At 53.4% G+C, this 141,842-nt stretch overlaps 2 protein-coding genes across 2 annotated transcripts; both read right to left on the reverse strand.

The window, feature by feature from the left end:
* Positions 1–925: 925 nt before the first annotated feature.
* On the reverse strand, positions 926–46,436 carry CRHR1 (corticotropin releasing hormone receptor 1). The gene is made up of 13 exons (XM_028520808.2): positions 46,138–46,436; positions 26,709–26,796; positions 18,135–18,254; positions 13,621–13,706; positions 7,458–7,564; positions 6,810–6,930; positions 6,434–6,587; positions 6,101–6,161; positions 3,958–4,030; positions 3,642–3,727; positions 3,317–3,452; positions 3,105–3,146; positions 926–2,568 (listed from the first exon to the last, which is right to left on the reverse strand). Exons 1-13 carry the CDS (start codon positions 46,168–46,170, stop codon positions 2,428–2,430), a joined length of 1,248 nt encoding a protein of 415 aa, XP_028376609.1. The 5' UTR covers positions 46,171–46,436; the 3' UTR covers positions 926–2,427.
* On the reverse strand, positions 45,074–45,989 carry LOC118502181 (translation initiation factor IF-2-like). The gene is given in 2 exon segments (XM_036033576.1): positions 45,074–45,621; positions 45,624–45,989. Coding segments are annotated over 2 exon segments (645 nt in total). The 5' UTR covers positions 45,757–45,989; the 3' UTR covers positions 45,074–45,109.
* Positions 46,437–141,842: the final 95,406 nt, after the last annotated feature.

The raw sequence follows: 141,842 nt of genomic DNA on the forward strand, positions 1-141,842 counted from the left end.
GTCTGCTGTCGCACTCAGGGAGGTGGGGGGAGCCCAAGTGGAAAGTCAAAACACCCGGCTGTGGTTCTTCCTCCACTGCTGATCTGCGTCCCTGAGGGAGGGTGCCCAGGAGAAATGGACCAGGTAGGGCAGTGTTAGCGACCGTGCTCTTTGGCTTGAGAGAGGGGCCTGTGCCACTGTGATCCCACCCCCACGCCCGGACACTGCCCAAGAAAAGCCTCCTTTCCTCACTCCCCCTCCGTGGAGTGGAACTGAGTGGAACGCAGAGTCGAGAAAGATGCCTCAGCGGTGGCCTCACCAGTCACTTCTGGTCCCTCCTGCCAGCCGGGACTCTACGGGCTTCTCCCCCAGTTGCTCTGGACACCGTGGGCCTATCTGTGTCCTGGCGTTCCCTGGCCCCCCCCCCCACACCTCCTGTTCAGCTGGTCCCCCTCCCCATCTCTCTGCCTAAAGGGACAGAGCTGGAGTGGACAGAGCAGGGTGCCCCACACAGCTTTTAGGGACACCCCCAGCTCCTCCCCCACCCACAGCCCCTCCCTTCCCTCCAAGGAGCTTCAGGGCTCTCAGCGCGTCACTCTGGCCGGTCCCTGGTGCTCTGGCACTACACACCCTCGCGTGCACCTGTGGTCAGAGGCCCAGAGGCTGGGGGTGGGGTTTCGGTGCACTCCTGCAAATGCCACCACTGTGGCTGGGCGCTCTCCCTTGTCCTCCTGGTGGCCCAAGTAGTGGTGGGAAGTGCAGGGGGATTAACCACCCCTGGTACCGGCCCTCCCCCGTGACGGAAGGAGCTGGTAGATAAACACTCCTCGACCCTCGGGAGGGAGGACAGAGCTGTGTGTCTGACACGGACTCCCCAAGGATCCACAATTTGTGTGTGCTCACTCTTCCTGGCTTTACATCCCCGCCTGTTCCCTGTTTCCGTCTGAGCTCCTCCCCTGGGGCCTGGACACTCCTCCCTGGTCCCCTTGCCACCTCTGCTCCAGCTGTGCCCTGCCCGTGCCATCCTCTGCCCCCATCACTCACCCCCTTACAAAGCTGTCCTTGTCACCTGGGTGACAACAGGACCCGGCAGGACCCACCCGTCCTCCTCAGCCCACAACTGGCTCGCAGGGCTCACCACGCACCCACCCTGGACGGTGCGGGAGCGCCACCAGGTTCCCTGACCCACTGTGGCCCTGAGCACGGAAGGTGGCCTCCCCGTCCCCCAGGCACTCGCCACCCAGCCCCGGCACAGTCCTGAACCTCACAGATGCTGGTTGAAAAGATAAATATTATTATTTACACCCACCACCCCTGTCTCCCAGCCCCACACCCCAAAGCTCACTCTGGTTGTCTAGTACTTCTGGACATGGGTGGGTCCAGGGAGCGCTGGGCCAGTCTATACCAGGGGTGCAAGCGATCAGCTGGCTGGTTGACCCAAGGGCCGCTTGTCCTGCTCCAGGGCACTGGGGCCAGCAAGGGGCTATGGGGCCTGCCCCTTCTCCTATCTTTGCTTAACTAACAACGCTGCCCAGAGGCCATCCAGGGGCACGAAGCTCTCTGTGACCAGCAGAGAGGCTGCCCAGAGGCCACGTCACTTCAGCCAGCAGGTTGGATGGTCCCCTGTAGTCCCTGCCCCCTCAAAGGGAGACTGGCTCTGGCTGGGACACACCCTGGCTCTGGCTTGCAGTTCACTCCCTCCCACCCCCAACTTCTCCCGGAGGGGGAGGCACCTGGGGCAGGGTAGGGAGGGGCGCCCGCGCGCCCGGCGGGGCAGTGAAGGTCCGAGGGTGCAGTGCAGCGAGGCAGGGCATCTCTGGTGGCAGCGCCACAGGGCCAGAGGGAGTTCTGGTGGCTCGGGAGGGTCTCTGGTGACATAGCCTGCTGTCTGGTGATGCCACCGGCTTGTGATGTGTCCAGGTCTCTGACAAGGTGGCCCTGGTTCCTGGTGTTGTTAGAAAGCATCTCGGGGGCTAGAGGCATCATGGCGGTGGTCGGGGTGCTGTCGCAGGGGTTCCCCACGATGCCCCTGGGGCAGTGAATGGCCCCCACAGTTGCGGAGGAAGCCCCAGGTCTCCAGTGTGCTGGCCACCTTGTGCTCTGGGAGAAGACACCCCATGGAGGGACCCATGTGTTGCTTTGGATTTCCTGGCTTCCCGTTCCCACTCCATTTGCCAGGGAGGACTGGGGTGTGGGGCAGCCAGAGGCCGTGGGCCCAGCCTCATAGGTTACTTTCCATCTGTCCTGTGGCCCAGAGTGTGGCTGGTCTCACAGGCTGGAACTCCCGCTCAGCTGGGGTCAGGGAGGAGGCTCCCAGGTCTCAATGCCAGTGCCCCTGAAGGTGCAGAGTGGGCAGGAGCTGGTCCCCTCCACAGACATGGCCGCCGGCTGAGCCTGGCCACCCTCTTCCCCACTGGAGAGCTCGGGGCCGTCCCATGGCCCTCCGGCTCAGACGGCCGTGGACTGCTTGATGCTGTGAAAGCTGACCCGGGTGGGGGAGGTGGGGATGGACATGGCCCGGGCCACACGGGCACGGATGGAGTGCTTGTCCTGCCAGCGGTGCCACCTTTTCCGGATGGCAGAGCGGACCTGTGGGCACAGAGCAGACCACAGCGTTGGGGCCCAGTCACAGGGTGGCTCCCCCCCCCACCCCCGAGGGCTGCCATAAGCAGTTGTACAGGCAAGCAGCTACAAGTGAGCAGTGCACAGGTGTGGGACACAGGTGTGAGGTGTGCAGAGGCCACCAAGGAACACTGTTGCAACATTGTTGATTGGCATATTTGTTGGGACAGTTCCTTCAAGCCTTTGCCACGAAGAACCCCTACCTTCAACCTACGTGCACCCCCGGCCCCAGGGCTCAGCTTCCTGGCTTTCAACAACCCATTTCACAGACTCATGGATGAGACTGAAGCCCCAGTTTGCCCCCCCCCCCCACCTTCATGTCAACCACCCATGAGCAGAGGAGCAGGCTTGCCACTGCAGGCGCAGCCTGGGCGTCCCGTGCATCCCTGCGGGAACCGGGGGGCAGGGAGGAGGGCTGGCATGTGGAGGGCAGAGGGGGACTACAGACCATCGCTGGGCCCAAAGGCCTCCCGCCATCCTGAGCCCCGGCCCGGGGTCCTCACCTCGCTGTTGAGGAAACAGTAGAACACAGACACGAAGAAACCCTGGGGCGGAGGGAGAAGGCGGGTGAAGGGGGTGTGAGGTGCGGCCCCACCCAGTTTCTGGGCAGCCCCCTTCCCTCCCCAGCCCCCTGCCCCGCCAAGCCCCAGCCTGGGAGAATGCCCACCCCCGGAGGTGCGGGCAGCCAGGGCAGAGGGAGGAGTAGGCGCGGTACCTGGAAGGACTCCAGGAAGGAGTTGAAGTAGATGAAGACAACCCGGGAGACCTCATCCTCCCCGGGGTTCACGAAGAACAGCATGTACGTGATGCCCAGGAGGGGAAGCAGCACCAGAGTGGCCTTCACAGCCTTCCTGGGGTGGGGGGTGGGGAGGCCCAGAGTCACAGCCCACCCAGAGGGGACGGGGGCGGGGTGGCAGGCCCGGACCACCTGAGACAGGGGGAGTGGGGTTTTGGGAGGGACTGCCAGGCCTGGGGGGAGACCCTGGGTCAGAGGCTGGGATCTCTGGAGCCCCCCGGGGTCGGGAGGCAGGACCGGCTACCTGTACTGAATGGTCTCAGACGTGGTGGACGCCCGAAGTTTGGTCATGAGGATGCGGACGATGTTGAAGAGGAAGATGAAATTGATCTGCAGTGGAGCACAGGGCGGGACGGTGTGGACATGTGTGTGCGCGCCCAGGGCGAGTGCACAGGTCAGGGACTCAGCCACCTCCGGTCTGGTCTCGGTCCCCCTGCTGCTCTTCCCCCACCTTCACCAGCACCGGAACATTCAGGCAGAGGGATCCTTTGGGTCCCCAGTCGGCACTGGCTGCCCCTCCGCACTGTGCCCCTCTCTCCTGCCCCCACCCAGGTTCTTACCAGCAGGACCAAGATCATGGGGCCCTGATAGATGTAGTCGGTATAAACCCCAGGCCTTTTGCCAAACCAGCACCTAGAAGGCCACAGATGGAGAAGAGAGCCGAGGGTCAGTCCAGGTCAGTGGCATGGGGGGAAGGGTGGTGCTTGGCCAAAGCAGGGTGGGGCCCAAAACCAGGCTGGGGGTGCCCAGTTCCAATCCCCGAAAGCAGTCAAGCCACTTGGTCCCACCACAGTGCCTCCGTTATCCCATCTGCAGGATGGACAGTGCCCTCTGTCTTGAGATGTAAAGCTAGCAGACACAGTGAGGAGGCAGGCAGTGTGGCAGGGAGACCACGGAAAAGACGGCCGAGCGGGAGAGGCATGGGCCCAGCACACCACTGCTCCCCTCGGTCCCCCAGTGGCTCTGGCACATGCCCGAGGGAGGAGCCGTGCCTTGCCCCTGTCACCACGCAGTGGGCACCCAGCAGCCCACACCTCTGAATCTGTTCAATTGCAGCGCGAGCAGTCTTGAGGCAGGAATTCCATAGGTTCCACCTGTTGCAGGAGGCAGGCTCGCTGTGCATTTTCCTGAGCTCCCTCCAGCAAGCTCTGGGAGGTGTGGGGAGTGGGCGGGGATGGGGCCCATAGGAAGCCCCACCTCCTCGTGCCTACAGGATGGATGGATTGGATGCCCCTGTGGGCATGCAGGCCTGCAGTGTCTAGATCTCATGCTTCCATACACAAGCACTGAGATTTTTAGGTGGAAAATCTTGACTTTTTAAAGACTGGCAACTAATTCAAGTTTTCACATAATACTGTGCAGACCAAACGTGAGCTGTCTAGAGTCAACTCCAGTCCTTGGCCTCGAGTCTGAATCCCCTCTGCCGCAGTGTCAGCATCTTGACATTAGGTGGCGCTCCAGAGTTACTCACGCCAACTTTGGCGTTCTTTTCCCTCCAAGATGCACGCTGGGCCGCTGTGGGAAACCTGTTCTTCCTCTTCCGCCCAGTACTCACACCCACACCTGCACACCTGCAGGCGCAGGCGCAGGCACCGTTGCCCAAGATTTACGGCGCTCCTGCTGCCCTCTCCCCTCGGACTGGGCCTGTACCCCATCGGCTGTGCAAACAGAGTCAGGAAGGATCACCCTGATAGATGTGAACACAATTTTTTTAGGTCCCTTGTCCATCCCAGGGAGGTGGTGGTGGGGAGGGGTTGTCACTGATGGAGGCCGCCTGGAACACCAGCAGGACAGTGCGTTCCTGAGACCACTGTGGTGGAGAAGATCCTGGCACGCCCTCCGGCTTTGTCCCCTTTCTCTGCCTCTGTCTCAGCGGTTCTCCATCTCAGCTGCACCGCAGGATCCACCTGGGCAGTTATAGACCATCCCGGCACCTGCGCCACACTCTGAACCAATTACACCCAAGCCTGGAGAGCAAGCCTGGGCACTGGTGCTTTTTAAAGCTCCCGGGCTGGTTCTAGGGTGAGCCGAGGCTAGGGCCACTGCAGCAGAAGTCTTGTTTTCAGGGGCAGCTGGGAGCACCTGCACCTGTTTAATAAAGCACCTCGGGAGTCTGGAGCTGGAAGGAGTGTCTGAGATTGTCTGGATCAGTTTCTATAAAGCCTATGGGATCTTTTATTAAAGCAAGTCTTAAAATTAATAGAAAACATTTGCACAGCCTCTACTATGTGCCAGACACTATTCGAAATGCTTAATATGTATTAACTCACATCACGCCCCCATGGCCCTGTGAGGGAGGCACTATTAATAGGATGCTCACTTTACAGATGAGGAAACTGAGGCACACTGTAGTAAGCAGACCAAGGCATACAGCTACTTAGTGATGGAGCCACAGCTCAGACCCTGGAAAGTCTGACTCCACAGACAGCAGGTGACCCTCATGTGACCCTGCCTGTTGGCAGAGCCCAGGACAGATAACGTGGCCTGGATCCGCCCGTCCAGTCCCACCTCGAGCACCGCCAAGGAGCCTCAGGGTGAGCCCAGCCCCCAGCATCTTCTTGTTATGGACGAAGAACCCGTGGCCCTGACAGGGAAGGGGACATGGCTGAAGGCCCTTTGGGGGTGTCGGGCAGAGCTGAGCTGAAAGCCTGGACCTGGGGAGCAGGGGGCCCTGAGGGCAGAGAAAGGAAGGAGGTGACTTACTTCTCGTTGTCGTAGTACAGCTTCCCAATGGCCCAGGCCACGATGATGGGGAAAGGCACACCTGGGGAGGAGACTGGCTGTCACAGAGCCAGTCAGTGGGGGCTGGGGTGCAGGGCTGCGAGGACCCCCATGCAGCCCAGGGCCTGGAGGTAGATAGGGGTCCCCAGGGTAGAGCTGGGACCCACTCATCCAACACACCTTCTTCAAGGTGCTCCCACCGCCCCACCCCTCAGTGGGGGCAGAGGGCTGTGGTGCACACCCTGCCACCCCAACCTGGCCCTGCAGCCAGCCGGCCTGCCCGGTGGCGGGCAGGCAGGGGGTGGGCCCGCTCACCCCAGCCGATGCAGATGAACATCCACTTGCGCAGCCGGTCAGTGGAGTACGTGAGCACGATGGCCGTGTGCAGGTAGCAGCCCTCCCCAAACATCCAGAAGAAGTTGGTCACATGGAAGTAGTTGTAGGCGGCTGTCACCAACCTGCACCAGCCCTGCCGCCCCACCCCCACCAGAGATGACAATGAGCCTGGGGACAGGCCGGGGCAGCAGCAGCACCCCACCCTGGGCCTGGGGCCTCCCCTTGGCAATACGGGGCACTCCCCGGGATCCACACCTGTTCCGTGGGCTCCAAGGCCTCGCCCTGGCCCACCCTTTGCCAGGGCAGCCCTGCCTGGACCCCTCCTGTGACCCAGACCCGCCCCTCCAGGACGTACCACGTTGCTCTGGTGGACTTCGGGGCTCATGGTGAGCTGGACCACAAACCACGTGGCATTGCGCAGGATGAAGGCCGAGATGAGGTTCCAGTGGATGATGTTTCTGAGGCACCGGATGCTCCTGGGGGCAGCAGGGGCAGGTGAGTGATGGGAGTAAGGGGCAGGGAGAGAGGATGAGGGGCGGGCCACCAGCAGCACTCCAGCCCAGTGTGTAGATGAGGAAACTGAGCCTCAGAGTGAGGCTGAGTGGCTAAGTCACACAGGACCCTTCCCCGCTGTGGCCCACCCAGACCTCAGCTCGGGGGCAGAAGCTGCCATGGCCAATGCTCCAGGACCAGGGCTGTCCCTTCCCCTGTGGGCCCTCCTACCTTCCCTGTGATGCCGGGTTTGACGGCCAGAAAGCGCAAGACCTCCAGCGGGAGGCCTCCCCCGAGCTTTCAGCCCCGATGCTTTGGCTGTCCCCCATCCTCCCTGCCCACCCCCAGCAGTTACATGAAGGGGGACAGAAGTGACTCTGCCTGAGGTTCCCAGAGACCTGGGACTCTGTATCTGTCACCTCCTCCCACTGAGGTGAGGGGGCAGGACCCCCTCCCCAGCGGCCCCCTGCCTCTGACTCCAGGCCCAGGCCCAGAGCTGGGGACTTCTCACCTGAGCCTCAGAAAGAGGACAAAGGCCACCAGGAGGGCCACCAGGGAGACACAGTGGCCCAGGTAGTTGATGATGACAGCAACATGGTAGTGCACCTTGCTCTTCTTCTGCAGCCAGAGAGAGGGGCAGAGGTGAGGTTCCCGAACAGCCCCACCCCTGCACCTGCTGCGTGTCTGTGGAAGCCCCTGTGGGTGGCCGAGACGGAGTGGGCAACACTAGCAACAGTTACCCCCTCCCCGAGTTACCCCAGGTGTCAGCGCTGGAGTAGTTTGTCAGTGCTCAGGTGTCAGTGCTGTGTGGTTTGAGACTGTGTCCCACTGTCCGCCTGACCCTGAATCCCATGCTCTGTCCACGGCTCCGTGCCGTGGGACAGACGTCGGTGAACTTGACTCCACATCACACTGCGTTCCCTGTTCTGCACGCACAACCGCGTGGGCACGGCTCACAGGTGTGCTCTCACACTCCCGTGTCCCTTCAGTTCAAACACTCAGGCTCTGGTGGGTGCAGACGCCACCCTCCAGGACCCTCCAGGACCCTCCAGAGGTCCCTTCCAACCCCCATTTCTGGGCGGAGCCACCAGCTTCTGCGTCACCGCCGAATCCCTCCCTCCTGCCGCAGCTGAAGCCCGCCGCTGTCAGCAAGGGGGGAGAGCTGCCGGGGATCAGCACCCCCAGAATCGTGAGATATCACGGAAACGCTCTCAGGTTCTACCATTCACTTTCTAGGGCCTGCCCCGGCTCAGGGGCTCTGCTTGAAGTGAAGAGGACCCTGCCTCAGGGCTACAACAAAGTCCCCATGTTCTTACTTAATTCGTTTCATATATTGATGGCCCATCAAGTGAGGCCCTGACCATCCTCCCAATGAGAAAAGTGAGACCCAAGCCCACTCCCCCAAGGGATGTGCCGCTGCAGGAGGACACCCAGCGGGCACAGGAGCCACCCCCGCCCCTCCTGAGGGGGCGTCCTCGCTGCAGAGCCTCTGACAGGGTCCAGAGCCCCAGAGGGACCTCAGAGGCTCTGCTCTAGGGGCTGGCGTTCCTGGCAGAGGCTTTCAGGAACACGGCAGGAAATACATTAGCGACTCAGGCTCCTAGGGGCTGAGACCCGAGGAGGTGTAAATGGAGAGAGACAGCGAGGGAGGGGGCCGTGCTCATGGGGGAGGGGGTGTCTCTGAGCACCTGGCAGCTGACACCAAATCCGGAGACTCCACGCACACATCCAGCCTGATCGGAGCTGGTGCTTAGTTACCTTTTATTAAATTTTCCGCAAGCCCACACTGAAGCCCCCGGGCGATGACAACCCCGGGAGCCCAGAACGGTGTGAGAACTGCTCCGTTCGTAGGCCCAGGTGGGCGGGATGAGCCTGGCGTGCAGGGGGCCCTGCACCCTACCTGCTGTCAGCTGTCCCCCACCCCGCGCCGACCCCCACAGCAGGCGGTGCCAGGGTGGTTTGGTTTGGGGTGAGATGAGTCATGTATTAAGCACCTGCTGTATGCTGGGCACAGAGCCAGGAGCTTTACAGATGTCACTGCTTTTCTTTATCACAACTGCCCTCTGAGACTGTCCTTCTGTCCCTGTTTTTCCAGCTGAAGAGGCTGCATAATCGGCTCAAGCCACTCAGCCAGCAGGCGGAGCCCAGTACTGCTTGGTCTTAAAGACCCTCCTTCCCCCGTCCCCCCCCCCCCCCCCCCCCCCCCCCCCGGGTGCATTTCCTGAGGGACAAGCAGGGACGGAAAATAGAGGCACTCTCTCCGTCCTGGGCTTCTGCAGAGGGTGGGGGCTCACGAGGGGTTTTCTCCACTGAGGCTGAAAGGGGAGAACTGGGACGGACCATTCCAGGGCGCCTCTGCGTGGTTCCTCGGGTCGGAGGCCCGGGCTGTCCCCCAGCTGCCACATCGGTCTGATGCGATCTGAGAAGAAGTAGGCCAGCTGGGAGGGGGTGCCAGGGGTCATAGTGCAAAGAGAGCCCGAGAAGACTGCTAGACAGAGGGCAGTGTTACCTCGAGACGACCAGCATCACCAGGAGAGACAGCCACCCGTACTCAAGAGATGGCCAGAGATACCCTTCGGGACAGGCAGCAACATCCTGAGAGGTGGTCAATGACACTGAGACAACAGCCAGCAACATCCTAACATACACCCAGTGACACTCTGAGAGACCTTGACGACACCCATGAGCCAGCAGTGATGTCCTGGGAGAAAGCCACCATAAACCACAGGAGCCGCTGAAATGCTTGAAACACAAATGGGCACAACCGATGCCTGGGGACCTGACCAGCACTCTGTCTCTGTCCAGTATGGACACCTCGGGCATCCCGAGGAGGGTGGAGCAGGGGGGCACTGGGCGGAGACCACTCCATCGTACCCTCAATGACCGGACCCCAGTAAGTGGTGTCCAGCCAACTGTGACCAGACTCTCTGCACGCTGCGCCCTGTCCCGAAAGGCAGCACTGTCAGGTTTGCTGCTCTGAAGCCTTTTCAGGATTGTGCAAGGAGTGCCCCCGGCCCAGCCCCCACGGCCCAGCCCTCGCTGCCCCGCCAAGATCCCCAGCCCCGGGCCTTCCAGCCCCAGTCACTCCCAGCCCTGGCCTCGCCCTCTGTGGCCCTTCCTCTCCACCTGGGCGTCTGGAGGAGCTTCTCTCTCACCTGGCCCCTGGCTCCTCTGAGTGTGATCCCCACCTAGGAAGCGTCTGCATCACCTAGGAGACTGCAGGAACCTTAAGAAGTGTGCAATCTTAAGCCCCACCCCAGGTCCATTGAGTTAGGAATGTTCGTTTTAGCAAGAAGCCCAGATGAGCCCTAAGCATTTCAGAAGTTCTGGTCCAAACACCTGCCCTGTGAGCGGTGAATCCCAGCCCGTCACCCTGCACCCCCCAAGTCTCACTCACCTCTTCCCGAGGCGAGGCGAGCCCTCCCAGGCTGTGAGAGGCCTGGGCCCCCTGTGCTCAGCAGAGCATGGGGCAGAGGGGCACCGTGTGGGGGAGGGAGCAGGGTGTGTGCAAGTGCCACAGAAGGTGGGGGAGAGTCTGGGGTGGTGGGGGTGCGCCTGCAGTGGGAGGAGACTGTGTGGGGGCGCTGCTGTTGGGGGAGCTGGGACCAATGCAGCCTGGTGCTGGGGTCAGTGCCCTCTGGGGAGCTTCCCAACGGAGGCAGGGAGAGAGGGTGTTGTCCCCTGGGGGTGATGGCCATGGCAGGTCTCCCCCCCCAGCCTGGCCTCTGGGTGCCCTCACAAGTCCCATTTCACAGGCTGCTGGCCTGCCAATCCATTATCTGCAATCTCCCTGGGCGCTGGTGCTTAATTAGGGTTTAGCCAGGGTCCAGGGCCGCGAATCCAAGCCGGGGTGCTTGGCTAATTGGAGACTCTACTCTTCGCAGTAGCTCCCAGAGACCAAGGAGTCCTGGGAATGGGAAGGGGCCTGGCAAGGGGCCTGGCAAGGCTGGGGGCTGGCAGAGGGGATGGCATTTTCACAAATTAAATTAATTGATCACCCAGAATGCTAAGCAACAGGGCCAGGGGAGGCTGCTGGGAAAAGGGTGGGAGACAGAGCCAGGCAGGGCAGGCTGGGTGGGAGTATGTGTGAGTGGCAGCTCCCACCGAGTCGGTAACCAGAGGAAAGGTGGCCGTGTCACCTGTGGTCTCCTCATCAATGACCTTTCCCCCTGGGTGCATGCTGTAGCCTCCCACGACTCCCAGTGAGATGACAGGAATGGTACCCTCCACAGGCCAAGATGCAGGTAGGTACTGCCCCCCTCTGCCAGGAGGCAGAGACTGTGTGACTTCCGGCCCTTTTACAGACAGACCAGGAAGCCGGGACCTGCCAGGGTCACGCAGCACAAGTGTTGGAACCAGAATCCAAGCCCCAAACCATGTGCCTCCAAAGCCTGTGCAGTTCCCACTAGAACACTGAAGAGGGGGCTGGTGAGAGGCTGGGGCTCCCTAATGCTCCTCCTCAACCAAACCCCCACCCCACCCCTGGGCTGGTGAGGAGAGAAAGACCTCAGTCCCAGGGGGAGCGACAGGACCGGGAGAAGAGAAGGCTGAGGGAGCTGAGTTGGGCCCCTGAGTCTCTGGAGGGCATTGGGGGAAGAAGGGCTGCTGAGTGTCCCCCATCAGCCGACTAAAAGGAAGGGGCTTAAACTAGAGCAGAGAGGTCTGGGTGGACCGTGAACTTCCGGGGTCATTCAGGAGGCCCCAGTACAGGGTGGGGGAGGGGAGGGTGGGAGCAGCCGGCCTCTCTCCCTTTGCCGATGTCCTCAAAGGGGACTGTCACTGTCGCCTGGAGATTCATCCAGAGCACAAGGTGGGTGTGATGGGGGTGGGGAGGGGCTGAAGACTTCTCGCCTTAGCCCTGCGGCACCCGTACCACCCTCTCTGGGCACCACCTGTGGTCCCAAGAGTTGCCGACAGCACCGACCTGCCTTCCTGAGCATGAGCCCCGCTCCCCATCCTCCCCACCTCTGTCGTGTTCCAGGTAAGGAGGCCCCGCCCCAGTGATTGGGCTGCTTGCCCTCCCACCCCTAACCAAGCCCATCTCCTCTGGCTCAACTACGTCTCCTCACCTGGAACCCCCACCTGCCTCCCCCGGTCCCGGGGGCACCCTCCTCCCCAGCCCCAGGACTTTCCAGGTGTGCGTGCTTAGCAACCTGGGGGCTGTCTCTGCTCAGATCAGGTTGTCAGGGAGCCGCACCGCCAACCCCAGCCTAGGGCGGACCACTTGGTCTGGACTGTGTGACCTGAGACGAGTGCTCAGGGGGAGGGGGGCACTAGGTGAGTGGGGAAAGCTGTTCTCCCACCACCAGCCTCGCCTCAGCCTCACACTGAGCACTGGGGGCAGGCACGGCCTGGCCTCCAAAGCCCCGGGGTTGCAGGCCCCGACTCACCCTGCCCGTAACCTTGTGTGAGCCCCTCCCCCGTTCTGGGCCTCTGTCTCCCCACTTGTAAGCTGAACAGGTTGCCTTAGGTCAGAGTTTCTCATTCTTTCCCCATCAGATTCACGCCTCCCCCAGGGGCGGAGTCCCCCATCTTCCTTGGAGGGTTTCATTTCCTGGGTGTTGGGTGCTGGGTGTCGCGCTGGGACCTATCTATGAATCTGGGCGACTCTCATTCCCAGGCAGGTCAGGATGGGAAGGAGGGTCTCTGAGGCCCCGTCCAGTTTAGACCCCTTTGGACAGGCACCCCCAGGGCCGCCTGGGCCAGCCCCCCTCACTTCTGCACACTGGGGGACATTCCTCGGCAGCTCGGGGCGCCCTCCTTGCTGCCCCACCTCCCTCAGCACCCACTGAAGTGTGGGGGGAGATGTAGGGGAGGGGCCGGGGGGGGCAGGGCAGCAACACTGGGAATGTGGAATCACCTGAGCATCTGCCAAATGTCAACATTAAAAGATTATTCATTGCATCACTGTTGGTAATAACCAGAGACTGAGAATAAAAAATTGGGTAAATAAATTACGGTCCACCTGCATGACATGGTATTATGCAAATGTGAAGAAAAGAAGGAAGCTGCTCTTTATGTACTGATACAGGACAATAGCCAAGATGGATAATTACATGGAAAAAGCAAAGCGTCCAACGGGGTGTGTAATGTGCAACGTTTTGCTAAAAACATAAAAGAATACAGGCACCTAATTACTCGGCCGTGCAGAGAAGGCCTCTGGAAAGCCACTTAAGAAGCCGGCAGGAGCGCTGCCCGGGGAGGCGGCCCGAGGCTGGGCTGGGAGGGAGACCCCTCTGCGTGCCGTCTGCACCGTGGAATTCTGTGCTGCGTGCGAGCGGTGCCTTCTCCAACACAGCCAACTATGTGCGATGTTCTCTGAAGGGGCTTTTCAAACTGCACCGCTCTGTCCCACCCTAGTCCTGCTCTAGTCTCGTCCGGGCCTGGATGTGTGGCTCCGGTGGATGAGGTGGAAAATGGATGAGAATCTGTCCCAGGGGGCGCGGGTGGAAGGGAGGAAGGGACGGAAGGAGGAAGGGGTGAGGACCCAGCTCGCGGCCGTCAGCCTGCCCACTGCCCGCTTGGCACTCCCTCCCTCGTGGTGACGTGAGCTCTGGCTCCCACGGCCTTGACATCAGCCTCTGGCTCCGGGACCCTGCCTGGCCATCGGCCATGCAGCAGGCACAGACGTGAGCTGGGGACCCTGATGCACCCCACCACGCAGGCAGCCTCACCTCCTCACTGAGGATCTCCTGGCACTCGGAGTAGTTCACGCGGGCCGCCCAGCTGCCGTTGGCCAGGCACTCCCGGTAGCCGTTGTCTGCAAAAAGGAGAGAGAGGCAAAGTGCCCTGTGGTCCCTCGAGCAAACAGCAGCTTAGGCATCTGTCTATCCACCTGGGCCAGCACAGGGGCCTGATTGCTGGGTGCAGCTGGGCAGAGGGGCTTCCTGGCTACCCTGTCTTCCCGCCTCTTTCTGCCCAGCAGTCCCAACAGGGGGCAGCATCGATCCAGCGCCTGACCATGGGGCCGTGACTCTGCCCACTCCTGCCGGCATGCCCATGCCCACGAGACTGGCCCTTGGGCAATGTTGACCAGCTTTGAGCTGTTTCCTTGCAAGCCTGTATGTAGAGCGTGCCCTTCTGAGACCTCTCCCATTTGGGGGGTCTCGTGTGACAGCAAAGAAGAATGGTGAGTCCTGATGAGTCAGTTCTCACTCCCGAGGCTGGGCACGACACGGCGGAAGGGAGTGTGGTGACAGCTTGAGTGGCAGTGAGATGACAGGGTTTTGTATGGTGGCTATAGATAGTGAGGTTTCCTGTGGGGGGTGGGTGGTCCTCCCGTGGCAGTGCTCCACATGGGGTGAGGCTTGCAGGGCAGGTGTTACATGGGAAGGTCCCCGGGGTGGCACTTCCCCAGAGCAGCTCGGGTCTTGGGACAGAAGATGACAGGTAGCAGGAGTGTGCTGGGGCACATCCCAGGGGGCGGGGCTCACATAGCACGGATCTCATTCCCAGGACCTGCTACAGCTCACAGCCGGGCGCATGGCCCAAGGAGCGGTGGGGGTCTGTGCAGCCGTCAGCTGGACTGCAGCCCAGAACCTGCCTCTTTCTGAGGAGATGGGGAGGAGCCCTATGGTGTGAGGCTGGCTTCAGGGCTCTGGGGTGACCAGAGCTGAGTGGTGGGCCACCAGGGCTCTGAGACCCAGTAGGGAAAGGACCAAGGAAGATCCAAACATTGGTCTTTCCTCCCTTGCTGGTAAATGCCCTGCCCCGCCCCAACCCCCTCCAGCATCGGTGGCTCTAAAGATATTTCCTTAAGTTAATTCTGGCCCTGACTCCAGGCCGGACAAGCTGGAAGAGAATTGAGTTCTGAGCCATTTCCCAGAGCTGTGGGCCTTTCCGTGGCTCCCACTGACCCTCACATCACAGGGGGCAGGAGAAGGGCTGAGGACACTGCCTACATCCCAGTCCCCGAGCCTGGGGCCGGGCAGGGGCAGGGCAGTGGGTGGGAGACAGGGGCAGGGCCCAGGGCCGGCTCCGTGCTGCCAAGCTGCGAGAGACCCGGGCACTGGCCTCCTGTGTTCCAGGGAGGGCTGGGCCAGATGATCCCCTAGGAATCACCCTGGGAGCTCCCTCTCCGTGGCGGCATCAGGATAAGAGGGAGATGATGGTGTGGGCGGTGGGGGGGAGACCCCACTATGTCGCCGAGGGAGATACGGCCTGGCCTCCAGGGCTGCGAGGCTGGGAGGCCTCCTCTCTCACCCTGCTCCCCAGCTCCTCTCCTGAGAGGCTGCTCACGCAGCCCCCCGGTAGCCTGCCAGGGGAAATGGGGCTAAATGGATTTTTAAAGCTCTGCTCAGCCTCCCTGCCTAAGACCTGAGTCTCAGCAGAGTTGAGCCCTTGGGCAGAGTTGAGTGAGACGCTGCTGATTCTCTCCTAATTGCTAAATGAGGGATAAGCAGCCAGAGGGTGGAGGGCTCAGTAACAGGGTTTTCAGGGAGGTCTGTGGGAGGCAAGGAGCCAGGGTACAGGGTCTCCGTCACGGACCAGAAGTGCCTGGGACCACCGGCTGCTACGGAACATCTGCAAGGAAAGGGCATTGGGGGCAGTGGTTCTCGCCTCGCGAGAGGCAGCGTGAGGCAGTGCCAAGAGTGCTGTTCTCCACCCAGACGGCCTGGGCTGGGAATCGGGCACCACCCCTTACCAGCCGTGTGATCTTGGGCAAGTCACACAACCACTCAGCCTCCTTCTCTGCAAGACGCTGCCATCTAGTGGTCGAGCTGAGCACCTTTAGTTAACACGTGTGGAGGGCTTGGAGCTCTACCCAGCACGTGGTGTTAGCTGTAACTGTTATTACTGGGAACATGTCATTTGTCCTTATCAAAGGGGGTACTGGTGGGTATGACAAGAGTTACTGCTTTGGCCCAAGCCCCCCTGGCACCCCCCCCCCCCGCCACGTGGAGCCAGGAGCCGGAGGAAGGCGGGTCATCCAGAGGAAGCAGGCTTTGCTGGGGAGGCAGGAGGCAACCCTGGGAGAAGACAGGCCTAACAAGCAGGGAGTCGTTGCCAGGGAGGATTCGACCTCCTTGTCTTTGATTGCTGTGCTGAGCAGTCCTCCCGAAGAATCATGGGAAAGTGGATATTTTTGGAAATGCGTCCCATCCCTTTGAAGATCAGATGCAGCCGGAAGGAGGGCATTAGGGAGAAGGCCTGGAAGTCCTGGCAGCACCTCAGCAGTAAATGAATTAATTGGTGCTTAATGACTAGGTGCCACTCTGGGCTCTCACTCACTACTTACTGCACGGGTGTGTTCCTCACTGTTCTGGCACTGGAGTGCCTGGAAAGGGGGATCTGCCCGCCCTGCCCCCGCATCTAGAGACGGTCACCCCCAGCTCCCCTGCTGGGATCACAGAGGGAAGAGAGAGGAAGCCGAAGAGCAGCACCCCACCCAAACCTCGCACCCACGCTGCAGGTGGCGCCATCGAGGCCCAGGGAGAGCTGGTGCCTGAGGGTTCCTTAGCCAGTCACAGACAGAGCCGAGGCCAGAACCCCAGACGCCCGGCCTCCACGTGGGTCAGGCCTGGCAAACCGAGTGGCGCACCCCAGGCACTAACTACGCTCCAGAAACGTTTACTTTGGGGAGTGTCAAGTCACCCTGAGAGATGAGCGTGGAGGAAGCTCACGGGGAGTGGCTGGAGTTGGCTGCCACTAGGTGGGGCTGCAGCCCCTAGGAGCCGGGCAGCCCCACTCGGGAGTGCACACTTGGCGGTGGAGGCGGTGGGGAGCCATGGAGGGATGACTGCACGCAAGGGTGTGGCAGGGTCCCTTGCCAAACAAGGGTTACAGATCAGGCACCTCGGGTAGAGACGGTGGTGTTGGGGATGGAGAGCAGGTGGGGCTAGACCTGAGAGTCACTTTGGAGGTAAAGGAACAGGACCTGGAACCTCAGAGGGAGAGGGGCCTCCTTCAAACACCCCCTCCCCCGACATTATGCACCAGCTCCAGTGCTGCTTCCTTCCTGCGGGGGGTGGGGTGGCAGGGGGGCTCTGACTCCAGGTTTGGCCCTGCTTCCAAGCTTTGTGGCCTGCGGCAGTTGACAGGCTCTGTCCCCATTTCCTAATGGTCAAGTGGGTCCTACTAAATGAGAGGCTGGCCCCTATGTCCTCCTGTGCTTCCTCCTGCCTGCACATCCTCCCCACACGCCTTCCAGCCTTTCTTCTCCTTCTGTGGGTTCCAGGTGCACCAGACTGCTTGGTCTGGCTGCTCCAGCCTTCTGTCCAGTCCCAGTGTCTCCCCAGGGCCCTCCAACTCTTTCTTGACTGCAGCCCCCAACTCTAACCCCCTTTGACTGGCTGATAAAGGAGAAAGGGGCAGGGGAAGGAACTTGGGCGCTTTGAGCTAAATGAAGCCTTAGAAGCCTGTCATCTGGCCCTTTCCACCCTCAGAGAGGGGTGGGGGTCATGAGACAGCAACATGTGTTGAAGGTCACAAAGTCTGAGAGTAAACCCTCTGGTGTCTGTGGTCACCTGGGGCCCTGAGCTCAGGCCCCCTAGACCCCAAAGCTCCACCAGGGGTCCCCACCCTCCCCTGGGACAGGTCAGGGGCTCTGGCCTGCAGCTGTTGCTGTCTGGATAAGCAGAGGCTGTGAGCCGTTGATAGGGGAGGGTGACAGGTGACACAGCAAGGAGCTGTTAAGCCTGGAGGTGGAGGCTCACAGCCTCCTGGGAGCCAGGTGTTTACAAAGGGATCAAGTATCTGGTCACAGGATTAGTCCTCCCCCACCCCACCCCACCCCACCCCACCTGTGGGCCTGCGTGCAAGGCCTGGCCCCCTGGAGGGAGATCAAGAGCTCTGAGTCTCCCACCTCCTGGCTGGAGGGCCCTGATGATTCCTGCCCTGCCTCACGGGGCTGTTGGAGTTCAAGTCAACTGACCCAGTTTGTGAACCGCAGAAGAAAGTGTCAGACGGACTGGATGCAAGTCCAGCTTCACCTTGTACCACCTGGTGACCTTGGGCAAGATCCCTAACCTCTCTGAGCCTCAGAAGCTTTATTTATGTAACGAGCACTACAGAGTTACACACAGTGTCTTCCAGGAGTGCTGTGAGAATCAGCAGTGTGAGCGCAGGGTGCCCGGCACAGCAGAGCTGGCCTTTGGTGACTGTATCCACGAGAGGTATTGTTATTATCGTTATTGTCATTATTGTTTAACCCACCTCTAACAAGTCCACCCGCCACACACCCCCTTACTTGTGGTGTTGTATCGGACGCCATAGAAATAGGCTGGGCAGGGCCGAACCACCAGCTGCCCTGCGGGGCTCTGGGGCCAGCAGGTGCCAATGAGGTCCACGGATGCATTGCACTGCAGTCCTGTGGGCAGAGACAGCTGGTGAGGCAGAGGAAGACCCCCATTGCTGTGTCCTACCCACCTCCACTCGGAGGCCCCCACACACCAGCTGGGGCAGGACAGGAGTGATGACCCTAGTGCAGAGATAGCTCGTCCTCTGCAGAGGACGGAAGGAATCTGAGTTTGATGCTCGGGCACAAGGGAGCCAGAGTGGGCTCCAGAGCAGAGGAGGGACAGAGGTGGCAGGAGGTGGTCTTAAAATCTGAGGTCCTGGCTGGCCTTTAGAGGAAGGCTGGACATGCTTCAGGTCCCCTGCTCTGTAGCCTGAGGACATGTCTCGCAGCCATCACTTTGGGGCAGACTGGAGCTCTCTCTCAGACTTCGCAGTGGGGAACAGACCCAGCCCACCCCTGACCCAGCCCTGCGAGCACATCTCTGGAACCAAACCACATCTGCTCCAGCGCTGCAGGTGGAATCAGCTGAGTGAAGCTGGCCCACCTTCTGGCCGGCCTGATGACCACGTTTACTGAACACACACGGTTTGTGCTCTGGTCTGGGCTGTGCCCCAGGAGAGGGCTGACCGAGAAGGGGGCTGTGGGGAGAAAAGGGAGGGAGACGCCATCCAGGGGAGTAGGGAGGACACTGAACCAGGTCTCTGGAACCCCGGCTGTATTACTAATCTGCTGTGTGACGACAGGCAAGTCTTGCCCTCTCTGGGCCTCAGTGTCTTTATAATAAAATGAAAGTAACTGGATCTGATCAGAAATTCTTAATCTCTGTTCATGGAAGCTTTCAGGGTTGATAGAGACCCTGATATTAAAGATCAACTAATACATTTACTTTGAAAAAACTTCCCACCACGAACACTAGCCCTCTGTATATGGCATGTAACTACACCGACTGTTACAGGAAACATTCCACCCCACACGTAAGAAATGTGTCTGCTAAAAGGGTTACTTTGAAAATTTGGTCTATACATGCGTTTTACTTGTGAAAGGGACCTTGGCTTTCATTAGATTCTCCAAGGGGTTATGACTTTAAAAAGGATGCAAACAGCTGAATTAGAAAGTGAATATCAAATTCCCCTTCCAAATATTTGCCCGTAATTAAAGAGCTTTTTTTGGAGTGGAGTGTGTGTGTTAGGGCAGAGTTGAAGCCACAGTAATACTTTTGGAGAGGGGAACTTTTGGTCTCCAATGGGTGGGGGCTGGGCCGAGGACGGTCCTGGCACCCCTCCTGAAACGTCCCCTGCCTTCTCTGCCCTTCGATGCCCCTTTCCTGCATGCAGCCAGCACAGTGGTCCTAGTAAGACCCAGGGTGCCCAGCACGACGAGAGGGAGTTAATGACCTGAGATGGCACAAGCACACACAGACAAGCCAGGCAGAGCCAGGAACCCGTGCGGGGGCAGCCTCTTTAGGTCTGGGCACCAGCAGCCGCCAAGCCCTGGCTGGGGCCCACCTGCCATCTCCTCCCCAGCTCAGCCTGTCCCCAGTGTCTCAGGAAACAGCTCAGGGTTAGACTGGCGGCCTTTCCCTGCTGGATGCAGGGCAGTGCTGAGCAGCAGCACTTGTACCAAATGCTGGTTTTCCTTTCTAATCAAAGCTACTCCTGGGGTGTTCCCGCAAATCAGGGCTCGAGGGGCAGAGGCCTTGATGCCAAGTCGTTTAACTGGAAGAGAAAGAAATATGGACTGGGGCTCGATGGCTCGAGCAGACGGTGGGCCAGGCAGCCGGGGTGGGCCGGGCCCTGGCACTGTGCCACACTGCAGCATCCATGAACTGCTTCGCCAAGTGGAGGAGGGGCTCGGGGAGTGAGGAAAACAGGTTAACATTTTAAGCCCTCTGGGGTCATGCCGATGGCTCTGAGCCCAGAGTGGGTAGCTGGAGGCATACGGCCATGGGAAGGGAGGGGTAATATTATAAACCATATTCTGCTTTTTCAAAACTTTCTTCATATATTTCGTTTGATCCTCATCTACCCTGCCATGTAGCGATTCCCTTTCCACAGATGAGGAAGCTGAGGCCCCAGGAAGTAAGTGACTTGCCCAAGGTCACTTGTCAATGAGTGAAAGAACCAAGATACAGAGCCTTGTGTTTTTGGCTCTGAATCCAGTGCTCTCTCTATTACACCACATTTTGTTCCAGCAAAGGGAGGGGAACAGTCAAAGGGATCGTGGGGCAGGGAGCAACATCTGTTGAGGGCTGACAGTGTGACAGGCACATGCCAGGCAGCCTACATACGCCCTCTGACTCAATGACATCATTGTACCTCCCTCGGTAGGTTGTCCGTTAGTCACTCGCTCATTCCCGGCGTCTCCTGAGCGAGGTGCTGGGAAGACTGATGGAATGTCTTGGGCGGCAGCACCTGGAACTCGCCTAGCATACCCTCTCAGTCAGGGCAGCACCGGCCTTCCCTTTCTTCCTTCTCCCTCTCTTTCCTGCCTTGGACAGTTCCCCAGAGCCCCTTCCACAAAGAACAGAGGGCAGGGCAGGACTGGGCACTAGCCACAGCCAGGACCAGCCTGGAGCCAAGGCAGGGACCGGCCACTGAGCAGATGGGTCTCTTGGCCTCCAGGACCAGGCACCAGCCAATGCCCTGAGGCCTAACAACGCCCACAGCTGGTCTGGGTTTGCAGATGGGGATGAGCAGAGTAGCGGTATTTGCCCCTAATGGTGTGGATCAGGAGTCCGCGGCACCGCCTGCCAAGGCTGGGTGCTAATTCTGTTCCACAGACAAGGAGACTGAGGCCAGAGCAGTCACACTGCCTACCCAAAGCCACAGAGGCACTAGCAGGCAGAAGTGGTTTCGAACGCTGGTGTGTTCGGAGCCTGCCCAGGGCTCTTCCCACTGCACCGTGGCGGGTCCCCGCCTGGGCAACGGGCCCTCACGGCATTTGGTTGCACCCATCTGCACCCTGGGTTCCTCAATGTCGCTCTGCTTCTCTCCCTCCCTCCTGCCATACCCCCCGGCACCACTCCCAGCCCCAGCAGCTGTGTGGAGGGTGCGCGGGGAAACACTCCTCAGGAGTGACCTTTACATTAAGAGACCAGAAAATCCCGGAGGGAATGGAAGTCTGGGAGAGATGGGAATAAAGGGATGGAGAGGCTATGTGATTGAAGACTAAAAGCAAATGAAAGGGGTCATGAGACGAAGTACCCCTTATCTGAGGAGTAACGGGCCAGGGCGTGGGCGGCAGGGGCTGGTGCTAGGTGGGCGGGGCCAAGGGAGGGGTGGAGTCTTTCCCAGCGTGGCCATAGGTACAAGCACCAATCAGGAGCGAAGGCCCCTCAAAAATACTGGCCTGGCCGAGAAGTTCAGTAGGGGTTTGGCTGTGTGGTGCAGTTTCAGGGAGCCCGCAGAGACTTGGAAGGAAACGAAGAGTAAGGGGAGGGTGAAGGGAAAGGGGCAGGCACTCAGAGGTGTACGGAAGGGGTGAGGCAGCAGGGTCGGAGCCTCAGATGCGGTGTTCCGGGCACTGCCCACGGGACCTCTCCGCCCGACCTGACTCCTAGGCTGCGCCCCCGCCACGTGCTCCTTTTTGTGGCGGTCGCAGCTCCCGCACAGGACTGCAGCCCACCGCGGTGTGGGCGCCGGGCCCTGGGATCCTGCAGACTGGTCCTCTGGAAGAGGGTTTAGGACTTGGGGGGTGGGGGAGGGGGGAGACCAACATTTGTTGAACACTACACCGGGCGGTGTGAAGGGCGCTTTACGTTGTGGGACTCATGCCACTCAATTCAATCCAGTCAACCAAGAGAGGGGTGGGGGAGGCAGGGGGGCAAGGAGAGAGGGGGAGAGGGAGGGAATAAAGGAGACAAAAGGCTGAGATTAAAGCAGAGAGAAGCAGAGAGAAAACCAGGAGGAAGAGATTTTTTTAAAAAAACCATAGGTTCCAGAAACGGGGAGGGAGTGGATCTCACAGCTGGAAAGGGGAGGAGGAAGGAAGGGAAGTCTTCGCGTCACTCATCTTGGGGCTATAAGGACCTCGAAGTCTAGGCTGTTGGACTCTGATTCTTGCGCCAATGTCCCTTTCAGGTCCCACTATCACAAATGTCCAACCCCTTCTGCACTACTGTCGGGTATTCTCCCACCCGGATATCATAGATCTGGGTGAGGAGCAGTTCGGATGGGAGTAAGCCAGCCTTGCAAATAGCTAAGCCAATTTACTAGCCCTTGTTAGGCGCTAACTCCACCCCACAGCTTCTTGCTCCATAGCGCCCCTCCTGGTCAGCTAAATTATAGACGGAAAGAATGCTAATGACTGCTCTTAGTAAGTTTTTACCCACCACCTGAGAAATTTTCTAGGTGCTTGGGATACAGTAATAAATAAAACAAATGCACCTGGCTGGCGTAGCTCAGTGGCTTGAGCGCGGGCTGCGAACCAAAGCATCGCAGGTTCGATTCCCAGTCAGGGTACATGCCTGGGTTGCAGGCCACGGCCCCCAGCAACCACACACTGATGTTTCTCTCTCTCTTTCTCCCTCCCTTCCCTCTCTAAAAAATAAATAAATAAATTTTAAAAAAGAGTTGGAAATTTTAAAAAATAAATAAATAAAACAAATGCCCTACCCTCCATGAGATGAGGGGGCAGTAAACAGACAGACAGTCAAATCTGTTAAGCAGTGAGAAATGCTATGGAGAAAAAAAAAGCAGAATGAGGAGACAGACTGACTGGAGGGCTATTTAAAATAGTGGTGCTTGACATAGTCACACTTAAGGAGAAACCTAAAGGAAGTGAGGGAGGGAGCCATGTGCATATGGGGGAATGGGGAAAAGTGTTCTAGGCAGTGGGAACAGCAAGCACAAAGGCCCTGAGGCAGGTGTGTGCTTGGTGTGTCTAAAGTGTTGATACAGCTCTCACTTGATGGCTCATCCCCTCATTCCTGGGATAGCTAGAGACCTTCACGGTCTGTCCTGGGCAGGCTGGAGTCAATTGGACTAACGTAACACTGGTCCTGCATCTTCCTCCTTCCCCACCTGTGCACAGAGCAGATGCCTGGGACCCACACTCTCATTGCTCCTGGCAGCAGGGGGTCAGGATACAGCAAGCACTTGCAAATGGGGGAAGAGGAGGAGCAGCATAGGTGGCTCCCACCTGCCTCTGAAAAAAACTCTTGCTGAGTCAGGATTGTGGTGGGGGTGCTGCTTTACTGAACAGATAAGAACTCTTTGAAGGTGGCCTAGTTAATGCTTGTGTACGATTGGACTCTGGCTGCTTCCCCCAGGTAGGTAACACAGTTCCCTTCCCATCAGGCTGCGGTCCACATGTGCTCAGCAGATCCGTCTGAGGGAAACTGGAACCTGGCTCCTGCCCCAGTTATGCCGGGTCTCTCGGCAGGGGTTTCTGAACAAACCAGAGTAGGTGGGCGCTTGGCAGCAGCCCTGTGGCTGGGAAGCCCATCCCCCTGTTTGGGTTAAGCCCAGGAAAGGAACACAGCCAAGACTGTCCAGAAGGGGAGCAGCCAGGTGGCCCAAGGGCAGCTCCTGAAACACACACGCTTGCCCATTCAGAGGAAGGTGCTGCTGGGATGAATGGGCAGGGGCTCTGCCTGCGTCACCTGGCCTGGAGAGAGTGGCAGAGGGCAGGCAGAGTCCTGCTCTTTGCTCCACCCCCCTGTGGTTCGGCTGCCTCCTCTTTGTCTGGGCAGAGAAGAAAGATGCCTTTATAGGGTGTGTGATTCATCAAGACAAATGGGTGGGCCTCCTGTCCTGTGGGTCAGTGGGCTCTTCATATTTATATTCCCAATACCTAGCACAGTGCCAGGCACATAGTAGGCCTGGAGGAAAATTAGGGGCCATGTGCAAAGCCAATATGGGTCTGGGAAGTTGCAGGGGTGACTCTGCACCTCAGGACGATTGACCAAGCTGGGCCCTGGGCACCATGGCTGTCTGGGCAGCCACGTTACACGGTGGGAAAGTCTAAAGTCAGGCCCACTTGCTTCAAATCTTCGAGTCACTGCTAACTAACTGTATGTACTTGGGCAAGTTATTCAACCTCTCTGAGACCTCGGTTCCTCTTCTGTAAAATGGGGATAAAAATACTCTGACTATACTGTTGTGATGATTGAATGAGATTAGAGCACTCAGAATGGTGAGTACACTTCTGGGGGCACAAAATAAATATTAGCCATCATTAATGATGGCTATCATTGCTATCATTCATGACCTTGAGACGGGGGATGGGAACAGATGACCCTGGGTTCGTGTCAACAGTGTGATTCCTGTTGATTGTCTCTAATGCCATCAGTCAATAATTCTATACTTTCTAACGTTGTCATATTCAGGACATGATATTATGAGTTGCCAAGTCTGTGATCTGCCACATGATGGCCCTGGGGACCCACCCAGGGTCATCTGTTCTTGGCATGTGAGAACCCCCCCCCCCCCAAAGGCCCTGGCTCAGTGCCAGCTGCCCCGGCCAGACGCTCATCCATCTGTCCCAGTCCCTCCACCCCACTCTTACCATCTGTCTACCAGTGCCCATTGATCTGGGTAGGTCTTGGCATGGGAAGGCAAATAGTGCATTATCCGAGGCCATTGCAGAGGGTGATGGATTGTGTGCCATGGAGCCATGCAGGCTTGGCCAAGCTAGGGGTAGTGGCACAGAGTACAGATGATTGGGGAATGAATGGCATTCATCATGGCCCGCTGCTTCCAAGGACACGTGAGACCTGCGTGGGCTCAGGGATGTCACTTCCTGAGCACAGCAGGCAAAGTAACGGAGCCTGACTCAGCCCCAGTGCATGGGGGGCTATAGGCAGGGCCTTTCATCTCAGGCCCAGCCTCTGAGCGGACGCCTTCCCTCCCAGTCGCTCTGCTAGCACTTCAGACTCTTGCTCAGGAGCTTCCCGTTCCCCACGACCCGCTTAGCCAGCTCTGCAGCCAGATGCTCCGAGCTCCCAATACCTCTCCAGACTTACTGCTCCTCCCTCCTAACCCCTTCCCTGTTCTTACATCAAACCTGCATGCTGGTCCTCAATCAACTCTAGCTGTATCTCAGAGCACTGAATCTTCTCTGCCAGTCCATACTCAGAGTCTCTCAGAGACTCCCCTTGAAGTCTCCTCCTTCAGAAAGCCTTCCTGGATTCCTACCACTCCTGATCTAACTTCCCTGCCACCTGCATTGCAGTGAGCAATTCATGGCAAATGCCTTCTCCTCAGCCCAGATATATGATAAGCACTTCCAAAAGCCTTCCGATGTTACCAACAATAATAAATGATACTCAGCAGTGGTGTGGCATCTACAGTTTGTGAAATACCACCATACAACTGAGTGCATTTAATTGTAATGGACCCTTGAGGCAGGTGTCGCCCCCCTAACTTTACAACTGAGCAAAGAGAGGCTCAGGGGCATGCTCATCCCTGTGGCAACCGGTGTCCCCACCTCCGGCCGGGACAAGACTGAGCGCCACTATGAGCCTGGGTGCCCCCTCAGCCTTCTCAAGTCCAGTGCTCATTCCTGCCCCACTCCAGGCCCTTCCTAGTGAAGACAGCCAGCCAGGGCAGCTGCTCTGAGCTGTGGGAGTCTCCTCTCCCCACAGGCCCAGCTTCAGAACCTGAGGCCTGGCCTCCCTGCTGGCACCTTGGGTCTGTTCCTGCCCCAGTATACATCTTGCTCTCTGCCTCACAGTATGTGTGTCTGCAGGCTTGACTGTGAGCCCTTTTTTGCTCCCTGAGTGCCTTGCATAGGGCCTGGCACAGAGTAGGTGCTCAATTAATGAGTTGGATTGAATCAAGAAGAGACCAGAAGAGGAAAATAAATCACCAAAGACTGAGTCTCCCTAAAACCGTCAGGGGCAGGGGCCCTCCCACCTGGCCAACGGCAGCATCCCCAGGACCCTGATTGAAGGGGCCAGGTGAGGGTTCACAGGTGTGGAGCACGGTGTTGACGACGAATCCAGAAGCCAGGCTACCTGGGCTCAAACCTTGGCTCCAGCACTTACTAGTTTTCCTTTGTGCTCCATTTTGCTGTGTGTAAAATGAGGGCTACAAGACCTACCTTGAAGGACAAAACCCGGTTAATGCGTCTCAGATACCTCCCACAGCGCCTGGCACAGGGTCAGCCGCCTGCACTATCATGCTGCGGCACAAAGCTCAGTCTTTCTCCTCCCGAAGCCTGGGTCACAGCTCAGCCCCTGCTCTGCCTGTCCTCACAGCAGCAAGGGCTGGGGCGACTTCCCCCATTGCCCGCCCCAAAGCAGGAAAGAGAGCTGCCCAGCACGCTCGCCACATGCCCCTCCTGTGCCATGGCAGGCGCTGTCGCCTAGTCACAGCTCTCTTTCCCACCACAGTGTCAGGATCCTGCTCAACACAGCGTTCCCTCCGTGGGGAGAGGAACTGCTTGGACCCCAGAGAGGAAACCTCTCTGCTCTTCCCGCCTTAGGACACGGCCCTGTGTGAGCACCCGGAGACCCTGGTGGGGGCAGGCGGCGGGCCATGGTCACCTGGACTCTGGCAGGAGTTGAGTAAGGGTACTCACCGGAGATGTTGCTGGCCAGGGACAGGCCCTCACACTGCTGGTCCTGGAGGGAGGCGGAGATGGGGTTCAGCCCCAGGAAGAGAAGGGCCTGTGGGCACAGGGCAGTGGGGGACCCGGTTAGACTGCCATGCACAGGGTGGCCCGCAGTTTCTGCCTCCCGGCTCTTCCCCTCATCCGTGTCTTCTCCCAGACACTCGCCCCCGTCCCCAGGCTCCTTCCCCCCACTCCCCTCCATGTCCTCGCTGCCTGGAAGGTCTGGAGCTGCCTTGTTCTTGGAGGGGCCTGGAAAGGAGGCCGGTAAGAGCAGGGGCCCAGGTTCCCAGGACGGGTGAATTTTCTCCCAGACGGCCAGGGGCCCCCAGTGAGAAGGAAGGCCCCCGGAGAAACGATGTGCCTAGAGAAGCTGCCTCCATCCACATGGGATCCCAAGCATGGCCGACCGTGTCCTGACACCTTGAGCCCCGGGGCTCATAGATTCTCGTTAGTGCGCCTGCCTCCCTCCCACCTACGCTCCTGAGCTGCAGGCTCTCCCGGCCTCGGCCTCGGGTGCAGTGAGCTGCTCCCAGCCCTGGTCCCTGCCCAGCTCATTAGCAGTCTCTGCAAGCCATGCCTCCCCATTCGTCAAGCCTTTTTACGTCTGCGAGGGCATTTAATTCTCCCTGGGGCTGATGTGGCTGTTCCTTTTGCAGATGAGAAGGCTGGGGCCCCGAGAGGTGGAGGAATAAATGTGCCAGGAGAAGTGGCTGCCGATGCCCGGGAGAACCGTTACCCCTGCCATTCCCCAGCGGCTCCGTGTCACTCTGATTCCAGAATTTCAGCCCACCGAGAAGAGAGCGGCGTGGGTCCCACACTGGGAGGACTGCCCCTTCTTCAACAAACACCCCCACACAATCATTGTGCCCCCTCCCTTGAGGCCATCACCCTTCCATCAAAGGACTTAGAGTCAGAAGGGACCTGGCGTCCAGCCCTGGTTTCACTGTGTTGCCACCGACAGGTTACTTGACCTCTCTGTGCCTCAGTTTCCTCCCTGGCTTTTACTGAAGACTTGTGCGGCGCCAGGCCCTGTGCTCTTCACAGTGGGAAACGAGGGTGAGGAGAGGCAGGGGCTTGTCTGAGTCCCACCGAGCAGACGGGCTAGTTTAGACCGAGGCAGCGTGGCTGCTAGCGGCTCCCAGCGGCCACGGGCAGCCCTCACTCGCAGGGCAGGGGGTGGGGGTGGGGGGTCACCAACAACTGCAGTGCTCAAGGTAAGTAATATTTTAATGAAACATTTTTAAAACTCTCAATTACTACAAAAAATCCAAGATGAACAAAATATTTTAAACCTTTTTTAACAGACGGGATCTGCGGCAGTGCTGGGGCCCATCGGAATGTGGGGTAAAGGGAAAATCAGAATAATATTAAAATGTTGTTCACCTCCATTACTGAGATTTGGGGCACCTCCTTAAGTCTGGCCTCAGTGGCCTCATCCTGATCCTGGCCCTGGCCCTGCTCACCAGTCTTCTGCCCCAGCTGGACTCGACCGCCCCCCTCCTCCCTCCCTAAGACTGGATGTCCTCCCTCCCTCTGGACTCCTCCCCACGCACCCCTTCTGGGCCTCAGAACCTGCCCCCAGCCCTCAGAAGCAGACCAACTTGCCTTTCTCCAGAGGTGAATTCTCCAGGCTCACCGGTCCCAGATGTCCTCTCCTACCCTGTCCCCCCTAGCCTGCAGTGCCACCCACTTTTCCTGGTCGCTGTGCCTTCCCATGCTTGCCGCCGACAAAGGCAGGCTCCGCTCGCCTCCCTGACCCTGCATCGCGTGGTGGGATCCATCGAGTGCTCCCTGCACCCGGTCAGAGCCTGTCCTGCCGCCACCCTCTCCAGGAAGCCCCCCTTGACCTGATCACTCACATGCATTGTCCCCTCAGTGCCCTGCCTGAGCCCTCAGTGGGCTCCTTGACTCTAGTCACTCTCTGGGACACTCCTTCTGTCACATCAGAGGGGTCTCTGTGCTTACTGGGTCAAGCTTTAAGCGCGCCCCCAGCTCTGCCGCCATCCTGTGCCCAGCACTCTGGGCGCTCGGCAGATGGTGCTGGGGTTAGCTACCTCACTCCAGGAGCCCGGGAGATATTAGAACAAACCCATTCAACTCTCTGGCTCCAAGGAACCTCCAACACTTTATTAATCAGTAATTAAACTTGGCAGTCTCCAGAGAGACGCAACATATCTTTACCATCATTTTCCAAATGAAAACGCAGAAGCGGAGAGAAAGGGAAGCTACCAGGCCAGCCAGTGGCTCTCACTAGCAAAGCAGAGAGCAGAGTCCTCAAGGATGAGAGCTGGGTCCCTGCTCAGCTCAGCAGTGAGTAGGGACCCAGCCCTGCCCTGTCCCCAGGGGGTCCTTCTGATAGGAGACCAGGACTCCCTGCTCCCAGCTTGTCATCCCACCCTGCCCCTGCCCCCCCAACACATGCACACACACGCAGAGGATGAAAGTGGGGTTCCAAGAGCCGGCTCAGCCACAGGCAAATTGAAGAAACTGGAGACACCCTATTCCAAAGTATTGGTCCTGCAGCCTGACACCCCACCATGGTCCTTCTGATCCTGAGGTTGCGCCTCGAGCACCAGCCTGCCCTCAGAGCCGCTGCAAAGGCCTACACGGTCCACTCCCGTTGAATTCTGATCTTGCTGGTGTCCCCCCACCTGTGCTCTTGCTGTTCTTTGCCCCTGCTCACCCTGGCCACCCATCACCTCGTGAATTCCACAGTCCTCAGAAGCCGGTTCCACACCCCTGCCGCGCAGCAGCTCCCTCCCCAGCCCTCCACAGCAGGGCAGCCCGTCACCCCGTCAGTGTGCCCGCATCCCTCTGGACCCTGGACGGGTCCCGGGTGCGTGAGGCAGCCTCAGCACACAGCGCTCACTCCCCAGCGCTCTAATTAGGTGGCAAATACGCCGGCCAGTGTCTTCGTCTCGTGTCTTCATGTCCTGGGGCCCATCAGGAGCACAGCAGTCCAGATTCATCACGAAACCAGACCAAACGCCACGGGGCGACAGACCAGCCTGCTGTCGGCTGGCTGCCCGCGACGCTGACCCTTACATCTCTCTCTTGGGTACCATGGTTCACAAAGTCATTTTCTACCGAGAGAGGGCTGTCTTTGCATTATGCAGAGGAAAAGCCTTCTTAATATTCCCGAACCGACCTTCCCGCTCAGGAAAGGTCAGCCCTGTGCAGAACCTGCGTCTGCGCCACCTCCGGCCCTGAGGAAGGGTTTGTACGGGCTTCTGGCTCCTTCCTGAGCCACACTTGCGCGGAAAACCTGGAGTGTTCCCGTGCCCTTCCTCCTACCACACGCTGGTCTCCCTCTCAACTCGCACTGCGGTTTTGCAGCTCCTTCAACAGCAGTCACCACATTGTAGGCACAGGCCCCAAAGTTTCAAGGACTTGGTTTGTTTCCTTCTAAAGCTGAGAGTTCTGAATTTGGGGTCCTCGAGAGCACAAAGGTGGGGGGCACGGAACTCTGTGAGTAAATGACAGTCATTTTCCTGGGAAGGGTGCTCAGCATCCTCCACTTCTCTAGGAGGTCTACCACCCCCAAATACGGCCAGAGCATATGGCAAATGCAGTCACATCAGAGACCTGGGCCTCCCCAAACTGGACACGTCCCCTCCCCAGACTGGACACGTCCCCCCACCCCAGCAAACCCAAAGTGCTTTGGACCTGGGAACTGCCCCTTGTTTGGGTTCCTCCACCCGCCCCTCCCCTCCAGCACCCGCCCTAGTCACATTTTCTCCTCTCAGAACAATTTTTGACAAACCAAGCCTTCAGGACTTCGTAAGGTTTTCCATTTTCCAACAACGGCCATGAGGATCTGAAGCCAGTACAGCGCCAGGCTCACTAACAAGGTAATGCTTTGCTTCTTTACACCAGCCTGCCAGCCCCAAGGCCCCAAGTAAACCTGCACCAGAGGGCACTGCACTGCAGAAAGCAGATGAGCTGGGTCTCCTGCTCCCCGTTTCACAGGGGTTTTACAGTTGAGGGGATCAAGTTCACCGAACTGGTTTTAGCTGCTGAGTGAGGATGAAGATCCAGTAAGCAGGCAATCTGTGTCTGTCTTTTAAGTGGAGGAAAGATGGAGGAGGGGGATGATGGCCCACGTCAGGACAGAGCCTGGGAAGTAAGGATGGGCAGAGGAGGGTGCAGGAGGGTCGGGGCAGGGGGCACAGGCTGCCAGCCTCCTGCTCCAGCTGATGCCCATGCCCCCATCCCCAGGCCAGTGCAGAGAGTGGCTGGAATTGAAGCTGCCATCCTAAATCCCAGTGTGACTTTGGCGTAAAGGTTAATCACACCCAGAAAATGCTTATTAGAGACCATAAATAACTACATTGCTGGAGCGCAGTTTGGTCTTTAAGGCACAAAGTGCAATTTCCTTTGATGGGATGATTTGGTGATTAACCTTTCAGGGAGGGTTCTGAAGGGAAAGGGGGTGGCCTGCAGTCACGGGGACCGGCCCCCACCTCCTAGAAGTTCATGAGGAGCCATGAGAAGGGGGCCTGCCCTCCCTCCCCTTCATGGCTCCAGCTCCGTCTGATGCTCAGCCTGGAGAGCCCCCCGGGGGGCCCAGGCTCTGGTCGGGCCATGGAGGGAGCTGGCCACAGCCCTGACGAGAGTCCCAGCTGCATGATCTGAGAGTGATCCTTCAGCAAGTTTCCTTCCCTTTCTGCTGGGTTGGGAGCCCAGTCCTGCCACCCACTGTGTGACTTTGCGGGAGTTAACTGACCCCTCTGAGCAAGGAGGCCTTTCTCACCCGCATCAGAGGGAGGTGGATGTGGGCCACCTGAGGGAAAAGGAGGAGTAAGATGCTTTCTGAAATGGAAAGTCCCCTCCAAGGGTCCATGTGGTCGCTACCACACCACATGGCTGTCTGTGGCGACGGCGGGCCCCGGAACCTTCCTCAGTTACAGAGGTTTGGGCCACAGCAGTCTTCCCGCGGGGAGGGGAGGGGAGGGGCTGCAGGCAGGACCCAGCCCTCCCCACCCCCACCCCCGTTCAGTCAGACTGTTCCATTTCTACTTCTTTTGGATTCCACAGGTGAGAGATCACACAGGGTTTGTCTTTCTCTGACTCAGTTCCCTTAGCACAATGCCCTCCAGGTCCATTCACATTGTTGCAAATGACATGATTTCATTCTTCTTTTACGGTTGAATAATATTCCACTGTATACACACACACACACACACACACACACACACATAGACACACACCGCATTTCTTTACCCACTCATCCGCCAGCAGACACTTAGGTTGTTTCCATGTGCCGGCTGCTGTAAATAACGCTGCACTAAATAAGGGGGTGCAGGCATCCCTTTGAGATAATGATTTCGTTTCCTTTGGATAAATAAATACCCAGATGTGAGATTGCTAGAATAGGGTAGTTCTAGTTTTAATTTTTTGAGGAAACTCCACACTGTTTTCCACAGTGGCTGCACCAATTTATACCCACCAACAGTGCACAAGGGTCTCCTTTTCTCCTCCTCTTCACTGGTGAGCGTTATCTCTTGCATTTGTGATAACAGCCATTCTAACAGACAATAGTGTCTCACTGTGGTTTTGATTTGCATTTCCTTGATGTCTAGTGATGTTGAGCACATTTTCATGTATCTGAGGGCCATTTGAGTGTCTCCTTTGGAAAAATGGCTATTCAGGTCCTTTGCCCATGTTTCAATAGGATTATTTGAGGTATTTGGGGGGATATTGAATTGTATGAATTCCTAATATATTTTGGATATTAAAGCCCTATCATATGTGGTTTGCAAGGTATAACCTGTTTTAAGCAAAGCCAAGAGAAGAAAATCTGAATATGAAAAAGAGGTGGGATCATGAGTCAAGATTTTTTTAAAAAGCTGGCTCCCTACTGCATTTAAGAACTAGGATCTGGTTTGCAGGAATGCAATCCATTCTCTAAAACCTGCCTGTGCCTGCGGGGGATGTATCTGGGGCTGCAGAACAGACTGATGGGGCAGGGGCAGGGGCAGGGGGCAGGAGCAGGGCCCGCCCACAGCCCCGAAGTTTCTGCCCCACACAGCGGCACCAAGCAGAGGGGTTAGTGGGGGCTGGCATTGCAGGCTGTGCACCAGCAGAGCTGAGACCCTGGGGGTGGTGGGTGGGGAGGGCTTTTCACTAGTCAGGGTGAAACTAGACTGGGGACAAAGGACAGTGATGCCGACTGCCCAGGACTATTGGCCCCTGAGCACCCTCTTCCCTATTGTCCTGCTGCACCTGCTCCTCCCTCACGGCCTCTTTCCACCGCAGCCACAACCTGCCCCCATTTCTTTGCCCTCAAGGCAAAGAGCCTGAGCATTCCCCCAAAGGGGGGGAACAGTGAAAGATTGTTCCCAGCAGACAAGAAATAATTTATTGTTACATTTAATTAACTTAAATTACTGTCATGCAGAGAGGAAAAAATGGAAATGAAAATCTCCTGCCTACAGTTTAGGGAGGGGGGCGTGCCTGGGTGTTCCCCGCCTCCAGGCCCTCTCCCCGGAATTCCCGGCTCAGGGTGTGCCCTGCCCCACCCCACTCCCTCCTCCCGCTACTTCGCTCCTCTGATCCCCTAATGAGGCAACCCCGTCTCCCCGCAGAGCTGACAGCTGTGAGCTGCCTGCCTTGCCCTCCCTAAGAGCAGGGAGAGTTTGGGGAACCCCAGCTCTGGAAGAGACACACCCCCCTCCCAGGGTCCCAGATTGACTCTACGGTTGGGTCAGAAGCTCCCCGGGGGCACGGTCTGCGTTTGTCCATCTCTGTGCCCTCCGTGGGGCCTGGCACACAGCAGGCCCCAATGCGTGCTTATGGAGTGAATAAATGAATGGCTGACCAGTAAATGAATGGATGGGTTTTTGCTTTCCGCCCCCTGTGACCCACAGGTCCCTTCATGATTCCCACCAGGACAGCTACGGACTCACTCTCCAGTCCCCATTTTCCTGCACGTCCCTCCTGGCCCCCAGGAGCGCTCTCGCTCCTGGCCTAACGCTTCCTGCATTGGCCGCCCCACCCCCGGCACCCCGGACTCAGGAAGGGTGTGCCCAAGGAAAAAGTGTTTGCGGGTGGGAAGTACGCGGCTGGGATCCTGTTCTCGCTCTGACAGACTTGCTCTATGACCATGGACAAGTCGCTCCCTGCTTCCCCCGCCTCAGCTTGCTCATCTGTGGAAGGAGGAGGGCAGTGAGTTCCCTGCACCGCTTCCCAGGTCTGAATGTGGTGACTCCAGGACTGCAGGGGGGTGGACGTTCAGACGTCTAACCTGGGGGCCAGAGAGACCCGCACTGGAATCTTTCACCTGCCCCTTCCTCCCCGTGTGATCTCGGGCAAATCAGTTAACATCTCCAAGCCTCAGTTTCCCCTTATAAACGGGGCCAGCAGGCATGAAGTATTTATGCCTTAAAGCTCTTGGAGAGATTCAACAGTGTGAGGCAGTGGAAGCAGCACCAGACCGACAGAGTGAGCGGCGAACGAACTCCGGTGACCACTACTGCAGGCAGGTTGCTGCCCTCCTGACTTGGCCCTCTCCCCACGAGCGCTCCCTGACCCGTGGTGCCCTGCCCACCCAGGACACCCACTCTCCACCACCTCTGTTCCCAGGAGCCAGCCGCCACCAGCAAAAATGGAATGTGCGTGAGGCCGATTTGCTGGGCACGGGGCGGGGGGTGGGCAGCCACCCGGAGCACTGCTGCGCTCCCATCGCGGCCCGGCCTCCTGTTCTGCGGCCCATGCGTGCCTTTCTCCCCCTCTTGTCACGATTCTCTCTCAGAGCCACTCGCTAATATTTTTCTCATAGTTTGTGCCGTCTTGGCCTCCGACTCTTTCTTACCTTCCTCTCACCCGCCTTCATCACTCCCCCTCTCTCAGTCTTCCCTGGCCCCTTTCTCTTCTTTCCTTTCCAGTCCCGGGGCTGTGCCCCGCCTGTGTTCCCTGCCCCCCTGCCCACCCCTACCCCCAGCAAGGAACTAAAGGAGGAGGTACAGGTTTCTTTTTCCCTCTTGACTTCTATCTCTGGGCTGCACCTGGCTCCCCAAGAGCTGGTGGTGGGAGCCAGGGAGTGGCCGGCAGTAGGGCCCTGCCTGTGGGGGACCCAGGAAGGGTTGTTTGGTTCTTGAAGACGTGTACAGCTTGGCTCGGGCTCTGATCCTGTCCTCTGCCCCTGGGAGCCGCTCAGCCGGGGGCTGGCTGTGGCACCCAGAAACTGGGGAACCATCCCAGAGAGGGGACATCTGCTAGTCTGGGAGCCGAGCAAAGGTGCGTGTGTAGGGGGTGACGGAGACACAGGCTCCGCAGGTGCCACTATCAGCTGTGTTCTCACTTCAGCCTGCTCTCTGGCAGGCGTAAAGTGAGGGGGTTTCGGCGGCGTGGGCAGAACGGGCTTCTTCCTTCAAGAAGCTGCGTTTTAAAGGGAGTGCGAAGAGGGCTGGGAAGGCAGAGTGAAATCATCTGTCAGTGGCAATTAGATTCTGTTAGAAAACAGCTGAAGGTTTTGAGGCTGCTTTTCCTGGAGAAGTGGCTGCCCTCCCAGGCCATGAGAGGATGGCCGAAAGGGGGCTGCTGGACCACCAGACCCTGCTGAGCAGAGGGATGTGGGGCAGAGATTAGAAATAACCATGTAGTTGTCCATAAGACAAGCAATAACCCCGTCTGTTTCTTTGCCTGTAAAAAAAAATGAGGCAAAATCACAAGTTTCTAGACAGCTCCTGGGAGGTGGAAAATTCTGTGTCTCATGCTTTACCCCGGAGAGTCACGCTCAGTAGACCTGAGAGGAAACTCAGGACTCCACTTGTTGATGCTCTCCAGGTGATTCTAAACTGTCACCAGAATTGAGGGTAACTGAACTAGTCCGGTGCTTGTCAACCAGGGACACTACTGTCCCCCACGGGACACGTGTCAATGTCTGGAGATATTTTTGGTCGCCACGACTTGTGGGGGAGCGACTGGCATTTCATGGGTAGAGGCCAGGGATGCCACTCAACATCCTCAAATGCGTAGGACAGGCCCGCCCACAGCACAGGACCATCCAGCCCCGGAGACCGCAAACCCTGGGGTGGAGGGTTTACAGCTTCCTCCCAGCTCTGAAAACACCCACCACCTGCCCATCATAGAAGTTGAGAAGGAGGAAGGAAGATGGTGAGGGGAACCCTGGAAAGAAGGAGAGAGAACAAGAGAAAGGGGCCTTCAAGACAGGAAGAGCCTTGGCTGGCATAGCTCAGTGGATTGAGTGTGGGCTGCGAACCAAAGCAGCGCAGGTTCGATTCCCAGTCAGGGCACATGCCTGGGTTGCAGTCCATGGCCCCCAGCAACCGCACATTGATGTTTCTCTCTCTCTCTTTCTCCCTCCCTTCCCTCTCTAAAAAAATAAATGGATAGAATCTTAAAAAACAATTCTTAAAAAAGACAGGAAGAGGCCCTGGATGTCACTCTGTCCAGCAGAGTCCTGTGTGGCCTTGAACCAGCCATGTGCCCACCTCCTGGCCTCAGTCTGAGGGCAGGGGACTGGTGGGAATGACTCCTCCTGGCCGACCTGGCCATACGTCCCCTCACTGTGCTCCCCGGGGGTGGGGACGCACACGAGCTGGCAAGCTGAGCTCAGCCAGCCTGTCTCCAGGGCCAGCCCTTCAGAGGCAGGAGGCACAGCTGGGCTGGGAGCACTGGAGAAGACAAGGGTCCTTGTCCTCACCTTGTTCTGGTGAGGACACAGGCTAGAACCCAAGACAGGCTGAGCCTACCCCAGAGGAAGGGCTCCCTCGGCCCACCAGAGCCTTGGGACCACTGAGTGTCACGAGCCTCCCCTTGACCTTGGTGACAAGGTGTGTGTTTGATGCATGAGAATGAGGAGGGAAGGGGGCTTACCCACAGCCACCAGGGGAAAGGGCTCTGATTAACCAGAGGTTTCGACCCTCCTGGTCACTGGTTCTTCCTGCTCCAGCCCTGAGTCCTCACGGCAGGAGGCGCAGAGCACGGCCTGCCACCAGACCTTGTGGGAAAAGTGAACCAGGGATTTGGGCCATGGATTCCGTCTCCAAGGGAGGGTGTCAGACCAGCGCAACTCACAGTGTGGTCAGGGCCGGTGCGGGCTGCAAACTCTTTGTTCCTGCAAGAAGCATCTGGAAACTGATGGGAATCTGTCCTTGCCGTGACATCACGCATGTTGCTAACAGACCCATCTCGCTGGACAGGGTCTAGGCCACTTCAGATGTTGTCTGACACTCCAGGTAAGCCCCGTGGATGTCTGGCTGCGAGTCGTCACAAGCAATAGGACCACCTGCCAATCTGCCACAGACTGGAAGGAGCCACGTGATCCTTCCCCACGGCTGGTTTGAGGAGCCCTACTTTTTCAGCTGCAGAGGAGAGCTGGATGGCTGGCTGGTCAGGGCAGGCCCCATGGACGGGGAGGGTCTTGAGCGATGGGTGGGCTCAGTGTCAAAAGGAGGAGTAAAGGGGGGGCCAGGGGAGGCCACTCATTGAGCTTCATGGGGACAGGCCCCTTGCCACACAGGCATTTCTGCCTCCTTTATTCTCCATCATGGTCGAGAAGGGGACCAAGCCCAGAGAGGTTGTGTGACTTGCCCAAGGTCGCCCAGCCAGGAAGTGGCAGAGCCGGTGTCCTGCCTCCTCAGCTTTAAGGACAGAGCTCCATCTGCCGGGGTGCACACATGCCCTGCCACTGCATGGGTCCATGTTTCACAGCTGGGCAGCAGCGGAGGTCAGGGCGAGGCCGTTGGGGCCAGCACACCGGAGAGAAAGGCACCAAAGGCCACCCCACCCCGGCCCATGGGTGGCTAGACAGTTGGGATGTGGACTGAGAGGCAGGATCCCTTGGAGGGAGCCCACCGCTGCTTGGCCTGGCTGCTCCTGCCTCACAACCAGCAGAGCCGCCAGGTCCCCCCCAGCCCCTGCCCAGAGGACAAGGTGCCCTGGACCTGCTTTCCGAAGACCCCAGGTTCTGAGAAAGTTCCTGCACTTTGTCCTCAGACCAGCTTCAAACCTCCCTCTGGCAATGTCTCCCACAAGCCCCCAGGACCAGTTATGAAGCAAAACACTGCTCTTGCTTTTACACGAGGACAAACGCCCCCCTGCCATGGGGACTGGGGCTAGAACAGGGGGCAGGACCGAGATCGCTATATGTTAGCGGCGCCGACAGCGTAGCGCTGGTCAGATAAGCCACTGAGTCATAAATCCACACGCAGAGGCAGAGGACTCTGTCTGCTGAGCTCATCATTTCTGTGTCTGCTGCCACCATAGCACCTCCGCGCGCATAGACAGACAGACAGACGTGCAGCAGAGAGCAGGAACGAGGCACGCCCACCACGGGGCTCAGCATCTCCTGAGCACCTGCGTTTGTGGGGTGCTGCAGTGGGTGCCGGGGCACGGTCTTTTGCTTTTGTTTTACCGGAATCCTCCTGCCCCAAGAGAGCTCAGAATCTATGGTGGGAACGAGGGCTCGGGTTAGAAGCAAGCGACCAGGGGTCCGTGTGGGGTGTGGTTAGTAAACATCTTTAGGATCCTGTGGAGGAGACAGCAAAGAGCCAGAGGATCCTGGGTGTTTGATAGCCCGAGTGCTACCGTGAGTGGGAGGCTCTCACTAAGGGGAGGAGATACAGAGAAAGCAAAGGGACAGCCAGTGAGAGATGGACTTAGACTGGAGGGCTTCCTGGAGGGGAGGGCAGGATGGCTCAGAAAAACTTTGGTGGACGTGACAGACAGCCTTGGTACAATGAGACCAGGTGGCAGACGCCCCAGAAGGAGGAAGAGCATGGTCAAAGGCAGGGCTGGCGGAAATGAGTCTTCTGTGGGGCTAGGAAGGAGGCCAGGTGAGGCCTGAGAGGTTCAGGGAGTATCAGGTTCCTTCACCTCTAGACTGGGACGGGAGGGCTCAGCGGGGTCACCCGTGTGCGTCCTGGTGTGGAGGCAGCTCAGTAAATGGCACGTGTGGCTGAGAGAAGCTCGGCAGAGTGAGGAAGAGGGTGGAAGGAGGGGGAGAGCAGAGGCTCGGGCCAAGCCCAGGACGCAGGCCTCCCTCTAAAGACCAGCTTCTCAGCCTCCCAGCCTCCCAGCCAGGCATGTGAGGCCAGGGGAGTAGCCGTGGAGGTGGCCTTACCTGCATCCTCTCCCACTGCTGACCCTGTGGCCCTTGGGTGCCCACCTGCTCCCCTGGGAGTCAGTCCTCCAGCCCTGGCCTTGAGCTGGTGGGTGCCACACACCGGCCTCCCGGGCCTGTGCTTACAGGACAGGGGAGGGGAGCGTGTGTGCGTGTGAGGAAGAGAGCCACAGACAGACAGGCAACGGGCTCTGTTCCTTCTGACTCCAACGGGGTTCCCAGCCCTGGGGATGGGGGGAGGGTGTGGGATGAGGGGAGAGCTCCTTCCCACACACATGTATCAGCAGCCCCCACACCAGGATCTGCGTGGGGTCTGGTTAGTAAATGTCTCTGTGGAGGGAGCAGGTGCTGGGCCCATCCCTTCCACTCCCTGGGGCTCTTCTGACAGCCTGGGAGGGCTCCAGGTTAGGGATGGGGGAGGTGACTCTTGTAAGAAATGGAGAGCGGATGGCAGCTCTAGGAAACGCCATCTCTGGCTTCAGAACAAGGGATACTCATTCTCTCGTGTGCTGGGAAGAAAGTTTAAAGCCTGGATGAACAGAAAACACGCTTAGGTCTTTTTCTCGCTACCACTTCTCTTCCCCACGCCCCACCTCTCTCTCTCCCACCTGCCCTCCTCTTCCTCTCCGAACTTTGTCCTGATCTCTCCCCCGCCCCCCACCCCCCGCCAGCTTTAGCCAGTGAAGGTTCCCCTCTCTGCATCGCCTTTGGTTTCTCTGCGTGTCTGCCTCTCTCACCGTCTGTCCGTCTGCATGCCCACATCTTACAGGATATAATCGTCCACACTCAGCAGGCCCTTGGGCACTCAGCTGGGCTTTGCTTCTGAGCGTAGGGTCAGGGGCTCCTCGTGCAGGGGCTGGCCCTGTGGAGACTGTGCGTCATACAGCTCTGGGCTGTCCCTCCACCCTTCCCCAGGGTAGCCAAACCCCTCCTGAACCGGCTTCCTCTCCTGCCCGCACAGCCCAGCCCCTCATCCGCAAGCCTCCCTGCTTCTCCCCACCTAGCCCTGTGCCTTCGGTGGCAAGGCTGCTATTCCTCTAGGAATAGCTGGTACTTCTCAAAACCACCCCTGCCAAGGAGGCTGGAGAAACACAAATTAAGAGATGGGGGTGGGTGGGGAGAGAATCCCTGCTGTAAATGGGGGAAAAATCCCTGCATCCATCTCTCACTCTAGCCCATGGGTGCCAAACTCATTTCCACCGGGGGCCACATCAGCCTCGGGGTTGCCTTCAAAGGGTCGAATGTAATTGTAGGGCTGTGTAAATGTAACTACTCCTTATCTAGGGGCAAGGAGCTCCATGCTGCCGCTGGGTAGAAACAAGGTGCTGGGCCGGACAAAACAAGGTGGAGGGCCGGATTCGGCCTCAGGACCTTGTGTTTGCCACCTGTGCTCTAGCTTGTCACACTAGGCAGGCTGCCTTCCAGCTCTTCGGCTCCATGTGCCTGCCAGGGGCACTGAGCAGTACCTTGTCCCAACCTTCCCAAAGGTTCAGCTGTGTCCCACTGTGCCTCACCACGGGTGGGCTCCAAATGGCAGTCAGTCAGTCAGTCAGTCAGTCAGCCTAGAACAACCCCACTGCCCCATTCTGCCGCCTGGGAAGCAGAGGGACCCGTCTGGCCAGTTTGTGTCCCAGGCTCTGACCTAGGTGCCCTGGCTCATGGCCAGATTGGCAGGAGGTTGGGAATGATTGACAGGTGCAGAGGGGTGGGTGCGCATTCCACCACCTTCACCTCTAAGCACCTCACTGGGCTGCACCCTGAGGCCCAGCAGGGCAAGAGACAGGATCGTAACATTGCCGGTGTCCAGGGTGGAAAGAGTCCCCACAAACATCCCAGAAATGCTTCCATGGCTGTGGGGGCACAGTCACCAAAGAAAGCGTTTGGCTAAAGCATTTGAGTTGGATGTTCTCTGTGCGGGGAACTGCCTCCTGGAACCGCGTCTCAACCCGCCCACTTCACAGAAAGGGCAGCCCGTGTCCACGTCTCCAGGTCCTCTTCCCTCTCTTCCCCAGCCCTGCTCTCCAGCCTCTCCCTTTGGTGGAAGCAGACCCCGCTTACTCTGAAACGAAATGGTTAATCTGTTCATCTGTTGCTTAACAGAATCCAGCTAGTTGTTTTCAAAATAATTGTTTGCATCCGTGAGTTAATCATCTCGTGTTATCTTCCCTGCACGTCTCTGTTTTTATTGTCAAGTGTTCTTACATGTCAGAGATTTCACACACTTCAGTCCTTGGACTTCTGAGCTCAGCTGACAGCGGGTGGCCCCATCCTTTCCCCCCAGGGACTGTCCAAAGGGCCTGGGGCAGAAGATTCCACACTGCCGAGCACTCCTTCTCCCACCTCCTCTCCCCGCACCACGGCTTCTTTTGATGGTTTCCTTGGACTGACGAAACCTGGTGAGATTTAGTAAGTGACTACTGCAGCCAACATTTGCTAAGCAGTTACTATGTGCCCTTGTGCTTAGTCTCACACCTGGCACCTCATGCAGTCATCCTGATTATCCCCTAAAGTAGGTCCCATTCCCCCCCTTTTGCGGATGAAGAAACCGAGGTTCAGAGTGATGACCTAATGTTCCCAGAGCTTCAGAGCAGAGTCAGGATTAGGTCCACATCTGCTTCACCCGATGTTTCTGCCCACACAGGGGGATGCCGACGGCCACTTTGAGTGTGGCGAGGGGTGGCTGGCCGAGAGGACAAGTTCAAAGATGAGCATTTAAAAAGGACTTGATGGTGTTACTTCCAAGGAACTTTGCCGATAGGGGCCCCTGAGAATCTAAGTATACAGGAGTCATATGTCACTACCAAATTCATTCTTTGCATATAACACTGTAGCTAAAATTGTAGCTTGGCCTCAGCTCCAAAACAGTCTCACTTTTCCTTTTATTGGTACCATGAGGGGTTAGGGCCGAGTCAGAGATGGGAGAGATCACCCACCTGTCTTTTCAGGGAGGAAGAAACAAGAAAAGGCCCCAGGTTGCCTGCCACCAACCTGCTTTCCCCTAGACAAAGGGGCTGGAATTTCACCAGCCCAGGCTCCACCCCCAATGATTCTCCAATCACTGAGGGCTGCATTGGCTCTTTCCTTTTCTTTTCTTCTCTTTTCCTTTCTTCCTCCCCTCCCCTCCTTTCCTTCCTCCCTAAAAAATAACCAGAGTGGACTCAAGGGGCAATTCTACTCTTTCCTGCATCAGAGATGGCATTCCTGCTTGGGGGGGGGGGTGTTCCTAAGACTTCCCTGTTTGGCATGATATCTCCTTCTCATGGGAACAGCAGTGAGTCCTCTCAGATTGTCTAACAACCACTAAACTAGAGGGAGCAACAATAACGCCATGCATCCAGTCAACAAACATTTGTGAAATGCTTGCTACATGCCCTGGTTATGAGGTGCGGTGCTGTGAAGGATGAAAGCGGTGGGGATGCTATATAATGAGTGCTAGTTGCTTTTCCCGCGTTATCTCACTTTCTCTGAAAAGCAGCTGCCTCCTGATTTTTTCTGAAAGCAAACTCTGTGCCAGACACTGTTCCCAGCATTTTCCGTGTAGTAACTCATTTCATTCCTACCTCAACCTTAGGAGGTAGGTATTGCCCCCATTTCACAGCTGGGGGCACCAAAGCCCAGAGAGGGTACTTAAGTCCAAGTGCCAAGTCCCAAGGTGCTGAAGCTGGGAAGGGGCAGAACTGGGAACTGAATCTGCTGCACCCCACTCATCCCATGTGGGGTCATGGCCCTAAGGTGTGTTTGGAAGCAGACCTTTTATAGATACAGAAAGGTAATAGAGAATTTAGTCTAATATCCCTGTTGACCAACTGTGCCTTGGAGAGGGAAGGTGACCTACCCAAAGTCACAGCCCCTCAGAGGCACAGCTGGGACCAAAGCCAGGTTTGCCATCTCCCAGGTGGATGGTCTTCCCCTCCCAATAAAGCTGCTGCAATGATCAGCCCCGTGCCCAACCCCTTCCTTCTAGGCCACACCATAGCCAGGGCTCAGGCCCAACGACTTGGCAAGCTTCATGGGCATTTGGGGTGCTGCCAAGGGGCACCTTGAACCCTCCGAACTCCTCCTTCTGTGCAGCTGAACCCTGCTGGCTGCTGGTGCTCTGCAAGGAGCCAAGTGTTAGAGAGAGTGAGAAATGCACGTTCCGCTTGAGCTCATCCTCACTGGCCCTGGGCAAGTGTCCTGCTTTCCCCCAAATCTATACCTTCCTTGAGAACTGGACCGACCTGCAACACGCCCTTCCTGGGGGCTGGCCATGTCAAATAGGACAGCTTGGCCAGGCTGTCGGCACCCTTTCCTACTTTACTGTGGTGGTGGCAGCCGGGCCAGTTGTTCCCACACCCCATGGCAGCCACGGCCCCACTCTGGGCTCACTCACTTGCCCTTGGAGTCCTCCTGCCAATGCTCCCCTCAAAAACCTGGCTTGTTAAAGAAACGATTTGGAAATGGCCCATGTGCGCACCAATACAGGAATGCAAAGAACATTCACTCACAGGGAACACACAGATGCTGAAAATCTCCCTCTGAAAGCTCAGGAATAACATGGGACGGACCTGGGCTGTGACACAGTGAGTGAGCACGCCTGCTCAGTGGCCACAGCTGCGCCCAAACCTGCACTTGAACAAGGGTCTGCAGGGGTTATTTTTAAAATGGTAACATAGCTGTGTTAGGAGAGTGAGGTTGTAATAATATTCTCCTGTGGTTTTTCAAACTTTGTATAATGCAGCAAGATTGCTTTTATAATAATAATAAAGCTAGCTCCCTCTTCAACTGTCCTTGAATTACCCACCCTTCACACTCACCAGAAACCACATTTTTTTGGAGCTACACTGGGGTCTCCCTGTCAGGAGCTGCGGCTGGTGGTTAGGTGACTCAGAGGTGCTCCTTGGCCCTGCTCCTGAGGGCAGAGACAATATTTCCCGTCTCCTCCTTCACACGCACACATCATCTCTCCCTCATTCACGCACACAACTACCCTCTCATGCCCACACACACACTTCTCTCACACACACTCGTACACATACCCACTTTTCCCATACCCTCAGGTGCTCTTGCCCTGACACTCTCCCCCAGTTCTCTGTGACCAGTGCAGTGCTGGGCCCACAAGAAGGGCCCCAGAGTGGATTTTTTCCTCAACTCTGTCTGGTGCAGACAGAGCTGGGCTTTGGATTAACTCCCCTAGATTCCTACTTTCAATACTGACGACACTGCCTGAGCTCTCATCTGGCAGGGCTTCAGTAGCTTATGATATTTCTGATAAAAGCCAACAAAACACGAACTTCGGGCCACACTGCCTGGGTTTGCATTCTGGCTCCATTACTCACTGGCTGTGTGACCTTGACCAAGTTACTTAGCCTTTCTGTGCATCAGTAATCATTCCTACTTCTTAGGGCTGCTGAGGATTAAATGACTTAATCTTCGCAGAGCATGTAGAACAATGCCCAGCAACGTGTACACGGCACATAAGTAAAAGGGAAAAGTGGTTATTTAACTGAAACCAGCATTAGCTGCCCATTCACTCACTGCCTTTCACTCATTTGTAACTTACTGAGCACGTACTGAGTTCCTTACCATCACCTCACCACCTAGTGGGAAAACACACAGGCAACAACAGAAAAAAAATTTTTTTTTCTTTTAGGAAAATGTGCTAATTCTAGGTAGAGACTTACACACAATTCTAAGAAAGGCCACAGAAAGAACATTTGCCTGCTCTCAACTAAACTTAAAAAGGGATAAAAATAACAGCAACAAAAAAACATACCGTTCAATCCTTTGAATCCATTTAAAACATCGAATTCGAATTCGGTCTGATTTGTGAATTTAGACCAAGGCTCCACACACAGTAACTTTTTGGAAAATATTCCCATTCTATGCCATCTCTTCAGCCTCTCTGGATGTTTTCCTTCCTACCTCCGTCTCCCAGTCTCCTTGCTGACCCAGGAAACAATCTGAGTTCGCCCCCTGTCCTCAGTTAACGGGTGGTGAAAAGGATTTGGGTCCCATCGAACCAACACTCGGGCATTTTTTTAAAAAACTTATAACTATCTGGGAGAAGCAGGCGGACGCTGGAGAAGCCCTGGCAACTCATAACCTCTCAACGGATGCACCGGCAAGAGCTGAATTTTAAAATCTGGGTGGTTTCACGCGAATCACTTTTGTGAGTTGGTCGTGTACGTACAACGGGCTTTAAGGACTAATGGAAAAGGAGATTAAGTCAGTCTCTCCCCTCCCCTCCATTCCTGTGAAAGCCATCGCTTTCTAATGCACTGAACCCGGTCAAGCTGGCTCAGGCGGTCGACCCTGCGGAGTCCGGATCCTCCGGCGAGAGCCGTGCGGAGCTTCCCCGCGGCGGCGCCGAGGCCCGCCCGCCTCGCCCTCCGGCTGCCCCTTCCGCGCCCGCGCCCGCGCCCTGCAGTCCGACCACTCCGGACCGCGCCGGGCGGTGGGAAGTGGCGGCTGTCGGCGGCCGCGGGCCCGACCGTTGACCCCAGCCCCTCCCCGGCGAACACCGCCTGCTGGCCGCGCCCGGCCGCCCCCGAACTTCAGCCCGCAGGCGCTGGACGTGCGGTCTGGCGACTTCCCTAAACTCCCAGCGCCGCAATCGCGTCGCCAGACCCGAGGTGGGAGCGAGCCGGCGCGAGCCGGCGCGCAGCGGCGGGACTGAGGGTAGGAAGGCGCGGAGGGCGAGCGCTGCGCTCCCGCCGGCGGGCGGCGGCGGCGGCGGCGGCGGAGCGGCACCCACAGCCGGATGCGCGGTCTCCGCCGGGCGACTGCGATATTGATCATCGGCTCGCGGCGCGGGGGACAGTTATTGCCCCGGACTTGCAGCTTTCCGCGGAGGGGAAGGGGAAGGAAGGCGCTCGCAGAAACGGGGCGGGGGCGTGCGGACCCGGGGAGCTGGTGAGAGGACGCCGGGGCGGGTGGGGGGCCCATCCCCAGAACCTCCAGTCCCGCCGCTGGGGTCTGCGCGGGCCGGGCAGGGGGCGGAACCGAGCATGGGCCCGCGAAGCCTAAAGCGGTTCTCTGCACAGAGCTGGTAACGCGGGTGGGCGGACCCCTCCTCCGACAACGTCCCGGCAGCTTCGCCACCACGATGTCTTTTTTCACCTGCGTTCCGCCCCCACCCACCCAATGCCCGCTCCAAAGGTCCGGCGAGAAGGGTTTGGGCAGCCCCTTAAACCCGGGCCTCGCCCGAAGCTGTGCTCAGCTCTGCCCAGGGACCCCCCCCCCCCCCCGGCCAGTCCGCCCACGTCCCGCGCGGGCCCGAGGCTGCGGGCGGCCGCAGCACTCGAGGGCTGACCGGCTCGCTCGTACCTTGACTAGCCGGAGCTGCGGGGGCCGTCCCATCCTCCGGCTCGCTCGGTCACCGTCCTGGAAGCCTGGGTCCCTCGGACATCCCAGAGGACCGGGCGGCGGGTGCGGGCTCCGGTACGCCGGATGAGTGGCCGCGCTCCTCGGTCGCTGCCTGGCCCCGCGGGCTCTCGCTCTCCCCTCCCTAGGGAAGCCCGACCGCCCTTTCCTGACTCAGCCCAGCCGGCAACCACCTATTGCCCGCGAGGAGCCCGGCTTGCCTGCGCCGCCCACCCCTCGGTCCGCGCCGCGCTCGCCTCGGCTCCCCGCCCCCTCGCCGCGGCGTCCCCTCCCCTCTCCAGCCTTTCCCTCCCCGCTACTTCAGTCCCTCCTCTGCGCGTCGCCCCTCCGTTCCCTCCTCCACCCCGCCTCCTCGTCCCCTCCCCTTCCCAGGAACCGCTCCCCGTGCCCTCGCCGCGCTGACCCCCTTTCCCTGCGCCCGGGTTTGCGGCAGTCGGCGGGACGCGCTGGCAGCGGTGGCGTCCGCCGCAGTCCAGGGAGAAGCCGGGGATGGGGGCGGGGGACAGCAGAGGAGGCGCCTTCCACCTCCCGCCCGGCTTGCGGTCGGGGCCTGGAGAGTCCAGGGAGTCTGAGGGAGACTCGAGGGACTCTGGTGAATCTAAGAGAGCGAGGCTATCGGAGGCCCCGACTGAGCAGAGACGCCGCGGAAAGCCGGGTGAAGAAATGGGAACTGCGTTTGGGCAATTCCCGCCCTGCGGCGTTCCCGGACGAGGTTCTCTCCAGTCCGCACTTCGTTCAGCAAGGGCAGGGGCTTCCGGCCCGACCCCCAGTGCCTTTGGCTCTAACACGCCAGGTGCAGGCAAAGACGTGAAAACTCGGTGGGGTGAACCCTTCTTCATTTATTCATTCCCTTTAATTCATTTCCCTATTGCTCGTTTATCCATTCATTCATTCTACAAACTAAGCGCCTGCCCTGCCCAGGGGCTGAACCCGGGAACCCTAAGAGATGGGGAGGCGGCGGTGCTCTGCAAGACGAGCTGGCATCTGGACGCAGCGGAGGGGAAAGCAGACGCTCATTGCATTACAGCCGAGGGAAAGCTGCTAGGAATCCTGAGGGCTGGGTGCGGAGGAAGCCACAGCGCCCCCTCTCGGCCAAGCCCTCAGGGTAGGGTCAGCCTCCCCGCCAGACCTCCGGGTTTTCGTCAGCTGGTCACCCTAGACCCCCCCGTGCACCCCCAACTCTGGAGAACAGCTCCTGCCTCCTCCAGCCCCTTAAGCTTTCCCCTTCAACGCCTCCAGTTGGGGAGAACTTCTGACTTCTCTCCGCAGCCCCACTCTGAACCTAACTGCCCTGGATTCTGCGCCCTGCCAGTGCCCACCTCCCTCTTCCCTTCAGCCCACTTTTCAGCGCATGCGGTAGGAGCCAGCGCACTCATGGGTCTGAATGAGTCTTCATTTGGAAAGGGAGTTATTGTTGTAGAGGTCGTTTGACCCAATATGCAAATTACTCAAGAAAACTGAGGCCTACGGGCGGGTGGCTACCTGTCCAAAGTCACGGAGCTGGTAAGCTTAGTCCTCAGTCCCCTGAATCCCAGCTCAAAGTGCCTGTACGGGTGGGCCCTGATGACGTCTGGGGCTCTGAAGTGGGGAGGGACGTTGCTTTGGAAGCCATCTGGTCACACTGGCTTAGCCACACAGGGTGGCACTTTCTAGACGAAGCACAGTCTGGAGCCTTGCAAAACCCCCATTTGGTTAGTGCTCCAGAGCTGGTCTTGTTGAGTTTGGCCCTGACTTACCCCAACCAACCTCAGAAGAGGTGGGCACTCCAACCAGATTGTCATTTTATTGTTCTTAAGAAAATTGGCAGGGTGTTCTAGTGCAGTGCGGGACTTCGGTCTGAGTCTTGGGTCTTCTCAAAAGCTGTATGAAACTGGGAAATTACTTAACAGTGCCTCAATGTGCTCATCTATAAAACAGGGGTAGGAATACCTACCTCATAGGTAGGTTTAAATGAATTATTATGTTTAAATGGCTTAGAATGATGCCTGGTCCGTAACAAGGGCTTAAAGAAGGTTAGCTATAGTCACCATCGCTTTCATCATCATTGAGGGGACCAGTTGCTCAAAGGGATGGGCAGCATGGTCCCTCTTTCTAGGCAATTCTTTGTGGAAAGCAGAATTCTTGATGAGAAGGTCTCAGCAGCAGGGGAGTGTGGAATCAGAGGAGAGAAAGCTGGTGGGGCCTCAGGAGGTTTGCCCAGATCCTGCAGCGGCATGGCTCCCCAGCCCTGCCTCGGGACCTTGGAGCCGACTCTCTCGGGACCAGACAGCTCTGGGTTGCCAGATTCCCTGTTCCCCTTGCTTAATAAACACCATCACAGTTTTGCCTTTCTGAGCCCCTGATCCTCCCCTTGACTTGATCTTTAAATATGCTAATGCCATCGATCAGGCTGTAATCAAGTCTTGCTCTTCCTGATTTTCAGGTCTGGGATTTGGACTTTCTCGTTCTACAGGGGCAGCTACAGATGGCACATTTTGTCCTCCCTCTTCCCCCTGAGCAAAGAGGAAGAAGGCTACTGTATCACTTCATCACTTATTTATGGTTTTGGCCTTGACTGCCTCAGAGGGGTTACAAGAGCTTTGTGTTTAACACCCCTTCTGCAAAAGGATTCCATACCGTCTTTCATTTGTCCTGAAACTGCTTCCTTCCCCTCTCAAGATTCCGTCCTTTGTAGGCTCAGATGCCACTGCCAGGGCCTTCCATGCTCAGCCCCCTCCACCCCAGTCCCAGCCTCTCCGGGCTGCTGGCTCAGGGCGGTCTCCTCAGGCAGTTTCTCCACACCCTCGTCAGGACAGCCTTCTGCTCCATTCCAGCCTCCTCTTCCCAGCCTGACCCTTCCCACACACTCTTCCAACCCCTCTCTGGCCTTTTCCTCTTCTTGTCTAGGCCCTGACCACCATCGGCTTTCATTCATTTAACCTGCCTCATGTGGAAGAAAGGGAGAATATGAGGAAACCCAAAAGGAATAAAAGACAATTCTATGTCCTTCCAGATGTGATAAGAAGTAGTGATGGGTGGGACCCAGCAAGAGCAAGGCAGGGCTGAGTCCGAGGGATACATTGGCTTTAACCTTGAGTGTCCCAGAAGGTCCATGGTCTGGAACCATACTTCTTAGGCTACTTGTGCCAAAGAACTGGCTCTTGATTTTTAAATTTCTAACCTGTTGCAGAATGATACGATTGCAAAATACAGTGGGAATGCATTATTAGAAAAATGAAATAAAATAAAGACATACAAAGTAGAAGTTCAATTTTTAAAACTTTTAGATCCAATGGACATCAGACACTGTTGAATTGCTTCAGAATTTCTTAATGCTCACTCCCAGTTTCTGCACTTACGTTGTCATGAACTCGCAGCAGACAGTTTGCAGACAGATCATGCCTGGAGCAGCACAGGTCTAGAACGCTTCTGAAGTATGAGGTCAGGAAAATGGCCTCCTGGAGGGAGCGGCTTACAAAACCGCATGAACATCAGGGCAGGTGGTGTTAATCACTCCATTCATCTGCGCCTTCACTCAACAAACATTTAATGAGCAGCAACTATGTGTCAGTCTCTGTTGGACAATAAGGTCAATAAAGAGAAATATAACAGGATTCTAGCCCTCTGGATGTTCACAGGCTGGAAGGGGAGACAGTCACTCTGATGAGTAATTAAAATCCAGTAAAATTAGGCCAATAGTAGACTGTAGGTATGGAGGCAGGAATATTCATTCTGCCCAGGGTCAACGGAAAAGATTCTAGATTTTGCGCTGCTGTTTGGAGGCAGATCATCACTCCATATGGCCAGTTGGTACTCTTTAAATATAAATACAAAGTTTGTGTCCAGTGTTTAGCACAGTGCTTGGCATGTCCACAGTGTTAGCTGTTTTTATTATTGAACCTCATACATTATCATCATCATCATCATCCATATAGACCTGCCAAGCACTGTGCTTCAGCTTGGGGCTGAGGGGTTCTAGGCAGCTCAGTTGGGGGAAGAAGGCAAACTGATCTTAATCTACCCCCTTTGTCAGAGGGAAGACCTTCCAGAGGAGGTGAGTTGGCATTTGGGTATTGAAGGAAGTGGGTGTGAACAGGCGGAAAAAGAGGGAGACCTTCCAGGCAGGAGGGTCCCTGAGAGACACACAGCCAGAGGAACAGGTGTGGGCAGGGGAGGAGACTGGTGTGATGGGGACAAGTGATGGGGCTGCAGTGACGGGGTGGGGCTCGGCAGAGCTGGGGTGCAGACGACGCTGGGCTGAGGATCTCCTGGGATTAAGGGGCTTGAAATTTTCATTCCCTCATTTAGAACAACAGGTAATAACAATATAATTAGGATTTGTATGACAGCTGGCACCCCGCAAATCTCTTTCACCACTTTCTCATGTAATCCTTCTAACAACCGAGAAGGAGGTATTAATAGCCTCGCTTTACAGATGAGAAAGCAAGCTCAGAGGTCGACCCCTTGCCCAGGGTTACACGGGCGGCTTTGGCACGGGAAGGATTCCACCCTGGCGTCCAGCTCCTGCTCCAGGTATTTTCCCGTGCACCATGGAGAGGTGAGCTGAGCCTAGACACCCTAGGGAACTGGGATACCACCCAGGAGGCCTGACCCCAGGAAAATGTGTTCTAGGACCAGTCTCACCCTTGTTCTTTTCCCAGTGGATGGACAAAGGGAGGAGCAGAGACAAGCCACACGACAGTTTGGTAGTGACAGCAGGTGGGGGTGGGCCACTCAGCCACAGACAGCTCCTCAGGTGACCTAGCGGCTTCTCCTTCTCTCAAGTCTGAGTCTGCATCGATAGAGGGCAAGTGTGCTTGCTCTGGGTGCAATTACCATATTTTTGCATTTATTAAGCATGGCTGAGAGGGCCATTGAAGGTGTTTGTTTTTTAGAAAATTTGAAAGGTGCACTGAAGTAAGAAAGGTTGACACCCTGGGAACATCCTGGAATTGACAGCAGATCAGAGGTGCCAGCCAGAAATTTGGAGTGAAATGCAGGGAGCAACATACTCATATGTCCTTGCAGAGAAATAGCATCCTTCTAGCCTAGACCGGGGGTTCTCAACCTGGGGTGCTCCTGTCCCCCAAGGAACATGCAGCAATGCCTAGAGGCATTCTTGGTTGCAACAATGGGGAAGGGGAGAGCCACTGGCATTTAGCAGACAGAGGTTAGGAATGCTACTAAACATCCCCTAATGTGCAGGTCAGCCTCCACAGCGAAGAGTTAGCTGGTTCAACATATCCATAGTGCTGAGGTTGAGGCACCGCGACCTAGGCTATCAAGTGGTCCCATGGACAGCAGAAACCCAGGCTTCCCATGGGGCTGTGATGCAAACCTAGACATTCTATTCTGCCTGAATGTCACAGACAGACAAGGGTTCTCCACTCTACATGCCCTGAACTCCATCATTTTCAAAACATGGAGGCCCCTGGGAAGGCACTGGGGTAACATCAATGGCAGGGGTGTCCTACTTAAGGTCACCCTGCTGGTCCTGAGGACTCTGGGGTCTTCTATGAATGTTCCTCCCCCTACTTCCCAGGCCAGCACTCAGCCCACCCCTCCACCTTTTTTATAAATATGGATTGTCCCTTTGCTGCTGGTCTCATAGGTAAGGTGCTATTGTTTCCATTTTCCAGGTCGGCACACTGAAGTCTAGAGGTTAAATATACAACAGTGCCCATCTGTTTCTCAAAAGAGCTGTGAGCTCCTTCTGGAGGGCAGAGACTGCTTCCCATTCATCTGAGCAGTCCCAGCCTCTGGCAAAGTCCTGTGTCTCAGCAAATGCCAAGTGAAATGCTCACAGTTCATGGTCAATTTTACCAGTGGAGTAGACCCCAGGCTCCTGCCTCCAGGACAACATACTCTGTAGGCACCCATACTCTCCTGGATTCTTCTCGCCACCAGTGAAGCACCCCTTACTTCTTAGGTGTGGCCTCGCCCAGCCCTGGATGGGTGCCCCCAAACTAAGCAGTTACAGCTTTCTGGTGGGAAACCACAGCGCTGAGCCTCGGGCCAGCCTTTTCACTCCTTCCTGCATCTTCCCTCGGGCCTTGAACAAGGCTCAGGGCAGAACAGATTCTTCCTCCAGGATGCCGGGAATGTTTTCACAGCCCTTGTATACTGGCTGTCCTGAGCCTCACTGGCCACTTGCAATTCATAGATCAAGGCAAAGAGACACTGAGAAGTATCACTGAGCAGCAATATGTGCACCTCGTTTGCACCCTGACTCTAACAAATTGTTAAAAAACAAACTACCCCTCCCGACTTGTAAATAAACAGTTAGAAATGTGTATTGTGATTAGACATTTTAAAGTGTGATAATGGCATTGTGTTTATATACTTAAAATGAATCCTTACCTTTTAGAGACATAAACTGAAATATTTACAGATGAAATAATGTAATGTTTGGGATTTGCTGGGGCAGCAGTTTGAAAGGTATTCCAGGGACATTCCAGGAGGAACTGAATTGCCCGCACCAGGGAGAGTGCTGGTGGGGCAGCTTTCAATCGGACAGAAGTGCTGGCAGAGGCCACTGTTTCTTTGATGCGCCCTCTTCCCATACAGCTGGCTGGCAGGTGCCATAGCTGAGCCTCCATCAACCTGGCTCACACTGTTTGTTGGTGATTTCCTGAGGCCCCATCCCACCCAACTTTAAGGTCCACCCAAGCTGTTTCCAGTGGTTTGTGTTTCAGACTTTCTTAAAATCTCTAAAAAAATCAGCAGCTGGCTTCAATGTGCCCCGTATCTCTTGCTTGGTTGTCCCTTGGCCTGGCACTAGCAGTAGCCAGCCTTGGTTTGCAGCTTGTTCTTGTCTGGGCACCTCCAAGCCCAGCACAAGTAGCAGCCACCTGCAGATCACTTTGTAGCTCCTGCTGGGTGGCTCTGAGCAGAATGCAGGCAGTGGCTGACCTTGGCCTGCAGCTCCCAGGCGGCCTCGGAGCCAGCACACCCAGGGGACAGCTTCAGATCAACGCTGAAGCGTCACCACCCAACCACCTCCCCAAGCAACACACTGAAGGGCAGAATCAGCAGGTGCCACAACTCTATTGAAGTAAGTCCTTCTTTGTGGAATGGGCTCCTACACAGCTTATCCTCCATGGTGGTCAGGAGTTGGTGGTCAGTGGTCACAGCCAGTCCTTGCAGCTGATCAGCCTGGGGGTAAACCCCTCCCATTGATGGGTGAACAGCAATCAAGGCTCAACTACAAGAGGAGGGTGTACTCAGCCCACATGGAAGGGGGCAGGAGCACACCTTGAATGACCACCTTGGGTGAATAAGGAGGCTGTGCCACTGAACCCTACAGAACACCTACTACATTAGGCCACTCTTCCAAGCCTAGGGGATATGACAGCTCTACCTAATATATAGAAACAAGCATAGGGAGGCTGCCAAAATGAGGAGACAAAGAAACATGTTCCTAATGAAAGGACAAAACAAAGCTCCAGAAAAAATACTGAACAAAATGGAGACAAGCAATCTACTAGATGCAAAACACTGGCTATAAGGATGCTCAGTGAACTTAGTGAGAACCTCAATAGCATAAAAATGACCACTCAGAAATGAAATAGACACTAACTGAACTGAAGAGTAATTTGCAAGGAATCAATAGTAGAGTAAATAAAGCTGAGAATCAAATTTGGAATATCAGGGAGCAAAAAGCACCTAATCAGAACAACAAAAAGAAAAAAGAATTTAAACAAATGAGGGTAGCATAAGGAGCTTGTGGGACAACTTCAAGCATACAAACATTCTCATTATGGGGATGCCTAAAGGAGAAGAGAGAGAGCAAGAAATGGAAAACCTATTTGAAAAAAACAATGACAGAAGGCTTCCTTAACCTGGTGCAGGAAATAGACATATAAGTCCAGGAACCACTGAAAGTCCCAAACAAGATGAACTCAAAGAGGCCGACACCAAGACACATCATAAGTAAAATGTAAAAAGTTAAAGACAAAGAGAGAATCTTAAAAGTGGCAAGAGAAAAGCAGTTAGTTACCTACAAGGGAGCTCGCTCCCATAAGCTTGTCAACTGATTTCTCAACAGAAACTTTGCAGGCCAGAAGGAATTGGCAAGAAATATACCAAGTCATGACAAGCAAGGACCTACAACCAAGATTACTCTACCCAGCAAAGTTATCATTTAGAATTATAGGATGGATAAAGAGCCTCCCAGACAAGAAAAAGCAAAAGAAGTTCATCATTACCAAATCAGTATTATATGAAATGAAATGTTAAAGGGTCTTTTTTAAGAATAGTAAGAAAAATAGATAAAAATATGAACAATAAAATGGTAAAAATACATATCTATTGACAATTAAATCTAAAAACCAAAATAAATGAACAAGAAGGGCAGAAACAGACTCACAGATACAGAGAATATTTTGACAGTTGCCAGAAGGGAGGGGATTAGAGAACTGGGTGAAAAAGGTGAAGGGATTAAGAAGTACAGATTGGTTGTTACAGAACAGTCATGGGGATGCAAAGTACAGCGTAGAGAATACAGTCAATAATATTGTAATAACTACATATGGTGTCTGGTGGGTGTGAGATTTTTTGGGATGATCACTTAGTAAGTTATGTAATGTCCAATCACTGGTGTATATGCCTGACACTAATGAAAAATGTATGTCAACTGTAATTAAAAATTAAAATGGTTTAAAAAGAAAAAAGAAAAGATTGGCCATGATTTGTTCATTGAATCTGGGTGGTGGGTACATTGGGGTTCATGGTAACATTTTGTCTGTTTTTATGCATTAAAAAATTCACAGCATATTAACCCCACTTGGGGAGCACATAGGCCAGGGTTTCATTTTATGCAAACCCCAAGATTCGGAAGACATGCTTTAGGGACTGAAGCTGGAGATGGGTGTGGAGAGGAGGTAGTGATGAGGAGACTGAGGAGGAAGCTCTGAGGCTGTACTTTTGTCTGAACCAGTTTTATATACTGAAGTTCTAAAGGAGATCTCATGTTGGGAAAAGGATTCTGTCCAGAAGAGGAAGGAATTTTTCCAAGAGCAGTTGTGTTTGGGGCAGAGCTGGACAAACTCTGCGTGCACCACACTGCCTTCCTGAGGCCTGGCGGAGGCCCTGCAGCCCCTGCCAGACTCAATGGACCTGAGACTTAAGTCTAGTGAGCCACAGCTGGGTCGCAGCTGGGCCGTGCCATCCTGGCCCCGAGGTACCTATGGGCACGCTGCCTCCCTTGAGCCACTCGCCTGATTTCCAAATCAGCTAAGCCAGGCCTGTGGCTCACAGCCAGCTCCTGCTTTGCCCGCTGCCATCTGGCCAGGCCCCAGTGGCTCAGCTGGATGGGGGCCAGCACATCCAGGCATGCCTGAGCCGTGGAAGTGCTGACCAGGGCCTGGCCCACTGGCCACAGCAGCAGCTCATTCCAGAGGAGGAAGGCCCCATGCTTGCTCCTTCCCGAGTCCCTGCTGCATGACGGGACTACCTGAGACTGGCCACGTGGTTCATCCCCATGTGACCAGGGCAAGGGGGTGACAAAGGCAAAAAATATTGGGTCCCACCTGCAGGCCCAGTGGGAGAGGAACACAGAGGGCTTCTGAGAAAGCGGGGAGCTACCTGAGAGACAGGTGGGGGATCCATTCATAGGAAATAGAGTCTGGTAAGGCTCATGAGGGCATGTCAGTAATGAAGGAGGTCATTATGGCTGTGTAGGGGACCTCCCACTTGCCCCTCCATATCTACCCCCACTGTGTGCTCCAGGACTAACCTGTGTAATTGCTCCAATGGACTTCCTCACCCTACCTCTTCCTGATGGGTTCAGCCAATAAGAAGTCCCAGCTGTTGATTAGCAGAATGGAGGGGAGTGAGTAGGGGAATTTATCCCACCAGCTCTCTCCCTGTGGGGTGGTCGTGGGCTGGCTGTGTGTCCCTGATGCTCTCATGGCCACCTCTCTCCATGACTGTCCTTCAGGGTTCTGGTAACTCCCTTCCCCCTCATCCCTTTGGATATAAGAATAGTTAGTTCTCATGGGCCTCAGAGTACTACATGACACCTTGTGGTTTCCTCAGTCTGTGCGAGCCTTTATAAACAGTTCCTTTAGTTAGCCCTTCTCAAATTATTGAATTCAAGTGGGCCGTTTGTTTCCGGTTAAGACCTTGGTTGATGCAGGCTGCTCAGAGCTGAGTTTGCAAATGTGAGTACACAATGAATCTTTTCTTGCATATAACCCCAGTGAACTGGAGAGACGGTGAGGCCTCCCTCCCCAGGGGGCCTGGCTGGACAGACAGGACAAGGGGTGAAGGCAGGATATGAGGCAACCTGAAACACATGAGCAGAGACCCCAGTGGAGGGCAGCCAGCTAGACCAGTGGTTGGTAGAGGTTTCAGGAGGAGCCCTGGGGGTCTCCCCAAACCTCATTGGAAAGATAATGCTATGGGACAGGGGCGAGCAGGAGGCAGACGGCTCTAAGAAAAAGCAGCAATGCCAGGCTCTGCCCATGCCTGTCCAGCTGTGCACTGCACTACCGCAGGGGTGCCCTGGGGGCCTGGACCTGTGGCTGCTATACTCCCAAGGAGGGGCCCCACTGGCTGGACAAGCATCTCCTACCAAATATCTTCCCTGTCTTGCTGTAGGTCCTCCCAGTTAACACCCTGTGCAAGCCAGAAAGGACCCTAGAGACCCCCAGCTCCTCGCCTTGGCACTTCCTCCCTCCTCCACAGGCCGCCTGAGTGCCCTGACCGTCTCTAACACAGCTAGACGCCCTCCTCTGGACTGCCACAGCTGTCCAGGCCCACTTCCGTCCCGCGTCAGTCCCCACCTTGTATTAGGGCTGAACCCCAGCACCCGCCTTCCCGTCCTGGCCCAGCTGTCCACTTCCTGTGTGACTTGGGGCAAGTCACATCTTCTCTCCATCTCAGTTTCCTTGTCTGTGAAGTGGTTGTGCTGGTGGGTGGTGTACAAGGGAACTCTCCTGTCCCTTTCAGGCTTGCACAAATTGATGGATCTATATCCCTTGTCCTGCTGATAGAAGAGGCGAGAGAAGAAAGCATGCTTCATTTATTCATCTTGTAGTTCCCACGGACCTGGCAGAGGGCCCAGCCATAAGGGCTGGATGGCTGGATGGGGGGTAGGTGGGTGGGTGGATGATAAATCTCCCTGGAATAGAGAAAGGCAACTTGTTCCATGGTCCTAAATTGATAGAAGTGCCCCCCCCCCACCACCCCAGGAACTTTCCAGTGTCTCTGCCCACTTCCTGAGTAATCCTGCATGTCCTTATTTATAACCTGGTCTTCTAAGCAGACTTCCCGCCGAAAGACGCCCCGGGAGCCAACGAGAAACTACCGACCACAGTTACCTCTGGCTGTGAGCCTGGGGGCTCTGGGGAAAGAGAAAGTGTCCATTGTATTTTCTTGTGTTGTCTTTCGATTTGTTAAAACATGAGTTACTTTTGTAAGATAGAGAAGTCTTCTTGGAAAAAAGTCCTAATTCTCTTATGACTTAATTTTTTAAAAAATGTCATGATATTTATTTATTCCCAGAAAGGGAACATAAAGGAGACTCACTTGTCAACTTGCATCCTCTGGTGCCTTTGGAATTTTGTAGCATGCACGATCATCTCCTGTTACAAAATACGTGCAAATTTGAGAAACCACTAACCTGTGCACTGACATTCGTAGGGAGGAGTGAGGTATTTTGCATGCGATTGCTCACGTTCTCATCACAAACTTCAGTGGCCACTGTGATCCCTATTTTCAGATGAGGAAACCAAGACTCACAGAAAGTTAAAGCTTTGCTCAAAGTCCCTTCGTTGGTGTGATGTGGCATTGACATTCACAGCCAGGGTCTCTCATCCTAAATCAGGCTGCCAGTGAGGTTTAGCTTGGCAAATATGGTCCCATTAGAGAAAACCACACTGGCATTTTGACGTGTGACTCAAGTCTCTGGGAGGTTTGTTTATTGTACGTCAGCGTGCTGAGCCCCATCCCATTGGTGGCAGCCAGAATAACAAAGTTCCCAAGACACAGGGCTGAGGAGACCCCACCAAACTGCAAACAGGTGGGGGTCCCCAGGCTACCTCTCACAGTTCAGCTCCTCACCTGGACTCCAGATGCCTCAACTTTGCCTTTGGAAATTTTACCTTAAGTCTCGAGTTCTTTGGGAAGCCTTTACCAGTGCCTCAGGTGGCTCTGCGGGCTTCCCCATGCCACCTGAAACACCCGTCCCCAGTCTGCCTTCCCTGCTACACGCTAAGCCCTAACTATGTCTTGCTCACAACTACAACCCAGCATACCTGGCCATGGCCCTGGCCGGAACTCAGTAGATACTTGTCAAATGAATGAATAAACCAATGGCCAGAACTTGCTCCCGCCAGGACACCCTACTTGTCCTCTTTTCAACATCCTGCACATGGGCTGGTCACCGTTGCCCACAGGAGATGGCTGCCTGAGGAGTCTGTGCTTGCCAACTCCAAGGCCCTTGTCTTTCAAGGGCACGGTGTGGGCCAAGTAACTGCTCATCTTGTCAATGAATGAGCGTTTGTCCCTCTCAGGCTGCCCACACCTGGGTGTGATTTCCCACAAGGGGCTGTAGTGGGTGGATGAGCCACTATCTCCCTCTGAGTTGCCACTCCCAGTGGCTAAGCTCCGATGTGGCGTGGAGGTGACAGGGGTCAGGGAGAGAGCTGTGCAGGCTTCAAGCGGCTCCAGGCCACCCCTGAGCCGAGTGGCGTCTGGCATTAACTCGGCAGAGCTGTGTCCACATCGCTCATTTTTAGGTCTCCACCATCTCTCACCTCTCCCTGTGCGTATCCTCGCCTCACCTCATCTACCTCCTGAGCTGCTTCTCCCAGAATGGCAGGACAAAGGACACCCAGTTCCATTCTCTCTGGAGCTGGTTCAGTTTTTCAATGAACCGCAGCCCCGCTTACCCCCTGAAACCCACCCAGAGCACTCAGCACCGGCTGCCCCTGCCCGCCTGCCCTCCACCATCCCCTCCCTGACAGCTCCACCTCTCATCCGTCCTCCCCTCCTCCTGCCCTGCCCCTCCCCCCACTCAGCAGCAGGACTTTTGCTCCACTGGCAATTTCAGCATCTCTAAACCCTGGGAAAGCCCAGCACCACTAATGAGCTAAGGCGGACCTGGTCTCCAGGCCGTGGCGCTGCATTTATTAATCTCCCACTCCGGCAGGTCTATCATTGGCCTCTCAAACCCTGTCTCATCATTATTTCAGCATTCCAACGGAGCGTTTATTGGGGCCCCATACGGGCCAGGCTTCAGGGGAGGGACGGTGGTGCAGAAATGTGGCCATTGCTCTTGTGGATCTGTACACTTGCAAGAGCGGCTGCAACGTGAAGGGCTCCATGCATGAGAGGAGAGGTGGCTGCACCAGCCAGCTGTGCGGCCTTGGGCTGGTCCCTTCCTCTCTCTGGACCTTGGTACTCCTCTTTGTAAAATGAGGGGTTAAACTAGGTCAGCACTCTGCAAGCTGCAGTTTATAACCCATTACAAGATGGTGAAATAAATTTAGTGAGTCAGAACCAGCATTTAAAGTCAAGGAAGCCACGTCCCAGAATCGGAGCACCGCACATGGTAGAGGGAAGAAAGCGGCATGTAGATAAACTTCTTTCAGTTGTGGGTGTGTGTGTACACGTGTGTATCCGCGTGTGTTTGCATGTGGGTGCACATGCATGGCTATGCCTGTGTGTGGTTGAGTGCGTGTTTATATGTGTTTAATGTGTGTGTCTCTTTGTGTGTCTGCTAGGTCACAATATAGAGTGGATTTCTTACCAGGGGTCACAGTCAAAATATTTTGACTGTGTAGATGGTCCCTAAGGCTCTTCTGGCTTTAACACTACATGGCTCCTAAAGATGGTAGAAGAGGAAAGGGACCCAGAGGGGCTCATTCTAGCCACAGCTTCACAAAAGAGATGGTGAAATTTATACTTTCAAAGATAAGGAGAATTCCTGCCAACAGGAAAACATGGTGCAGGGATGGAGGGGAGAAGGGGAAGTGGCATTCCAGGCAGAGGCACCACTGAGCAAAGACCCGGGGACGGGACTGTGCTTGGTCTCTTTGGGGAACGAGAAGTCCTGTGGACCTGGAGCAGGACGTGCCTGGGAGGTTCTGAGGCTGGCGTGGTGAGCAGGGGCCACAGTTTATGGAGGCCCTTGACTTCCACGTGGGGGCTTCTCACAGGGGTTATAGGAAGCCAGGTGAGGCTTTCCTTATCCTAACATGATGGGCCCCCCATGAAGGACCCCAAGACTCCATGCTCCTTCTCCACTTCCAGGAAAGGTAACATTATAGACTCATTTAGACTAAGATGTGACTGACTGGCAAGGCTTTATGAACAACCTGCTTTATAGGGACAGTTGGTATTTTACCGTTAGTAAGCAGCTCTAAAATAGGAATTTTGGAATTTTTAAAGCTGGGCTGGGCTCTTAAAATAACTTTAAAGAGATTTTTTTCAGGGAAAAAATTAGCACGCAGCATCTGACAAAGGCTTGTCACACTGGATGGGCTGCCTGATGGACTGTGGGGCGTTTGCGCATTAATGTGTTGGCATTTCAGGGACCTCGATGTGCGTGAGGACGTTTGGGACAAAATACTGGAAGTTGAGTCCACATGTCTGAGAATCCAGTACATAAACAGATGGACTCATTGAATCGCTCCTTCTGCAGCTGAGGAAACTGCAAAAGAAGTGACCAGCCCAGGGTGACGAGTGGGCTGGAAGGGTGTGCGGGAGGGCTGTGGGGGAGGGGGAGATAATGCAGAGGGGGTGTTCTGGGAGGCCAGCCAGGGGGATCTCTGGAAGGTGGTTTTCTACTCAAAAAAGCCTGTGGGATTGCATTGACTGGTGTGGCTCAGTGGGTTGGGTGTCCTTCTGCAAATCAAAAGCTGGCTTGATTCCCGGTCAGAGTTGCAGGTTCAGTCCCCACCTGGGGCCCCTAGGGGAGGCAGCCGATCGATGTTTCTCTGGCACATCTATGTTTCTCTCCCTCTCTTTCTCCCTCCCTTCCCCTCTCTCTAAAAATAAATAAACAAAATTTTTGAAAAGTAAAAGCCTGTAGGATTAAAATAAAAACAGTTCAGCCTGGCTCCCCTCCCCAACAAAAGGCAGCCCAGCCCCTGTCTTGCTGGGTAATTCCTTGACAGTGTCATTCGTTAAAGCTAGGTTAACCTTTGACACCTGCCCACAGCACCCAGGCAGGACCTGGACCCCAGAGTCATTTCCTTTGTGGCACACGCAGAGATTGAACGTTAAGGAGGGACAGGTGAACCCACAAGCCAACTATTTTTAGCCCAAGAATTGGTTGCCAGGGACATAAGCTAATTCCCTGCTATATATCAGGGACGCCACGGTGGTGCTGTTTGCAGGGTCTGGCTGCGGGATTTGTTGTAAAATGCATCTTGTCAGTGCTGCAGCGCAGGGTTCAATCTCCCCGTCATCAGAGTCTGAGCTATTTGCCGATTTCTTGGGGGAGGGGAAGGAGGTGAGGTGGCGAGGAGCAGAAACTGTGGACCACCCTCCCTGACCTTGCCCTGAGAGTCCTTGAACCCAGGAGAGGGCAGAGAGGACAAAAGGGATGGGGGCCTGGACTGGGGACCAAGTAGGAGGGGTGGGGCTGCTGGGTGCGCAGTTGTCGCGCAGCTGACGGGACGCGACCTTGACTATCTTTGCACGCGCGGATCTGGAAGAGGCTCCTGCAGGGCCTCGCTGACAGCTCTTTGTCTTTCCTCTGGACAAATGACACAGGAGGCCGCGGACCTGGTAACAGCCGGAAGCTCCAGTTAGACAGAAAGAGGGCCCCCTCGACACGAAGGTGATTGTTGGAGGCAGAGGGAGGACAATGTCTGGTCTCCGTGGTGGTCATTCTTCTGCTGGAAGGAGGGGAGAGGGACAAGCAGAGCCTGGCAGAGCCCACCACAGGCCAGGCACACTGGGTGTCCCCTCGATGGGGCCTTATTTGATCGTCTGCGTGGTGGGAGGCGGTGTCTGTGCCCATCGCGTGGACGAGAAAAGTGGAGCTCGGGGGAAGAGACTCATCTAAGGTCACACGGCGTCAGGAGAGCAGAGCTGGGATCTGAAGCGGAACGTGTCCAGCTCCGGAGCTCGGCTCCCACCTCTCGCTGGCCCAGGGTCCCAGGAGCTAGAAAGAGGGCGTCCTGTTCGCCTTTGTTCCTCCATGCCTGGAACGCCGGGGCAACAAGACATGCATCCGTCCGTCCACCCATCCATCAACAAATATGCCAGGTGCTGGGTCGGGCTTCTGGGTTGTAGAAAGAGAACACGGTGCCCACCCACAAGGAGCTCACACAGAGAGGCCGTCCCATCTGGCCCCCCCCACACCCCCCCTGACCTCGTCCTGTCCAAGGACAGCGGCCTGCACTTCCCATCACTCAGTGCGGGAAGGGCCGTGGCCTTCCCTGTATTGGGAAGACGGAGGAAGCTTCCCGTATCCCAGGGAAAGGGCTGGGAAGGAGGGCTTGACTCCTAGCATCTCGGGGGAAGGCCGGCCTCAGGCCTACTTTCCTCATTTAGAAACCTGGGCAATGGTGCGGAGCCACCTCAGGGCACGCTGAGTGAGAGGGAGGTGAAACGCTGCCAGCCACGGGTTGCTGAACCGAGACGAGCTGACATTGGCTTGATCGTTACAGCAAAACTCCGTGACTGGGCACTGGGTTTATGGTTATTTTTTACAATTATTTTTAAGTTGTGTATATGTATTTTTAATAGGTACCACGGAGCTTGCACAGGATGCAAGAATCCACAAGTGCTCAGAATATATCCTGAAAACGCCCCTCCCTTCCCAGCTGTCAGCCACCTCACTCCTTTCTCTAGAGGCTCCAAGGTTATCTGTTTCTTGGTCCCCTCCCAAAGAGTCTGCTTATTCACACAAATAAGCAGTTTTGGCAGTCTATTCTTTTTGTTCCACACAAGCATGTTTATTTAATTGACGGCTACACTCTCTGCTTGGACCCTCGAAGTCAGCCTCAAACTGGAAAGAACAAGAGGAAACACAGTCCTCTCCCCGCCAGGCTCAGGGCAGGACCATGGTCAGGGGCGCCCGCCCTTTACCCAGACCTGCGGCTGTCCGAGGCAAGGAGGTGTTAAAGTGGGAACAGAAATGACCACCCCGACACACGCTGACCCGAAAAGGATGGATGAGCCATGGCCTCTCCCTACCTGAGACCTTCTCCTGCTTACCTGTTAACAGAAACACAGAGAGAAAACCCAGCACTCGTGACAACTGGCCCAGTGTCAAGGAGGGGACAGGGCAGGTTCGGGGGAACCCGGACATCTGATGACACCCTCCCACTCCGACAAGTCCAGCCGGTGAGTACCGGGCAGGGCCTGGCTCCTTCCTAGATCTCAGCTCACTGCTTTGTCAAGTGGGGGCGCTGCACTGATTCCACTGGCAAATGCGCGTTGAGCACCTGCTACATGCCAGGTGGTAGGGAAACACATCTGAGCAACCCGGGGTCCTGCCCTCAGGGAGCTACGTGCTAGCGAGACACAGGCTCGGCCGCCCAGCTCCAGGCAGAAGGAGTGGGGTAAAGTGGTGGGCGAGGTTCGTGGGGAGCAGACAAGCAGCTGGTTCGGTCTCCAAGGGGGAGGAGGGAACGACCACCGAGAGCCCGAGAGCCTGCCCAGGGGGCCTCTGAGGTGGGCTTCAAAGGGTAGGTGGGAGTTTCCAGAGGGAGTTCAATGACTCTCAGTCTCTCCAGGGCCAAAATTCTATTCCCTCATCCACCTCAGCACTTCCAAACTGCATCCTGTAAAACTCTGGCCTCTTCAAGCTGTGAATGAAATGCCTTCAGGAAAAATAAGTCTCCGTGACGGGAGAGGTTCGGGAAGCAGTGCGTTCCGGTTAAACGGTCTCTGCAGGACCCCTCGGAGCCTCTGCTGGGCACACTGAGCTCGATGTCTAGGAAGGAGCTAAAGACGAAGGGTTTCCCCTCCTCCCTCTTCTCATCTTGAAGAAAGGCTCTCCTGGGGCAGGGTGAGGTGAGCCCGGGCTCTGGCAGCTCCACAAAGGCCTGGGCTGGCTCCCAGCTCCCTGCCTGCCAGGCGGCTGCTGTGGCTACTTCCCTCCACCCAGAGAGGCCTGCCCAAGCCCAGTAATCTCCAGAGGGCCCTTGTCCTGCTCCCCGCTGGCCACCTACAGCCTGGCTGCAGCCCCCAGGCGAGCTAAACAGGCCTGCCCCTCAGTGAAGCCTCGGTTAGAGAGCTGGGGGCTGGATGGAAAACCCAGGAAGACCAGGGCAGCTTTCAGAGCCAGGCACACTTTATCTGGCCTGCCTGGGTCAGGACAGGCTGCTGCTGCTGTCCCTGCCCCCAAGCTGCACCTGGCCAGCGTGGGCATTCCTGAGTCTGCTGGGCAGCACAGAGCCTCTGGAGCCAAGGCTCTTACCTGGAAGCCCCATCTCACCTCGAGAGAGAGGGAGAGCAGAGCTGGGCAGGCAGGGGAGTCCACACCAGGGGCACACAGATGACCCCACATTTTCCACCTTCTCCTTCCCTTCCTCCCTCCCTGCTCCCCTCCTCCCTGTCCCTGCTCCCTCCTTCTTCTCTCTGCCTGTCTGGCCCCACCTCCCTTTGCATACACTGAGTGCTCCTTCATACAGAACTCCGGCTCTGTCCCTGCAGACGGGAGCCTGATGCCCACCACACTGGGTGCGCTTAGTAGAGGAGGGAGGGGTAGGCTGCTCTCTTCCTAGGGTAAACTATCTGGCATTAAGTGACCAGAGAGGTGGAATGAAGGAGCAGGAGGGCACAGGTGGGTCCAGAGAAGGGAATCAAACATTCCTGCGAGCTTCCTAGCCCTGAGCATGTGCTAAGGGCTGTTACGGGCTCTAGGTACTTTCCTGGCCCCCAAAAGGCAGTGAACGTAATGTCATTATCCACATTTTTATCCACGAGGGACGTCAGGCTCAGAGAGGTTATGCCGTGTGCCCGGGGTCAGTCATAGAGAGGTGAGAGGAGACCAGAGGCTTTTGATTCCAAAGTGCCTGCTTCTTGGAGAAGGTGACACGGAAGCCGGTGTTGAAGGAAGTGATGGGCCTGATTGTTGGAGAGGCTGGAAAATTGAGTGAGGAGCAAGCGTGAGTCTGTAGGACACTGGCCTGGCTGGAGCTGGGGGGAGCCAGCCAGGAGGGGGAACAGAGGTGAGATGGGAGGGGAGAAGGGGCCGCTGAGCCAAGGCGCTGGCAAGAGGAGAGGGTGGGACTGGCTTCCCAGGTGTGGCTCATCAAAGGCCCCCTGACAGGAAGACTTCAGAGACACTGAGCCGTGGTCGCCAAAGCACCCAGGCTGTGGAACCTAAGCTTCTCTGATGTATCTGCTGCAGGTCAAGTAGTGAGGATTGATTTTCTTTTAATAACATTTCATTCTGATGTTTTAAAAGAAAGATAAGAACAGATGTACATGGAGACAGGGAGCTCAGCAGCAAAAAGGTTCTTTACAGGCAATCAGACACAGGCTCTGGGGGGGGAGGGGCGTGCAGGAGGGTGCAGGAGGGTGCTGGGCATGAGAAAGTCTCAGGCGTCGAGAGCTCCCGGATTCAGTCCCTGCCTGCTCCCTTCCCTCCCACAGTCACCTGCATCAGCCAGGCCCCTGCTCAGACACCTGCACCACCGTGCACCTGACCTTGGAGGCCCTTCCTGTACCGCCTGGCCCCTGAATGCCTGGGCTTCCTCATCGCCTCTTTGAGGCCCACCTTTGCTGCAAAACTGGATAATGCCACTTCGTGAGTGTTCTGCCTGCTCCAGGGGGACGTTGTGATTACAGAAAATAAAAGTCCTTCTCAGCACCCAGCAGTTCCCTCCGAAGGCTAGGGAGGGGGCCGGGCTGTTGATTCCCACCCCGCTGCAGGGTAGGCCTTCTCCACAGTCAGGTGCCTCCCTCACCCACACTCTCCTTTCCCCTGCCCGCATCTTCCCCATTTTCTGTTCCTGAAATGGAGATGGCACTGGGAAGGCAGGACTGTGCCCTGAAGGTGACTTTCTCTTTGGCTACCTGCCCCCAAATCAAGAGCTGTGTCCACAGGGATGGGTAGCTTATTTCTCAGGAACTGCCACCCTGGTGCATTTCTGTTTCACAAAAAAACATTTAAATTGCGGTAAAATATACATAACACAATTTGCCATTTAACCATTTTAAGTGTATTAAACACATTCACATTGTTGTACAACTCTCACGCCATCTTGCAAAGTGGAAACTTTGTGCCCATTCCACAGTGACTCCCCGCTCCTCCCCACCCCAGGCCCCCACAGCCGCCATTCCCCTCTGTCTTTAGGAATTTGCCTACCGTAGGCAGCTCTTACCCGTGGAACCACGTGGTCTTTGTTTTTGTGTGTCTGGCTTTTCCACTCAGCATATTGTCCTCGAGGTCCATCCATGCTATTGCATGTGTTACCACTTAATTTTGCGTAGTCCCAACAGTAATGTCTGCTGTTCCTTGATTTCGAACATGCCCTTCCTAGAACTGAAGGTCTTCATTCGTTTGACAAAACTATGTCGCAGGATTAACATGGGCCAACCAGACTGCCAGGTGCTGGGATGGGGGCTTGGGGCGAGGGCGAGGTTTATGCCTCTCTCTGCCCCACAACCCCTTTGCAGGGCAGCGGCCGTCCATACTTTGCTGCACGAATACAGTCAAGCCCCGGTTCTCGAACAATTCGGTCCTTGACCAAGTTGTTCAAGGAAAAATGCCTCGCAGGTCTCACAAAACCCCAGGTCTCTATTCTCTCCCTGACGACCCTTTCATGCTGATGCCTGTACGGTGAGTCACCTGTCTCTCAGGCGACGAAGGAGATTTAGTTTTCGAACAATTCGCTTCTCAGACAGTTTTCTGGAGCACAAGAAGTTCCCGAACCGAGGCTCCACTGTATTTTTATCCAGGGGCTGAAGGGTCTGGCTAGCTGTACTGTCACTGTGGTTCTTCGGTGTTTTAGTTTGGAAACACCCCACAGATCACCTGCCCCACCTTCCCTCACACCCTTTACCTGCCTGGCTTCCGACTTTAGACACCTTGTCCCTAAGCCCCTCCTGTGTTCCCTGGAAGCCCTTTCTCTTAGTCCGTTCTCAACCCTGTTTTCCCGCTGTCCCCCACTGCAGGAGGGAGAGGAGAGCCTGGGGAGGGGGTCAGGGCTCTGCTTCTGGCTCTTTATTGGGGCTCATGGGTGGGGGTGGGGTCAGAGAGTTGGAGCGCTCTTCCTGGAGACCTATTCTCCACCAACCCACCTCCTCTCCACCTGCCACTCCCGAAGATTAGGTGCACACCTACGAAAGTGCACCTGTACTCACCGGGCTCTGTACCTAAATACATTTGGCCGCGTTCCTGAATCTCCTAAGGGAACCGGTTAAAATAGAAACAAACTGAAAAAACAAAAAACCTCCACAGATTCCCGGGCCCCCCTCCAAATCTACAGAATCAGAATTTCTGAGGATGAAGAACCAGAAATCTTAATTTCTAACAAGCTCCCCTGATGATTCCGACGTAACCAGCTTGGAGCTGGAAACCAGTGGTATAAAGAAAAGAAGTCTGTGGGAGTGGACAGCCCGAGGCCTAACATCAGTTCAAGCTCTCGTGTGCTGTGCAACCCTGCTAAGTTACTTCACCTCTCTGAGACCCATATCACCACCTGCCTTATAATGTGGCGCTAAGAAATACATAAAATGGTGCACTGTGTCTGGAATTCCCAGAACCCTAACAAATGGGGAGAGGAGTTTGCAGTTATTATTATATAATTAATTTATTCTTGTTGTTATTATTACTACTTGAACACCTGGCAGCCCACTCGGTAGTTCTAAAGAGCGCCGTTGCCAGGCAAGGCCCCTGGAGAGAGTGTCTCAAGTTGAAAGCCAAACAGATAAAAGGCAGCAGTGGGGCTATTTGCTGGATGCTGGGCTCAGTGACAGTAAAAGCTCCAGGGAGACCAGAGAGATGAAAGGAAGAGACTCGCTATGTTGACGATATTATCCCGCACGGTGACAACTACCAAATGCGCTCACCCCAGGTGACTGCAGGTGCAGCCGCCCAGCAGCTTTCTCTGCAGAAGAGACTTCCAGAAGCTTCAGGGCAGGGAAATCGTTTGGGGAAGTTCCCATGGGCTAGAGCAGGTGCAGCTGACACCACTCCAGAGCTTCCTGTTCTTAGCAGGGAAGGGGAGGGGGTTTTGGAGCAAGGTCCACCGTGACAGAAGGACAGAAGGACACACCAGGCCGGAGAGAGGTTTCTAAGAGCAGACTCGTGTCTCGGGGCCAATGTCGCCTCCTCCAGGCTGGGTTTAGGGCTCCCCTGCATGCTTCCGCCTCAGGCGCAGCACTTGCCGCTCGGTGCTGATTGTTGGCTTGTCTGCCTCTCCCACGGGACAGGACGGGAGTGACCTGACAAACCTCATCCTGCACTGCTGCGGCTTCAGTCCCACCCTCCTGCGGCTGCACTGGCCTCCTCGCGGGTCCTCAGGCCTGCTGAGTAGTTTCCAGCCTCAGGGTCCTTGCACTTGCTGTGTTCTCTCTCGGCCCCTGGCCCCTGGCCCCTGGGCCCTGGCTCTTTCTCTTCAGTCTCCGGGTCCTGGAGGGCCCTCCATAGCTGCCTCTGTTCCAAAGTAGGCCACCCAGCTGCTCTCCATCACAACACCTGCACATTTCCTTTATAGCACCTATGAATCTAGAATCATCTTATTAATCATGTATTGATTAGTGTTTCTCTCCTGTGGAGGGGAACATATAAGTTCTGTGGATGTAGGACTGTCTGACCTATTTGTCTCTTGATGTCCAGAACCCAGAACCCAGTGCCAGGTGCAGAGTGGGAGCTCAGTGCACATCGCTGAATAGTCTGGTGCCTAGCTGAACAGTCGTATCACAGGCCTTCACAGCTAGCACAGTGCCAGGAGCCTAGAGCTGCCCGACAGATGTTCACTGAATGGATAGATGATACCTTCAGCCACTCCTAATTGGTTTATTACAAAAAAATCTTCGAGTGATCCTAGAGCTAGAAATCCATTTATTCATCAATGCTCATTGAACAGTTACTACATACCAGGCACTGAACTAGGCTCAGCGGGGGCAGCAGAAATGAGTCCCTTGGCAGTCTAAATTACAGGGGAGAGGACGTGAGCTGTGGGGAGGGATTTTCTGGGAGGTGTGTATAGATGCGCTCAACATCCACTTCTCCTCCCATCTCCCCCATCTCCCCCATGCCCCCTGAATTCTGGGATGTCCCAACATGCCATCATCATTGTGGTTTGGTGTGTAGGAGGCTTGGGGTTTGTTGGATTTATATGCTGGAGAAGCCAAAGGAGATTGTTTTTTGTAGATAGAATCAGGGCAGCCAAAGCTCAGCCACAGAGCTTCTCCCCTCTCCCTGTCCCTGTCCCTCTGCTTCTGCCCAGACACCTTGCAATCAGCTCCTTCATTACAAAGACTGATGGTGCATGGACAGGGATCTGAGACAGTTTCTGCAGCGTCTGACTTTCGTGGTAGGAATTTAGATCCCTAGGTAAACAGATCAGCACAGCTCCGTTACTCTGCACCCATCAGCCAGGCGGAGCCGAGCAGGACCTGGAATGGGTCCTGGGGGCCTCTGACAGCCAGCTGGAGAAGATGCCCCAGAGCCCCAGGGTGGGCGTTCCAGCCAATGCTGAGAAGCAGACGCCCAGGGTGAAAGGGAAGCAGCGGGGAAGGAAGGCCAGACCTGGAAATGGTGAGAGCTTTTTTGGTACAAGGAAGAGGAGCCCTGGAATTGCCCAAACACACCCACTGCCTGTGGAGACAGCAACCAGAAAGGGCTTTCAGCGCCCCTGCATCTCCAAGGGGCCAAACCAGGCCACAGCATCCAAAATACTAATGCCAGAGTCTGCTCACTATGCACTGAGTGTTTGTGCCCCTGCCCACCAAAAAAAAAAAATCCATAGTTGAAATATAATCTCCAGTGCGATGGTATTTGGAGGTAGAGCCTCTGGGAGCCCTCATCAAGGGGATCAAAGGGATTAGCACCCTTATCAAACAGAACCCAGACAGCTCCCTCACCCCTTCTGCCAAGTGAGGGCCCAGAGAAAAGACAGCTGCGTATAATATTGAATTTGCTGGTACGTTGATCCTGGACTTCCAGCCTCCAGAACCATGAGAAATAAATGTTTGTTGTTGAAGCAAACTACCCAGTCTGTGGTAGTTTTGCTGTAGCAGCTCAAATGGATGAAGACACCACCGATTGGCTTGGTTCCCCCAAATCTCTCAGGTACAACACACAACCACTTGGTCAGAGCCCTCTGTATCTCAGGGTTGCCTCATTCCTGTCAATCAGGCTCTCAGCCAGTGGAGTGAGGCTCACGACCTTGGGGGCCTGTGGCTCCCTCATCCGGTTGTATTACCCAAGCAAGGACCACTGCTGGAGATGAGAAATCTCTGCCCAGGAAATCAGACCAAAGCCTTGAAGTGCCAGAGCTGGAAGGGGCCGTGAGATCGTTAGTCCAATTCCCTCATTTTACAGAGAGGAACTGAGGCCCCTGGAAGCAGAGAGCTGCTCGAGAGCTGGTGTTGGAATCTGGTTTTTCAGACTCTCACTTTTTTATTCTGCACACTGTCCAGCACTCGGGTGATGCTCAGTATAGGCTGGCCGAAGGACGGTGACTCGAGATGGATGAGTGGAAAAATAGATGGATGAATGGATAAATAGATGGATGGATGGATGGATGGATGGATGGATGGGGTGTTTTACATCATTAGGAAAAAAACAAGGACATCCTCCTAATTTCCTATGGTGTGGTTGGCTCCACAGACCGTACCTCTGAAATGTATTACTAAACCAAACGATCAATTAGACACCACCCAGAAGAGCCTAACACACTATGCGGAGGCGACATTGGCACCGAGGCGACTTGGCTTTGGAAACAGCAGACTGTGCCAGACCAATTTAATTTCCTCCCCAGTGATGGAGTGACGGGCCTCATCGGTGAGGGAGCCGAAGGAGCTGTCATCTATCTTGATTTCAGGGCGGCCGTGGGTTCAGTCTTACATGACATTCTCATCAACTTGCCAGGGAAACATGGTCTGTTCCAGTATCCTCTGGGAGTGGACAGCCGGCCTGGGGATTCACACCCAAGGCCCTGTCCCCCTGTCAGCTCCCCACGGTCTGTGGGCTGTGCATGCCTTCACACAGGGGACCCTCCTGGGTTCTCAGACACAGAAACATACAGAGGTCTTGATGCATGCACATACATGTGGGTGGGGACATCTATGCACAAGTCCACATGAATACGCACGCATACTTGCAAACATGCATGTGTTATATGGAGATCAGCATACCAGGTGTGGGTCACATGTAAGCCCAAGGGGGCCAGCATTTGAGCCTGAGGATGTGGGGGAGAGGAGAACAAGGTGGGGCTGACCTGTCAATCACATGCTTAGATGAGTGAGCTACATAAGTGCTGTCTAATAGAAACAGAGTTCAAGCCACGTGTGTAATTTAAAATTTTCTAGCAGCCACATTTAAAGAGTAAAAAAAAAGAATTTACTTTTGCTCTTTGCTCTCTGTATTATTAACTCAGTATATCTTAAAGATGATCATTTCAACATTTAACCAATAAAAACGTATTGAGATACTTTATTCTTTTTATTTTGTACAAAGTCTTCAGAATCCAATGTGTGTTTAACACACAGCACATCTCAATGTGGATGCTAAATTCAGACAAGTATTTTTCATCGGATATATTAGATCTGCACTTGGATTTCATTAACTTTATAGCCAAAAAGGTAGGTTTACATACCCAAATTGTTCCAAACACATTTCAAAGTTTTCAGTAATTGAATTGAATATCAGTGCCACACTCCAAGTGCTCAGCAGCCCTGGAGGCCACTGGCCACCAGACTAGATGGCAAGCTTGAAGGCCCAGCAGGTTTAGGGGCAGCAGGGGCTGAGGCAGTTGGCAGGGGGCAGTGACTGTGCAAAGGAGGTCGGGAGCCCTAAAGGGAGGCCGGAGTGGCAGGAGCCGGAAGCTCACAGCTTCCTTGGAAGTGTGGGCTAGGGTCAGGGTCTGGGGCCACTGGGCCACGGAGGGTCATCACCCCTTAGGCAATAGGAAGCAGCTGGTGGTCTTTGGGCAGATGGGTGCTATGATGACAAGGACTTCAGAGGGGTGATGTGTGGGGTGGCAGGAGGGGGAGGTGTGGGCAGAGGACAGGAGGGAGGCCAGAGCAAGTGGGGGGCGGATGACGAGCTGTGCCAGAGTCGGATAGGGGAATGGAAAGGAAAAAAGGGGTGTGAGAAACCCAGAAAGCAGGAAGCTACAGGGTTTCCCAGTGGCTACTCCAGAACAGGGGATTTGGGGGTTGGGAGTAGGGGTAGGGTAAGAGGAGTAGAGTCAGAGAAGAGCCTGAGAGTGGAGATGGTATTGTTAACCTCCTGTGAGCATCTCCCAGCTCCAGGCCACAGCCTCAGGATCCCTTTTATCTCCAGGAGGAACCCTGGGGTTGCCTGGGTTCCTACCTTGGCTGGGTTCTGCCCAGCTGCTTAGCCACACGCCTTTCCATCTCAGCCCCTACCCAAAAGTTCCTCCACCCCCACTCCCACCTTGGCATCTCTAGAACCAATCTCCAGCCACTTGGGCAAGTTCTTGCTGGTTTCAGCTCCAGCTGGGCAAGTTCTGTCCCTGGAAGGTTGGCTGCCCACACCTGGATGAGCCTGGGGACTTGGGCACCGCTGGCAGAAACTGGGGAGGACCAGACATTGCCTTAAGGGTGGATTTAGAAAGGGTTCTGGTCTGGGATGTGCTGGATTTGAGGAACCTGATGGAGGTTTCCAGGAGAGCCCAGCAGATGGCTGGAGACCCTGGACCTGAGTTCTGGTTGGGAGGCAGGAACAGTTCTATCATTTCCCTGGAGGAAGTCACATAGCACCACGTACACACAGACTCACATGCATCCTCTCCCACCAGCCAGTCAACGGGGACCTTCCCCAGAGACAGGTTACCCACAACCTGCCCTTCTCCCGGTGTCTCCTAGTTCTCCCAAAGGTCCCAGGGATGGCAGTGCCAGGGTTCAGGAGGGCCATGGTGGGGGAGGCCTGGGGAGCAGAGAAGGCAGGTGCTATCTTAAAGGGGGTGGGCTGAGTCAGCAGAGACCCTTGGCACTTACACATGTCCACTTCCCCAGTTATTGTAATTCACTGATACATGTACGATACATAGCCCCAAACTTAGTAGCTTAAAAGACAATTCATTGTTACCATGTCCCACACTCTGTGGGTCAGGAATTTGGACGGGTCACAGAGGGAGCATAAGTGGAGACCGCAGCCAAACCCAGAGAAGGCTGAGACCCAGGAGGGCAGCAGTGGAGCCATTAGGGAAGATCACCAAGAGCAAAGACGTGTCATTAGAGACCCGGGCTCAGATCACCCACACCCTCGTACTCCCAGTTACTGTGGACAGATGCGAAAGTTGGACAGTAAAGAAGGCCGACAGGAAAAAACAAATTATTCATTTGAAATACGGTTCTGGAAGAGAGCTCTGCCGATACCCCAAACCACCAGAAAGATGAACAAGTAAGTCCAAGAGCAAATTAAGCTTGAAGCATCGTTGGAGGCAAAAATAACAAAACTGAAGCTGTCCTACTTCCGGCACATCGTGAGAAGGCAGGGCTCTTAGGAAAAGACAATAGTGCTGGGGAAAATAGAAGGCAGAAGGACACAAGGAAGAAAATATGAGACGAATTGACTCCATAAAAGAAGCCGTAGGCCTAAGCCTCCAGGAGCTGAGAGAGCTGATAAAGACAGGACACTGTGGACATCACTCATTCATAGGGTTGCCAGGGGCTGGAGCCAATTCAATGGCACATAACACAGAGGCCATGGCTCACCTCTGCAGCTTGGGGCTGTAGTTCAGATGACTACAGTGGCTGGGAGCAGAAACCCATTGGAGGGTGGTCTGGCACGTCTCTCTCTTTCTGCTCCTTCTCTGCACGTGGCCCTAGGGTAGTTGGCCTTACACAGCAACTCAAGGCCCCAAGTCCCTAGAGGCTCAGGAACTTCAGGATTGTTGTGATCTTGCCTTAGAAATCCCAAGCACCATTTCTGTCACATTTTACAGGTCAAGTAAATCACTAAGGAAAGCCCAGATTCAGGTGGAGGGAGGGTCAGGGTTGACCTCTCTGGGGGAGAATGGCATGCGTGCATAGAAAAGGAAGGAGTGGACAGCAGTCGTCCTGGGGACATGTTGACCCAGCTCATCACCCAGGTCCAGCAGCTGTGTGCTACGCTAGCCCTCTCATTTGTCAGCCCAACAACCTTTCCTCAGCATTGCTGCCTTCCCCACAGAGGTCACAGCACCCGTGACATGTGGAAATGCTCGTCTTACCTGCTTAGCTAGGACAAAACCCCCTTGAGAGTTGACACCATCTCTTTTATGCGTCACAGCCCCAGCCTCGACATTCTGGGTGCTTTGCTCCCCAGATCAGTGCTTCTCACCTGGCTTCATTGGCCTTCTGCTACTGGCTACCCACTTCTTCTAGAAACATCTTTATTGATATCCTGGCCCGCTGGGTTGGAAATAGGGTTCAGTGATTGATTCACCACCGCAGCTCGAGTGCTGAGACAGACGGAGAAGGAGGACAGAGACGTGGGGTGGACAGAGTGGGAGGAGAATGACCGCGGGGGCCGTGACCATGGCAGGCCTGGTCTGGAGGAGTCGTAGGTGCTGGTGGCCATCTGGCTTATGCTCTCGTTGTGGACACGAGCCATCTGTGTCTGAAAGGCCCCCACTCCCGCATGTCAGTTTGGAGTTGCCCTTGCCTGACAATGCAAACTGCGTTAGAGAACTACACTGTTCCTAGGAAGGAAAAAAAGATAAACTAAAAAGGCAGAGGAAAATAGTAGCATCTGTAGAGAAACTATCTGTCAAAATATTTCTAAATAACAATGATTAGAAGAAATCTACATTCAGGTCCTTGTGTAGAAATGCATGCACCTGTGCTGAGAAAGCCCTGTATCCCGACATGTTCTTCTGGCCCCTGGAGGAATGCACAGGCACAATGAGACTGGGCCCTGCACAGCAGAAACTGCTGATGGAAAAGATGATTTCTGCTCAGGAGGGCAGGGGCTCGCCTCTATCTGGATCTCTTTCATTGCTCCACAAAGAGCCCTTTCTTCTTCCCAGGCCACACTCAACAGTCACAACCGGGGACCTTTTCTCGCCCCATTTCTGAGCCTCTTCAAGTGTCACCTGCTTAGCAATAAAATTCATACCTGGAATAGTGTCTCTGACCTTGGGCGAGTCTACAGGTTGCCAAAGCGCCTGGTCTTTTGGTGGGATTCTGGGAGAAATAGTTCGGTTTGGAAACGAGATGCGGATTGAGGGCACCCCGAGACGTTGGCAGGCCGTGCCTCGATGTTGGGTTTTTGTGGGTTGCTTAGACTTTCCTATCAGGTGCTGTGAGATCGGGAAAGTGTGTTGTCCAGAAGGAATTGCTCAGGCTCCCCTCCCTGCATGCCCAGTGGCCACTATGGCCCCAGTTTCTCTGGTGCTCCTTGCTCCCACCGTCAGAGCTGTGCCCTGGGGTGCCGTTTTGCTTGGGTTTCTGCCTGCCTGTCTTCCCCCAGGCTGGTTTTGGTCCTCAGGGCCGTTTGGCTTGTTCTTGGTCTCTGTGTTCATCTGAGTGTGCCTGGCTGCCCTGGCCTTGACATTTTGGGTACTTTATTCTATAATTGGTTCTCCTCACCTGGTCCCATCGGCCTTTGGCCCCCCATTGCCTGAGGGATGCCATGTCTCTCGGAGTGGGTGGTGAGGAGATCCCAGCGCACTTGGGAATGGTGGCTGGATCCGAGTCCAGACTCCACCACTCACTCACTGTGGGACTCGGGCAGGGTATTTAAGAAGCTAGAACTTGTGCTTCCTCATCTCTGAAACAGGAATAAGGAAATCCTCCTTGCAAGGTTGATGTGAGGATTACAACTTTTGCAGGTCAAGGGTCTGGCCTTCCGAAAGCATTCAATAAGTGGCGGTGCCTTTTACCCCCACCCCTTCCCTGCTGACAGCGGCAGTCGGGAGTCGCTCCATGTGCCTTATCTGTGGGCTGCCTGGCTGAGGCCTTTGTAAACAAGCTCGTTTAGCTGTGCAACCCAAGGGAGCCCATCCAGAGGGGTCCACGAGAAGCTACCTAACAGTTATCGAGCTCCTACCTCATTTGGGAATTTTGCCGGGAGCTCATTGAATCCTCAGAGAGGTCTAGGAGGGAGGCACCATTATCATGTTCATTTCACAGAAGAGGAAGCAGGGACTGGAGTGGAAGGAAGGTGTAGAGCTGGAATCCAAACCCAGGCCTGGGCCTGGGCCTGGGACCAGGGTAAAGGCTGGATTCCCACAGAACCAAGAAGATAATAGGTAACTTGATGTTGAGTCTATGGACCCCTTAAATCCTCAGTCTGGGACCAGGATCAGAAGCAGAGCCTGGGGAGAAGGTGACCCTACAGGTGGAGGCTATGCAGCCCCCACTGTGGGGTGGGGGAGTGCCAGAGGGGCAGGGAGCTGGCCAGGCCTTTGGAAGCCTGTGGGGTCTATTTCGCTGTGGTTGGCACAATTCCACATGCATATCCACGTGTTGACCTGCCTGCCCTTCAGCACGGGTACCCTAAACAGGGGCATCTAGGCAGAAGGAGGGGAGGGAGTGGTGGACGCCAGTGGAAAGGGACCCTCAGCCTCTGAGGGCAACACATTCAAGCCTGTCCAGTCTTTCTCAACACCTGCTTCCTAATCCCCTTCCCTCTTCTTTCCGACTCGCAGCCACCTCCCCCATCACTCTGACTTCTCTCATCAACACTCTGTATCCTCCTCTTCTGAAATCACTCCTTCTTGGATCCTTCCACTGGGATCCAAGACCCAGAGCGGTGACTCACTGGCCTGGACACTCACGTCAAGTCCATTGCCAGGGCCTGTCCCCCAGCATCCTGAGATTCTGTTCCCTGCCCCATCGTGCTGGTCGGGCTGTGCCTCATCCTAGGGCAGGAATCAAGGACTATTCTCCCCCCGCCCACTAGAGGGGAGGTGGTACGGCCCCTTAAAATGACAATGTTTGTCCTCCCATTTATAGAGGCAAGAGTCCCATGACTGGCTTTTATAGAACCTTTCACAGCCTGTCCACTCAGGGGAATGTGCGCTATCTCCCATCTCCCCAAGCTGTGAAACCAAAATACAGAAACAAAGGCCCGTCCTCAGGGGCCCCTAATCTCTTGGCCAATCTTGGTCAAGGAGCCCTCTTTCCCTGGTCACGCATGCCAGGCTCAGGTTTAAAGCTGAGGGCACAGCAGACAAAGAGGGCAGCAGAGCAGGTGGAGACAGAGCTATTGTGTTGCCTGTTTAGTCTCAAGATCCTGGTCCGCCACCTGGGAGGGGCAGGGGGTCTATTTCACTGCAGTTGGCACAAGTCCTACACACCCAGACTTGTTCATCGGCCTGCCAATGCAGCCTGGTCTCCCGGGCCTGGGCACCCATGCTAGGGGAAGGAGCAGGAGAGAGTGGGGGTGGCGGGAGGGCAGCATAACAGAATAACAGAGGGGTAAACCTGCAGTTTTAACATCAAATGACAACTTCCTCCATATCTCTAGGTGACAGTGGAACTTGGGGATGGAGGGTGGAGGTCCTGTAGCCTCCACCTTGGCTCCACCAAAGCAGACCCCGAGCCCTGGCTCTCCCACCCCACTGCCCCATGGCCGGTCAGGTTGTTCCAGGGAGACCCCTGGGAGTTCCCGAGTGGGCACCTGGGTCTCCTGGTTTAAGATCAGGCGTTGTGCTCTGGCATTTGCTGTTGATGAGGATGTTACTCTAGGAGACCCATCCTTGGGGCTGAGTAACTCCCAGACTCGATGACAGTCCTCGATCACCTTCATTAATCAGTGGTGCCTGCTCTTACGGGGAAGAGGAGAGGGAGAGGCAAGGTTTCCAGGTCCCCTGGATGGAACAAGGTCCCATCCAGCCCTGCCATCCCTCTTGGCCAGCACCTGCTCTAAGAAAAACATGTAGGGAGACAGTATGACCAAGCGGTTAGCACTGGGCCTTGGTATTAGGTGACCTGGGGTTCAAAGCCTGGCTCTGCCACTTGCTGCAGATAATCTGACCTTTCTAAGCTGCTGTGTCTCTGTTTGTAGGGAGGTGAGGATAAGAAGAGTTTCATAGAGTTTTATGTAGATCAGATGAGGCCAAGCTGAAAACACATGACACAGGCATGTGCACGGGGCTATCAGGGGACATCGATGGGTATTTCTGGGTGGGTATTACTAAGAAGTCACATGAGGTGGAGCACAGGGAGTGTCAGACAAATGTGGGCTAGTGAGGGTGAGACACTCCGAGCCAATGGCCCTGCTTCTGACAACCAGGGCCGCCTCTCCCTCCATCACTGTCCTCGGAAATGCCCTCAGAGTGTCTCTGGAATTGCAAGGCTCCTCACCCGCCAGCCAGTGCAGAAAGGGAGCCAGGGGAGGGACTCGCTTGTGCACCCAGCAGCCCGGGCTCCCAGCAGGCCCCAGCACCCACAGTGCAATCCCCTGACGTGCCCCAGGCAGGACACATGTTCCCTCTGGGGAGCTGGCAACGGCTGGGTTCCTCTCCCAGACTCTGCAGTGACGTCTGGGGCAGATGGCAGGGGTGGGTGTTCCCAGCTCAGCTGACAGAACCTCATTTGCCTGGAAATTCCTTCCAGTTCCAGGAAATCCCTTCCAGCTGTTCTCACCCACAGCCTGCTGCACAGGAGCGGTGGGGAGGTAGAGAGCCAGAGATGGAAAGCTGAGCCAGCCTTGTATGCAGACAAAGGAAGAAGCTACCATGAGGCCAGTCCAGCAGCGGTACTGTGCTCAAACACCCGCTCACCCCGTTTATACCAATCCAGGGCTCCGCTATCAGATAACCATTCCTTCGGATAAGTCATTCCATCTCAGGGAGTTCTCTCTCAGACTTTAATTTCCCTGCGAGGGATGCCACACGAATCCTTGCCACCCATACTGTGGTCCAGCACCACCGGCATTGCTTAGATTCGCAGGCCCCACCCCAGACCTGATAAACGAGAACCTGCACTCTAACAAGATGGCGCACTAAATCACTATTGCCCCTTAATTTCTAGAATGAGCCACAGAGGGCAGGGATTCTGTTTGCTTTGTCCACTCCTGTATCATCAGTGCTGAACTAGGTCCTGGCACCGAACTCATGAAAAGCTTTTTGAATAAATGAATTACTGCTATTTAGAGTCTGGTTCCCTGTAGCTCCGAAGCAGGGAAAGGTACACAGGAGAGGTGTGTTTCGATATGGGAGGAAGGAGAGGGATTAGAAGGGACACCACAAGGGCCCATGGTGGCCGGAGGAAAGGAGGACTGGAACGGAGGGAGGAGAGGGTGTGCCGAGAGGGTGGTGGCCCCAAGACAAGCTGCACAATGACTCTCTGAACTGGAAGTGGAAACGGGACTCGGGAGGAAATGGGAGGAGCCCCTTCCCCTACAGGTCCTCCCCCTCCTCTGCCTTCACTTCCAGCCTGAGCGCTCTGGAGCGCTTGCCCACGCAGCCTCCTCCCGCAGCCGTCCCCCCACAGCCCCTGGCGCCTGGCAGGGCTCCGAGCTGGCTGCACCCAGGGCTCTGCCTCTGGCACTGGTGTGCTCTCCGTGCCGCCTTTGGGTGGCTAGCACCCAGTGCGGGGCAACATAGAGATGGGATACTTGTGGAATGGATGAGAAGCCAAGGGCCCCACTGGGCACCAAGAGAATGAAAAGGGCAAGAAAGACCGCCGTTTTTCCAACTCTTCCTTCCTGCCAGGAAGCTTGGCGCTGCGCTAAGCGTTTTACCCTGGCTACTTCTTTGAACCTTTACAGCAGCCCTAAGAGAAAGGCACTATCCCCATTTACAGACGAAGAAACTGGGGCACAGCGTGATTAAGAAATAAACCTCAATCCTACCAGAGCTGTGTTTCCACACATTTCCACCTAAAACTCTAAAGCTCTTATCCCCAGCAGGATGCCACGCTGCCCCTTTCTGGTGAACTCCTTTCTTTGAAAGAGGCCGCTGCTGCCCGGGTGACTCTGGCACAGGCTCTGAGCCAGGTGGCTTTCTAATCCACTTTGATGGCAAGCAGAGTGTGTCCCCACTGGCTCGTGGAGGAGCCTGGGACTTCAAGGAATTCTCTCTGAATCCTACTCCCCACCTGGGTCTCCCCAAGTCCCCCCATTCACTCTCAGCGGCAGCTTCTGTTTCAGTGCCAGCTCTCCGGCAGGACTCCGTGGATCCTTCCATCAAAAATTGTGCCCCACCCACCCCACCTCTCTCCACCCTCCCTCTTGTTTATTTCTCCTCCATAAAAGAAAGCATTGCCTGACATTAGTGTACAGCTGTGAGCTGTATTTGCTCTTTCCCTATCTCCCCACTAGCCTGTGAGCTTCCTGGACATGCCCCCTGTGCATTCACGTGGGGCTCCAGACTTAGAAAGAGTCTACTTTGGCTCAATGCAGTTTTAATACTTAAAAAATAGATTTTATTTATTTATTTTTAGACAGAGGGGAAGGGAGGGAGAAGGAGAGGGAGAGAAACATCAATGTGTGGTTGCCTCTCATGGAACCCCTACTGGGCACCTGGCCCTCAACCCAGGCATGTGTCCTGACTGGGAGTTGAACCTGCAACCTTTTGGTTCAAAGGCCGGCATTCAATCCATGGAGACACACCAACCAGGGCAGTTTTAATACTTTTTAAACAAGTGCCCTGCATTTTTACTTTGTATTGGGCCTCAAAAACTATGCAGCCTGTCCTGATGTTGGACAAAGGTCCTTGACTTTCATCTGAAGGGTTGGGGCGGAGCAGTGCTACCACCCATACACAGTCTCCTCTGGCAGCAGGGGCCTCAGCTTCCTTCCCTGGGATGAAGGAGACTCCACCCCCTTCTTTTCACTCCACAGACAGCGGTGTACAGTCAGCTCAGGGCAGCACTCTCATATTCTCTCTGCCCCCCTCTCTCCTGACTATGGGTGAGCCAGTGGGGCCAGACACAGTGGGGGCAGTACCCCCTCCAGGCTCAGAGGCATGACTCATCCTCACGGATGCATCCTTAGGCTTCCTCTGCTTCTTACTGATTCCACTGGACTTATGGCCGAGGGTGGACGGTGGGACAAGAAGAGTCACAAGGAACGCTTGGCAACAATATTAACATCAAGCAAAACAGACAACATGTGCAAGAGATGTGGTGAGGCACTACACAGCAGAAAAAAATGTGACCTAATTAGATCTCCCACATAAAATCTTGAGGCTTTTTTTTAAAAAGCATTTGCTGAGTGTTAGGTTAGTATGATACCAGTTATGTCAAGTGAGCCACACACATACACACCCTCACAAAATACTATATATTTCCCAAATGCCCATGCATAGGTACAAAAACATTTTTTAAGTGTGGGTAGATTACATATTCATATAATCGTTGTTATACGATTATAACAACGCCTGAAAGTGAGGTGGGTGTCAAAGGAGAGATTCCCTGTGGCTGTGTAACAGTCTAAAAGGAAAATGGCCGGTGTGGCTTTATTTTAAGCGCAGGCACTACAACTCTGGGGCCGACGAGTGAGGTCAGTCCCTCCCTCCTGGGCTTGCATCAGTGCCCACTCCCGCCTGACTGCACAGCCCTGGAGGAAAGCACTGTCACCGCCCTCATCTTAGGTGAGGCCCACAGTTACAAGAGAGGGGTAGGCAGGCGTGACTATTATCCTCACTCTGCAGATGAGGCAACACAGTCAGAGAGGTTGAGGGACCTGGCCAAGGTCACAGAGCCAGGAAGCAGCAAACCAGGGCTCTTGGGTCTTCCAAGCTGAGTCAGGTATGGTGAGGCGGACTGGCCAGGGTCCAAGCGGCCATGTATTCTCCAGAAGCTATTCAGGGTTTGCAGGGTTTGCTTATGGTGTCCTCCCAGGCAGAGGCAGCTTCTCCTAAATCTGCTCTAAGTCTCCAAGCAGACTTGGGATGTGCCTGGTATTCCCTTCCCTTGTCCCCACCCTCTCCTCCTGTTCCCAAAGGGGATGCCCTTCTAACTATCTCATGGCTCGAGGAGCTGCACCATGACACAGCAGTAACCAAAGTACGTTGGCTTCTCTTCTGAGACTTCCTTTCCTGGGAGGCCAGCCCAGCTCCCTTCGCCTCCAGCTCACCTCTTCCCTTTCCCTCACCAGATGAATCCCAGTTGGGTTGCATCTGCTTGTCTTGATTGGTCTCCTACTCTGGCCCCTCCCCTTTCTGATCACAGATTGGCTCCTGTTTCCTGACTCCTCCCACCTCCCTGGACCCTCCTATTTAACTTCCTCCAGAGGCTGCCTCAGGCTGTGTCTTTAGCAAACTTCTAGGTCCTGAGTCCCCTGATGTCAGGATGTCAGTGCTCTGCTGACCCACACAAACAACCTCCTGAGGAGCCTGTTAACCCCCCAGATGCCAGGGCCCCAAGCCGAGGTGCTGATCTGGTAGGTCGGTGGGGGGTGGGGGGGCAGAAATTGGTAGTTTGTGAAAACAAACCCCAGGTGATGTTGATATTCAGTGAAATTTGAAAATCACCTGAGTCCAAACCTTTGTGTCAAAAATCGGAAAAACCAAGGCCCTAAGGGGATAAGTTACATGTCCAAGGTCACACAGTTAAGACACGGAAAGCTGTATCTCCCCAGGCTGCAGGCACATGTGACACAGATGCACACACGTACCCCACATACCCCTCCTGCCCTAACTCTAGGTTCCCAGCCTGGGGCTGACTAAAACCTGGCCCCTTTACTTCTAGACCACAGAACCCAATGCCTGGGACAGAGTAGCCCCTGTGGAGTGGGCAAAGGACGGCTGTTTCTTGATGAAAGCTATCACCCTGCCAGGGCCGGGGCCTGGCATCATTCCGCTGCCCAGTCACAGCCCAGGTCACACACCAAGCGGTGATGAAACATGAGCTGCCCCTCCCTGTCCCAGCTGTCCCAGGAGGTTCCAGGGGCCTGGCCTCTCAGCCACCCTCCCCAAGACTCAGGTGTCACACAGCTGGGCTCCAAGCCAGGCTTCTGGTTCCCAGGCCCCCTCTCCCTCCCACAAACCTGTGAAAATCCAGGAGATTGTGGTAGTCTCTCTTGGAAATGGTTGGAAGGCTTGGGACAGCCGTGAAAGGGTGCCGAGGCAGTGGGGCCACCTCCTGGGCCCCGAGAGACCCTTCCTCACTGCCAGCAAGCCCTGAGTGAACGCGCCAGGTCTTCCAGGTCCTGCCATTGTGGACTGCTGTCCCCAGGCTCTGCACTGCCAGCCCTGTGCCCCTCCTGCCTTTGCCCTTGTCCTGACTCATCTCGCCACACTTGCTGACAGTCACCCTTTCCTAAAAACTGCCGTTCTGAAGCTTTTTGTGTCCCTCTGCTTCTCCTGAGTGTGACCACACCGCACCTCACCGGTACCCATGATGAGGGCAGCAGAGATAGAAAGGAGGGCTGTATAATCTGAGACTCGCACCAGAAAGAATGGCTAAAACAAGAACAGCAACAACCAGATGACACCGAGTGCTGGCTGAGGGAAGCAACTGGAACTCACATGCCTTGCTTGTTGGCCATGCAAAATGGTATAACCACTTTAGAGAGCAATTGGGCAGTTTCTTATGAAGTTAAACATACATTTGCCATAGGACCCAGCAGTCCTACTCATAGGTATTTACCCAGGAAAAATGAAAACTGTGCACACAGAAGAAGCTGTGTGTGAGTGTTTACTGAGATGTTATTCACAATTGCCGAAAACTTGAAACCCCCCAGATATCTTTCAACTGGTGAACAGACGAGCAAACTGCTACATCTACACAGGGGCTACTGCTCGGCAACAGGAAGAAATGAAGTGCTGACACAAGCAGTGACGCGGGTGAGTCTCAGACGTAATTTACTGAGGGAAAGAAGCAAGACATCAGAAAACTATGTATCGTATAGATCTATTTATATGACTTTCTGAAAAATGCAAAACAATAGGGATGTATGCATGATTGTCTGGGCCAAAGATGACCGAGGAGCAGGTGGGAATTTTGGGGGTGGGGAGGAGTGATGGAAATGTCCTAAATCACGATTGCGGTGGTGATGACGTGACTCGTACATTCATCGAACCTCACAGACCTGCACACTGTTGAGGCTGAATTTCACTGTCTGTAACTTATACCACCGTTTTTAAAATGCCTCCCCCTTCCCTCCCTCCCCTCCCCTCCCCTTCCCCTTTCACAGTAGCTTTGGCCAGGTCCTGGAGGCCTTCCTGAGCACAAACCCGAAAAGCTAAACTGGGACTAAATGCCATCCAAGACTGGGGCCTGGAGCAGCAGAGAGGACCTTAGTGGAAATATTGGTCGAAATCAAACCAAGTCTGGAGCTTAACTATTGGTAGTGCGGCGATGTCATTTTTCAGCTGTGACGGGCATGCCGTGGCGATGAAAGACTGTAACATTAGGGAAACTGGATGGTGGAGATAAGGGAACAGTCTGCAGCTTATCCTTGAAACTTTTTTTGGGGTAAATCTGAAATTATTCCAAAATGATAAAACATTGTATATACATATTATCACTTTGGAATAATTAGTCTCAGCTTCTTTGCATAGAGAGATGAAGGCTTACGTTCACAGAGAAACCTGTACACAGATGTTCAGAGCAGCTTTTTCCCTAACAGCCCCCAGCTGTGGCCCACACAGCTGCCCTTTAGCAGGGGCACGGTTCGCTAGGCTGTGGTGGGTCCCAGCGTGAAGTACTACTTAGCAACAAGAAAGAATGAGGTATTGACACCCAACCACCTGGGTGCATCTCCAGAGAATTATGTTGAGTGAAAAAAAGCAGGTCCCCGAAGGTTACACACTGAGTCCACTTACAGAACATGCTCGAAGTGATAAAATACAGAAATGGAAAGCGGGTTAGTTGTTGCCAGCCATTAAAGAGAGGGTGGGGTCGAGCCTGAAGTAGGGGTGGTTACGAAGTGTCAACGCTGAAGGTCCTGCCGGTGACGGAACTGTCCTGCCTGTGTCTTGACCGGGACAATGTCAGTGTCCTGGGTCTGCAAGACGTCCCTTACCTACTCACCATTTGGGAGAACTGGGAAAGGGCCCGTGGGACTTCTCTGTGTTATTTCTTACAACTGCATGTGAAACTACAATTATCTGAAAATTAAAGAGTTTAAATTAATACATTGAAACACGGAGAGGGAAAAAACGGGGGAACAGCTGCTGCTTCCCCACAATGGAAGAAGAACGGCCAAGGCTGCCAGACGGGCGCCGGACTCGCCCAGAACAGACTCGGCGCCTCAGGAGGTTGGTCAGCTCCCCGGCTTGGCATGCAGTCTCCTCCTCTCCCCAGTACAGCCGCAAGGAGGCCCCTTTTCCTGCCAAAATGGGGGAAAGCTGCTAAGGCCTCTGGTGCCAAACCATAGACAGTTTTTCAGGCAGTGACAGTGAGTACCTACTTGCAAAAAGATGTGCATTTTAATGGGAATAAGCCTGGGTAAGCTAAAAAGCGAATCTCCTAGGGTGAAATTGTTGTCAAAAGAGACAGAGGAGGGAAGACATGTAAGGGAGCTGAACTCGGGAAAACCTGTCAGGCCTGTAAGCTGGGCTGCCTCGTCAGCTTGGCTGCGCCCAGCAGGCAGAAAGCACAGACCCAAGGGCCAGAGTAGGGGCCAGAGTAGGTAGCAGAACATAAATTTCAGTAGTGGCACTTTGGTATTAGATGGGAATCCTAGAGAAAACTGGGATTTGAAAAATAAAATGTGTTTATTAATTTTCCCAGAACCTTTCATCCCCCATCCCTTTCTCTGGGCAAAGCACCACTCATTCCCACTTTAATGGGGTGGGGATGAATGGGAGCAGCTAACTTGTTAAAAATGATTGGCCCAGGCATGATCAGCTGATCCAAGCCTGGCCAATGATAGACTTTTTTTTTTATCTCTGGCTAGATCTCAATAATTGGTCGGGAAGGTGACGGGGTAACCCAAGCCTAGCCAATTGAAGTCCTACCTTATTTTAGTTCGCTTGTTTGTAACTAAAATTGGAGAGAAGAGTTTTGGTCTTCAGTGGGGAGACTGGGAGTATTAAACTTTGGATCCGCAGCATGGGAGAAGCTGCCTGAGCAGAAGCAGACTCACAGAGGATCAGAGATATGAGGAGGAGGTGGGTTGCCTGGTGGCCCCCAAGGCCCTACATAGCTCCAGGCATCTCTGAGGCTGGGTGCTGTCTGGCCCAGCCAGTGGTTTGGATACTTGAGCCATTAAGTGACCTCCCTCCCACTTTCCAGAGGCTGGAGCAGAGCTGGGTCTCTACTGGGCCCGGGGTGGGGTGTGGGGTGGGAGGGTGGAGCTTGTGTGGGTTAGCTGCTTGTTCCCCATCAGAAGGTTCTGTCCCACACAATGAGCCCTGGTGAAAAAAGGCATCAGAGTCTTCACTGAAACTCTGAAACCCTGCATCCTGGAGAAGATGCTGAGAAAGCAACAGGGACAGTCATTCCGCTTACTGAGAACCCGAGCTATACCAGACACAGAGGCGGTAGTGTCAGTCCAGCTACAGAGGAGACAGCTGAGGCTCACAGAAGTACAGTGAGTCGCTCGAGGTGAAACATGAGTATGTGACAAAGCCTGGGCTGGGACTCAAGTGGTTCTGACTTGTGAGTAGTTTCTGCCTAGTTTGCTGCACTACTCTATAGGAACACAAGGATTTCTCTCTCAGCAAGTCTCATCCGCTCAGGTAGAGCTTTTTACTACCTCGGACGCTTCAGTTGCTCTGAACCCAAAGGCCATGGGGCACTGGTAACCCAATGAGCCTAGCGGTTAAGATTTGGTGTCAGGTGGGTGTGGAACAGTGTCCAGGACAGACAGGGAAACCTGGGAACGAGAGTTTACCTCCCTGAACCTCAGGGGCCCTTCTTCCATTCGAGTCCGAGTCCGTAAGGGGAACGGCCTCCCGAGGGTGCTGTGTGGGTTAGACGAGACGACGAATGGATGGCCCGAGCACACAGCAAGTCTGCGCAGGAGCTGGTGCGCAGCCCATGGTCTCTGTGAAAGGCGAGCCTGGCCAGACGTCTCCTGTCACTGTGCTGGCCGGCCGGCCAGCGTCCCCAATCTCCCAGGCTCTGACCTTCTCCCCCGTCCCAGGTTCAGCTCTGCCCAGGCTTTTCTTGTCTAAACTTTCCCAAATGTCACTCTTTGTTGTTTTTTTTTTTTTCTTTTTTCTTTTTTAGGCTCTGTGGCTTTATCTAGGTGACATTTTTCTTTCTTCCCACAGGGACTAGTATGAGAACAGGAGTGAAAATAATGACAGGGCCTCTGGTCAGGCTTCCCCCAAAAGCAGGAGGATATTTTGGCCTAGAGGCACCCGGAGGGAGTCCTCAGGGAGTAGGGGGTGGGGGGTGGGCGGCTGAGGGAGCGCTGTGTGTGTGGCCAGGTCTGAAGCTAAATCATAGGAGGCCTCCCTCTCTAGGAAAAACACCACTCATTTTTCCATCTCAAATGCGCTGAGTCAATGACATCCAGCTCTGGAATTCTTGACAGTTCTGAAGCCTCCCTCATAGAAACCTGGGGAGCAGGTTAAAACACCTTCTAGCACTTTCCGTCTGCATGTGGCTGTGCCAACTGGCTCAGTCAGACTGATCCTAAGCATCCCCCCGCCGGGTGAAGACACCAGAGCCGACAGCGGAGGGTCCCACCCCCACCGGGCTCTCCCAGGGCTCCCGGCCCCTCAGCCGAGAGTTGCTGCGGTTGGCAGACTCACTCGTCTCCACAAGGAGTGAGAGGGTTGTCTCCACAGCACCTGGTGCCCGTCCTGCATCAAACAGAGCCTCAGTGCAGGTCGAATGAGATGGCAGAGACCCCTGCTCTCTGGGAAATGAAGAATGGGACCTTTTGAGAGGGGGTGAGTCAATGGCAGAAGACGTCTTTGTTTACGAACTTGACTCCCTGAGTCTGCCCAGCTCACCACACCCTCCCCGACCCTCAGGAGGTGGCTGTCACCAGGCCTGGGCCCCAGCGTGCTCCTAGCTTGCCCCTACTCCCTACTCCTGAATTAGCTGGAGCAAAGAACACCTGACTAGAGTAGCCAGTCAGATTCTTTCTGCCAGGAATTTGAACTTCTTACCTGAGAGAATAGCAGGGGAGAGGCAAAGGTGGTGGCCCCTGTCATTTTACCCCCTGTCCACAGTGAGTCCACAGGGAGCTCGGCTTCTGGTTTTCCTCACCACGAGGCCTAGGATGACAGAACAGCTGCTCTCTGGGAAATGGCCTGTTGGTGGTCATGGCAGCAAGAAAGGGGAACACTGTCCAGAAACAGGCCCAGAAACGATGGTGCAGGTGCAAACAGCCTATCTGGGAGGTGCGAGGAACACCGTCGTGGAGTGGGAACATGCCACAGGGAAGGAAGGCAGCTGGTAACAGAGGCATGTTACACCAGCTGCCACTGTGGGTGGGTGAACTGAGCCCCATGGGAAGTCCCAGGGAACTGGTGAGGAGCATGTGCTACAGGACAAGCCCACCTGAGGGGCGAGAGAGCTGGGGTGTTAATGTCTCGACTCCCCGGTGGTTGGCCAGGGCCCACGGGAGTGACACTGTGTAATTCCCTGGCACACCCTGCCCATTGGGCAGGCAAGGCTGTCTTCTGTGGTCTGGAAATCGTGCTCGGGCCCAGAGATGCAGGCACTGCAGGCAGGAGTCGGCCCGAAAGATCCAAGGGCACGAGGAGGGGCACTGGCGGAGTCTGCCTGATGGTGGGTCACACCTGGCTCGTCAAGCTTCCCCCGGAAGTGACACTATCACTTCTATGTACACGTCATTGGCCAAAGTAAGCCTCAGGGCCATGCAGAGCTTCAACGGCATGGAAGACGCAGGCCTGCCATGTACCAGTGGGGAGGCACCAGAAAACCTGTGTGCAGCCCACAGACAGCCACAGGGGCCCTGCCTGGACTCTCACTGCTTGTGCAGAAAGCACCTGAACTGACTCTGCTGTGAGACACCAAAAATCTTGTCCACTGGCCACATCTGTGTCCTACTGGAACCACTTCCGGCTCCTTTCCTTCCCCCACCTCTCCTGTGGTCCATTGTGTGTTTTCTCTCTCCTCTTCTGTCTCTCTTCTCAGTAACAGTCATTCCCCAGTGTCCCCTCAACCTTCCCATCACAGATGCCCGAGGGGAATTTCTCAGCTATTTCCGTTTACCTCTCTGTCTAAGTACATGAGCACATGCAGTTTGCCAGTTGTGCAGGCACCCGCTGTTTCCTCTCATCCCATGGGATGGGCTCCGCCTTCGGTTCAGCAGATGAGGAAACTGAGGCACAGAGGAACAGATGACCTGCTCAAGGATACACAGTTCCTGGCAGACCCGGGACCCGAAAGTCAGGTCTCCTGGCTCCTAGCCCAGCGCTCAACCTTCCCCGACATGCAGCTTTTCTGAGGTCAGCTGCCGACTCCACCCACCATCTTGGGCCACCGATGCTGCCTCTCTCTTGCCAGCTTGGCTGGCAAGCACTCTGATGTTCTGTTACTTCACAGCTCCACGCCTTTGCATGTGCTGGTCTCTCCTTGAAAGCCCCTCCATCTCCGCCAACCAGAGGGCCCCCCAGAAGTTGCCCATCTTCACCAGGCCACAAGTACAGAGCCCCCAGGTCCCCTCCCTGCCAGCAGGGAGTGTTGGCAGGTGATTTTTTTTACCTGAGTGCAGGCACTCAGATGCCAGTTCCATGGCTCACCACTCAAAACGCACCCTAACCCTCCTCCCTTCTTCCTGTCGGTTCACTGCATTAGTTCAATTACCTGCACACTGGGGTAGCCACATGCTCCTGTCAATGCTGGCCACTGGCAGCCAGCCCAAGGAGGCAGAATCCTCACCAGAACCCCCACATCTAGCTGGCAGATGGGAAGAGAGTAGAGAGAAGCCACACCCCTCTCAACCGCCGCAGCCTGGGGTGACATATGTCACCTCTGCTCGTGGTATTCCATTGGCAAGAACCAGTGGTGTGCCCCTAACAGCCCTGCCTCACGCAGGAATGCTGCAGCCCTGAGCCTGGAACCAAGAGGAGGCTTTAAGAAATGCTCTGCCTTGGGCCTCAGTGAGGCACTTGGATTTTATTGTAGAAGTGATGAGGAGCTACCGGAGAGGCTGAAAACAGAGAAGTGAAATGACCCAAGTTGTGTTTCAAAGGTTCGCTCTGGCTGTGGGGGAGGAAGCACTAGGGGTAGGGCGGGAGCAAAGAAGCCCCCGGCCACCTGACCGGTTCAGTGCTGCAGGTGGAGTTGGAGCTCCGCCAGCATGACGCCAGAGAGCCACCGTGGGGCTGCTGCCTCCTGATGGCACCGCCGATGTCAGGCTGACCCGATGCCTGCACGCCTGCCGTGGTCGGCCTGTGCACCCCACTTCTGGCCCCTGGGAAACAGTTCAGCATGCTAGGCAGAGGGCAGGGCTCAGAGCAAGTCAGGCCTGGGGTCGCCCCCTGGCTCTGCCCTCAGAAGTTATAGAACCTCTGTTGCCTCACACAGCTTCCGCTTCCTACAAAATGGTGAAAATAATATCAAAATGGTAAAAATAATGCGAGCATTAAACGAGACACCGCGCATGAAGTGTGGGGTTGTGGCGCAGGGACTCTCTCTGCACTGGAGAATCCAGGGGAAACCCCCTCGGTGTAGTTCTAGCAGCCTTGGGGAGGGGATCCCTGATCCCTCATGTCTGGCTTTTCTTTTCCTCGAAGTCTGGAATCCTGTCTCCTGGGCTTAATTAAGGCTTTGCTTCCTACCACCAGGCAGAATCCCTAGAGAGAGGCAGCACATTTCAAAGTCCTGTCGATTCCCTCTGGGGAAGGAGCTTCAGTGACCCTTCCCAAGGAGCCTGGTTGAATGACGGTCTCAAGGTGCAGTCCATGGGGAGAGGAGTGCCAACAAGAAGAAAAATTACTCTCAGAGTAGGGCCAAAGATCCTCGTGCACTCTTGGGCAATGTTGCCTGCTCCCCCCTCCAGAATCTCTCACGTTCTCCACATGCCTTAAGTCCATTTGGAAAGGACACGTTGGCCAAATTCTGCTCCCCACCCTGCCCCCTTCTGAGCTCAGAGTTGGCAGCATGCACAGGCCAGGACCTTGCCGAGTGAGGAGCTGGGAGTGAAGGCTTGGCATTGACATTTGAATCTCTGAGGGTCAAAACTTGGAGGTTTTTCTGATGCTTAATGTTCACAGTGATTCAGAAGTGGAAAGCTCCAAAGAGATTATACAAAACTCTGACCTAAACCTGCTCCTGGCCAAGCATAGTTTGACATATTGAATAGCGATGGGTTGAAGGGCCGGCTCTGGAGGAATAAGGAGGGATTCTGACAAGTCTGTGCAGAAGATGAAGCTGGAGGCTGCAGACTGGGGGGCCGAGTGTCTGGGGTTGTGCAGTGGCCACGATAAGGGGCTGCAGCTAGGGAACCAAAGGGGAGAGCTGGGGAGGGTCCACGAGAGCTTGAAGTAAACCTGCCAGAATGTTCCCTTAAGACACGTAAAACTAACAGTGGGGATCTAGTAGACAAGTGTGTAGCTTCAGGGTGGAGAGGAGTGAACTGGGGGGGCGTGGATAAGAGAGGAAGAGGGAGAAAGGGGGGTTAAAAACATGTGAAAGGCAGTGGGATATCAGAGCCCACTGGCCATCCTGAAAACCTCTCCCACTGTGCAGCACCTGGAAATACTGGGCCAAACGCAGCAAACACTCTCTCAGTGAGCCACGGAACCCACAGGCAGGCGAGGGCAGTCCTGGGGGCCCCAGATGAAGGAAGAACAGGAAGCAATAATGCTAAGGTGGTATTGAAGGTAGCACCTTCCCTTAGGGAATTAGCTTAACTCCTTAACATAAAGCTTTGAGTTTTAAAATCTACATAAGGACCTGTCCTGGCTGGTGTAGCTCAGTGGATTGAGGATGGGCCTGTGAACCAAAGAGTTGCCAGTTCAATTCCCAGTCAGGGCACAAGCCTGGTCTGTGGGCCAGGTCCCCAAGCAAGGGGCATGCAAGAGGCAACCACACATTGTTTCTCTCTCTCTCTCTTTCTCCCTCCCTTCCCCCCTCTATAAAAATAAATACATAAAATCTTTAAAATAAAATCTACATAAGGACCCAAGCAAGATGAGAAGTTGGAATTGAGATTCAAGCATAAAACCTAGGTCCTTGAAGGGCTAGATGTGGAGTGAAAAGATGGCCGCATCAGCTAAGAGAGAGACTGAAGGAAACACATCAGTCTTGGTCTCTCCCAAGAACTTGGCATTGTAGGTTCCTCCCCTCTGCTGGCTGGGGTTCCAATGCACACAGCTTATGTGGTTTGAAAAATTCTAGACCAAGAAATCTTAAAACAGGGCCATATTCTTAGCACCTTGGGGTACGAATTACCATCAAATCCTTGGGGCTGACACTCTTAACCCAGGCCTCACAGGTGCTTTCCTTACCTGTGCACAGGTAAGCAAAGCATGGGTGAGCGTGTGCTCATCGTGTAAGGAAAGAGGAAAGGGGCTCCCACCATTGTCCTTCATTCTGACCAGCTGGGGCACGGTTGTGTGCCGGGACCTGTGTGTCGGGGCTCCATCCTGCTTATCCTAGGAGTTCTGTGCCAGCGAAGGACGGTGAGCGGTGTGGTGAGAAAGAAGGAGGGGAAGAAAGGACAAGGAAGAGGGAAGAATAGTAATAAATGGGCGGATAATGGCAAAAAGGCATAGTCCCATGAAAGGACTGTCAGAGGGGGAAAAATTAACTTTTGGGTTGACACTTTTCAGAGACCGGACCGTGTTCTTGATCCATCAAACATGATATCCCCCAGCCCATTCTCAGTAATACTAAGATTGAGTCTGAGTATGTGGGAGACTAGCTCAGGATCTCACGAACCAGCCTCCCTTGCAGCGAGGGCTGCAGTGAGACCCTGGGACTAATCTTTCACGAAGAGAACGTGAGCAAAGAGAGGGACCCATTTCCAGGACAGAGCCACGCCAGGCAGCAGGGCGCCTGGACGGAGGCCCAGCTTTGGTCCTGGGCCCCAGGGCTGCGGGTCAACAGAAACACGCCACAGAGCAGTGCGTGTGCTGAATGGTGCGGAGCTCTTCAAAACTCAGCCGTGAACCAGAAGCCCACGCAGGTGGCTGCCAGGTCTGGCAGAGATGATATAATTGAAATGTCATTGTCACCTATGTTATGCTGCAAGGCTCATGGCTTTTTTCAAAGTCAAATGGAACCTTGACTTTGGTTTCATGACGTACATTACTGATTGTATATTTTCTGACAACTCTCATGCTTCGGCCATGAATGTGTTTTTTTCTCTGAGCTGCTGAGAGGAGGGCAAATGTTCTTTCTGGGGGCTCCCCATGCTGCACCGGTGCCAGAACTGTTTGCTGTTCACCAGCCTGTCTCCCCCTGCTGGACTGTGGCCTCAGGCTGGGTCCCCGGGAGCCTCTCCAGAAGCTCATTTGCTTCCAAAGGAGAGATGCGTGTGAAGTACCTGGAGGGGGCAGTAAGCCTCAGCCCCGCTGATGTGCTGAGCAGGAGGTCCAGTGGGCTCCTCCTAGGGAGGCCTGGGAGTGTTTCATGCAAATCATGCCAACCCCTCACCCCTGTCCACAGTGGGTTGCCTGGGACACAGTATGGTGGGCCTGTAGCCCTCAGAAAATCAGAGAAGACCAGGGCTGAAGGGCCCTCAGAGACTCCTGAATCCAACCCCATCCAACTACAGATCGAGAAATGGAGACCTAGAGAAGGAGACCATTTAAGCATAAAGTTTAAGTCTCAGCTTCTCAGCAAGCACATTTTAAAGATAATCATACTAGCTCCCTACAGATTTACATTGGTGACCCTTATACTCATAGCATGTATTTTTGGGTTAACAAAGCAAACCACAAACAAACACTCCATCCACTCAGTAAATGCAGCCCCTCAAACACTGAGCCACCCCAGGCCTAGTGCAGGCAGACACCTACAGGGATGAGGATAGGACCCTGAGGGTGGGACGGTGACTGTGCGCAGCACACAGTAGGAGGCCCAGAGTAGGTGACAACCTGGCAGCTAGAAGCCAGTGACCCTGGTGCTGGTCACATAGAGAACTCTGTTTGCTGTGAGGCTGCGAGACCCTTGAGGGTCCTCTTTGTACTTCAGCATTTCGGGTGGAAAATTTCAGAGGGGGCTGGACCTGATAATGCATTGTGATTTGAATGAAGTGCCCGGGGAAGAAACTTTTCAAGGTCCTTGGGCTTGGCAACCAGGAACCTGCTCCCAGGCCAGCCCAGCCCAGGAGGGAGCAGAAAGCAGAGCCAGTGCTAGGGTAGGAAAGGGGTGAAGAGGGTCCCAGTCACCCTGGACAGGGGCTCTGAAAGTGGCTGCTGGCCAGGGCAAAAGCAGCTCACTGCACGTGGTCCGCCAGCAACGTGTGCAGGCCTGCTTGGGGCTGAGGGGGTGTTCACACAGGGACCTCTTCCGGAGTGAGAATTCCTTGGGATCAGGGTTGGTGAAGCCTTGGGCAGATAGCAAACCCTTGGGCTTGTTCTCACCCACATGCTCATTTCCTTCTCCATCCACACTTTCTTGGAATCTGACACAGTTGTGAGTGCAGCCTGAGAATGGGCTCATACAGCCCTCTCTTCTTTCCCCCGTGCCTGCCACCTCTCTCTTGGGGGCATTCCCTGCCCCCGCACTCACTGTCCCCCAGACTGCACTCCTGTCACCCTCTTCTTCAGCCTGGAGAATTGACAGCTTCTCATTAAACCGCAGCGCCTCCTCAGTGTGCTTCTGTCGTAGCCCAGGAGGCACAGCCACAGCACACGAGCGTGTGCACTCGCCTGGTCACAACAGGAAAGTCACAAGCCTATGCCAGGCTTCCTCTGGAAGGAGGGACACGTTGTCGCCAAAAGGAACATGAAACGGGGCCTGTGGGAACCAGCTGGCCCAGGAGAGGCTGACTGGAGTTTCTGGCTTTGGTTCTATTTCTGCCTGGCTTGCACTCAGCAGGGACATCTCCTCACTGAAGCCCTGGACGTGACTCAGAGGCTCGCCCCCGCTGTAGCCACCTCCGTCTTTCATCAACTCCAGGCCACCAGGACCCAGCTAGGCTCAGGCCTCCCAGCGGGCCTCCACCTCTCACCCACTGCCTCTCTTCCAGTCTCTGCAAGGAAAACTGCCTGCAGCTTTGATTTTGGCTCTTCTTCCTAAAACCTTCGTCTTACTCCTTCTTTCTTCCCCCGGAGAGCAGGGTCTGTGATCTGCGCTGCCAGGAGGACTCTGTTCTTCCTCACTCTGATATTCTCTTCCACCTCTTCTTTCCTTCCTATAATGGTGGAAAGTTGTCACGATGGGAAATTTTAACCCTCCCCACCATTCCCTTGACATTGTTTCCGTAAGCGCTGACTCGGATGAATATGCGGTTCATGGATAATCATCACATCTGTATAAGAATCCTAGAAACTAACTTCAAAAAATACAGACTCTGACCTTCAGGTATCCCAGCTCCGGGAGGTGTGCTGACCTTCAGCCGTGGAGCCAGGAAGAGGTGAAGCCGGGATGACTAAACCAGGAGGACGCACACCCGTCCACCACTTGCCTTACTGGAATGGACTGTGTTCATCTGCGTGTGGAGGACTTTTCAACCCCCTTCCCTGATCTCTCTGTTTTGTTCCTCTCTTCCTCCTTATTAAATAACCTCTGCCTCCTCTGAGATGGGGAGATGGCATTTGAGACATGAGCCCCCCATCTTCCAAGTGGCCAGCATCTGTCTGCAAAGGAGCCCTTTTCTTTTACATCAGCACCTGCCTCTCGAATATTGGCTTCTGTAGCAGGAGGCAGTGGACCTGTGTTCGGTTATACTCCTCCTCCTTCTCCCTCTTCTCTGCCTTCTTCACCTCCCGTCCCTCTGGAAAGCCCCCTTTCTTCAAGGGGGAGTGGAGGGAGAACACTCATGAGTCACCTGTAGCTGTCCAGCCCCAACCTGCCTTCTCGCCTCGGTATTGGAGCGGAGGAGACAGACAGTGTGCCCCATCCATACGCGACACCCGTGACATGGTGTCCTTTTTGAAGTTAGTCGAGCTTATTCCAAAGTTCATATAGAAAAAGAACCAAGCAAGAAGAGGCAGTGACTTAAAAAAGAATAGCAAGAGGGTCTAGAACTACTAGATATTTAAAATAGTACAAAGCTGTGCTGATTAAAAAACAGCATGAATAGACAGATCAATGGGACAGGAGAAAACCCCTCTGGAATGAAAACAAAGAGTGACAGCAATTTGATATGTGGTAATTAGCGTGTTTCAAATCACTGGTGATGAGAGGGTTCGTTTATTAAATGGTATGGAACCACTGGAAAACAAAGTTGAAGCCCTGTTTCACAGCTTCCATGAAAATAAATCTCAGGAGCATCAAAAATGAAATCATGCAAATATGATTAAAAGACTTTAAAAATTTCATTTGGAGGTAAGAAGGTCTTTTAAAATATGATACAAAACCTAGAAGCCATATAGGAAAGGTTAATAAGTTTGACTACATAAAAGTCAAGATTTCATCCTGCCTGGTGTGGCTCAGTGGTTGAGTGCCGGCCTGTGAACCAAAGGGTCCCCAGTTCAATTCCCAGTCAGGACACATGCCTGGGTTGCAGGCCAGTTCCTCAGTAGGGGGTGCAAGAGAGGCAGCCACACATTGATGTGTCTCCCCTCTCTCTCCCTCCCGCCCCTTCTCTAAAAACAAATAAATAAAATCTTAAAAAAATCAAGATTCCCTCCATGGAAAAAATACCCTAAGCAAACAACATACTGGCATCTCTTAACGGGGCAAAGGAGTTGTTTTCTTTCTTTCTTTTCTTTTAATTTTATTTTAATCGCTGTTCAAGTACAGTTTTCTGCCCTTTACTCCCATCCCAGCCCACCCACCCATCCCTCCCCAGGAGTTGTTTTCTTAATATGAAAACATTCCTCCAAATCCATAAAAAACAGGAACAATCTGGAGGCAAAACTAACAAGTAAAGAAAATGAACAGACAATTCCCGAGGCAGGGAGAACAAGTGAGTCTTAGACGCAGGAAAAAGCGCTCAACCTCAGTTATTAAAGAAATGCAAATTAGGCTACAAGGAGATAGAATTTTTTCACCTATTAAGTCAGCAAAGATTAAAAAAATGTTTGCTAACAACTTTCGTATATTGCTGGTGAGAGTGTAAATTGGTCCCATCTGTGAAGAAAGCAATTTGGCCCTATCAGGATTAAAAAACATAATGCCCTCTGATCCGAGAATTTTACTCCTAGATATTCGTCCCACAGATTAAGCAGAGAAGTGCATACTTGCGGGCCTATTGTATTGAAGCAACTCTTGGAAAACCAAAGATTGGGAAATGACCTAAATGGCTAATTGATTAACTAAATGAATTGTTCAGAAAGTGGAATGCCAACAATTGCTTAAAAAAAATGGCGTACTCTCTTTGTGCTGATATGGTAAGATCTTCAAGGAAGTAAAGTGGAAAAATCCAGGAGCAAAAGAGTGTGAGTGGTGTGTTGTCTCTTTGGGGAAAGCAGAGGTAACTTGCCCACGTGTATATTTATATTTATGGACGGACACTTCCCTGGAAAGGTCTGTGAGAAGGTGGGGCCTCGGTTGCCTGTGGCGTGGGACTGAGTGTGTGAAGTGAGGGGGCACCTTTTACAGCACACCTTTTTGTAAATTTGGGTTTTGTTCTGATTCTAACAAATACAGTCATTTTAAAAAGACAAAACTTCTTCCCACAGTCTCTGATTAGATTCTGCGTGTATGTGTGTGTGTGTGTGTGTGTGTCTGTGTGTGTGTGTCTGTGTTGGGGGAATGAAAACAGGGACCTAATCGTCAGTGTGAACCTGCCCAGCGGCGAAGGCCTCGTTCCCAGCAGAAAGCGGGGCAGGTCCCATGGGGCTTGTGGTTGGCCCAAGGCATCTCGCACATTTCCTCTGTGACCTGGAACGTCAGTCCTGCTCTATCCAGCATAACCCACGGTGAGTCTGCAGCCACCCAGCCCAGGCTGGGGTGAGGGAGGCCCCAGAGTGAGAGCACCACACGGACAGGCAGCACGTCCCTGCCTGGAGCAGCAGCCCAGGGAACTAACTGCAGGGAGCTTGGAGGGTCCCCAGGCCTGTCTGGGCATCAGCATCTTCTGGGGAAACATTTAAAAACACAGATTTCCCCCCACCCCCAAAATGTTTTTCTTAATTAAAAATAATAATACAAACACAGATTCCCTACCTGAACAGTGTGGGTCAGTTGGTTGGGCATCATCCTGCAAAGTAAGAGGTCTCTGGTTTCATTCCCGGTCAGGGCACACACCTTGGTTTTGGGTTTGGTTCCTGGTCAGGGCGCTTGTGAGAGGCAACCTTTCACTGTCTCTCTCTCTCACCGATGTCTCTCTCCCTCTCTCTCTCCCCTCTTTCTCCCTCCTTTCCCCTCTCTCTAAAATAAATAAACAAACATCTTTTAAAAAACAAAAATATAGATTCTCAAGCCCTGCCTCATCTTCTAAAGTAGGCCTTCCAGAGGGTGGAGCCAGGGATCAGTATTTTTAAATCCTTTCTACTTGGTTCTGACGCCACCCATCCAAGAGGTGCAGTGTGGGACTCCTGATCTAGGCCCTGCCGCTTGTGAGATAGCTGGGGAAACCGAGCCCCATAGAGAACAACTGATTCATCAAGGTCCCCCAGAGAGCTAGAGAGGAGCTGGGAGAGTGTCACCCACGGTGGAGCCTGGAGCCTGTGCTGCGTGAAAGCTAAAGACACCACAGCAGTGCCCAGGAACTGAAACAAAACAAAACAAAACAAGAAAACATGGCGTGGTTCTTGCTGCAGCAAAATGCTCCTCCTGCCTTGTTTTTCCCCTGCCGCCTGGTGGGATCGTATTTCCAGTCCCATCATGAAGAGAAATCATGTCACTTAGGTGAGAGCCTGGCCATATTATGAACGCCAGGTGTGGACAGGCTGACCAGCCTGGCCTTGGGTACTGCGGGCAAGTGTGAAACTGGCAGAGGCCTGAGAAATCCGGACTGTCACTCAATGCCAGGCACTAATTGCTTTAATTAAGGTGCAGGACTGTAGGTCACAGGAGCACGCGATCACGAGTGAGGTGTGTAAACAGGATCTTAAATGAATTTGCCTTTAGGTCTTCTCTGCTTTGACATCAGCTGTCAGGTCTTTAGCTTGTGACCAGTGCATCCCTGGACAAGAGCTTTGTCCTAGAGGGGGCTCCTCAGCGGAGTGGGGGCCTTGGGAAGGCTGTTTGGAGAAGATGTGACTTGCATATGGTCATGAAAAAAATCAATGGGGTAGTGGAGAAGAAAGAAAGGAGGAATTATTTTAGTTTGGAGTGACTGGGTTCATTCCCACTCAGAACTCTGGCTCTTCCCCCACGATACCCTGAGTATTTGTGCTCCCATGCTGTGGATGAGGAAACCGAGGCCAGGAGTCAGCTCTGGGTCAGGGCTGAGGTCATAGAGCTAAGTAAGCAGCAAAGACCAGAAAGAAGGCCTAGATTAGTCCAGCACTTCCCACAGGTGGCAAGTGCTTACCATTCAAGGCCTCACTTTGATACTTCCCGAAACCCAGTAGCATAAGGGTGTTTATCGCCATTTTACGGAAGAGAAAACTGAGGACCAGAGGGCTTAACTGGCTTGCTGGTAAGTGGTCTGTCTCACACTGGGACTCATGCTCTTTCTCCCCAGGTCTTCAGAGCCTCAGGCTGCAAGGAACCCATAAATCCATAGTGAATCAAACAATGATGGCATAAATACATTTTTTGTTTGTGTACTGCTTTTCAATTGTTCATCAACTGCTGCTATGTTGGATAAAATAAACATTAAAATACAGTCAATTTTAAAGGGTAATTCATAGCTGGTTTTTAAAATATTGTGTCCCTCCCCCCAACCTGGTCCTAGTCATTGGCTCCCAGCAACCCCTCAAACCTTGGAGGTCTGAGACATGGGCCGATGTTGTAAAAGGGCTTTCGTAATGAAATAAGTTAGGGGAGCTTGCTCTGCCCTCCCTGGTGGGAGCATGTCTGGGGAGAAAGCAGGAGCTCTTCAAAGGGAGTGATCTGGACAAAGGGTGGCTCAGGCTGAGGGGGCAGGAGGATGCTTCTCCAACAGGGCATGGAGGCAGAGGGGCCGGAAAGGTGTAGTCACTCTCCTGTGATGATGCTGTGTGGCAAACAACCCCAGACCTCAGTGTCTTCCCACAGTGAGCTCATGAGTCTGCAGCTGGCCACGGTGGGATTCAGCTCTGCTCCACGTGTCTCTCATCCTGGGACCGGGTTGAAGAAGGAGCAGTGGCTACATGAGGCATGCTCTTCTCAGGGTGCAAGGCTGGCGCCCTAGAGGCCAAGCCATCCACACAAGCACATTTAAGCCTCTGCCTGGATGGGCTATAAGTAATGTCCACCTCTGTTCCACTGGCAAAGCCAAGGTCAGTAAGGCAGGGCAATATTTTCGGCTGCACACCAAGGAGAGGAGAGTTCATAGTTGGTGAACAGTAACAAATGTACCACAGAGGGTGAGTCTGCCTATGGCCACCTGAGCAGAAGGCCTGGAGGACCATTTTAGGGGCACAGGTCCCAAGAAGCCAAAATTTAAAATCCACAGTAGTCTTAGGCCTGGACACACACGGCTGTTACCTAACAAGCATCAGGGAGGGAGGCCCTTCAGAGCCATTTGCTAAGCTCGATCCTGCACCCGTTCTGCCCAGGGCACATGCCCTTTGAGCTGTGGTGGCTTCAGGCTTAGAGCTTCAGGGCCATCGAGCCAGCCCCAATGCAAGGCTCTCTCCTGCCTCCCCAACCGCCCCCCGCCCATCAGGGGGTTGCTCCCCCACTAGCTTGTAAAACATTTATTTCTCCTAATTCAAATATTTTCATCCTTTAGAAGACTTGTTAATACTAAATTTTAAGAAGCATTTCAAAAAAATCATTCTCTGTCTGGCTCGAACAGTAGCTTGTAAATAATTGATTTCTGCTGGCAGGAGATGAGTAAGGATTCTCTTTCTTTTGGAACAGAAAAGATGCAGCCTTGGCTGGGATCTCAGAAGGACAGGCAAGTGGAGGGGGCGGGGGCATGTGGGAAGAGGATCTTCATCCACCCAGAAGGGAGGAAGAAACAGGACCCCTTTTTGTCTACTCCTAAATGGGGTTCCAATGCCTGGCTTTCCTCACTGTGGTTTAGGCAATGGGCCTGGCAGAGTTCCTGCTCTGCCTCCTGCCAGCTGTGTCCCCCGGGGCCAGCTGCTTGGCCTCTCTGAGTTGCGGTCTGTGTGCCTATAAATCGAGCAGTGCTGTTGAGAGGCGAAGAATAAATGAGATGATGCCTGAAGAACCACCATCCATCAGCATCTACCACGTCCTAACTGACAGACCTAGGCAGGCCTAGGAGGAATGGAAAATCCCAGGTGGGAAACTGTACTGTGGGAAACTGCCTGCCCGGGAAACTACCTGCCTACCCTCCCCAGGACAACCAGATGCTCGGCTAAGGTTGGGGTCTGGGGTTGGCCTATCCGGCATAACAGGATGCAGCTTTAACCCGAGGCTGATGAGATGCATCGAGAACAATGGTCAGCAGAAATGGCACTCAGCAACCAGCTCTAGCCAATCAGACTCTGACACCCCAACCAGTTACCCTTCGTGGGGTTTTGCGCTTAAAAACCCTGCCCTAAGAACAACTGAGCGAGTCTTAACCTCCCTTAGTTAGCTCCCCAACCTCCCTAGGTTGGCTCCACTTTTCCCTCTTATTCCCCCAAAATAAACCCTGCTCCTTGGTTTGCTGCGTCTGGCTGGTTTCTTGACCAACTGCAACCTAACACTAATAATTGTTCATCTTTCTCCTTTCTCTGCTTTCAAATTCCATCGGAATGGGGCCCCCTGAACTTGCCACCACCACATTCAGACCCTGAACTCAGCTTTGGAGTGGGTCTAGAGCAAGAAGAACTTCCAACTTGGATTTCCCTGGAGGCCCTCTCTGCTGCCTAGAGCCCCCTGCAGGGCAATCCAGCAGAGCCCTTGAGCCTGGCTTGTCCCCCAGAGGTACGAGTGATCTTGACCCGGGCGTCTCAGCCATGTCAGAGCCACCGATGATGCAGTGCTCGTTGGGAGCTGCCAATGCAATTTGCCTCCCCTGTGCCAGGCTCAGCCCCAGGAGATCTATTAGCATCTCACATTTGGGCAAGGCTTGGTAAATCAGCCTCCTTATGTGGGGTATTCTGTATGGCATTATTTACTGGAGATTCCGAGAAAGTGACATGGAGATGTGGAAAGCGGCTGCTCAGAGACCCAAGGAGCAGGGCTGGGGAGTGCACCAACTGGGAGCTTACAGAAGCCCAGTGGAGTAACCTGGGCATCTGCCTCCCTTTCCCAGCCATTGTCTGGTGTCCACATGGAAGGGAAGTGGTGACAGGGGCCATAGCAGCCCCTGACCAGCGAGGGGCATGGAGGCTGGTCACCCTATCCTGACCCAGTTTTGCCTCCTGCTGAGGGTGTGAGTCCTTAGGCACCCAGAAACCCAGAATCAGGGTGGCTGAGCCCCTGAGCAGAAGGACGTGGGGAAGGCTGGAGTTTCTCAGGACAGCGACCCAGATGGTAGATAGATCATTGATTCCTAAACATTACGTGCCAAAGCTCTGAGTTTTGTTATATGACTTAGGACAGGTGCAAGGGTTGCTGTTTGTTCTGATGAACTTTATGGAGAGGGAGGGTTACGGTTGGCGTTATCACAGTGCCAGGAGCGGTCCTGAAGTAGCCTGTCGGAGGGGCAAGCACAGGCAGTCGTGAATGGGAAAAATAGTCTGAGAGTCATTGATGCGGTCCAACCTCCGCTACGGAGTCTCTTCAAACTCAGAAGATGAAGAAGCTTGGACAAAACCAAAGAGCCAATTACAGTGAAGCCTGAACCAGGGTCCAAATCGCAATTCAATTCCTTTCCTGCTTCCACACCCTCTCCGCAGCCACTTAGCCACTGAGGGTCTCATTCTTCCCACCTTCGAAGTGGGGCTAATCACACACCCCTCCCCACCCTCAAGGTCTTCCTGGGAGCTTGTCATAGAAGCAGAGGAAAGGGGTGAGATGGAGCAGCATCACTGCTGGGCCTTTGTCTCCGGGCCCTGAAGTGCAACCGTCCCCCACTACACCCACCGCAGAAGGGCTGGGGAAAGCTCAGCCCTGACTGAGCCTCAACTCAGCCTGCTATTTGTCAGCTTAACTGGCTTCTGAACCCGAGAGCCACAGAACCCTGATAATAAACGCTTCATTCAAACTCATTCTTCCTGGATCCCCGGTCTGGGTTTTATTCAGATCACCTGTCAGGAAACATACCACGGCCATGGCCAGAGCCAGGCTGAGAAACAGGTGAAGTTGTGAGTCTCCTTCACTACCACCCCTCCCTTTCCTCGCAAGGAGGGTCCAGCCAGAGCTCTCTGCCAGCCCGTGCCCTTGGCCCATCTCTGAGGGGTCTGCGTCTTAAAAAAAGAAACCGGGAAATGCCTGTCCCCAAAGGTGCGAGAGGCCTCTGTTTGGATATCAGGTTCTTGGTTCCTACAGGGAGGAGGGGGTTCAGGTGTCCCTGTGTGTCACCCCAGCTGAGCAACCCCTTACTGACCAAAGCAGGAGGCCTCCCTGATTGCCACCGGGCACCCTGGCTTTCACTTGCTTTGTATCCCTGTGATAACTTCACAGAAAAGCCTCTTCCTTCTCATCCTTCTGTCCTGGGCAAAGAGGCAAAAGACTTGAATTCCAATCCTAACTCTGACCCTGACTATGTGATTTGGAACAAAGCATTCTTATTCTCTGGACTTTAGTTTCCTCATCTTGAAAATGGGGAGATTTGACCTGAGGGTGTTAAAACCCTTGCAGCCCTCATGGCCAATAACAGTGCAGTTCTGTGAGGGTCTCTGTGTGCCCAGCAAAGGCCTGGGGGCGGGCATTTGTGCTGTCAACCGATTGGAAAGACAAGGCACGAGAAATTCCCAAAACTAAACAGCAATATGAGCTGACCTTACAAAGTCCATCTGTCACCAGAAGGTTCACACTAAGACCAGTGGGGCTGGGAATGACCTTGAAGAGGTTTAAGAAAAAGAGGTGGCAAGGAAGTATTCTGGCAAGAGATGGAGGCAGAGCTGAGCTCAGGATGGGTGAGGTTTGAATCAATGGAGAAAAGCCAGGCAGAGAGACAGCATGGGCAGAGGTGGGCATGGGGGTTGGTAAATGAATGGACAATGAAGGTCAAGTTTAAGGTTCAGGCAGGATGACTGTGGGAATGGCACTTTTTCTTTTTCAGAATCCACCCTGGGAGCCCCAGCCTGCAAGGTGGTAATGAAAACTTGAACTTAACCCCAACCCATTTGATCTTTTCAACTGCCTTTCTAGATCAACCTTCCCTACCCAACCCCAACCTAAAGGGAGAATCCATGTACCCCCCTACCATGCACATGTGATTTGTACCCCTCAAGGGCACAGGAGCTTGGATGAGGGGTGGGCAAGTGACTGTCCCATTCATAGACAGCTTCAAAGACATCTGAAATGCTCTCTCTTGAGAATGTCACTAATACACACAGAAATGGTAGTCAGGAATGGGGACTGAAACCACAAAGCTGTGACATGGAGGAGGTGGGGGCAGCTAAGCTGGCCCTTGTACAAAGTGAGTAGGCTGCAGAGCCCTAGAAGAAGGGCTGCTCCAGCCCCTGAGGCCCCGGCACTGCCCTGAGGCCAACCCACAACACACCAGACTGTGAGGTGGGTCCCAGGTCCCTGTAACAAGCGTGCCTTAGTAGAATACAGCTCAGCCAGGGCAACTAGCCTGAGAAGTTGTGGCCACAGCAGGCCAAAGCTCCCCTGGTCCCTTGTGTCTTGAATTCACATCAGAAATGATCTCCACAGAGGCCCCAGTCCCTCCCACCCCAAATCCCTTGTTCCTCTGGACCTTTGCCAATGTTGTTCTTATACATTTAGAGCCCAGCTCAAGACCCACTCCCTCCAAGAAACCTCTACATGGACCTCACTCACCTGACCACACTGTCACACAGGTCAGCCCTGCCTTGGACCAGAGTCAGGGTGAGGAGGGCCACGAGGGGCAGCCCTTGATAATTTATGAAGACTGCCTTTGCCTTGTTTGAGTTTCACAGCTACCTAGAGGGACCCAGAGGGGCCAAATTTCCTGTTGGAGAGGGGCAAGACTGGGCCTCGAGCCCAGCTCCCCCAGGTTCCAATGAGACCTTATCCCCTTCATCCCCAGCAGAGGGTAACCCAGTGCCGATCATACCACTTGTCCTGCCAACAATCAGCCTGTCTTTGTTGTTAATTCACTAATTCAGCTAAGATTTACTGAGCACCTTCTTTATGCCAGGCGCTTTTCTAGATATAGGAGATGCTGCAGTGAATAAAACAGACAAAAACCCCTACTGCCATGAAGCCTGGGTTCTAGTGGAAGGCTGTATCCAGTAAGCAGTACATAAGTAAAAGATACAGCATGTTGGATGGTGATAAGTAACATGGAGAAAATAAAGCAGGAAAGGAGGGTAGAAACTGCTGGTGGTGAGGGAACGTTTTAAAATGGCGTGGTCAGGGAAGGCTCACTGAGAAGGTGCTATGTGAACAAAAACCTAAGGGAGGTGAGGGAACTGGCCATCCAGATATGTGGGGGAGGAGCCCCCATGTGATGGAAACAGCATGTGCAAAGGCCCTGGGGCAGGTGATTGCCAATTCTGTGTGGTTTGTGGCAGCAACCCCTGCTGCTCTTCCTTATAGAGCTTGGCCTCCTCAGACCACTTTGCCCTCTGTCTCTCCCAGGTGCTTGCCACAGAAGAAAGGCAGCAGCCCGTCGCAGAGATAACAGAACCCTCCCGATTTCCCAAACACAGAGGCCCACACAGGCCTTTGCCTGTCTGGTGACTAGGACAGAGCCTTAAGAGTCTTTCCCCATGGCAGCCTCTGCTTCAAAACTCAGGCCAGGACACTGGCCACTAGCTCCATCCCCCTCTGAGGGACATGGACCCAGTAGCTGGGGAGCCATTGACTGAAGACTCCCTGAAACTTCTATTCCCCACCCACCCTGGCTGAGATAGGCTCAAAGAACTGATATAAAATATACAGGGAAGCACAGAAAAATGCTGATGGGACAAGATCAAGAAGCAACTCCATAACACACAGGTGACCCAGAGAGACCTGGGAATGGCAGGGCCATCAGGCTAACAGGGCATCAGTGGGCACCAGCTGCCCCCGCTCCAGGGCACCTGAGTTTCCTCAGACAGGTGCAAACCCCTCACCTTCCCCCACATTGTATTCCCTCCTCTGAGTCACATTCTCTCTGTCATCCACTCCCACTCAGAGTGACTCACTCATGTCAATGGACCCAAAGTCTTTCCCTTGCCTCCTGAAGCTCCCAAGACAGACTCCTGGTCCAGATGGGGTTAGCAAGGGCAAGGAATGGTGAACTCCCGGGTTTGCTCCAGTGTGGATGCTGCTGGGGAGGGGGTGGGGGAGGGTTGACCCTGGAAGAAAAGGTGCTTGATTTCTGCTAAATGCAACGTAACACCTGAAAAGCAGGGGAGAAACTGGGGCTGGAGTCGAGAGATGAGAGATCTGTATCTATGTGGCTGGTGCAGTCCCAGATCCCATGGTCCCACGGCCTGTCCTCCATGGAGGGCCTCAAGCTCCCCTCTAGGTACTCCCGACCCCCACAATGTCTTCGCCTGTCCCCCACTATGCCCGATGTGACAGAAGTTTTAGGGATGTGTGAGGGACGCAGGATCCGCTGGGACAGCAATTGAGAATAACAAAATTGATGGGCTAAAGAGAAACAAATCCATCTCTCTTCCCCAACCCAGAATTTACCACATATTAAAGCCCCGTTCTCCTCTCTCCTGGCAGGGAAGCAATTACATAACCTGACAGCCAGTCCTTGGGGCCTGGGCTGAGTTGGAGCTAATTACTAATAAACATTGAATTAATACTCCGGACCAAAGTAAAACTAATTTGGATCAAACTATAATGACCCAAATGAATTCCATCTCTGTTGTCTCTTCCACACATATTAGCACACTCACACCAATTAATGTCAGAGCCCTAAAGTCTCCCCAAATTTGGGAGTCCCAGGACAAAAACCCAGCCCATAGAGAACCGGCATCAGGACCAACAAGCTCTTCGTTCGTGTTGAAGCAACTGCAGCCTCCAGCGTGCAAGGCCCTGGTCATCTGCCGGCCCCACAGTCCGATGTCTCACCAAACGCATCTCATACTCTCTTCACCTGCCCCCTGGAGCCCACTGAGCCCTCCTGCTCCCCGAGCACATTTGACTTGCCAATTATTGCTTCTGTCTTTACAACGCATGATTACTCCCATCTCTGCTCATTCTAACTCAATGCCTCTTCTAAAAGCTTCTCTGGAGAAAGCTTCTAGGGTAATCTCTCTCACATGCCGAATTGGGGGGTATGTCTTATCCCCACCTTCCCAGGTGCTCCAGACTTCTCTCCGTATCACACAGTCCCTTCCTGAGGCCCGGGGAGTGAAGTCTTTGTCTGGAGGAGCAAAAGTCTATTTTTTTCTTCCTTCTTTTTGTTTCTCCTCTAAGGTGGTAAGGCTTGGAGGCTGGTCACACTCCCTGTCCTTTCTTGTGCGAGTTCATGAAAATTAAAGAAGGACCTGACTAGGGAGGCTGGCTCTGGTTAAGGTCTCAGGGGAGAGGTGGGTGAAGGGTTCCTTGAGGGTCCGTGCATGTCATCTAGTCCAGCTCCATTGGCAGGAAACCAAATAAAACTGAAAGCAACTGTCTCACATGAGAAGGAAGAATGAGCCCATGGATGGAGAATTCCCAAGTGTTCGCTCTCAGGGAATTAAGACCAGGAAGCTGGGTGAATGGATGGGGTGCATGTATGCCCAAGGTAAGGGCCCAGCCAACACCTTCTGATTCAAAGGCTGTGAGGACGAACCCAGAGGAACTCCTGCTCCACCATCCAGGCAACTCCTCTTGTTTTAAAGGGGAAACAGACTAATAGACACGTGACCCGCCCCTCTTACAGCAAGTTAGTCAGGGACCCCTGTATTGGCGTTTTTTCCATTGCAACGACAGAGCTAAAGCAGTTCCTTTCCCCTGTGTGCGATGGAACTTCACAAAGATGCAGTCTGGGTGAAGGTGCCGGCCAGCTCCCCACCTCCTCCCTCTCCTGAGACCCAGTGGGGAAGATAGGCAGGCTCTCCCCAGCTACGAGGGAGCCCAAAGTTGGAGCCCTCCCCTTCTGAGGTAAGGAAGGGCACCTGCAGTGAGAGTGGAGAAGGGGAAGGGCATGGTCTGGACAGGCTCAGTCCTGAGGCTGCTGAGGGCAGAGGGGAGACGAGGAGGGTCAGCACTCCATCAGCAGTGAGCCTCTGCTCACGGGGTCAGCTGACTGGGACTGTAACAGGCAGGGGCTTAAGAGACCTGGGCCATATGGTCTGGGATAGGCACCTGGACAAAAATGACTCCCCCAATCCTTTTAAAAGACAGAACTAAAAAGCCAATCACATGCTTACTTTTCAAACAGACCATTAACATCTAAATTTTTTAAATATATTTTTATTGATTATGCTATTACAGTTGTTCCATTTCCCCCTTCACTTCCCCCTACCCTGCACACCCCCTCCCACCCACATTCCCCCACTTTAGTTCATGTCCATGTGTCATACTTATAAGTTCTTTGGCTTCTATATTTCCCATACTATTCTTACCCTCTCCCTGTCTATTTTCTACCTACCTTCTATGCTACTTATTCTCTGTACTATTCCCTCTCTCCTCCTCCCACCTCCCCTGTTGCTAAGCCTCCATGTGATTCTCCATTCCTGTGATTCTGTTTCCTCTTCTAGTTGTTTGCTTAGTTTGTTCTTATTTTTGTTTTAGGTATGGTTGTTAATAATTGTGAGTTGCTGTCATTTACTGTACATATTTTTTATCTTCTTTTTCTTAGATAAGTCCCTTTAACATTTCGTATAATAAGGGCTTGGTGATGATGAACTCCTTTAACTTGACCTTATCTGAGAAGCACTTTGTCTGCCCTTCCATTCTAAATGAAAGCTTTGCTGGATAGAGCAATCTTGGATGTAGGTCCTTGCCGTTCATGACTTGGAATACTTCTTTCCAGCCCCTTCTTGCCTGTAAGGTCTCTTTTGAGAAATCAGCTGATATCTTATGGGCACACCTTTGTAGGTTACTGTCTCCTTTTCTCTTGCTGCTTCTAGGATTCTCTCCTTCATTTTAATCTTGGGTAATGTAATTATGATGTGCCTTGGTGTGTTCCTTCTTGGGTCCAACTTCTTTGGGACTCTCTGAGCTTCCTGGACTTCCTGGAAGTCTATTTCCATTGCCAGAATGGGGAAGTTCTCCTTTATTATTTGTTCAAATAACTTTTCCACTTGTTCCTCTTCCTCTTCTCCTTCTAGTAACCCTATAATTCAGATGTTGGGAATGTTTAAAGATGTCCTGGAGGTTCCTAAGCCTCTACTCATTTTTTTGAATTCTCATTTCTTCATTTTTTTTGAATTCTTGTTTCTTCATTTTTTCTGATTGGATGTTTCTTTCTTCCTTCTGGTCCACACTGTTGATTCGAGTCCCAGTTTCCTTCCCATCATTTTTGGTTCCCTGTACATTTTCCTTTATTTCACTTAGCATAGCCTTCATTTTTTCATCTAATTTGTGACCAAATTCAATGAATCCTGTGAGTATCCTGATCACCAGTGCTTTGAACTGTGCATCTGATAGGTTGGCTACCTCTTTGTCACTTAGTTGTTTTTTTTCTGGAGCTTTGATCTGTTCTTTCATTTGGGCCATTTTTTTTTTTTGTCTTGACAGCACCTGTTAGGTAGTGAGGGGCAGAGCCCTTAGGTGTTCACCAGGGCAGGGCAACCCACATGCTGGATTGTGACACTGTATGTGGGGAAGGGGTTGAGAGGGAACAATGGTGCTTGCTCCGCTCTCTGCCAGATTTCAGTCACTTCCCCCACTTGCCACAAGCAAAGTGGGCCCTTCAGGTGCTAATTCCCATGGCGGGGTGGGGGGTGGCTTGTGTACATTCTAGGACCCCTGTGAGTCTCTCCAGCAAACTCTCCTGTGAGGCTGGTAGTCTCTCCCAGCACCGCAACCCCCACAAGTATTTTCAATCAGTGCCTCGAGGCTCTATTTCCCTGCGCTGGGACCCTGGGTTGCATGGTCTATCTCACTCCCCAGTTTCATCTGGTTTATCTGTGTGAGAATGTGGGACCACCCGGTCCACCAGCCACCTTATGTGCTGCACCTCTCCACCATCCACCGTCTTGCTGGGTCCGCCAGCCGCTGCTTTTGTTGAGAGTCCTCTCCACATGGCTGCCTGACTCTGCCCCTCCTACCGTTCTGAATGAATGTGCCTTCTTTAACTCCTTGGTTGTCGGACTTCCATAGGGTTCCATTTTCTGTCAGTTCTGGTTGTTTTTTTGTTTTTTAAATTGTTGTCCTTCATTTGGTTGTGCGAGGGGGCACAGCATATCTACCTATGCCTCCATCTTGGCTGGAAGTCCCATAAGCTCCTAAATTTAAACAACTGCACTGCTGCAGTAGACAGACTGGTTTTATATCCAGGACTTTGAGACTTTAAATACTCTAGGGGAATGGTATGGTGACTAAAGTAAAAAAAAATCATTATAAAGTGGTTTTTTCTTTAAAGAGCATACACCCTAAAATGTGGCTTGCCTCAGGCACCCCTTTCTCAAGATAGCCAGAACCTTTCCCTGGAGCCCCAGTGGGTTTTCTGAGATCCATCATTATATGAATTGCTGGGATTATTCCTATGTGTTCCCGCATGGGTGTTTTGTCTCCAAATTGATTAAAAGACACTTTACGACAGGAACTGGGTCTCCTATGTCCTCGGTGGTCCTCATAGTACACGGCTAGCGCTGAGCCTGGAATAGAAGCTCAGCAGCTGATTAATTCGGAGATTGCTGTTCAGCACCATGGACAAGTCTCTCTTCCTATTCCTCCTCCTCCCAGGCTGTTTCCTCCTTCCCATGTCTCCTTTCTAATGTCCTTCAAGGAGAAGCCCCTGGCTGGCTCACTGAGGACTCAGATGCACTCAAATATTTCTCCCAGGGGTACTGTGCTGGGAGCCAGAAGCCACACCATGCCAGGTGGTAGAAGAGATGAAGGACCCTGGGAAGGAGGGGATCTCACAGCCTTTCTTGCTGTGCTTACACCATCTCATTCATGTGCCCCAGCCAGAACCATAGTCCCCGACTACCCTGAGAGCTGCACATACCCTTCCCAGTAATGCTGAACTTGGTCTGTGGTTAGGAGTGTTAGGCTAGCAGAGCATCGGGCCACCTGGGGCAATGCTGAGATGGAAACTGTGCTGGATGGGGCTGGGGAGACCCCTGACATGGCAGGAGGCAGATGGGAGAGACACATCTGGACTGTAAATGAGGGAAGGTTTCAAAGGCTGAGAGGGTTGGGGGTAAGACCTTCAGTGAAGTCAAGGAGAGTCTGCAAAGGCCTTGGTCCGGAGGTAGGGCAAGGGGCCAGCAGCCGAGAACTCTGGGGACAATTCAGAGAAGAATCAAAGTGGGGTGAGGTGGTGAATGTTTTGACATTGGCCGTGGGGTAGAGGTTGGTCACACTTTAAAGGTGAGGTGCTGATGGAACATGAGATAGAAATGAGATAGGATTTTTAATGGGCAATAATCCAGCACCCACTTGGGGTCAGAGTGCCACTCCAGAGCTGGAATGTGTACACTTGTGTCTCCACTACCGTGCATCTTACACGAGCTGAGATAAAAACAGGTAATGGCCCACCATAACTCATAACAATCCCATCAAATTTACCTGCCTCTCCTCCTTCCATATTCTGCCTGCCCTTCGAGGCCACTTGGTATACTGCCTTGTTCGGGACGACTTCCACCCCTGGAGTTAATCACAGGTGCCGAATGTTGGCTTGCTGAGTGTATGGATGACTCTGGAGATCATCAGATCTGTGATCCTCGGGTTTTTGTATTGCCTCACATTGGGTTACTGGGGAAATGGACTCTGAAATAAAGATTTGCATACAGAAACTTACTGAGGGTGTCTTTAGCATTGACAGCTGGGGATGAGGGCAGGGGAGGAGAGTGAAGGCAGTGGGATAGGCAGAGGGAGGACCTGAACTTGGATAACATTTCAGCAAAGGTTTCAGCCAGTCCTACAGGGAGCCCTGAGGCTGAGATGACCCTTTGAGTTGTCTTATCCTGAGGCAAAAGGGGTGGTTACTTACACCCCATGTCTGCAAGTTGGGTGGGAGCTGCCGCAGGAAGCTGATGTGACCTTGGGTTGAGAGGGCTGTTTTGGTTGAGGCCAATTCCTGGAGTGGGACTCTGCTGAGAGTTATCGTCTGCCAACACTCCCAGCAGCTGGGAAGAATGAGGACCTCAGTCCTAAAAGGAGGATCAGAGTGATGCCCCACAGCACCCACCACATATGCCCAACAGATGTGGACGACAGCGAGTGGAGGGGGACATATCAGAATCTCTGAAGGAGGCACAGTTTAAAGAGTGGTCCAGGATGGTTCTTTTATAACCTACCTGCAGACCGTTTTGATAAGGAATTATTCTTCGACTCCTGCTTGCCCTGAGACAAAGGAGAAGACTTGCCCCGGGACACAGAGAAGGCAAGTGGTGAGTATGAAAGGAGCCTGTGCTCTGTGGTGCTGCGAGCCCCAGACCCCCAGTGAGCACCAAAAAAACCAGTGCCCTTCCCTCACCTGCTTCCCTGTCCTCTGTAATGAACAAAGCTTAGCACCTGCCTGGTCCACAGAAGATGGGGGTATACTGGAGGAGGTGGAGGCTGGGGAGGAGTACGTGTGTCAATAAATGCATGCAGAATTGAATTTGGTTTTTAAAGCAGTTATCATGTATAGACATGGCCTTTGTGCTGAGTATACATGATCTAACCTGACAAGCAAATCCCCTGATTCTTAATAACCTTTTCATTTGAACCCCTTGACCAAGCAGCAAATGGAGGCTGGTACATTGGGAATGACAGCCTTACCTCCCCCGTGCCCCAGCCCGGCCAGCCACCAAGGCTGGTAATTGCCTAGGCCAAGCTGGGAACTTTGTAGAGGCTGATGAACAAATAATCTCCCGCTAATCGCTGTGATAACCACAGAGCCCAGTTCACCCCTCAGCTTTTTTCCTGATTACCTTCCCCGAAACCAGAGGGCAGGTCATAACATATTCTTCTCTCTCTCCCTCTTTTTAATAAAAAAGCGACCATTTGGACTGAGGGTCAGGAGAACTGGCACAAGGAGGAGGAGACGTTTGCCTGCAGAAGCCTCTTCCCCCAGGATAAGCCAGATGCTCCCGCCATACCCTTTAGCAGACCCGGTGAACAGCTGATATTTCGGGAACGTGCTCCTCGGTGGATGTCAAAGCAATTTAGAAGGCTGGCTCCCGTCCCACATAGTCACATGGGAGGAGGTGGGGAGGTGTCAGCAAAGTCTTTAGCCCCCAGGGCTCCCAGCTGAACTGAATAAGGAGCAGCAGAGAAGAAAGGGAGAAATCGATGGACAAAGAAAGGGAGGGGAAGAGGAGGATGGGAGAAGGATTGCAGGATAAGAAGCAAAGATTAGATACAGGATATTATGGGGGAGGTGTGGATCTGGGCGTACAGGGAAGTTCCTAACAGGGGCCTGGGGCTCTGACACATCCCCTGAGGTCGCTCATTGTTTGTGTGCCGGGACTACCTCAAAACATAATGGTAATGGTAGGATCACTTCCAGAGTGCTTACTGAGACCAGCACTGAACACTTTATGTGCGGTAAGTACCTTGAGTGATACCTCACGCAACCCTAGGAGGTAGGCATCATTCTTTCTAGTTTACAGATGAAGAAGCCAAAAAGCATAGAGAAGTTAAGAAACTTGCCCTAGGAGCACACAGCTAGTTTGAGATGGAGCCAGGCAGTCTGACTCCAGAACCCAGCCCTTAACCATTCTGCCCAATTCCTAGTCTCCCAGAGCTCTGGGTACCTTACCTTTGCGTGCTTGTATAGCAGAGAAAGCTCTGGATTTGAGTCCCAGCTCTAGCTCACCCAGCTGAACAACTGTGAGCAAGTTAACCTGCCTGTATCTCAGTTTTCTCATCTATGAAATGGGCATGCGATTAGCTGTCCTGCTTACTCACAGAACAGGGGCAAGAATCAAGTGAGATAACATTTGTGAAGGCCCCTTGTAAGTCCCAAAGACCCCCGAGAGACATGATTCCCCAGGGAGCTTGGAGATCCTGCCGCTGGAGACCTGTGGGCCCAGCATGCCCTCATGCGCCAGGCCCTGGCCGGAGTCCGCAGACCCTGCTCCCGGCAGCACTGCTCCTGAGCAGATGGGCATGAATTTTTCTGCCCTCACAATGGCCACCACCCTATGGCTTAGAAGCCTTTCTGAGCCACTGATTAAATAATCAAGCTTGATTTGATTAAAAATTCATTGGCTTTTTTTCCTGTAAAAAAAATGAATAAATAAGTGAGCAAACATCGGTGGCTGAGGCTGTAAACCGAAGTGTGAAAGCCCAAACAGGCGGAAACTGTGACAAGAAAAACCGTCAGCTCCAGCACATTTTTATTTTCCTAAACGCCGGCCTTCCAAGGGGAGGCGGTGGGGCTCCCCACTTCCACTGCTCCTGACAGCATGTCCCCCACGAGGCTCCTCAGTTACTCAGTAGATATTGAGTGGTCATGGGAATGGGGCTTCAAGTTAGACTGAGTTTTACCAGCTGTGTGTCCTTAGCTGAAGCTCTTAACCTCTCTGAGTCTCAGTTTCCTCATGTGTAAATTAAAAAATTAAGATTTACCTTATAGGATATGCACAGCACTCAGCACAGTCCCAGCCCTGAAGTGCTCATTGAATGGAAGGCCTATATTTGGTATTATTATACCGAACAGCTCTCTCTGTCCCCTCCTGCTTCTCACTCTTCTTGTGTCTCTCTTCATTGCTCCTCAGTTGCTTGCTGAACCCTGGCCTTGAAGCACTAGTCCAGCCCACCTCCAACTTGGCCCTCCCCTTTCTGGCCAAGTCGCCCAGTGTTTCCACCAAATTTTCCTCAAACAGGAGGCAACCAAAAAAAAAAATGTGGCTTTGGAAGTGAGCATGCCCTGCCTGGTTTGAATTTTGGCATCACCTCTGGCTAACCGGGCATGGTTTGGCAAGCTGCTTCACCAAAGTGGGATGAGCCTACAATGCCATACCAGTTCCCACCCACAGGATGGCTATTGTAAAAAAAGGAAGATAATAACAAGTGTTGGTGAGGACGCGGAGAACTTGGAGCCCTGCACACTCTGGTGAGAATGAAAACGGTGCAGCCCCTTGGGAAAGCAATTTGGCAATTGCTCCAAAGTGAAACACAGAGTTACCATGTGACCCAACAATCCTATCCCCAGCTACACACCCAAAGAAATAATAACACATGTGCACACAGAAAACTCATATACAGACGTTCATAGCAGCATTATTCACAGTAGCCAAAAAATGAAAATCCCAATGCCCACCGACTAGCGAACAGGAACAGGAAGTGCGGTGTGCCCGTGCAATGGGTTGTTGGGCGTAAAAACGAATGAAGTGCTGATATACGCGCTACAAAGTGGATGGGCCTTGAAAAATTATCTTAAGTGAAAGAAGCCAGCACAAAAGACCTCGTATTGTGTGATTCCATCTACATGAGACGTCCAAAGCAGGCAAGTCCATAGAGACAGACTGGATAGTGGTTGCCAGGGCTGGGAGGAGAGGGAATGGGAGTGATGCAAGTGTTCTTTTCTGGGGGCGATAAAATGTTCTAAAATTAGATAGTGGTGATGAATGCACAATGCTATGAATACACTGTAACCATTGAATTGTGCACTTCAAAGGGTGAATTGTAGGATATGTAAATTTTATGTCAATAAAGCTGGTTTTTAGAAAACGGGGTGGGCAAGGCCTCCTCACCCACTTTGAAGGGTCTTCGTGAGGGTCCGAGGAGGATGTGTGTGCCAGGGTTTTGGACACGGCCTCACACTACTTACTACAAATAGGAAGGCTGGGGCCTGGGCCCCTCCGACAGATGGAGCCATTTTCTGTCCTCCCTTTTTTTAAAAAAAGATTTTATTTTTATTTATTTATTTTTAGAAAAAGGGGAAGGGAGAGAGAAAAGGGAAGGGTGGGAGAAGAGAGAGAGAGAGAAACATTGATGTAAGGGAGAAATGTTGGTTGACTGCCTCTGGTATGCACCCGACCAGGGACTGAACCTGCATCCCGGGCATGTGCCCTGACTGGGGATCGAACCAGAGACCTTTTGCTTTGTGGGCAATGTCCAGCCCACTGAGCCACACCAGACAGGGTTGCCCTCCCTTTGTGCTCTGGCTGGGGAGCCCTCAAGGAGAATTGCTGAGGAGGGACGCTGCCATCTGGCAGGCACAAGAGGAGGTTCTGGGCCTCCAATATGTCCCCAGAGCTGAGGAAGCAAGAAGTATTTCCTCTCAGAGCTGCAGACCAGGAGGGACCGGACCTGGCAGGATTCTCCTTTGTGTCCCCACGCTGCCTCTTCCCTCACTCAGAGCCTCAGGGCCAGTCTTCCCACTGGGGGAGGGAGGGGCCAGTTAAACTTCAGATTTGGGAGTAGCTCGGTGACAGAGCGTATTGTAAAGAAAGGTGGTTTAGCCCTTCCAGACCTTCAATAAGCCTCAAGTGCTAAAATAATAATGACGACAATGATGACAACTATTTATTGAGCTTTTACTGTCTGTCAGGCGTCATGCTAAGCATTGACCATATTGACTTATTTAATCTTCACAAAGATGCTAGGAGGCAGGGACATTGCTCATCCCATTTTATAGATGAGAAGATCGAGGCACAGAGGTCTCAAGTCACTTGCCCAGAGTCACCCAGCTAGAGATGACAGAATAGGATTTGAACCTGGCAGTCAGGGTCCACTGCCTGCGTGCGTCTCTACTCTGTTAGACTGTGTGAACCCTACAGGCTGCACACAGTGGAAGACCAAGGTTGTTACTAAGACTTTTTAAGTCTCCCTCCCTGCCACTAAGGAAGTAGGTCTCAGGCTTCACCAAGCATCAGAATCATCAAGGAGGCATGTGAAAAATACAGAGTCCTGGGCTCACCCTAGGGAAACAGAGTCACCAAGCCTGGATGGCCCAGGAATCTGAATTTGTGACCAGCATCCCAGGAAGTTCAGGACATACTTGGAGACACTTGGCTTCCCTGAATCAAGACGCAATTCCTGGGCCTGGCCAGCTGTATCTGCCCCATGAGGGGACTCTCCGGCTCATCCACACCACAGTCACCTGACTCCACTGTCCTTCTCTGCGTCCCCCCATCTTTAAAGGTCCAGGTCGGGTTCTAGGTATTCTCCTACACCCTCCACAGGAATGGCAGCTCACTCTGGTTTCCCATGTCATTATGAGCTGCCTGGTTTTCCTCCATCAGTTCCCATGGCTGTGGTCCTTTTGTGATGAACTAGTTCTTCACAAATGACTTAAATGTAGAAGCTTTCTTTTCTATTGCTTATGCATGTCCCCCACAGCTCATGGCAGGTGAACACTCAATAGAGACCTGTGGATTTGGTTACAAACCTCATGTGCCAACACACTCCTGTGTCACTGATCGACTCAGCCTGTACACACGGCTGGCCAACTCAATGTCTGCTGTCCGGGAGTACTGTCCAAGTGTCTGATTCTTCCTCCCCAGAACCCAGGTGCCTTCTCTGTGCTAGGCGCCGCTCTAGCACTGAGGGTCTGGAGGATGACCCTCTCTGAGAGCAGACACACCCAGATAGCTCATTCTAATGCAGTGTCCTGGGTGCGATTTTGCCCTCCAGGGACTTTTGACAATGACTGGAGACATTTGCAGTTTCAAGCTGGGTGTGATGGGACTACGGGCAGCATCTAGTGGGCAGAGGCAAGGGATCCTGCTAAACCTCCTGCAGTGCACAGAACAGCCCCCCTCCTCAACAAAAAACACAGTACCCAGCCCCAAACTACAGCTGCAAGGGTGAGAAAGCCTGCTCTAACGGAATTTGCCAAGCCTACAGTGTAGCAACAACCTGTGACAGTGACAGTGACAGTGACAGTGATGGAAACCCGAAGGAAGGAATGACGAGCCCCAGGGAGTAGGGGCTCTTTGTTGGAAAGGATGGAATGAGAGATGCTTAATACATACTGAACTGATCGACGAATGACCAGAGGGAAGGAAGGGTTCTCCAGTGAGGCAAGGGAGGGAAGAGGAGGAGCTCCCGCACGGGATGTGAGAGTGCTTGGAGGGATCGTAGCTGTTGCTGGGTGTGTGTGGCCAGAGCGCTTGGTGCGGGGTGCTTTTCATTCATTCAACATGTCTGCTGTCATCTTGTTTTCATTATTCATTGGATCAACAAACTCTGTCACCAAGCAGAGTGTCCTGGTCTGCTCTGGCTCCGGTTGAATCATCCCCAATTCCGATTGGTGATCTGCAAAACAAATGAGGTGTACATTGAGGTTCGCAGGGGTTGAACTGATGTGATCAATTTAGCTGCACAGAGAAGTGAGGCCCCCTCCCACACACCGCGCCTTAAAGATTTCCAACGGTATCCCCTAGAAAAGCCTGTCACGCCAGGTGTGATGTCTTCCTTCCCAGAACTCCAAATCAGGGGCCTTCTGCCATGGCCAAAACGGGGCAAGTGGCTCTGAAGAATGGCTGTGCTCTCTAAGTTAGCTAGGAATGAAACACATTACAAGAGTAATTCTGAGAAAGAAGTAATTCTGGCAATGTTTGTCTCTTGAAATAAAAAACAGCCAACCTTTGATGTCCCTGTTGTTTACTTTAAATAGCTGTTTTGCCTGGATGAGCTCAGTCTTTGCTCGGCTGCTCTCATACCCTCTTTTCATGCCTCTTCCGCTCGCTCTGGCCCCTCCGGGGCTGTCTCTCTTCTCATCGAGGGTCCGCGTCTGTGTCCGTGTGTGCGGGCTTCTCTTTTAGGTCTCCTTCCCGTTTCTTTGAAGATGGGTCTGTTGCTCACATGTTCTCTCTCTCTCGTGTTTTGATTTTGTTCCTATATTCTAGCTACCTGTTTCTGACTCTGCTCTCTCCCTCCCCACTTCCCTGAGCCTCTTCCTCCCAGCTCCCACCTCCCTTACTCAACTGGCCCCAGAATGTAACCGAAGGTATGCTACTTTAAAATTACTGGTTGTTTCCCCAGAGAGAGGGTTATACACTCCCCATTCTGATTTTAAAAGCAAAAGGACTGAAACATTTTCTATTTCTCTCACCCTTCAGCTCCCTGAATAGAAGCTGCATTTTATTTTCATCTACCTCCATCGATTTATTTTTCCATGATGTGGGTCATGTCTTGAAAGAAGCAAATAGTTCTCCACCCTCATTTGACGTGTTTCAGAGAAGAGCTGGCCCAGTGGGTGTGCAGGGCGCTGTGGCGGTTGGTGCTGCCGGAGGCCACGGCGTGGCCCTGGGTTGGCTGACCCAGTGCTCTGCCATCGAGGACTTTTCTTGATTGATCTGACTTCAGCGGTGCCAACACCTGCTTTGGGTTTAACATGCAGCGCTGGTGGAATATCTAGAGAGTCCTAATTCATCACCACAGATTCCCTCGCCTTCAATGCTGTCTATAGTGGCTAGAGAGAAAAAGAAAATGATTGAAGACCATTCTCAGGGAGCAAATCTTTCACATCTTAAAAGGAGAACGATTTTCAGCCTGGTGGGAGCATTAAAGCAGATCCAGGAGCTCCTCACAGCTTTGCACTTTCCTGATTTGCTTGAGCCTTCGCTATGCAGGATGCATTTAGCTCGGTGAGCAGCTCCAGTGTCTCCATCTCTTGCTGGGCTTGACTCCCCATTTCCTGCCCTGGCCCTCATCTTGGTGCTCTTGTCCCCTGTCAGGGTCATTATAAATAGAGCCACAGGACCTGGAGTATTGGAGGTGGAAAGGGATCCGATCAACTTTGCCTCTTCTGATAGAGGAGATGAGTCTCAGAGGGTGGGAATGATTTAGCCCAGAAACACAAGGCTGCCTGTTGTGAGTGTGTCCCCAGTCCCCCTACAGGCCTTGTCTGTGCATCTGTTCAAGGTAATGAATGCTACCTGGCTGGGGTCTGGGGGCTGATCCTATCCTCTGCTGACAGCTCTAGGATCTGGGGCACAGGGCCAGCCCAGCAGCCCTCGGGGACCATCCCGAGGCACACGTGACACTCATCCTCCAGATCCCCGATGAGTCCTTGCCAGAGGGAAAGGAAAGGAGGAGCGAAAAGCCACTGAAGCAACCACACCTGTTTCTACGTTCGGTCTCATTGAGTTCAGCACCACTTACTGGCTAACTGTATAAGCCAGGACTTTGCCCTTTCAGAACAGGGGGTGTGTAGCGTGATAGTTGGGAGCCGTTAAGGTTTAATACTGAGTTATGTATAGAGTGACAGAGGGACAGAGAACCAATTTCTTCCTCACACTCAGCCTGGGGGAGGGTCCGGAAAGGCCTTCTGGAGGGAAGTGATTGTCACAAGAAATAACTACACTAATGTTCTGTTGGACTCGTCCTCAGTAAGCCCCCAGTCAGGAGCTTCTGAGGAAATACCATGAAATAAAAGGCATTTTGATACATTAGCAATTCAGATCAAAGCATTTAGTGTTTCCATCTTAGCCTCTGCGCTCACGCACCGGCTGTGTGGCTCCAGGCAAGTCACCAGACCCCGAGTCTCCCCCGAGTGTTCAGGGGCTGGGGTGAGCATCCTGCAAGATGTGGTTTGGGAATGTATTTCATACATTTTAAAGTGCTTTGATGTTGTGGCCATCTTAGGCCTCAGGGTTCCATCTGAACCCCCTGACCGTGAGCACAGCCAAACCAAAGCCATACATACTACATCCCTCGAGGGTGCAACAGGGAGCAAGGAAGTGGGGGCCTCAGACTCCATGTCCTTGGACTCTCCCCGAGCTATTCGGGCCTCAGTTTCCTTACCTGAGAAATGAGAGTGCTGGCCTGCTTCTCTAAGTTTCCTTCCGGCATGAGTGCCTCACAGGCCCTGAGACTGTTGGGACAGCAGCCAAGAGGCAGAGGCCAGGGCCCTCGAGTGGCCAGCTAGCACTCTGCCAGGGTAGGCAACCGCCTTTGCTTGGCCCAGGCAGGGGCCCGCACCCCCCTCTGACCCAGCTGCCACCTCCAGCTCAGCCTCTAGCTCTGCCAGTCTGGGGCGCCACCAGTAAAGTGGGGCCCTGATCCATATAAGAACGCAGATGCTGGAAATGAGCTCCATCCCCAAAAAGAGGGAGCTGAGGGAAAAAAAGATCTGCATCTTTCTCAAAATAAAAAAAAGCAGATGGCTGGGAGGGTTTTCTATGGTTAATTAAACATGCTTTAGTCTCTAAGTTAATTATAAAATGATTCCTGCAGGGGGAAGCTCTGCTTTGCATGGAGTGAGTTCAGGTGAATACCCCAGGGAGGCTGCAGGACCCCCTTCACGTTGCTCCCCAGCATGGATAGAGATCCTCCAGTCCTCGGCTCAGAGCGGCAAAGGCCACCCACCTAGGATGGGGGCCTGGGAGTGGAGAGGAGCCACTCACTCCCCCAGGCACCTATAAGGACAGAGGTGCCACCCAGAATATCTGAGACGCTGTAATTTCCCTTCTGAGAATTTCTCCTATGAAAATCATCAGAAAACCCAGATAGAGATTTCCTGGACAAGAATATCCACTGCAGCTTCATTATATAATCACACAAAAAATAAGAAACTGCCTAAAAAAATTCTGCTACAACCAGATAATGAAATATTATATAGTCATTAAAATGGTGTTTTGGAAGAATAACTAATGACATAGGGAAATGCTCTGGGTACAAAGTTGGGAAAAGGAAGAAGAAAAATGCATGTAAAGTCCAACTAATTTTATAAATAGTTGTGCACAGAAAGGGCACATACAATGTTAATAATAGTTACTTTCCAGAGGTAAGATTCTAGGAATTGCATTTCTTTCTATGTACTTTTCTGTATTTTTAAAATTTTTGCATGAACATAGAAAAATTTTTTAAATGCTAGAACCCCACATAATGGATTCTAGAGAAGGCCTAAACAATTTCAGTATACCTTCTAAGAAAATTAACTTGACTAAAATACGACCTTCTGGGATTAACAGAGGTAGGCGGTAGCCTACTTTCTAGGAACTCTGGAGTTCAGGCACTTACAAAGGGAAGCACAGAAGATGGTTAACTGTCCGTTCCCACTGGTGCCACGTGACACGGCATCATGCTCTGTCAGCTACGACAACTGTGCAGGACACCGGGAGGGAGGGGGTCGGCATGAGCTCCTGGGACCACCTAATCTGAGAACTTGGTGAGGCTTGAGTGCTGATGAGGAGGGCGCAGAGTCTTCCAAGGTGGGAGAAACCCTCACAGCCGGGAAGAACAGAAAAGGACGGCAAGGTCGATGGATGAAATGCCATTGTGATCAGGGCATAGAAACTGACTCTCCTTGGCCTCTGGAGCCTCCTTGAGTCCCAGAATCGTGTAGGACGGAGGCAACCAGACTGACCTCCAGGAATTTAGAAGGCATGACTGGCCTCCCACGACACATAAACTGCTACCATGGGAAGTCTGTCCCATCAGTACCAGGCCTCTCTCCTGTTTCAGTGCCAGGCATGTCGCTCAGCCATCAGACCAGGGGAATAGCAAGATTACAGAAACTCCACTTGTAAAGACAGCGAGGAAATCCAAACTCTGCCTAACCCACCCCGATTACCAAAGGAGATAAAGAAACATGGGATAAAGACAGGGAGATATTAGTGAGGGTTATCAGGCTCTAAATGCGAATACTTCTGGGAGAACGGAAAGTGGGTCGGGGTCCAGGCCACACTGGAGAGACAGCCTTTAAGTGCCGTGCCTTCTCAGAACGTCTCAAGCAGAGTTCACGGCAGGAACTCCCCACCACTGCATTTAAGAATCTCCTCCTTTCAAGCTTCTGCTGCAGGAAGGAGCAGAATGACAGGAAGTGCTCTCTTGTCTCTCTCTCCACCGTCCCAGCAAGACATGGGCTTGGCCCTACCACCAAAACTTTTCAAAGGCATTGATTTTCTTGTAGAAGACCATCTTAATTTCATAATAGAATCTGAAAAATGTTTATGACTCATGTTTTCTTGAAACATAGCCAGCTTTCTTGGAACGGATCTGCTGTCAACGTACAGGATGCCTTGTCCCAACTTCATGGTGACAAGTTGTTCTTTCAACAAGCCAGATCATGACTTGAACCCAAAAATGTGTCCCAGCCTCAATGGTCTTTGGAACCATTGCCATCTTCGTACATTGGTCTGTGACATTCTTAAATTGGTTTCCCCCACCCAATTTGGATGTGGGCATACCCACGGGTAAACACCGTTGAGATTTCCTGAGCCACCAGCCAACGGCCCCCACTCTAGGGACACTGCCGTTCCACTCGGCCTGCACCATGTGACACGGTGGCGCAGCTGTTTGAGTACGTTGTCATGCTTATTAATGGAAAAAATGAGCAAAAAACAGGAAGATGAAGGTGCAGGGATTACTAATAAGAAACGAAAGTTTTTATGAACTTAATACAATGGGAACTAAGGTGAAAATCCGTGGGATGATAGAAGCAGCAAATCTTTGGCTTCCATCAAGCGTTCATTGTCTCGAGCTGGTTGATCAGATTCACTCACGAGGGAAAGAAAACAACAAAATCTTAGAAATGAATCGTCACTGTTTGTGTCTTTAGAGACAAAATATAATTGGGGAGTCGATTATTCTCTTCGGCTCTCTGAGTCTAGAATCTGCCTTAAAGCATAAATAATCATGAACTAGTGCTTTAAAATATACTAAATCACCTAATTCACACAAGAACCCTATGAGGTTGTTACTATTCTATTCCCATTTCAAAACCTTGAGGTGCAGAGAGGTCTCTCAGTCATACACCAGGAAGCAGCAGATTTACACTCGTGCCATGCGGGTCCTTGTCCATGTCCTCGACCCATCAGGCACCCTGCCTCTTGTGGGGTGTGAGGTCATCACCCCGCTTTGGCACGTTTGATAGTTGTAGACATTTTCAGCAACTTATTACATGTAAAAATAAGGTCAGGTTTCTACTGAGACAGGGTAATCCGTGAATGAACCACCTCCTTTGCTGCTCTTATCCTTCATGAGTGGGCTCTGGGCAGCTTTCAGGCCCAAGTTAAGCAGGATTGGGGAGGCATTTAGGCAAGACCAAGACAGGAGGCATTGTCGCTGTGATCAAGGCCATCCGCACATGAACAACCCTGCTTGTACTTAGGAAGTTGAGTTCAGCTCCATTTATAGTGTACAAGATGCACACACAAAAATTCCTTTACAAGAAGTGGCCCATGCATTTAAAAATAAAAAATTTAAAAGCCTTGGGAAGGGGCTGTTGAAACACAGGATGTCTACAAGGGGCAAATGATTCTCCTGTCACTGGGGACACTCCCTGTAGCCTGGGATGTGCTGTGACCTGAGGCTGGTCCACTTTCAGGTGCAGGGACACTGAGGTTTGCCTGGGAGAAAGAAGAGGCTAGAGGATGCCCTTGCCCAGCAGGTTGGATCTCAAGCTCATTCAGAGTGAAGGGGGTGAGCAGTTCTTCAGGGTGAATCCCTTGAAGCCCTTAAATCTGGAAAACCAGCTTTTGTGGAAGTAAACATCCTCCTGAGCCCAGTTTGGATAACGGGTACCAAGTTATATCCTTTTATAAGGGTCCTAGGCCCCTTCGAGAAGCTGCAGACACTCCAGGAAAAAAGTGCACATGAACACTTGCCCATACAATCCAACATACACAATTCTTCCGAGAACACCCTCCCCAGACAAATCCATGACCCCTCCGCAGATTAAAGAGTGCCTGCAGAGTGTAGGGGCATTTGGGATGTAAGCCAGAAGGCTAAAAGAGCAGAACAACTTGGGTCACATGACTTGTCCTTTGGTTGAATGCCAGGTCCAGAAGGTTACAAAAGGTCTCATCAGTGCCCATCAGAGCCCCTTGCAAGCTGTTCTCATTCACACTCTCAGCATCTCTATGAGAGGCATGGGGCGGCGACCTCATTCCTCCCGTGGCCATTCAGGAAAGGGGAGAGCTGGAAGTCTTGTCCATCTGTCCATCCTGGGGCCTGCCCTATTTGCCTGTCCACACACCTTGCCCCTCAAGCTGTGCAGACACCCCTATTCCATCTGCCTCTATCCCTAGGGTGGGAGATGCTGCAGGGGAGTGGGGGCATCTACAAAAGGGTCTGCTGAAGGGGATAGTGCAGGCCCAGGGAAGAGTTTACAGGACTTGAGTAGCAGGAGAAGAAGGCCGAGCTTCTTATAGTGAGCACCAAGGGGTTCTTCAGGAAGAAGGCGGAGCAGGGTGAGGGTGGGGTTGCAGGGAGCTCCCTGAAGTGGCACAGTTGCCTGTGAGCAGGATCTAATGGGGGCTGTCAGGAGGAAGTGTGTGATCTGTGGAGAAGGCACTGAGGCGGGGCTGGGCTCATGGTTGGACAGAACCCACAGCTTCCACGATCAGAGAGATCTGGCTGAGGACTGTTCTATCGAATGCCTGAATGGGGCTGTGGAGGAGGGATCCTCAGGGGGCGTCTGTCCTCGCCTGCAGAAGAGGAATGGAAGAAAGAGTTCAGATGCCATAAATGATGGAAAAGAACACGGACTTCTGATTACTAAGCAGCCAACTCCTACAGATTTTTCCGGATCCTGGTTTCTGGCCCTGTGCTCTCCATGTGAATTTCCAGGAAAGCACCCTGCCCCAGGGCTGGGTTTGCCCCTCAGCCAATGCTTTCTCCATCATGTCCCTATAGGTGGTGAGGGCCTCATACCTGAGACTCTGGATGACTGCGTGGTGTCAAGATTCATCAAAATGGGCACCTGTTTCTTGAACAAGTCGCTGTTGTGTGGGTGAGATGAAGAGAAGAGGTATGCCAAGGGCAGGGGATGATGAGAACATAATTGCAAACACGCCTGTATACGTGTCTCAGTGTCTAGCTGGGGCAGCAGGGGTGGGGTGGGAGGTGTTGCTGAGGGCTGCTACAAGTTTGCACAAGGGCCTCCAAAGCCCAGTTGCCATCTGTTCATCCTTGGCTCACAGATCTTGAGCATGCAGGGACACCCTACTCCAGGGACCCTACAGAACCAAGACTATCAGGGCAGTGCTCACACATACACATCAGAGCGTTCAGGGCCAGGTTGCAGCAGGAGCAAGCTTCTCAGAGACATACAAGGGGCCTGCTCTAGTTCTGCAAAAAGCCCTCAGAAGGGGAGATGCTTGCTCAAGGTCACCAAGGTCACTGAAGCAGCATGGACAACTGGAAAAGCATGGACAAGGGCAAATAGAGTGGGCTCAAGTCCTGGCTCCACCAGCAACCTGCTCGGTAACACTGGTCAAGTGACTTGACCTACCTGAGTCCCAGATCCCTCACATGTACAACAGGGGGGAAAGCAGCATCAAGAGCAAATGAAAGGGCACACCTAGGAGAACCACCTTCATCCTGGCAAACACTGGTTCCATGTCCACCAAGTGGTGGCAGGTCTTTGGGTATCGCATCAGCCTTAGTTCTCTCACCTCCCCTCTCATGAAGGTTTCTGCTCTTGCTTTGTATATAAGTTACCCACTGCGGCACTTTAGAAAATTACCCAAAACTTAGGGAATGAAAACGACTGTGTAGGAAAAACACACTCCTATGTTTCTCCTTTACTCTCACACTACTTCTTCACTTCACTTCTGGCTACCAAATGTAAGGTTTTACCCCCGTCCCCCATATAGCAGGTGATTCTCCAACTCCAGCTGGGTGTCCTATCAATTAACTCAATTCTGACACTATCTACCTGGAGATAATGTCAGATCTCACAGGGTAAAAGCTCAGCCCCACAAGACTACCCCCTCTTTCAGGTGACAACTGGCAGTTTCAGGTTGTCACCTATACTTCTGATCAACTGGCTATAGTTGAGATTCTCACAAACCCCTTCTTGGGTTCCATAACTTTCCAGAATTGCTCCCAGAACTCAGGAAAACACTTACATTTACTAGTATGTTATGTAATACAGCATACGAAAGACACAGATGAACAGCCAGATAGAGAGATGTATAAGATGAGGTCCTGAATGAAGGGTCTGGAGCTCGGGAGCTGCTATTCCCATGGATTTGGGGAGCACCACCCTGTTGGCACGTGAATGTATTCACCTAACTGGAAGCTCCCCAAACCCCATATTTTGGGGATTTTTATGGAGTCTTTATCATGTAGGCATGGACAATCATTAAGTCGATCTTCAGCCCCTCTCCCTTTCCCAAAGGGTTGTGGGTAGAGCTGAAAGTTTCAAGCTTCTAATCAAGAAGCTTGGTCTTTCTGGTGACCGGCCCCCATCCCCAAACTACCCAGGAGCCCATCGAGAGTCACTTCATTTGAACAAAAGACATTGCCATTACTCAGGAAATCCCAACAGATTTAGACTCTGTGTCAGGAACTAGGGACAAAGAACAAATGTCAGAATAAAAGATGTTCCTAGTGTTCTTATCACTTAGGAAATTGTAAGAGTTATAGGAAACTTAGAGCTCTGTAGCAGGACCTGAGGGCAGAGATCAATACATTTTTTATATGATTTCATGACAACAAACATTTATTATCTTACAGCTTGTGCGAATTAGAAATTCAGAAGCAGCTTGGCTGGAGTTCTGGCTCAGGCTCTCTAATGGGGTTGCAGACAAAGCGTTAGCCAGGGCTGCGATCATCTGAAGGCTTGACTGGGGCTGGTGGGATCCACTTCCATGATGGCCTATTCGCATGGCTATGGGCCAAAGGCCTCCGTTCTTGGTGAGCTATTGGCAGGAGGCCTCAGTTTCTCATCGTGTGAGAGCTCCAGACCATCTCTTCACTGGGTTTCCTGTGCATCCTCAAAACCCAGCAGCTGGCTTTCCCTCACTGTCAATAATCCCAGAAAGAGAAGACAACCACAACACCTTTTATGACCTAGTCTCAGAAGTCAAGTATGATATTTCCACTTATTCCTTGCATTAGAAAGGAGTCACTAAGCAAACCCACACTCGGAGGGAGGGGAATCAGGCTCTACCTCTTCAGGATGGAGTATCAGAGAATTCACGTACATGTGTAAGACTACCACACCTGAAACAAACTCCCCTTCCAGTCCCTTTTGGCTTTCCTGCAGAGACCAGAAACAAATTGGTAAGAGGTTGCCAGCAAGTGGGAAGCTCCTCAGCACCTGGAGGGTTTGGCGGAATGGGAACAAGATATCTGTATATCTGAGGATGCTCGGGAGACCTCTGGTGGTTTTAGCAAATATCCCCTGGAAGATACAGGTGAAGGCACCAACCCTGCCACCCTGCTAGCCCCTTCCTGACTTTCTGAGTTGGGCTGGGAGGGAAATGTTGCTACATGAGCAGCCAAACCCACAAGACCCAGATGAGTTTCAGGGTCAATTGTTACAATTTGGGGCATAGCTGAGACAGAGCCAGCCAGGGTTTTGCCCCTGCTATGGGGGAGAATCCCTGCACCCTTTAGGGCCCCTACTTGCCAGTATTTCCCATCATCCCTGGTGGTGAGAATCACTTAAGTTACCTGCTTAACAGGCAGATCCCTGGGCCCTAGCTCCCACCTACAGCATCAGAGTGTTCAGAGCCGAGGGCTAGTAATCCAGACAGTTGACAAGTCACCCAGGTGACTCATATCACCAGGGACATTTGGGAAATTGTGGGGCTGACAGAAAGAGGATGATCTGATGAAGCAGCTAGCTTCAATGACTGAATCCATGCAATGGGAATAACCAGGATTCCCACAGCTGCCTAAAGGCAAGCCTGGAATGAATGGCTTCTTGGGGCTCCTTTCAGCCCAGAGCTGAAAGGAGGTGACAGAGAGATTTTAGTAACTGGAATCAGTAAACTCCTTGGAGAAAAAAGATTGTCCTTAAGGCAGATAAAACAGGCCTGCCTGTCTTTGCCTTGGGTGCTGGGACTCATGGAGCAGTTGATGTCATGGGGCCCCCTGGAGCCCCCCAGGACTGCCCACCCACTCAGCAGTTTTGGCAGGAAAAAAAACCCCAGCTCAGCTGGGTATGGCAGCTTTCCAGCACCAACCCAAGATGCCTCTGAACAGAAATAAAGTCTGCCTTCTCCCTCCAGAGGATGGGCTCTCCGGCTCCTCTGTGAGTCAGCCACACACGTGCCGACCAAGAATATGCTGGGTGGACAGATGGAGGAAAGATGAGAGGGGAACCCAAACCAGGCTGTGGGGCAAACTAAGACCCTTGGACCAGATACTGTCAATGGCCTGTTTTTGTAAATAAAGTTTTATTGAAACAGAGTCTTACCCATTCATTTGCATATTGCCTACAGCTGTTTTGTGATACAAGAGAGTTGCATAGTAAGGATAGAGACCACACGCCTGGCATAGTCTAAAATGCTCACTGTCTGGCTCATCACAGAAGAGTTCGCCAACCCCGCAGCATGGGGAAGAAAGGGAACTGGACTATACTAAAGGGGCCTGTGAAGCCACAGAAGGCAGGATCCTGGGTCCCTGAGAAACTGCCTGGAGCAGAGTTTTCTCACTGGCGTGGGGCTGTTATAAGAGAATGAAATAAATGCCAGCATTCCTTAAGCCACTGCATGTCAAGAGCTCTTGGTTATAGTAGCTCCGCTTCAGCTACATTCTAAATCCTGGCTCCAGCACTTCCTGGCTGTGAGATAACCTCTCTAAGCCTCAGTTTCCCCATCTGTAAAACATGAATAATAGCACTGACCTTTGGGTTATTGGAAGAATTAAACAAAATATAAAGCCCTGGCTCAGAGTAGGGGCTCAAGAAATCCTAGTTTTCTTACTCGCTACCCACTTCGGGTGTCCACAGTTTGAGAGAGAGCATCATTTCTGTCCTTAAGAGCTCCGTCTGCTCAGGAAAAGCAGGTCACATCCTGACATGCCAGAGGAAGTTGCTAAAACCTTTAGCTGCTTGTTTTGCTCTTAAACTCAAAAACCTGTCTCCCCGCTCCCACCCCCTGCTGCAAATGAATACAGTTTTCTTTTATTTGTAGGCTGGCACAGCTGTTCACTTGCAGAAGTGTCCTTCTCAACTCCAATGAGCCGATCTTGGAGCTACTTTAAAATAATAATCTCTCCGGGTGGGGAACCCTCTGGCTGGGTTGGAGGTTGAGGAAACCAGCTTAAGTGGCCACCCACGGCTCGGAGGGGCTGAACACAAGCACTTCATACCAAGGTCAGTAATTATAGGTTTCTACTTGGCTTCATTGAGTGCCAGCTGTGGAGTGAGGCTGCCTCTTCCCCCTACTGGCAAAGAGTAGGCTGGTTAATTCAAAAACATATTTTGATCATCCGCTGAATATTGAATTCTGTGCTAAGAAGCTGGGGAGGAAGGAAGGAAAGGGAGTGGACACAATAAGAAATGGACCAAGAAATGCCTCTAGCAGTAGCTCCCTGTAGGACCCAGCTATAAGCCTGGGAGTCACCAGGTTCTGAAGGTTCAGGGCGGCCAGGGGCCCTGCATTAAAGCCCTTGCCACAGCTGGCTGATCACCCAGTCCCCTGGACAGATGCTACATATACAGATTCTTAGCTCTGCCCCGGGCCCACTGAAGCAGATTCCCTAGGGGTGGGGACCCAGGACTCTGTATTTTCAGCATGTTCCCTGAGGGATTCTGAGGGATACATGCCTGGCACTGGTCTGAGGAGAGATTTTGAACAAACACAACTCTATGTAATAAGAGAAAGGATTGTGACACCCACAAATCTGGGTTCAAATTCTAGTCCAAAGCATAAAAAAGACAAAATGTAAAAGAAAAAAATTGATAAAGTGAACAATATAAAAATAAAAAACATCTGTTCTTCAAGAGATACTATTATGAAAATAAAGTGACAAGCCACATTCTTAGAGAAAATACTTACAAAGCATACATCTGATACTTTTTATCCGGAGTATAAAAAGAGCATTTAGAACTCAATAATAAACCAATCCAACCCAACAAACAAGGACTTTTTTAAATGGACAAAAATTCACCAAAGAAGAGATATAGGTGGCAAATGAGAAGATGTTCAATGTTAGGAAGTTGTACGTTGAAACCACAAGACACCACCAGACACTGATGAGAATGGCCTAAATCAAACCCTGGGTCTACTGAATTCTGTTTGTAAAAGCTCTAGCAAAGTGCTTGACCACCCCATGCCTTCATTCAAGACAGTTTTGAGAGAGGGGTAATGCCCCCTCTGAGGGGTTGTCAAAATTTTATGCAATAATCAAGTCTGGTTTATAATAAATGCTAAGTACATTTAGTTCCCCTCCTTCGCCCCAACTTTTCTTCTCATACAAGGGACCTGGATCATTTACTCAGTTTCTAACTCTTAATTCAGATTCAATCTAAAGCCTAATTATGTTGTTCCCTTTCAAAAGAAAAGAGGCTGCCATAGATAAGCCCATGATGGCAGAGGGAAAGGAGAGCAAAGGCAAATAAGATATACCCACTCTCTCTCACTCACTCATTCATTCATTCAACCTATTCAGCCCAGTTTCCCCAGCACCCGATGCTTTCAGGCACCCTACTTGGACCTTCGTGAAGGAGGTAATTCCAGGAGCTCAAGGAGCTTATGTTCCCGTGGCAGACACGGAAACATTCTACTAGCCAGTCCTCTCACAGGTGCAAGTAACAGAACCCCAGTTCACACCAGCCTCAAGACACTTACTTCCTGGGTTTCTGGGAAGGCTCCTGGCACCCAGAGCTGAGGAACAGCGACAGGAACCGGAACCTCAGGAGCTCACACTAGGGGATCAAATACTCAAGACTGTCCCCAGCTGTGTCTCACCTCTGCTTGTCTCCCCTTTCTTTACCAGGGCAGATCGGCATTCTCTACAGGCTGGGCTACTGGACCTGGCAACGCCTTATGCAGGACCCTCAAAGGAGAGCTTCCAGGTCTCCTCGGGGAGGATGCTGATGGGCCCAAATGAGTGAGTCACACGCCCATCTTTAAAACCAATCACTTTTGCCAAGACAGGTAGTCACGTGCTCTCTGTGCTTGGGCTCCCCAGAAAGCAAAGCCAGACACAACTTGCATGTGGGTATTAATTTGGATGGTGACTGCAGAAAGCAGGAGTGAGGAGGGGAAAGCAGGGCGATGGGAAAGCCAAGGAAGGGTGACTTACCGAGCTGGTTAGCCCTGGAAGCCATGTGAAGCACCCCACAGGAATGACCCCTGAAGGAGAGGGGCTGGAGCACTTCTCCCTCATTCTTGTCCCCCAGTGGCTGAAGATTGCCCCTTCTGTTCCCCTACCCTTCCAGGCTGCACCCATGCAGGGGCTGAGCCAGCTTCCTAGGCTTCAAGGCCTGGTGGCAGCCGCTGGAGATAGAAGGAACTGTCCAACAGGGCTGTGGCTGAATCAGAAGTGGGCCGAGGAGATGACACGTGAGGCATGGGGGCATGTGCCCCAGTGGCCAGGAGAGCAAAGTCTGATCAATGAAGAAGGTGTGGGGAGGCTTTGGGGGCAGAGTCAATCAGTTTCCCCCACAAAGTAGCACATCTCTCGACTAAGAGGTTGTATTACAATACAACAAGTAAGATAATAGTACAAAGTACCTGGGAGGGAGAGGGAGCTCAGATCTGCCCCCCACTTTTCTTACCCATGGATATGCTTACTGATTTTTGAGGGAGAAATAGGGAGAGAGACATTGATGTGAGAGAAACATCAATCAACCACCTCATATGTGCCCTGACTGGGCATCAAATCTGCAACCCAGGCCTGTACCCTGACTGGGAATTCAGCCTGCAGCCTTTCAGTTTATGGGACAATGTTCTAACCAACTGAGCCACACCAGCCAAGACTCAGAGATTGCTCTTGTGGAGATACTGCCCAGGCCAGAGTCAGCAGAACCCAGATCATGTTGAGACCCTCTTCTCAAAACACCCCACCTCCACCTGCCTCTCCTCCCACCCCTCCCACTAGAAGACTAGTGTCTTCTCACCTTCAGTTCCCCGGCTCCTAGACCTTGAGCAGTGATAACGGATTACCCACCCTGCACCTGCTCTTCCCATTCTTGTGCAGAGTAATGGAAAGGAAACATATCCTAGCTGGATATTGATTTTTTTTTTGGCTAGTGCTTCCTGGGGGGTGGGGGAGATGAGAGTCTCTGGTATCACTAAGAGAAGAGAAGCAGACACTCAGAATTGTGAAGCAGGGCCCAGGCCTGTCTTCAGCCTGACCCAAAAGTCCAGAGTAAGTTGTGTCTGTGTGGCTTGAATCCAAGCATGTAAGGATGGGCCTTAAAAGGATGGCATCTAGGTTCTGCCTTACCTGCTTTTACCTTTCCAGGCTCCAGAATATTGGCTCTCAAAGTCGGGTAGGGCCCACCTAGAAGTGTTCCTGAACTTGGACTTCATGAAAAGTACCAAGAATTAATATTTCAAATGATTGAACTCTTCCAGGCATAGGATGAGAAGTCAATATAATTAATTATGCAGAAAACACTTTTATATCATTATTGGCTAATACTTACACAGCATCTCCTGTGTTCCAGGCCCCCTTCTGAGGGCTTATTTAATCATCACATCCTTATGACACATGAAATAATTATCTCCCTTTACAGATGAGGAAATCAGGTTCCAGCGAGGTTAGGTAGGCTGCCTGAGGGTGCACCGCGAGAAAACAGCACAGCTCCCCTCTGCTGTCTCTCAAGTATAATGCGCAACCATGGCAGCTAATAAAAAACCCATGGTCAGGATTCTGATGGAAGTAGATTTTGTTCCTCATTTTGTGGGCCTTGGGCCTCCTGTTGGGGACCCATGCTGTTTTCACAGTACAGAAAGATGAGGGGTTGGCGTTGTCTCCAGTCCTTTGTTGCTATTTGCAGGTTAGCTCATCCTCTGTCTGCAGCTGCTCAGAGTTCACCAGAGCACAGGTCCCTTAGCGACAACATTCCAGAGAGGCTGGTGCCAACTGGGTGCCCCACAGTCTGCAGAAAGCCAGCTCCTGATGCATGTGGGCCAGGAGCATCCTTCTTGGTGCATCACTCAGCTCTTTGACCTGGGTTCCCCGTGGTGGTGCTACCCACATGAAACCACATACCCACCCTCCCTTCAGCAGTAAGTGAGCATGGGAGGGGGCTGATCTTCTTCTTTGGACAGCAAGAAAAACTTTTTGATCAAAATAGATCCTCCACTAGACAGAAATGTAAATGTCTCAACTCTGTCTGATCGGCACCATTAATCATTCCCCAGCGTCGACAGCTCAGGAGTGTTCATGTTTAACCTCCTGCCTTAACCAAGACCTGGTGGGGAGTGTCATCAGTCAGAAGGGTGAGGAGGGGTGAGTGAATCAGAAGACCTCTGGACTCTCCATAATTGCATGAGCAGCAGACAGTTGGGAGGGGTCCTAGGGGCTGAGTGAGGGAAGCAGGCCAGGTAAGTGGGTTGTACTATGGAGGAACAGTTCAGAACCACCACCTCCAGGACCTCCCTGTGAGTCAGGTCCCATGAAGAGTAGGGAAGGAGGGAAGAAGATAGAGGGGGGAACTTGAACCTCAGTAGTAACAGCAACTTGTCCTTCTCATCCAAGGGGCCAAAGTACTCCAGAACTACTGAGCCTGTCCAGAGAGGGTTTTAAGGTTTGATTATGTCCCCACTGTGAGCACCTTCTGTGTCTGCATCTTGTTCCAAGACAGAATCTGGCTGGGATGTGCACACCTCCATCCCCCATCTGAACACACTCCCCACCCACCACCTGCTTGTCAAAGTCCTGCCCGCCCATCAAGACTAGCTCAAGCAGCACTGCTCCTTGGAGCATCCTCACCCACCAAAACTGTACCTGGCAACCCTGGTTGATGTCCAGGGCAAGGACAAAGGTCACCTTGGTAGTGCCAGATATGGCTATAGGTGTGGGAAGCAAAGGATAATGAAGCATTCACCTGGAAATTTCCTATCTTAAGTAATTATTCTTCCTATCAGGTGTCTTACTGAGTAGGAGGCATGTCCTGTCATCAGGTAAACGTAGCAACATTTTTTCTGTTATGAAATCTAAAAACATCCCCTCACAATATCACACCCTTTATAATTGGCTGATCTGAAGCAAAGCTCTTGTTGTTTGAGTTCCAGCTCTGCCAATCACTGCCGATCAGGAGACGAGGGTTTCCCATGCGCTTCGAGGCCCCTGTGCATTCTGCCATGAGCACAAGCACCCCGTGTTTAGTCTCGAGCTTCCCCCCACCCCAGGGCAGCCAGCTTCCCGAGGGCAGGGGGTGTCATCTCCGGATCTCCAGGACATAGCGCAAGGTCTAGCACAAGGCTGGAGCAGTGACTGAGCTGACCAGATGTGCTGGGGGGGGGCGTAATGTCAAAGAGACCACCGGCTCAGACAGAGGATGAGCCAAGAAGTGACCAAGACATGGTCAGTTGCCACTCATGGAGGAGGGGGCTGGAGGCCACATAGGAGTCAGCCGGAGAGAAGAGAAGGTGACAGGCCTCTAGATGGCCGTCTTGATTCAGGGCAAAGCCACGTGTCTCTAGGAGTTCAAGGGGCCCTGAGCCCCACTCACATCCAGCAGGCAGGTTCTAGATCCAGGCCCTGTCTGCTCAGATGAGAATCTCCTCACAGCATGCCAACAGATGCCTCACCGAGGAGACAAACTGCAGAAAAATTACAACCCCTTGTTGGGATTTCTCCCACGGCACTAAAAACAGCACATCAGTCCCACGCTCTCTGTATCCAGATGGACTCCACATCCTCTCCACCCCACGGGGGCCTGGGGGTAGAGCAGACACTAGCTTGGGAGAGAGTCCCTGGCGGAGGACAAGCCTTGCAGCTGGGGAATGAGGGGAGCCTCCAGCCTGGGTTACAGCCCTGGAGGAAAATCGGAGTGTGCTCTCTGTGCCACCCCCACAACACCCCAATCCCAGGGAGAGCCAGGGGACAGGGGCTTCTGCCCCTTTATGCTGATGTGATGCGTCAGGCATGGGTAGATTAGGGCGCATACGCACCAGCTAAGAAGCCAACACTTTTCCCCCTGGCAGCCCACCTAGGAAAAGCTGTCTGAACCTTAAGAAAGTAAGTAGAGAGGCTAAGAGCATGGCTTGAGAAGCCAAACTGAGATAAATCACAGGAAAGCACTTTGTCAACACTACCACGCTGTGTTATTACAGATGCAAAGGGTGGCATCAGGATTCTGAATGAAGTTATAACACCCATGACCTAGATCAGGGACCCCAACTTGATCTCTTGACCCCCTGGCTCCCCTATCGCTGAGTCCAACATGCAAGGACACAGAGGAGCCCTTGCCTCTCCCTAGCCTGTCTCCTCCTCCTCACCTCCTCCCTGGGCCGTGGGCAGGCTGCCCAGCCTCTGTCAGGCAGAGTGGCTGCCACGCTGTCAGGCACCTTGGGTCCAGGGCTGACAGTAAGGGAGAGGATGGAGCACAAGCTCTGGGGGATATGCTGCTGCATGCGAGACCCACGTGGAAGGGTGACAGGGACGGGCAGGGAAGCACTGCCCACAGCTCCAGCCACACTGAAACACGTCTTCTCCCAGAGCGACTGGCCTCAGGGCCGAGGAGCACAGGCTCCCCAGGAATCCCTGGGAGGCTCTTGTTCACAAGTCCCAGCTGGGCCAACCACAGCTTCATTTTCCCCACTAAATTAAATGGAAGCTTCTTAGCCTTCCTGCCATGCCCCCCACCCCTTCTCTTCAATGTTTATTAGAAGTCACTTTCTTTTCAGCACGACTGGCAGTACCTATTGCACCCAGGGTCTTATGCACCCAATGCTCAGGTCCCATCACCAGAAAGTCTGATAAAATTGGCCTGGGGTGGAGCCCCGCCATGGGTATTGTTGGGAAACTTAACCAGTGATTTTTAGTATGTAGTCATGGTTAAAAACCACTGGTTTCTGAGGCCCTTCCCAGTTCTGTGCTTCTCCAGGAGTCTACCCCAAGCTGGCCTCTTTTTACAAATAAAGTTTTATTAGAACACAGCCACACACATTATTTACATATTATCTGTGGCTGCTTTCAGGCTACACTAGCAGAGCTGAGGAGCTAATATAGACACCTGAGAGCCCTCAAGCCTAAAATATTTCCTATCTGACCCTTTACAGTTGCAATAACAATGCTAGTTCTCATTTCCCAGCAGGAATAGGAGGCCCAGGATCTGCTCTCCATGAAAGCCAGGTCTTTTTTACTGCTGTTTCCTCAGTGCCTGGTACAGTGTCCCATACACAGGAGATACACGAATGATCTGTTGGATGAATGGGTGGGTGGTTGGGTAGATGATGGGTGGATGGATGGGTGCGTGGGTGGACAAATGAACTCAGACCAACCTTACCTGGAACATCACACCTGCACAACCATCCTAGTCATGCCTCTACCTCAGAGAAACAGCACGGATGGCTGAGTTGAAGCAAGACTGGGCTCCCCTGGTGAGACCCAGGACCTAGAAATGTGCTTCAGCCTGAAGACCCTCCTCCCTCCAGCCCCCAGCATCCCTCACGACCAGCAGCCCTATCTGCAAATCATGAAAATGTGAGCAGTCCTCTCAGCCAGGCAATTTCCCTCAGCCACCTCGACAATCTTGGCACTGCACTGCAGGCTGCGTGCTTCTCCCTCCCCCAGGCACTCCCTTCCCGGGAGCAATCCTGTCGCACCCCTCCCTTCCTCCTTCCTCCCCTTGAGTCTTTCCACAATTTATGGCACATCACAGGAGATGCTCCCAACTCATAATACATTTCAGCCCGAGAAGCTTCTAGTCATGGCTTCAGGGTCTGTAGATCATTTAGAGCAATGATTTTTCAACCGGTATACCACAAGAGTCTGCAAAACATGCAGTACCTGACTAATTTATTCAGGGGCACTGACCTCTTTTCCCTTATATTGGCAAATACAAAGAAAACAGCCAGCATAATAATAGACATCTAGCGTGAATGAATCAAAATCATACCTATTTTTGTTCACATCGGCAAAAATATATATTTTTTTAGCGTGCCACAGAATTTTAGTAATTGCTTTATCTGTGCCGTGAGAGGGAAAAGGTTGGAAACTGCTGACTTAGAGACCTACCTCTCCCTCCCTGTACAGCCAGAACCCCATGCGTCACAGTTCCTGGGAGAGGATCCCTGCACCTGAGCCCGACCACAGATCGCCCTCGTCAACCCACTGCAGCCCCCCCATTTAATCATCGGTACCCACAAATGTTTAAATTGCTGCATTATCAAATAAAGAATTGCCGAGTCATTGAACCCACACGCTGCTGGACCATCAAAAGCGAGTCTCTCCAAGCCACAGCACAGAAGCGCTGCTGAGTCGACACAAAGTCTTCTCCCAGGCCATGTCTCCGCTCACGCTGCCCTTGCTGCTCCTGGACCTTCCCCAAAGCCAAATCCCACCTTCATGTCCAGTCCACGGGTGTGCTGTGTGAACCTGGTCTTGTCTGACTCTCCCCACACTCTACGAATAGTTATCATCATATTGTACTGAAGTGGAAATGGAGGTTCCCAGGGGTCCCATAGCCTGACTCGCACCCCAGTGTTTTTGACCCAAAGGCTCATACCACCTCCCTCCGGATGGCCTTCCAACCTCTGGAATGAGCTAACCTCTTCTCCCTCAGTGCAGTCTAGACCTTTCTTCTACCTTCCTTTCAGAGGACTCCCCCGGGCATCTAATCCCCTAGACTAGAGGTCCCACATAGGCCGATCAAAACTGTGTCTAGTCTTCCTCATGTCCCCCACACCCAGCACAGTGTCAGGCTCATTGTAGGTGCCAAATGGGGGCTCTGAGTGGGCCCATCCACAGAAGGCTCTTGCTACTTGCCAGAGAGCATGACTATCGCAGGGGCCGTCCTCATAAAAGCAAGTGCATTCTGAGGTCCAAGTTTCCATTTCCCTTTGGGTACCCACCTCACTCTAAAGATGGGAGTGGCCCACATTGCCCACCCTGCCAGTGGTCCCGCTGCAATCATGTGCTGCCCACCTTATCCTGCCCCCACCCTGGTCCAGAGCAAGGATTTTTGTTCCGGGCCCTGAACCCATCAGAGAATCACGCAAAAACTCGGACCCCTTTTCCCAGAAATAATTGGAAGCCCAGACACATGAAGTTTTTTCACACACATGAAATTTTGCATTTATCAGTGAATTTGGTTATCTCCCAAAGTCCATCAATAAAGTGCCTGAAGGCATTTAGACCTCAAATTAGAGAATGGTCTGAGAAGTTTGGGAAGGAACTAGTGTAAATAGCAGAGGGCAGGGCACTGGGGTTTCTGGGTAGAAATGGGCCATAGGGAACCCCAGAGGGAAGTCCGAGCCAGCCCCCGCCCAGACCTTCTCTGGCCACCCTTTCTCCCTCGGCCCAACTTCTCTGGCCAAGAAAGCCTCCGTCCTCCCTGCCAAATGCTCTCTGCCAAGGAGGTTTATCTAACGTGAGTTGTTTTGCATTTGCTTCATTAGAAAGCCTTTTAAAATTCATTTTCAGGTCTGTGTGTTCAGTACAGTGTGTCTCCGTGTAAAAATTTTCAAGTAAATAACTTTAAGGAGGTTGATTATTTTTCCCTTCCGCCCAGGCTTGCCTCCCCCAGTCAGTGCAAACTGCATGAGCGCATCATAAACCACGAAGCCAGTTCAGGGCTTCCAAGACCCCAGACCTGCCTAATTCTCTCCGTTGCACTTAAGTGGTTGGGACCCCTGGTTAGCACCTGCGAAGCTCAACTGAAGACATCAGCGTCCAACCTCACCCCCAGACCCACCCCATGCTGACCTTGACCACAGTGACAAAAATCGCCCTGCACAGGGGTTATTGTCTCAACTTTACAGATGGGGAAAAAGAAGCCTGGAGAGATGAAGGTGTCCTGCAAAGTCACCTGGCAAATCTGGGGCCTGGTCTTGTGACTAGATGAGAGGGGCCTCAGGAACCTCTGCAGGTTTGTGGTTTTCTGCTGCTTAAAAATTCTAGGAGAAAAGAAAACTGTCGGAGGTGGTATGCAGAACCTAGCCTTGGTCTGGATTTTTCCAGACACTGCAGTTCTGTCAGCTCCAAAAGGCCCAGACAGTGCTGGGGACAACTGTGGGGACAGGGCTGACAGCTGGGCTCCAGACCAAGTGTTCAAGTGCAAGCTGCTGACTCTGCACAGTGACGGTCGACCTCAGCCCCATGAGAGGAGTGATGTGTCTGAGAGAAGAGCCGCGGCAAACAGCCGAGCCTTCTGTTGCACAGCAGGCTTCTGAGGTCTCTGTGTGGCTCTGCAGGAAGATTTCCTTTTGAAGCAAGACAGAGAGCCACACAGATTTCTCCTCTGATCACGGGGGTCTGAGGTCCACAGATGACCACCTATGTCTTCAGGTCACACACGGCCCCAGTCTCCCATCTGGCTTTCTGTGCCCATTCTCCGTCTCCTTTGCCCTGAGGCTGCCTGTGCAGGCTCGGGAGCTCCTGGTCAGGATCAGTGCTCCCTGGGCTGGTACCCAACTTAGCCTCTGAGAGGCTGGTAATGAAGGGCCCCGCCCTGTGCCTTGCACATGATAACCAATCAACAACTTTTTGATGAGTTAAAGAGAAGGAAAAACTCATGAGGGTGATCTAGAATCTGGATAAGCAAGTCTGTTGGGGAAGATGCTTTGGAACTTACTGGTTCCAAAGGCTCAATGGGCCCGCCCTGGCCAGAGGAGGAAGCTGATGAGTTCATGATTGAGGTTCTCCACTTACAAGGCCCCTTTCAAGTCCGGACCTACTTTTGTGTCCATAATTTGGAATTATTTTTCTTACAGAAGGTACCCGATGTAGTACAAGCTTCAGGCTACACAAAATCTGGATCCACCCCTGGTCCTGGCCCTCTAGCTTGGCAAACGCTGAGCCCTGAGTATTGGAGAGTAGAATCCCAGAGTCTACTCTAAGTAGATTCTCAAAGATGGGATCACAAAGAGGATCCGGTTCATCCCTCAAGCAGGTAGATCCATCAATTCCCGGGACTGTTTTCTGAGGGATCTGCAAGGGCAGTTGTTACCTCTGAATTGTCTGTTCGTGTGTTTGACTTCTTCAAAGTCAAGAAATTCCTTTTTATGTACAACTGCTGTTTCCTACGTTAGCAGAACATTATTTCCTCTTGGCCAGGCATTGTGCATGTGGAGACCATATTGTTTCTCCCCTGAGAATATTGCCATCTCCCTCAGAAAGCCTGGTAGACAGATGGCTGAGACAATGCAGAATCCTTACCACACTGTATCCTTCTTCAGACCTCACAGGAAGACCGCATTTCCCATCCTACCTTACAGGTAATTTGAGACCACATGATCGAGTTCTGGCCAATGGGTGTGGGTAGAAGTTATATAAACCATTTCCCATCTTGGCCTTAGATCTTGCATGATCTTCCATTTCTCTCTCCCCTTTGGCAGAACCTTGGAAAGTCTTGTGTTTCAGACAGATTAGCCTAGGAGATAGATGTAGCTTGGGTGCTGTGGCTACCTCTTGGAGGGATCTACCAAGCAACAGTAAGATGATGTAGTGAGGGAAGAAAGAAACGTGGCTGTGTTAAGACACTGACATGTCAGCGTTTGTTACTGCAGCACAGCCCGACCCACCCTGATGAATACAGTCTTAGTCTCTCCCCTCCTCCTCTCTCAAGGTTCAGATGCCTCTTCTGTGGCAACTTAGAAGTTCATACCCACACAAAATAGGACAGTGGGGGATACATCTGTACAAAAATCACTCTAAAGAAAATTAATTCGAATGCATAACTAAACCATCCCTGAGCTTCCTCTCCCAGTTAAACAGCATCAGCACCTTCACATTTTTCCCTGGAT

The sequence above is a fragment of the Phyllostomus discolor genome, chromosome 8 (assembly GCF_004126475.2).
Source record: "Phyllostomus discolor isolate MPI-MPIP mPhyDis1 chromosome 8, mPhyDis1.pri.v3, whole genome shotgun sequence".
Lineage (NCBI taxonomy): Eukaryota > Metazoa > Chordata > Mammalia > Chiroptera > Phyllostomidae > Phyllostomus > Phyllostomus discolor.

Coding starts and splice junctions, on each gene's coding strand:
- CRHR1 (XM_028520808.2), bottom strand. CDS start 46,170: ATGGGACGGCCCCCGCAGCTCCGGCTAGTCAAG. Junction 6,162..6,433: donor GTTCATCTGCATCGGCTGGG/GTGAGCGGGCCC, acceptor TCTCCTCCCCAG/GTGTGCCTTTCCCCATCATC. Junction 2,569..3,104: donor ACTGTTTCCTCAACAGCGAG/GTGAGGACCCCG, acceptor CTGTGCCCACAG/GTCCGCTCTGCCATCCGGAA.